Source organism: Monodelphis domestica, chromosome 3, assembly GCF_027887165.1.
Source record: "Monodelphis domestica isolate mMonDom1 chromosome 3, mMonDom1.pri, whole genome shotgun sequence".
Lineage (NCBI taxonomy): Eukaryota > Metazoa > Chordata > Mammalia > Didelphimorphia > Didelphidae > Monodelphis > Monodelphis domestica.
Genome location: NC_077229.1, coordinates 94736748 through 94839272, shown reverse-complemented (window position 1 = coordinate 94839272; position 102525 = coordinate 94736748). Strand labels below are relative to the sequence as shown.

At 47.0% G+C, this 102525-nt stretch overlaps 6 protein-coding genes across 14 annotated transcripts in view; 1 reads left to right on the top strand and 5 right to left on the bottom strand.

Moving 5' to 3' along the window:
* The first annotated feature begins 8654 nt into the window (after positions 1-8654).
* On the top strand, positions 8655-11402 carry MISP3 (MISP family member 3). 2 transcript variants are annotated; one of them, XM_016432153.2, is made up of 4 exons: positions 8655-9329; positions 9507-9644; positions 9985-10055; positions 11026-11402. In XM_016432153.2, exons 1-4 carry the CDS (start codon positions 8708-8710, stop codon positions 11107-11109), a joined length of 915 nt encoding a protein of 304 aa, XP_016287639.1. In that variant the 5' UTR covers positions 8655-8707; the 3' UTR covers positions 11110-11402. The 2 variants fall into 2 exon arrangements, with proteins under 2 accessions (XP_016287639.1, XP_007489129.1); XM_007489067.3 differs by having other exon boundaries at positions 8659-9644.
* A 4907-nt stretch (positions 11403-16309) lies between these two features.
* Positions 16310-20207, bottom strand: C3H19orf67 (chromosome 3 C19orf67 homolog). 3 transcript variants are annotated; one of them, XM_001377351.4, is made up of 6 exons: positions 19673-20206; positions 19416-19557; positions 19161-19261; positions 18276-18461; positions 17541-17684; positions 16310-17217 (listed from the first exon to the last, which is right to left on the bottom strand). In XM_001377351.4, the coding sequence occupies exons 1-6, from the start codon at positions 20008-20010 to the stop codon at positions 17034-17036; spliced, it is 1095 nt and encodes a 364-aa protein (XP_001377388.2). In that variant the 5' UTR covers positions 20011-20206; the 3' UTR covers positions 16310-17033. The 3 variants fall into 3 exon arrangements, with proteins under 3 accessions (XP_001377388.2, XP_007489126.1, XP_007489128.1); XM_007489064.2 differs by having other exon boundaries at positions 19416-19560; positions 19673-20204; XM_007489066.2 differs by lacking the exon at positions 18276-18461 and having other exon boundaries at positions 19416-19560; positions 19673-20207.
* A 791-nt stretch (positions 20208-20998) lies between these two features.
* SAMD1 (sterile alpha motif domain containing 1) lies at positions 20999-25194 on the bottom strand. Its single transcript, XM_007507886.3, has 5 exons — positions 23799-25194; positions 22973-23255; positions 22693-22789; positions 22046-22157; positions 20999-21827 (listed from the first exon to the last, which is right to left on the bottom strand). Exons 1-5 carry the CDS (start codon positions 24660-24662, stop codon positions 21669-21671), a joined length of 1515 nt encoding a protein of 504 aa, XP_007507948.2. The 5' UTR covers positions 24663-25194; the 3' UTR covers positions 20999-21668.
* A 1365-nt stretch (positions 25195-26559) lies between these two features.
* Positions 26560-46245, bottom strand: PRKACA (protein kinase cAMP-activated catalytic subunit alpha). 2 transcript variants are annotated; one of them, XM_056822602.1, is made up of 10 exons: positions 45914-46245; positions 33380-33441; positions 32764-32895; positions 32179-32277; positions 31708-31790; positions 31366-31492; positions 31093-31188; positions 30814-30936; positions 28866-29030; positions 26560-28391 (listed from the first exon to the last, which is right to left on the bottom strand). In XM_056822602.1, exons 1-10 carry the CDS (start codon positions 45957-45959, stop codon positions 28266-28268), a joined length of 1059 nt encoding a protein of 352 aa, XP_056678580.1. In that variant the 5' UTR covers positions 45960-46245; the 3' UTR covers positions 26560-28265. The 2 variants fall into 2 exon arrangements, with proteins under 2 accessions (XP_056678580.1, XP_007489125.1); XM_007489063.3 differs by lacking the exon at positions 45914-46245 and adding an exon at positions 40707-40915.
* Positions 46246-47582: 1337 nt separating this feature from the next.
* Positions 47583-54810, bottom strand: ASF1B (anti-silencing function 1B histone chaperone). Its single transcript, XM_001366397.5, has 4 exons — positions 54283-54810; positions 49826-49941; positions 49552-49728; positions 47583-48868 (listed from the first exon to the last, which is right to left on the bottom strand). Exons 1-4 carry the CDS (start codon positions 54389-54391, stop codon positions 48662-48664), a joined length of 609 nt encoding a protein of 202 aa, XP_001366434.1. The 5' UTR covers positions 54392-54810; the 3' UTR covers positions 47583-48661.
* A 20628-nt stretch (positions 54811-75438) lies between these two features.
* ADGRL1 (adhesion G protein-coupled receptor L1) overlaps positions 75439-102525 on the bottom strand; it is a 71160-nt gene continuing 44073 nt past the window's right edge. The window contains exons 4-24 of one of the 5 annotated variants that reach the window (XM_056822597.1): positions 101092-101201; positions 97722-97736; positions 91643-92443; positions 90543-90857; positions 89975-90078; positions 89525-89710; positions 89043-89081; positions 88683-88866; positions 88226-88348; positions 85692-85906; positions 84807-84977; positions 84139-84348; positions 83685-83905; positions 83276-83342; positions 82172-82263; positions 81645-81813; positions 81333-81461; positions 80692-80788; positions 80438-80566; positions 79991-80008; positions 75439-79513 (exon numbers count right to left, since the gene is read on the bottom strand). In XM_056822597.1, coding sequence (XP_056678575.1) covers positions 78774-79513; positions 79991-80008; positions 80438-80566; positions 80692-80788; positions 81333-81461; positions 81645-81813; positions 82172-82263; positions 83276-83342; positions 83685-83905; positions 84139-84348; positions 84807-84977; positions 85692-85906; positions 88226-88348; positions 88683-88866; positions 89043-89081; positions 89525-89710; positions 89975-90078; positions 90543-90857; positions 91643-92443; positions 97722-97736; positions 101092-101201 — 4135 coding nt within the window. In that variant the 3' untranslated portion in view covers positions 75439-78773. Of the gene's footprint in view, positions 79514-79990; positions 80009-80437; positions 80567-80691; positions 80789-81332; positions 81462-81644; positions 81814-82171; positions 82264-83275; positions 83343-83684; positions 83906-84138; positions 84349-84806; positions 84978-85691; positions 85907-88225; positions 88349-88682; positions 88867-89042; positions 89082-89524; positions 89711-89974; positions 90079-90542; positions 90858-91642; positions 92444-93150; positions 93653-94029; positions 94115-97721; positions 97737-101091; positions 101202-102525 lie in introns of those variants that run through there. The other 4 variants (XM_056822601.1, XM_056822598.1, XM_056822600.1 and 1 more) reach the window with 4 other exon arrangements.

Sequence of the window (102525 nt, the reverse complement as noted above, 5' to 3'; positions counted from 1 at the left end):
ATGTGGGAATTTGTTGGACTTAACTGTGTATTTGTTAAAAGGATTTTCTTTCTTTTTTCCCCCAGAGAGGTGGGTGGGAGAGAAAAAAAATCTCTTTTCATTGAAAGATTAAAATTTAATTAAAAAATAAGAAAAAGCAAACCATTGACCACTTAAGCACATGTCCTGACTCTGTGGGCATTTGGGGGGAGCCTCAGACAAGTCTTAGGACAGAGGATTTAAAGCTGGAAGGGACCTTGGATATCACTGTACCTAACCCTTTCATTGGGCATATATTGAGGGCACTGAAGTGCATCGAGACTCAAGGTCCCAAAGCCAGGAGGAGTCCTAGGTCTTCACTCTCCAAATCTACTTGGCCACTAGGTGGTATGATGGATAGAGACAGGCCTCAAGTCAAGAAGATCTGAGTTCAAATTTAGCCTCTGACACATATTAGCTATATGACTCTGGGCAAGTCACTTAAACTCTCTGTGCCTTGGTTTCCTCATCTATAAAATGGGGCTAATCATACCTACTTCCCAGGGTTGATATGAGGATCAAATGAGATAATACTTAAAAGTATTAGCACCTAGCTGTGTGACCCTGTGCAAATCACTTAAATCCCATTGCCTAGCCCTCACTGCTCTTCTGCCTTAGAACCAATACACAGTATTGATTCATCAGGAAGGCAAGAGTTTAAAAAAATTGGCACATAGTAGGTACTGTATAAATATTAACTGCTATTATTGTATTATATATATTTCACAGTAGGAGAAGTAGTGGTGGTGGTGATAATATTCTAACTACTGCCATAGGTCCCTGGGAAATATTCAGAGGAGGATGTGCCTTTCTCTAAGATCATCGCCAAACACTTATTTCCAGGAGCCTGTTTCCTTTTCCTTAAGCTCTGGAGCAGGGTAGAAAGGAGTTTTTGGGTGGGGTTGGATTAGACGGGAATCCTGAGCACCCACCACTGGGAGACTCCTGGTTCCACACTGGAGGAGCAAAGGGGGACAATGAAAGGGGGATGGAGTCTATTCCTCTACCTGTTCCTCCCAAACTCTTGAGGGCTGTGAATCACTGTAGAGTAGGGGAAAGGACTGAGAATCAAAAGACCAGGGTTTGACTCTGGGCTCTATTTCCTGATCTCTTTAGGACCAGGGCATGTTTCACTGAGTCTCTTAATCTGTTTCCTCATTTATAAAATGGGGATAATGGCTTTTGTGCTACCTACTTCTGAAGGTGGTAATGAGGAAAATGATTTGTAAAACTTAAAGTCTGAAAGGCAATATTGGGTTATGGATTGGAAGTTGCCTCAGAGTCAGGATCAACTGCTATCTGTGTCACATATTCAAACATATCACTGATCACAAACTGATCACTGACTCTTTCAGTGCCCCAGATCATTCTCTAAGACTAAGTTGTCAGAGGACTGACCCATCTGATCTGCATTGGTTCAAATCCTGCCTCAGACACTCTGGCTGTATGACTCTGGGCAAGTCATTTAACCTCTATTTGCTTCAGATTCCTCATCTATAAAATGGGGGTTATAATAGCGCCTACTTCCCAGAGTTATTGTGAGGATAGAAATGAGATGAAAAAAAGTGCTTAGGACCATGCCTGGTCCTTACTAAGTACTATATAAATTGTTGTTTGAAGGAGTTTCCTAGTGGAGAACTTTGATTAAATCAGAATCTGGTACAAAAATTAACTCCACCCATAAGATGAAATAATTATGATAAGTAACTAAATTCTTATTTAATACTTGTATGACCTTGGGCAAATCACTTTTCCCTTTCCCTATCATCTATAAAAGGTAGAGGTTGAACTAGATGACCTCACCAACTCCAGCAACCTACCCCCATTTAATTCATCCATTCTACTTTGTAATTTTTGTCTTCCTCCTCCTCCTCCTTCTCAATAATCCTTATCTTCTGTCTTAGTAGCAGTTCTAAGACAGAAGAGTGGCAAAGGCTAGGACTCTGGGGTTAAGTGACTTGCTCAGGATCACACTGCTAGGAAGTGATTTCAACCCAGGTCCTCCTGACTTCAGGTCTAGCACTCTGTCCACTGTGCTACCTATCTGCTCCATCCTTTTTTAAAAGAGGACCAATAACATCATGGAATGATGTCTTGACTTGTGTGAACTGTATTTAAGTGAGACAGAGTTGCACAAAGTCATGAGCCCTGCTGTTTCTTCCAGAGTCTTCAAAGTTCAGTGGCAAGACTAAAGTTAGGATGATTGGTCATGTAATGTAGGGCCTGAAAGGGAACACACAGGGAAGATGGAGGGAGAGAGGGAAAGAGCTGAGAGAACAGAAAGGGAGAAGAGATTAAACTTCCCCTCTCTTCCTTTTGGGGGAAGGTAACCTAGTCTTGTGTCCTCAGAGAATGGTGCTAGGAGATGGAGGATAAGAACTAGAGGGAAAGGCTTTGGTAAAATGACACATTGCCCCCTTTTTGTGCCAGCTGTTCTTGAGAGGTAGGATGGACTCTTCTGCCTCTGGACCCTTCAGGTACACCAACTGCCACTCCCCACCCCAAACCTTGGATTACTCCACAGCCCAGGAGAGATGGTTGTTCCTTGGGTCTGGTTGTTTGGATCCCTAGGATTTGGGGCTAACTCTCCTTTTTGGGTAGAGGTGTGATTCTCCCCAAATCTTCAGTCCCCTTTCCTGGTATCAGAAATTAGTCAGACCTGATTCTAAGAAGTAGACAATTTATTTGAGTTCACACGAGGTAAGGGTGTTAGGTAAGGGAAGTGGGTGAGCAGGAAGCCCTATTGACTTGTCCCCTCTGGCAGACTGACCTCCCAAGGTCTTAGGGTTCAAGGCTCTCAGCCTTGATCCCTCTTCTGGCCAGCTGCTGGTTTGGTCCCTACTCCTGAGCTAACTAGCTTGAGAATTGGAGTTCAGGAACAAGTTAAGGAGAGAGATGAAGAATGAGATCTTTGAAAGGGGGATCTCAGTGGATGGCTTCTTCAAGTTCCTATCCACAATATTCACTGATGGCTCTGTGCTGTTGTTGAGAGCAGAATGAGAGGTGTCCAGGGATTCACAGGGAAACAATTGATCTCCAGAGAGACCCAAGCTTCTTCCTAGCCTGAGAGAACGGCTTCTTCTGTCTGACTCCTAGCTGAAAGTGAGGTGTGATCAGTTGAAGTTCCCTCTGCCTCAGATTCCCTCCTGGAACCTTCAGGTTTTTTTTTCTTCTTGCACTTCCCCCGCTCTCTCTGTGCATCTGATTTCTGTCAGAAATTGCTCCTTGCACAAATTGGATTTCTCCACTCTTACAGTGATGGCCTGGGTTTCAGTGACCTGGGCATCTAGGACGTTTGATTGGACCCTAAGCATTCTACAGAGCCTCCTTCCGCCACCTTCACAATCAATGGAACAAGTTGTTCTCATCTACCATCCAGTAGGGGAAGTCTTATGTGCTTTGGGTAGACACTTTCCTTTTTTAAAAGATTTTTATTTATTTATTTATTCGTTCATTTATTTGTTTGTTTATTGAGTTGGAAAATTTTATTTAATTAATCAATTTAGAATATTTTCCTCTGGTTCCATTAGTCATGTTCTTTCCCTTCCCTCCCCCTGCCCCGACCCCCAGCCAAGGATTCCACTGGATTTTACATGGATCATTGATCAAGACCTATTTCCATATTGATAATATTTGCATTAGATGATTGCTTAGAGTCTACATCCCCAATCATATCCCCATCCTAGGTAGACACCTTCCTAATTCACTAACAGGTTTATGGCACATTGGTTGCCCTCAACCTGATTTAGCCCATCTGTGGAGATAGTTTGGGGGTGTGGCTGTCCAACATGCTACAACTTCTTGGAGCCACAAAGGGTAAACCTCACTGTACAGGTGCCAGTCCTCCTTGGATACCCATATACCCTTTCGTTCTAGCTATGGCATGCTGGGTACTGAGAATGTGAGTCTAAAAGTCTCTGGCTAAGGAGAAGAGATACACAAAGAAATTAAGTGATTAATAATAGCAGGCCCTATGGGATCCCTATAATGTACCTACATTACACCCTAGTATAATGGTAACAGGTCTTGATATCATCAGAGGATCCAAGTTTAGAACCCACTGTTTTTTTACTACCTATATAATCTGGGGGCAGATCATTTCTTTTGTCTGAGTTTTATTTTGCAGTCATTCATAGTAATGGAATGGTTGGACTAGTTTATATCTGAGATGCCTTGGACCTCCAAATCTATGACTCAGTTTTTATTTTTATTTTATTCTATTTTTTATTTATTTTTTAAATCTAACCTTCTGTCTTGGAGTCGATACTGTGTATTGGCTCCAAGGCAGAAGAGTGGTAAGGGCTAGGCAATGGGGGTCAAGTGACTTGCCCAGGGTCATACAGCTGGGAAGTGTCTGAGGCCAGATTTGAACCTAGGACTTCCTGTCTCTAGGCCTGGCTCTCAGTCCACTGAACTACCCAGCTACCCCCTGTGACTCAGTTTTTAAATGGGCAGCAGACAATCCAGGTTATATTTTCTCAGAGGTAAGAGATATCTCTGGGCAGAGGGGAGAGGAATCAGGGAGGACTACTTGGAGGCAGTGGGGTTTGAGCATCCCTGACACTTAAAGTGCAAGGCACATAGTAGATGCTTTTAAAATGCTTGCTGGGGTGGGGTGGGGGGCAGGTAAATAGCACAGTGGATAGAGTGCCAGGCCTAGAGTCAGGAAGACCTGGGATCAGATCTGATCTCTGACATTTCCTATCTAACAAATCACTTAATTCCCATTGCCTAGCCCTTGCCACTGTTCTGTCTAAGAATTTTTACTAAGATAGAAGGTAAGGGTTTTTAGAAAATAAATAACCAAATGCTTATTGACTGGCTGACAGACACTAGAAGGACCTGAAGTTGTTAAATAGAAGAGAGGCAAGGAAAAGGGAATCCCTTTGAGAAAACATAGCAATTTAATGTGTCCTTCTGTTAGTAAAATTTTAATAACTAGCTCTGGGGGGGGGGGAGTATTCATGTCACACCTTTTATTTTAATCTGCATGATTAACGTTTTCTCCATTACTTTCTTAAGTCTAGACAATGAACAACAAGCACACATCAAACCCCAGTTTGTAGGATTTGCTCATTTCACTCACACTGAAAATTTAATAATCTCTCCAGAGCCTGCCAGGCTCCAGTGTACCACTACATCAAACTCTTGCAGTGAACCTGGATTTAGGAACACTGACTCTTTAAGGCAGCTTTCTCAGGGAATTGTGTCTGGAGTATTTGGCTGATTTCTGGGTTTCACATCTTAGGAAGGAAAAAAGATAAATTGAAAGGTCTCCAAAAGGTTAGGGTGACCATCTTCTTTAAAATATAATATTTTGTTTTCCCCTGTAACAATAATTGTAACATTTGTTTTCTAGAAGTTTAAGTTCCAAGTTCTCTCCCTCCCTCCCTTACTTCTCCCCCTCCCTAAGAGAGCAAGCTAGGTCATATTTGTGATATTATGCAAAACATATTTCTACAGTGGTCATGTTGTGGAATAAAAGCATATAAAAACAGGAAGGAAAGTGAAAAAGTTTGCTTTTATCTGCATTCAGACTCCATCAGTTCATTCACTGAGGTAGAAAGCATTTTTTATCATAAATCCTTAGGGATTGAGAGTGACCATCTTGTAAGGGGATCAGCGGATGAACTAGAGATGTTTAGCCTGGAAAAGAGAAGATTTAGGGGGCATGAGAGTTAACTTGAAGTCTTTGAAGGGTTGTCATGAGAAAGAGGAATAGGATTTAGAGATGAAAGATCATTTATTACGATGTTTCTATTTTACAGACAAGGAAAATGAGCCACAGAGAGAATAAGGGACCTCCTGAATATCCCACAGGTGATCATACCCATTTCTAGTACTTTCACAAAGTACTTTCCTTGAAAAAACAACAAACCACATTTTGATTAATTATTTTATTCATTCTACAGAGGGGAGAATGATAATCAGGGTTGAAAAGTGAGTCATCCTGAGTTAGGAAAGCTGGGTTTGGAGCCCGTCCTCTGGCTCCAATTTGGGTCCCAATAGCTTTTGCAAAACTAAGGACAGGCAAGGAAGTATGAAGGATGCAAGGCAGAGGGATGCTGGGAGAAATGAATGAGTCAGGAAAGAGGAAGAGAAGAGAGTTTCTGGGGAGAAGAGACAATAAAAATTTTAATGGATGAAAGGACTGATGAAAAGACAATTCCTGGGAATCCTGAAGAAAGTAGGGGCTGCAGTTACCCATTGTTGCCACTTGAGGGAGTGATAAATTAGTGGAGGGGTATTGAGAATCTGTAGAAGGAAAGTAGGGGGCACAGATCCCTCCAGGAGCCTCAGGAGACCCCCCAAGCATAGGGTCCTAGGACTCTTATGATGCCCTCCTAGTCCCCAGGCTCATTATTTGGAAATATGTGGCTTCTGCCTATTAATAAAATAAAAAAGAGAGATGAAGATTGGGCTCAAGGACCTCTGGGTTCTGAAGAATAAGGGCCACAGGGGACAGCAAATTTTGGTGTGGGGACAATAGGGAACAGACATCTAAGTTGATACCCAGCTGTAAGATAAGACAAAATAAAGAATCACACGTGAGGCAGGCAGATAGGCAAATAGAAGTAGACAGAAATACACAGAAATGAAGAGAACAGAGACAAAAACAGAAGAGAAACCAAGGTAGAGTGGTAGATAGAGGCAAGCAAAGAAAGAGACACAGGCCAAGAGAGACAAAGACAGAAATATAGAATGAAATAGTAAAAAAGGGACAGATTCAGATAGAACTATTACAAGATATAAGAAATATAGAATTTAAAAAGACGGAGAGAGAGCCAGAGACCCTGAAAAGCAGTAATAGGCAAAGACAGAGTAAAAGAGAGAGATGTGGGGAGATCTAATAGAAACAGAAGCAGAGACAAAGACAGATATGTAGTGGTGTTGTAGGGTGCTGCAAGACAGACAGACGGACAGACACACACACACACAGACAGACAGACAGATAGACAGACAGTCAGACAAACAGACTCAGAGAACTGAAGCTGGAAATAGACACAGAGTATAGATGTGGAGGTAGCATCACCAGAATAAAGGAGCAGAGAGAGAGGAAGGCAGAGAAGGAAAAAGAGACTAAAATGCAAATAGAGAATGTGGTGAGCAGAGAGAGAGGTGATATGGGGGGGGGGGAGGAATAAAAGATGCAAATAGAGAACCTGACAGAGAAAAAACAGAACTGATGTCACTCCAGTAGATGAATGATCTTCCTTAGAAAGCTCCTGACCCTGTGTAAACAGCCTGGAGCAGGTGCCTCTTTCTACATCTGGATCTCAACTAGCCTCAAATCACCCCAGTTTAGGCTATAATGTAGAACTTCCCACAGCCTACCTGCCCCAGGATTCTTTGAATTTTTAGTGCTTCCACTATGGCTCAGTTAGAATATCAAAGTTGAAAATTTGGGGTGGAGTGGGGAATTTCACCCAAAGTGAAAAGGTTAGGGTGAGGTGAAGTTGGTGACGCAGCAGGGGCAGAAGAAGGCAAAGGAGATGGTCAAGCCAGTTCCCAGAGGCCCCGTTGGTCTCCAGCAGGAGGGCAAAGAGGACTATAGAGGAACCAGCAGGAGGTGGCTTAGATATGGTCTTCCTAGCTATCATTGCTGCCCAGGAATTCTCCCCAAGGGAGGACCAGATTAGCCTGAGGCTACTTGTTCCTCTGTAGGTGGGGGGGTGAAGAGTGTCAGCAGAATGCTTGGCTGTGGGGTGGAGGTGGGGGAAGGTACCTGGGTATAGAGCCCCTAGACTAATGTTCAGTTTATAAGGACAGGGGTTTATCTGCCTCTGGGTTTGGGTTGGCCTCCTTGGGGTGACATACTCCTGAAGAGGTGGAGGGTTTGGAGCAAGGAGATATCTCAAAGGAGAGGCAAGTGGGATAAAGACAAATCTTACCACAGGGATAAGTTAGGGACTCTAGGATAGGCTCAGGTGACAGTAGGGAGGACAACTGACCCCACACCACAGACAGAGAGACAAATGCTCTGGAGGAGCAGTTTTGGCAACGTCAAGAATGTGGGGACAGGGGGCAGCTAGGTGGCTCATTGAATAGAGTCAGACCTGGAGACAGGAGGTTCTGGGTTCAAATGTGACCTCAAACATTTCCTAGCAGTGTGATCCTGAGCAAGTCACTTAACCCCCATTGCCTAGCCCTTTATCGCTCTTCTGCCTCGGAACCATTACACAATATTGATTCTAAAACGGAAGGCTAGGGTTAAAAAAAAAAAGAATATGGGGATGGAGCTGAGAAGCAGCACTTTAGACCTTTCTGAATAGTGTGGAGGTGGTGGACCTGGGGTCAAGTGCTAACCCAGCAAGCATCAACCAAGATGAAGAATCTTTTCATCCCAGAATGCTCCTCATCCAGCCCAAAGCCGGGAGAGTCAAGAAACCTAGTTCGGGTGGGGCACTGCCCGAAGCAATGTGTGGATTGGGGGACCCGGGGCAGAAGAGGATGTCCCTGTCCAAATCAAAGACTTAAGCACTGTGCCCAGGGACCTCCCCAGGAGAGCCACGAGGGATTCCGTCAGGGCAGCTGTGGCTGCGCCCCGGGCATTGCGGGGCGGGGCTGAGGTCCAGGCAGGTGCAGGAGGCGGGGCCAGACCTGCCCCCGGGGCGGGGGGGATTGTTCCCGGAGGCCAGGGGCGGGTCGGAGAGGAGAGGCGGGCGGGGCTGGCGGTCAGCAGTCCCCTATGCCTGTGAGCCCGCTGCCAGCCGCCGCCAACAGCGCAAAGCTGGGTATGGAGCCCCCCGGAGCGGCCGCCTCGGCTGCCACAGAGACCCCAATTGAGCGGGAGATCCGTCAGAGCCAGGAGCGCGAGGCGAGCCTGAGACAGAGCCGGGGTTTGAGTCCCAACTTCGCCGGTGGAGAGTTGGTGGAATTGCGTCTTCGGCCCATCCTTAGTTTGCTGCCGGGGCCGGGGCCTGGACTGCCCCGGGACGTGGAGCGTGCCCGGGCCGGCGTCCAGATGCAACGCGACATCGCGCGGGAGGCCCGCCGGGAGGAGGCGTTGGTGCGCCTGGGCTCGGGGCTCGGCGGCGGCCGGGAGCGCAGCCAGGGGCCACAGCCGCTGAGCGAACGCAAGCTTCTTTTTGAGGCTGGGGGCGCGCCTTCCTCGGCTGAGCCTGCGCCTTCCTCAGCTGAGCCCGCGCCTTCCTTAGCTGAGCCTATGAGCCGGGGCCCCTCGTTCACCGAGGCCAGTGGCGCCGCCCACGTGGTAGTTCTGGAGCATCGCAGCCGGCTTCGGGGACCAGCCCTTGCTCAGGCTCCTGCTCCTGTTCCATCCGTGGCTCCGGCCCGAAACCCAGCTCCAGGTGCCGTCGGGTTGCCAGCTCCGACCCCAGTTCTGATCCCGGCCCCACGTGCCCCAGCCCTGGCTTCACCCTCTCCCTCGTTTGCCCCTGGTGTGACTCCTGCATCGCCATCGGCCCTACCTGCTCGGCCCTCAGTCCTGGTCCCAACTCTGACCCCACCCCCTGATCTGCCTTCAGCCACCACCCGTCGAGGCCAACTGTCGCTGTTAGAGCAGGAGGTCCGAGAGGTTCGCCAGAGGGAACGGGAACTGCAGCGCCAGAGGCGCAGCATCTATGGGACCTCAGAATTCAAGGAGCCAACCCCGAGTCTCATGGGTAAGCTGCCTCTTCCCCAGAATGTCGGGCTACTCTGGGAGGGTCTCTGATTGAGGACCACCTGATTTCGGACCCCCAATCCCTTCCGTCCCATTCCCCTTTACAGGACAGAGGGAATCTCCAGGTTCTGGGAATCCGTTCCCTAGGGAGAGTGGGGGATGGAGACCAGAGCGGGCCTCCAGCTTCTTGTAGATTTAGTAGGGCGTGGACTGTCTTGGCCCCAGGCGCCAGGCTTGGAAAGGGGGAGCACTTTGTCGGGGCCGTATAACAGGAAAATCACGGAGGTGGGACTGAGGTGGTGCTGGCTCCTCTTTACTTGATTTGCCCCGTTTCCTTGCAGAGAGCTCACCCTCTGGAAAGCTTTCAGTGGTGTGGCCCCCTCGAAGAGACTCTGAGAACGGCATAGAGCAGGTGAGAAATGCCTTCAACATTCAGGAATTTCCCCGTGTTACAAGCACCAGACACACACCTAAGCAGCTTCTTCTCGTCCACAGTAACTCTAGGCTAACCTAATCTAAGGAGAAGGCTCCACTCCAGGAAGGAGACTCAGTTCACAAGACCCTAGCCCCAGCTTTTTGCTCCCCTGGGCTCTGTATCCCATTTGGACAGCCTCAATATAGTGTAAATGACAAGTCTGGAGACCCTAGCTCCAGTATTTACTTTGCTACTCATTCCTATTGTGGCCTTGGGAAAGTCGTTTCTCTTTTCTGACATTTCTCTGGGCTTCAGTTTACCCTTCTGTAAAAAAAAGTGTGTGTGTGTGTTTAACAAGATCTTAGATACAGACCTGGAAGGGACTTTAGAGGCCATCTAGTACAACCCTCTCATTTTACAGAGAAGAAACTGAAGCTAGGGGGTGGGGGGGTGGGGGGACAGGAGGAGGGTTAAATGATTTTTCCAAGGTCACACAGCTAATTTGTAATCAAAGATGGACTTAGAAACCAATTTCTTCCAACATAGAGCAAATGCCATTTCCAATTGTACCCCACATAACATAAAAAAGAAATTTAGAGCTAGAAGAGACCTTAGAGGTTTCCCTCCTTCCCCCATATTTCCCCTACCCCAACCATTGATTTTAGAGATGATCGCCTGAGGTCTAGATATCAAGAGAGGCTCTGGAAAGGGGACTGGTTTTGGAGTTGGAGTACTGGATTCTAATTGTGCTCTAAGACTCACTATCTGTATATGGGCAAGTCACTTCACCCCTGGGGACTTTAGTTCCATCCTCTTTAGAACTGTACTACTAGATGACCTCTAAAGTCTTTTCTAGCTAGCTCTGGAATGGAGGCTAAGATCTTTGGCTTAGCTCTCCTTCTTTGTCCAGGTCTGTTTCTCCTCATCTTTTACTCACTGGCCCTCTACTGTTCCCCTTCCTTCCCAGGATTATCATGATAGTGCCTTGTCCCAGAATCGAGGGAAGAAGAACTTAATCCATTCTGGAGAGCCCCTCAGCCAGGAAGAGTAACTGGTTACCTGTCCCTTGCTCCTTATTAACCTGGACTGGGGATCTTTAATTGGTTACACTCTACTCCCCCCACTATTCCCACCTGGGGGCTCCTGATTGGCCACCTGTGCCCACTGCAGCTGTGGCTCCTGACCCATCCAGAAAAGAGAAAGGATACCTACTTCCTCTGTCCTCTCTGGGAAACTAACTTAGCCCATCATACCCAGGCTTCGACTGTTACATGGCTCTGGAAGAGAGAACCCTCCTCAACCTTCTCAGCTCACTGTGCCATCAATAAACATCCCTTCTTCCCAGGGCTGTTTGTCTGTGGTTCTTTCTTCCCCAAGGACTCCATGGTACTCTGCTGAGGGGGAGGGAGGGAAGAAAAGCAAGAAACCATTGAGAAACCAAAACATTTCTAGGGGGCCCAATGCTGGCCAAACCAGAGGAGGGTTGGTGGGGGTAGGGTGCGTGGATAGTGCTGGGGCCTGGGAAAATATTAGGAGGAGTCCTTTGGAATTTGGCTCTTTGTTACTTAGCAAGCAGCTGGCAGCCCCTTATCAGCTGCCCCTGCCTGGTCTGTTCCCTGGGTCCACAGACTTGGGAGGGGGAGGAAGGGACCGATAAGTTCATATCCTCCTTTCCTGGGCTGAGGGGGCTCAGAGTTCCCTCATCCTATCTCTCCCTGATCTAGTCTAAGATGCTTAGGCATTGTGTAACCCCATCCCAGTGTTGGAACTTCTCGGTCTTGTCTCTTGCTGCCTCCTTGAGGCCTAAAATAGAAAGTACAACCTCAATTAGACACCACCACCCCCTTTGAAAAACTGAGGACTGAAAGGGAAAGGGTTGGAGGAGAGACTGCACCCTTCAGACAGATAGATATTACTACTAACATAGGATCTTCAGATTTAGAGCTGATGGGGGTTGTGACTTGCCCAGGGTCACACGGCTCTGCCAATGTGCCACTTAGCTGCCCTAGAACCCTTTTTACAGAAGTAAACTAAGGCCCAAAGGAGTTAGTTTCCTCAGGGATACAAATTTAGGACTCACCAGACTCTACTGTACACACTGCCTCTGAATTTTTGTTTCTGTCTTCTCCCCCATCCAATCTATTGCTGACAAAGAAATTTTCCTCATGTCCAGGAAGAACCATGTCAGGCCCTTGACTAAAAATACTGCAGTTGGTTATTTTACATAGATAAAATTCAAACTTCTTATTGTGACATTTAAGGCCCTCCCTCTGCAATTTGACCTTTCTGGTCCTCTTCCCCATTCTATCCAGACTATCAGACTATACTCCCTCATTTCAATGTGGTATCTCCTGCCTTCCCACATTACCTCTAAGGGGGCCATATACATCCCTTTAATGGGCATCCCTTATCTCTCCCAGGATCTTCCTCGAAGATCCCTACTCAGATGCCACCTTCTGGAAAATTTCACTTTTGCCTCCAGCTGATTATATATCTCTTCCCTCCTCAAATTCCTTAGAATAGGTTCCCTAGATATCTCCTCTGTCCTTATTACATTCTATTTCTTATAACAATTATTTGTGCATATGTCACACTAGCCCCTCACCCACTTATTAGATTGTAAACTCTATGAGGATAGGGAAGTTATCTTCCTGCCTTGTACCTACCAGATGCCTAATGAATCCTGGCTCAGTGAAGATCCCAAAAACAAACTTTTCCACCTCTGAATTGTTCTTTGCTCAGACTGTTTTCTCTGTTTGCCCTCGTCCCCTAGCTAGACCTGTTGAATTCCACCCAAACTTCAAGACTCAGCTCAAATGCTAAATCCATTCATTCATTCAACCAACAACAAGCTTTAAACACTTTCTATGCTCCAGGTACTAGCCTGAGTACTGGGGATACAAAGACAAAAGCTAAAACTTAAAAACAAAAAGAAAAAAATTCTGCCTTAATATGTAAGGAAGGGAATATAACAGCTGGGGGAAAGTTCAGAGGATTCTCCATTTTCCCCATTTTACAGATGAGAAAACAGAGGTCAAGAAAGGTTAATTGCATGATCTAGAATCACAGGGCTAGGAAGTATGTGAAGCAAGATTTAAATGGAAATCTTTCTGGCTAAAAGCCCATTGTGCTACCCATGGTACCCCCTAGCTACACAAGGAAATAAATTTAAATAAATTTGATAAGGGAATAACTGAGAGGGAGGTCCAGAAAGAATTCTCTTAGGAACACTCCTGTGTTCAGCCTTGAAACTAGGGAGGCCTTATAAAGGACTTGGATGAGGAGAAAGCATTCCAGGCATGGTAGAAAGACAGCTTGTAAACCTAGTGATACTTTAATGTTTACAAAGCTTTGCAAATAGTGATACTTTAAGTAACACTATAATGATACAAATAGTGATATTTCTGTGATACTTTATAGCTTACAAAGGGATTTAGAAATAGTGATACTTTAAATGATACTTTAAGTGATACAAATAGTGATACTTGTTACTCTAAGGTTTACAAAGCACTTTAGAAATAGTGATATTTTAAATGATATTTTAAGTGAAACAAATAGTGATAGTTGATACTTTAAGGTTTACAGAGAGCTTTACATATGGTTTCATTTTATCCTTATATCAACCCTGGAAAAGACTATCATTACTCCCATTTTACAACTGAAACAGAAGGTAAAATACTTGCCCAGTGCCACATAGCTAGCAAGTATTTGAGGTCAAATTTGAACGCAGGCTGTTATACCCCTTAGCTGGCTCCAAAGCACAAGATGGAAGGCCAAGGTCACAGAAAAATAGCTAGTGAGTTGATCTGCCTGGAACAGAAAGCATTCTGGGGGAACTAAAAGTAGACTGAAATAAAATAAAAAGAAAGGCCAGCTGAAACTCAACTCTTCTCCCCATCTCTCCAGATGGGAGTGCTTTCTTTCCTCTTAGGGTACTGGCCAATAATGATAATAATAACAGCCAACATTTATAGAATAGTTTAAGATCTGCAAAATGTGTTGGTTGTCTCTTGATCTTGATAACAACCTTGTGAAGTAGGTATTAGAGGTATTATTACCCACATTTGACAGTGAGGAAAGTCATGAAATGGCTTAACTTGACTCCTCTATTCAAATAATCTATGTATATCTTTCAGGGTCCCTATTACCAAGGGTTCTTTTCTTTTTAAACCCTTACCTTCTGTCTTAGTATCAATTCTGAGACTGACTGAAAAGTGCAAGGGCAAGGCAATTGGAATTAAGTTACTTGCCCAGGATCACAGAGTTAGGAAGTGTCTGAGGTTAGATTTGAACCCAAGTCCTCCTGACTCCAGATTTGGCACTCTTATCTACACTATGCTACCTAGCTGCCCCATTATCAGGGGTTCTTAACAAGGGTTTTGTGAACTTGGAAAAAAAAAAGATTTTGATTACTGTATTTAAATTAATTTCCTTCATAATCCTATGTATTTTAGTTTATGTATTTAAAAATGTTATTCTAAGAAGGAACCCATAGGCTTCACTAGATTGCTGAAGGGTCTAATGATAAAAACAAGGTTAAAACTCTCTTGTATTAGACTGTTCTTCAAGGAGGTAGAAATCCTATCATTCTTTTGGCTATCTCCTTCCCCTTAAAATGTCCCCCTTTTCAATCTCATATGCTCTCTTCCTTTCAGCCTGAACTGGACATCCATCAGTCAGCAGCATACATTCATTGAACATCTGCTGTTTTTGGCCTATTGTAAGACACTGTGGGGGTTCCACAGAAACTCTCAAGGGACTTGGTCTAGCTATGGAGACAAGACAAAAGTTAAATGGTAACAAAAATCAGGCAACAGCGCAAGAGATGTTACAAAATGCAATATACTAAATAGGAAAATGTACAATTTGTGCCACATTTTAGGAAGGACTAAAAAACTGAAGGTCAAGAGGATTTCTTTGGCCATGATAGTAACTAGACAGACTAGATCACAGGAGACTCTTACTTCTGCTGATGCTTAGCCTGGAAAAGTGAAGGCTTAGGGAAGATAAAAGTGTCTTCAAGTATTTGAAGGTCTATGCTTGGGAAAGAGTGACTAGGCTTGTCTAAATCAGAGGGCAGAACCAGGAACAATGGGGAGAAGTTAGAGAGGCAGATTTAGGCTGGGTGACCCTGGACAGGTCACTGAACTTCGTGTGCTACAGGCAATTCTTTAGATTTCTGCAGGCTGTTTAGTATTTAAAAAATAGCATTGATTGGGAAGTCTGAGGATCTGGATTCAAATCTGCCTGTGTGACCTTGGTCAAGTCCTTTGACTTCCTTGATTTTCAGTTTCCAACTAAATGTCTTCCCAACTCACTTCCAGTTTAAAATCTTTGTGATAATATCTATAAAGTGCTTCGCACAGTGCCTGATACTGGCATTTGACAAATGCTGGTTGGGTTTCCTTCCCTTTGCATTGGTGGAGAAGTTACCACAATGGATGTTCCTCATTATGATGAAATCACCTACCTTTTGCATATATAGATATATATGTTGTCCTAATGATCAGAATTGTTTGAAAGGTGAATGGGTTGCCTTGAAGATAATGTGTTCTTTACCACTGGAGGTCTCTTAGCAGAGTACCGATGGCCATGTGTAAAGAGAAAAATAAATTCCTGGATTCGGGTTGGAATCGTTAGGGTTAGATCCCTTGAAGCTCGGTGACCCTCGACTTTTTAAACTTAGGGACTTCCTTTAGGTCAGAAGGTGGAGTGGAAAGGAGGAGGGGAGAGGGAAAGGAGGACGACGATTCGGATCACTACCAAGGAGGGGCAGAATAGAGCAGGCACTGAGCTGCAATTCCCACAGAGGCCACAGGGCGGCGTCCAGGGGCAGCTGAACTCCGATTCTTGAGGCCAACCGAGGTTTCCGGGAACAGCAACTCTGGTCCCATCCCACGCGGAGTTAACCGGAAGATATAACCTCAACCCTTAGAGGGGAAGGTCGAGTGCCACGGGGACTGTACGCCCCTCCGCAGGAGGGGAGGGATCAATTGCCATCACTGTCCAGGCTGGAATCTAAGGCAAAGGCTCCGACTGCTAGTCCCCAGACTACTCCTGGGGGTGGGAAACAGACCAGAACACGTGATAAGCCTGGGTCCCGCGGGGTACAATGGGACTCGTAGTCTTTTGTAGGCCAGCCCTGGAAGGGATCTTGGAGGTCATTAAAATGCAACATTTAGGAGGACAGGTTAAGAGCACTTAATTCCTATTTTTATACAGGAAGAAACCGAAGCCAAGAGAGGTTAAGATTCGGAGTTAACTAGTCCAACCCTTTTATTTCCAAGTGGGGTAAAGAGGCCCGGTAGAGAAGAATGGAACTTTCCCAGGGTGACGCAGCAACTCAGAAGCAGAGTCAAAATTCGAACCCACGTCCTATCCCTCCCGAGCCAGGAATCGATTACATCTGGAAGTGGTCTTTCTTCGAAAGAGATCGTTTCACGTCTAAAAATGTGTCCCCCTTTCCTGCATCCCTTGCAGAAGCCCGGTGATCCCTCGGTTGACCAGATTAGATTACCAAATACAGAAAAGGAGCGCGAGCCGATCAATCAACTTTGCGGCCAAGAGCTCCAGTTTCCGGATGTGTATGGGCGCGGGCGTTTCCGTTTGGCTTCGAGTGCCCAACTGAGCATGCGCTACCTCCTCCCTCCCGCTCCGGGAATGTGTACCACTCCTTTTCAATCCCTTGATAGTTTGCCCGCCCCCATCTCCACCCCTTCCCCTTCGCCTGGGTGGTGGAGCTTTCTCGACGGGAGGGACGCCGCTCCCAGGCCAGCGCTGCTCAGACAGAGGCACCTCTGAACTCGTTCTCTCTTTATTAAACCCGAACAGAGCCATCTATCCATTCTCGGGGGAGTCGCCACATCCCTGCCCTCCCTGACTTTGCTACATGCGGGGTAGACGGCTAGAGGATCCCCGCCCCTCTCCCGCCCCCACCCCTTTCCCCCATAGCCAGAACCGAGGGCAGCCAAGGACTCAGGGCCCGGGAGCCCCGGGCCACCCAGGGGGACCCGTGGCCGCACTTGGGGCTCGTCCTGCGCTCCCGGCTTGGCCCGTGAGAATCTGTACCAGCAGATCGGTGGCCAGGGTGTGTGACGGCTCCTCAAAGCCTATGGTCAGCAGCTGCTGGTATTCCCCCGGGGGCTGAGGGCACAGGATCCTGGCGGGAGGGGGAGGGGCACATTTCCAGGCCGTTTGTGGCAGCCCAGGAGAAATCGTGGGAATAGCGGGGATGGAGCTCTGATCCTCCCCCTGCACCACCTGCCTCCCTTGATTGTGTCTGGGGCCCAAGAGTTGCGGAAGGACATGCTGAGAGGAAAAAAGAAATCTTGCTCCACCAATTTTTTGAAGGTAGTAGAAACTATAGGCTTTAGGAAAAGTTACTCCTCCCTGTCCCCCCCTTTTTTTTTCCTAAAGGGAAAACTCTGGGATTAAGTATTTGAAGGTAGGGCCCAGAACTCCAAGCCAGCCCCACTCCCTTACCAAGAATAGATATCCGAGGAGCCATCTTGACCTGGGCCCAGGGGCACCCATCGCCCAATGGACCAGAGCTTTTGAATCTGGGCACAAGAGTTGGCAGGACTCTTGCCCGTGTCCTCCCAAGTATCTCGATAACACAGGAAGTAGCTGAGGGAAAGGGAAGGAAGGGATAGGATGGTGGGTGCTGAAGGTATTTGCAACCCTGTCTCTGAATATTTCTTTGGGGTTGGAGGAAAGAAGCAGTGGGGAGTTTATCTGATTGAAGTATTTGTGATTAGGGACTTTAGTAAATAACAGCTTCTATAGCAGTTTTAGGATTTACTAAGGGATTTACAGTGAACCAGTGCAAGTATTAGCCTATTTAATAGATGGGAGAAGCTGAGCTTGGAAGGCTAAATTGACATCTACAGTCATACAACTTTAAGTCCCAAGTAGTATAAATAGTATTTTCCCCATTTTAAAGACTGTTGAAACTGAGGCCCAGGAACTTAGTGACCCCTCTGTGTGTCAGTGCTGGAAATTGAAGTCCGGTCTCCATGACTCCAAATCTAGGGCTCAGATCACCTTTTGGTGGAGAGGATACCTGCTTTGCTTAGGGCTTTTTCCTGGGACAGGCTTGTCTAGGGAGATTAGGATTTTGGAACTGAAAATACTTTGAAACTTTGATTTAGAGATTGTTTTCTGATGGTAGAACTTTTTAAATGGTGGTGATGGGTATACTGAGTCAGGGAGACTCACTATTCTACATGAGGCCCATGTCCCCTGTTGCTGGTCTCTGGACTAGCTTCTAGATTCCATCGCATCTTCTTATACAGGTATCTGGGCAGTCGGCCAGCTGTGTAAGGGGCTGGGGAGCAGTATCGGAAAACTGACACTTGATGGGAGGGGCCCAGTGAGAATTTTCCACAGAAAAAACAGGAGACACTGATTGGGAAGTGAGAAAGAAGAGCTAGGATTACAGGCCTTTACTAGTCTAAAACCCATCATCCACCCCTAGAATCCAGGAGAGATTAAGTAACTTGCCTAAGACCATGGATCCAAGTTGGAAGAGCAATGAGAAGTCATCTAGTACAACCTAATTTTACAGATGAGGAAACTGAGGCCCACAAATTAAGTGATTTGTGTAGTGTCTGCAAAGGGATGAGAACCTAGGTCTTCTTGACTCCCAGTCTATTACTTTATCCACCATACACAGGAATTGGGTAATGAGCAGTGAGACTAGAATTAGAACCCAGACTCTCTCAATCCAGTGGTTTTCTTTTTTCCCCTCCCAGTGGAGCAGAACTCACAAAAAAGTGCTTTCCCTAGAAACAAACCTAGAAAGAAGGCAGTACAAATATCTCCATTTTACACACAAAGAAACTATGTGTGTGGTGACTTGCCCAGTTAGGAAGTGTGAGGCATTTTGCAGTGGGCAAATATTTCCCAGGCACCTGGAGTATTCAAGAAGAAGATAGATGGCCCAGAGGCTGGAGGATCTGAGGAGACTGGTTGGAGGTGACCTCTTAGGGACCTTCTTAGTTCAGAGATTTATGAGGTAAGAGAGTCAAGGGGTGAAAGTACCTAGGACCATATCCTAGACCCAGGCTTCCTGGTTTCTGCCCCCTGCCCCAGCCCAGTTACCTGAGGGGATCAGTCTCTTCCAGTACCACAAACCCGAAGGAGGCATACATAAGCACCAGCTGCTCCAGCCTAAGGGCCAGCTGTTGGGAGATTTCTAGCAGCTGGAGGGAGAGGACAGTACATATCAACCCAGATGTGGCTCCTCCTCCTTGCAGAGGAAGGCAGTTCCCCACCCCATGCCCAAACTCTAGACCCTCACTTTTGTCTAGGAGCTAGTGGAAGGGCCCAGGTCCAGCTCCCCTTCTGCTGACTCACCCTTTTCCGAACCAGCTCTTGTAGGGCCCCATGAATCGGAGGCATGCCCCTGGCAGCAGACTCCAGGTACAGGAAGTAAGGCTGGCACATCTGCAGGAAAGTTGGCATCGCCTTGGCCAACTGCTCCTTCTGGACCCGGTCTCTGCTGGGGAGGGGCACAGCCCCACTCGGTCATGGGAGGGGAGCTCCAGCTTAGGCTTCCACCCAAGCACCCATCCCCCCCTTTCTTGGTCCCCAGGCTAGCCTGGCCCCATCACCTGTAGAGCAGGTAGCTCTGGAAATCTTCCGCTTTCTTGAGCAGGTAGCGGAGCTGTTCCGTGATGGGGCTGAACATACTCTCCAGGGGCAGGAGCGCAGGGCCGGGGGCAGGGCCAGGGGGCGGGCCAGGCAGTGTGGCTGAAGCCATAGGCTGCCCTGGGGCAGGCCCGCCAGGCTCCGCATCGACCGGAGCCCCAGTTCGGCCAGGGGCCACAGGCCAAGGGGTTTCGACTCCACTGTGTGGGGCAGGAGCTGGTCCGGGGACCGAGTCTCCCGCTGGGAGGGGGTCTCGGACCCCCGCAGGCAGCAGCCCCCCGAACCACGGCTCGCTGGCCATGGGGGAGATAGGTGGGGGGGCCACCCTGGGCCCTCCTCCCCCGGTGGGGAGCTCCCCCCAGCTTTTCGGGGCAGCAGCTTCCCGGGCTCTCTGCTCGCTGATTCCCACCACCACAGAAGGGAGGCGGGGGCCGGGGGCCGGGGGCCGGGCCTCATTTGAATGTCAACACGCGCCCGGTCAGGGTTGAGCTTCTCTCCCAGCGGCCACGCGCCTCCGGCTAGCGCGCTCCAGGCTCCAAGTTCGGGTTCACAATAGATACCCATCCCGGCCGCCCTCTCCCAGCTTAGAACCCGAGCCTCCGACGTCCTACTCTGTCAAAAAGGCAGCCTCCAGCCTCCCAATTTCCCTAGGCAGTGGCCGTATGTACTCAGATGTTAGCGTAGGACACAGGCCCAGGGAAGGGAGGCAATTTAGAAACAGAAAATGTCCGAGCTGGGAGGTCCTATAGCCAAATCGATGTAGGTGGATTTTAACTGGGGGGAGGCGAGGCCCAGAGGGGTAATGACATCACAGACAAGTTTGAGGCTGATAGATGGGCTTCGGTGATCATTTGATTCAACCACGACTGACAGCCTGCACTGGAAACAGCCTTCCCCAGTCACTGTTAGGGAAAAGGACTAGGTGGTCTCCGAGGCCTCTTTCTGCTCTATATCTTAGCAACAGTATGGCAGGAAGGAGTACTAGATTGGGAGGACAGAACCGATGAGGCAGAATTTCTAGAGCACTTTTTAAAAGTTGGCAAAGTGCTTTACACACGTTCATTCATTTGATCCTGTTTGGGACTTCACTTCTACCCCTTTCTAAGCCTCAGTTTCTCTTTTATTGAATAGGAGGTTGGCCCAGATGTTTTAAGGTGTCTTCTGAAAAGATGACCTCCCACTTTTCTCCTACCTACAGAACCCAGCAGAGTGGGAATCCCCTTGCTCAGTCCACCTCCCCAAATCAGCTAGGTACATGAATACGGGACGCGCACACACACAAAACAGGATTGAAAGACTTTTCTTTTAATTTTATTTAAAAAACCTCAGGTGCAATATTAAAAAGCAACTTAGACAGCCAGAGCAACAACCAGAGAGAGAAAGAGAGAGAGAGAGAGAGAGAGAGAGAAGGAAGGAAACAGGACAACCCACCATTTCAACCCTGGGGATCATCTCCAAACTGACCAAGGTTGGAAGGAATGGCATTAGGGTAAAGGAGAATAGGTGGGGTAAAAGGGAATGGCCAGTCCAGTCCTGTCCCTACTTCCTCAGGGTGAAACATTTACAAAGGTGAAGTCTGGCTGAATTGGGGGAAGGGCTAGGGGAAAAGGAGGGCATTCCTTCCCCCATAGCAGTCTAGTTGGGGGGGGGGGGAGAAGAGGGTTCCCTTCTGGTGTGATGCAAGAAGACCCTGCATCTACCCCTGCCATCACCCCCAGCTTGGAATGCAGGATGTGGATAGAAGAAAGATACCTACAGTTAAGGACGAGGGAGTTGGGAAGGGGTGACGATGAGGCGCCTGCCTCCCTGGAATCTCTTTGGGGAGTGTGTTGGGAAGAGGGTGTTCTCCCCCTTAGGGAGTTCCTGGATGCTAGGGACTCTTTAGGGCAGATGGGGCACAAGGGAACTGGGGAGAAGGAAAGGGGTAGGAGAAGCTCAGGGGTCACAGGGAGTCAGAGCTCAGCCGAGAAACCCATCAGGGTCATCATCTTCAAAGTGGCCCTGCTGAAGGACCTTGATGTGATGCTCATAGATTTTGAGGGCTGGCCCCAGTCGGATAGAGAGGCCAGTGAGCACATCAGTGCGTTGCATCAGTAGAAGGGACTTCCCATCAATTTCCTGGGCAGGGGAAAGAAGCAGGGTTTACTTGGGTCCAGCCTGGGACTCCCTCCCAAGCTCCTTCATGTGGCATCCTTCCGGTTCTTACTGGGGTCCCATTTTGGTCAGTTTTACTGTGTGTAAGGGGACACACAAGATGGATGGCCATGGGACCCTAGGGAGGGAGCAAAGGCCCCCTCAGGGGTGGGGTGCTGGCTCCAGAAAGATGGAGGTCTCACCTGTTCCTGGAAAGCAGAAGCCTGTTCAGGGAAGCCAGCCTCAGTAAAATATTCTACCACATCCATCACTGTCCACTCAACTGGGTCAGATGGTTTTTCCTTCCTGCCAGAGCTATGGATGCCCAAACAGACCATAACATTACCAATGTCATCCCACCTACCATTTGCCAAACACTTACCAAATTAAAATCATCATCTCATTGGATCCTTATACCAACTTCCTGAGGGAGGCAGAGGTGGGGTGATATAAAAATGATCACCCCTATTTTAGAGGAGGAAACTGAAGCTCAGAGGGGAAAGGCTGGATGATCTTAAGATTTGGGCTTGTTCATCAGTTAAACACTGTTGTTATCAACTCTGGGAATGAACAGGTGATAAGCCACTGCCCTTTAGGAGTCTCATCACTGCTTACAACCTGGAGGGGTGGTTAATGGATACCCATTTTATAGATGAGGAAACTTCAGTCTGAAGTTCTGTAAGACATGCCCAAGTTCGATGGCTTCTAAATGCTGAGAAACTAGCATGACTAAGTCTAAAATTCTACCTACGGAGCTCTGATGTTGTCTCCCTTGACTCCCTGGGGCCAGCCCTGGACTCAATTCAACACTGGGCCCAGTCACAAGAGACAAAAAAAATCAATGACTTACGAGCAACCAAAAGGAGTTCCATCTGCACTGGGCAAGGCTGGCTTTCCGGGGGGCAAAGGCACCGGCGAAGGAGAATCCGGCCCTGCGGCAACTGAGGCTAGGGGCAAAAAGGACATACTTGTCACTCTTCCCATATACCTCTGTATCAATGATCGCCCCTCTGAATTCCTTTCTTTCTCAGGTGACCTCACCCACTTTTAGAAAACGAGTTAGTTCTCAGTCCCAACTGCTGGCTCTAGCACAAAGAAGGGGACCCCAGTTCCTGGAACTTCTTTCTTACCTGAGCCCCCTTCCATCTTCACCACTCCCATTGGGAAGGCCTCTCGGGTTCCATCTGCTAGGGCTGAACGGTGACCCTCATCTTGGCGCCCAGGTGCTATGGAGGAATTCCATTCCCTAGTCCGTTCTTTCCCACTTTCCCGCTGGCCAGTCTCTCCATTGTACTGGTTCTGCCCACCGTGGGCACCCTCTCCCTCTGGCACCTCAGAGCCCTCTGACAGAGCAGACACTTCTTCTTCATCCTCTTCTTCTTCCTCCTCCCTCTGAGACTCTTCCCCAGACTTCTATAGGGGAATGGGCAGAGTTGGAATGTTTTTCCCAATCTTTTCCCATCCACTTCCATTCCCTGGATCTAGTCCTCATTCTCTCTGTGAGACTTGAAAGATGAGGGCTGACTGACTTCAGGGTCCAGAGTTGACTTCTGTCCTTGGAATCTCTACCACCTCCCAGAGAATTAACTCCTGGGAACCCTGACATGACACCCTTTTCCAGGTCCCAAACCAGACTGTCTCCAGGGCTTCTGGCCTATTCCTGAGGGACAGGAGGCTCACTTCTCACCTTTCTTTTCAAGACTCAGTGACTATGTCCTGGCCTGGTGGGTTCTTGGCCTCAATCCTCTCCTTCCTGCCTTGGGCTGAGGAGGAGTTTAGAGACTCCAAGCTCTTACTGGCCACAGACCCCCAGTTCTTATAAACACCCTAGCTCTCCCTAAAAGGGCTCATTCACCTTTTGCTTCCTTCCTGATCCCTCCCCTCCCTAGCGCAGTCTCCTCTTTAGTACAGCTCCCCGTCCCTAGGCAGGACTTTCATCCCCAGCCCTAGTCTTACCTTGGTTCGGGCTGCTCGGGAGCTGGTAGCAGGAGGCGCCCTTCCCGAACGATCGTTGCGGGGCAGGGCGAGACTGGCAATGCGGGTGCGCTCGAGGCGGCCTCGGGCCGCTGCCGCCTCCTCCTCCAGCAGCAGTCCCTGCACGCGCCCGCGGGTCAGCCTGCCTCCGCCGCCGCCACTGCCCCCGAGGTAGCGCACCACTTCCCGCAGGCTTACGGGCCGGGCTGGTCCGCTCCGAGACGCGCCCCCCTCCGGCGGCAGCGGCAGCGGCAGCGGCGACGGCGGCGCCGGCTCCCGGGCGGCGGCCCCTGCAGGCGGGGGGGCACGGCGCGGGCCGGGCGAGGGCGCCCCGGCCGGAGGCGGCGGAGGGGGCAGGGGTGCGGCCCGCTGCGCGCGGGGGGGCGGTGACGGGGCCGGAGCGCCCGGAGAAGGGGGCGCGGTGGTCGCCGCTGCCCGGGGCGCTCGGGGCGGGGAGGCGACGGGCGCAGGCGGAGCGGGCGGGGGCGGCGGCGGCGCGGCGGCAGCCCCCCGGGGGCCGCGCGGAGGAACGGGCGGGGTGGCGCCCCGGCGCGGCGGCTGCACGCGCGCCGCGTTGCGGTACGAGATGCTCCCCTTGTAGCTGACCCGGAGCACGGCGCGCTGCTGGATCAGCTTCTCCAGCTCGGCGCGCGTGCGCTCCGGCTCCGGCCCGTGCCGCCGCCTCACCATCCGGCAGATGCGCTCCAGGTCCGGCCGCGCCTTGCGCGAGCGCAGCGAGTCGATGGTGTCCAGGATCCACTCCTGGTAGCGGGGGGACGAGGCGGACGACGAGGCGGCAGCGGCCGCCGCCGTCTCCGGCGGGGGCAGGGCCGGGGGCCCCGCCATGCCTCCCGCCCGGCCCGGCTGCACCGTGCGCGCCGCCTCCCTCCCAGCGCGGCGCCCCCCCTTCCCCCTTCTCTCTCCTCCCCTCTCAAGCCCCGGCTCCCCTCCCTCTCTCCCTCAGCCGCCCGCCTCCTTCTCCTTCTCCTCCTCCTCCTCCTCCTCCTGCTGCTGCCGCCGCTGCCGCTGCCGCCGCCGCCGCCGCCGCCGCCGCCGCCGCTGCCGCTGCCGCCGCTGCTCTTCCCCCTCCCCCCGGGGGGCGCAGCGCCTCAGTGGAGCGGCGGAGGCGCTGCTGTTTCTTTGCAAAAAGAAAAAAAAAAGAAAGAAAAGAAAGAAAAGAAAAAAATTGCACAGACGGAGACACACGCACACTCACACAAAAACCCCGCTCCTCCTGGGCGCGCGCGGGTCCCGAGGATGGGAGGAGGGGGAAGCGCGAGCCGAGCCCCTCCCCGCCGCCACCGCCACAGCCGCCGCCGCACGCGCCGCCCGCCCCGCGGCCGGGACACTCCGGCCCCCCTTCTCAGCTATCCACCCACCCACCCCTACGCGCTCGCTTTTAAGGTGGAGCCGGGGCCCCGCTTAGCGCGCGCGACTCTACACCCCCCCCCCCTCCGGCGCCTCTTGCTTGCTCAGTCTCTCCCTAGCCTCAACCCCCCCCACCCCCAGCCCTTTACAACTCCCGCGCGCTTTTTAAGGAGGCGCCGCGGAGTTGGCGCCGGGGCGGAGGCGGGGATGGGGGGGAGAAGAGAAGGAGAAAAAGAGAGAGAGAGGAGAGAGGGAGAGGGAGCGCGCAGGGGGAGGGGGGAGGGGAGTGGGCGGGCTGGGCGGTGGCACTCTCCCTCCAGCCATTGGGCACGGAACCCAGACGTCCCCGCCACCCAGCCCCCTCCCCCTTTCTCACCCCCCCCCCCCCCCGCCATCCCCGCCCAGCGCTCCAGGCTCAGGACCGCACTTACCACCAACTCAGGGACTGGCGGAGCCAGGCGTCCCGCTTTCTCCGCCGCACTGCTTGGGCTGCGCTGCTGAGAAATCAGGGGCTGCAACGTCCGAACCTCCCCCGCCCGCCCCCCTCTGTCTCCGGCGCCAGCCGGTACCCCCAACTCTGGCCGCTGAGGGAGGGAGGATTCGGCCCCCTTTCCCCGCCCAGTCTGCCTTGGCCTCGCTCCCTAGCCGGCGCTGGAGCCGCCTCTCCGACAGCCGCACCGTGGATCGCGGAGCGATGGAGGCGGCGGCGTGGCGTAGCGCTTAGAGCTCAGGACGTGCACTCGGAGGGACCCCCTGGGCTCGCGTCCCTGCTCTGCCACGTACTAGCTGGGTGTGTGTCCTTTGGCTTGTCACCTTTGGGGACTGTTTCTCTCCACTGTCCCCCTCCCCGCCCCCTATAAAAGAAGGTTGGATGAGGCAGCGTCTAGTCAAGGAAGAAGCACTAGATCAGGAGTTGAATCTGAGTGCGATTTCCAGCTCTGCCCCTCTCTCGCTGGGAGACCTCGGGAAAGTCATTTCTGCTCCTGAGACTGGGTTCGCTGACCCAGCCAAAGGAGAGAGTCGGATTACAGGAGCTCTTTAAGCCCCTTCCATCTCGAGCTCCTATGATCTAGCCCTAACAGGATATTCGGCGAAGCCTGAAAGCTTGCCTTCCTCCACTGGGGGGAGAAACCACACCGGGAGCAGGTTTTAAAGGTCATTTTTCACCCCCTTCAGGCCCTTTAGTTCTCTGCTCAGAGAAGGATATTCATGGCAAAAACCACCTTGCAGCACAGTACCCTGAGGAAAGAACTAGAGCCCAGCAGGGCCATTCCCCGCCCCCTTCTCGACTTGGAATTCCAAGGCAGCTTTCCCTTAACTCCTTTTCTGGGGTCCAAGAGGGTATATAAGTAGGGAAGGGGTTAGGAATGACAGATTTTTTTTTTAAACAAAACTTTATTGGTAATAGTTTTCAAATGTTTACAACAAAGCACACCGTTAAAGAGGAAGTCATTTCCGTGAAACAAATTTCTTCGAATCACACAGGTTTAAATTCCCAAGTACCCCACCCCACCCCTACCCCTGGCCTATGAACTCCTTCAGGGATGGGGGTAAATTGAGAGGAGCAAAAAAAGAGAAACGGGGTGAGAGAAGTGGGCTGCTCTCCACTCCAGCTACTTCCTGGGGGGGGGGGGGGTAGGAAATGATGATAATTCAGATGCCTCAACAAGGGGTCAGGAGGAGGAGTGCTGGGTAGCTATCAGTCAAGCCTGATGAAGGGTGCCTCTAGGGATAGGGGATGATGGTGAGGCTATCAGGTGAATAAAAATTGGCATTCCCATGGCAAAAGGAAGCTCTCTACCTTGAAGAGGTAAAAACACTTCCCTTTTCCTTTCTCCCAGTCCCCTCCTTTCCCCACCCAGGATGGGCTGCACCCTCCACCTTGCTTTTGGGGAGTGACACTCCCAGATGGAATGGGAAGTTAGTGGCTGTGTATTAAAAATCTGCAGACAAGAATGGCTAAAATGCAGGAGGTGTGCCCCAGGGATATCTGGGAGGCCTCTTTGGCAGGGATCACAAACCAGGCTGCCTTGGTGGGATGAGAATTTTTTTTCCTAGTGCCCTAACACCCCAGGTGGGCAAAAAAATGGGGAGTAGGGAAGATGTCTGGGTTAGGGGAGCTAATCGTGAGGAAGGGAACCGACTGGGAGTAGGGGAGAGGGAATGCTGAAAGAGGCCAGGGCTCTTTCAAACTTGGCAGGATACCCCTAAAAGGGGATCTCACAATTGTTCCCACAACTCCCTGGTTGAGATCAGCAGCAAGAAATCCCCATCCCCAGGCCACAGACCCAGCTCAAAACCATCAGCTAAGATCCCAGAGGTTAAAAGCTCCATAGCCTTTGACCTAGGCAGATCCAGACACACATTAAAATGTATTGGGGACAGCTAAGGAAGGTGGGAAGGAGTTAGAAAGTATAACTTAAATAACATTTTTAATTTTCTTTTAAAATATAAAGGAGCCACGAAAAGTTTACTAAAACATCTTCCCAGGCAGGGTCTCTCCTTGTGAGGAATTGGTTTGTCTGTCCTTTTCCACCCAGATATGGTTCTGAGGTTCTAGGGAGAGGCCAGGAAAAGGACCAAGAATGGGGCAACTGTGGTCATCTTGGGAATTGAAGGTTTTCCAACTTAGGATCCCAACTTCCTAGCACTAGTGAGACTGATAAGGAACTACAAAAGCAGGGGCCTGGCTCCAGATACAAGTATCCCCCTCTGGGTGGGGAGATAGGGTAGAAATAAGCTGGATCTCTGGTGGTGTTAAGAGAGGGAAGGTTCAGGTCTGTTTGGACTAGAAAACTGATTTAAAACTTGCATGGAGTTAGGCAGAGCAGAGGGAACCCAGCCATGGAGTCTAACTGCTGGATCAAGACAGCAAGGGGAAAACTGTGGGGGTTAAGGATGGGAGGGGGGGCATCTGATATTTGAATCCCCCTCTCCCACCTGCCCCCCCAATAAAACATCTCCACTTTCTGATCCCCCTAGGGAAAAATTAATATGCAAGGGAACTCTGGGGCCCTCAGGCTGTTCAATCCAACCCCCAACCCCCCCTAACCCCCCCCCTCCCAGGACCCAGGGACACCATTAGAACTCAGCAAACTCCTTGGGGCACTTCTCGCTGATGGAGATCCGGAGCTCCTCCTCCTCATAATCATCAAAATTACTTGTGTCACCTGGGCCTTTGCACTTTGGTATAAAGGGAGCTTCCACCTATTGAGAAGCAAGAGAATCTTAGAGTTGAAGGTGCCCAACCTAGCCCTCTGCCTCTATTTCCTGCATGAAGGAACAGAAGTCCTAACAGGGAAGGCCTTGGTCAATGTTCAAGAGCAGTAGGGGCAGAGCCCTCCCACTCCCCACCCCCAAGTTGGGCCTTAACTCCATCTCCACGTCTGAACCAGGCCTGTAGGGTAGGGGTAAGAGCATCATCTCATACCCTTTGGGTGCAACAAGATGCCAGTAGCTTTCTAGGCCTCCCAGGACAGATCATGGAATGTCAGAAATAGGAAGAAACCAATCCATCATCTAGTCTAGAGAAGGAAAGTGGCTTTCCTTCTAAGGCCACAAAGGTTGGGTAGCAGAGCTAGGCCATGAAGCTCAGGATCCCCTGAGCAATCCCTTCCCTTGTTCTCTCTCAGTCCCACCATGCCCAAGCCTCTTCTCAGGCCCATGGCCCAGGGATCACACCTTCCTCTGGTAGATGGCGATCCAGTCGGTGGTGGCAAACCATTTGTGGTTCTTGATGTCATTGACACCATTCTTGAGGTTCCCATAGCGCTTGGTGAGGTCCACTTGGAGTAGATTCCGAAGCAGGTCCTTTAAGTCTGAGCTGAAGTGAGACGGGAATCGCACCTAGAAGGACAAGGAGGAAGGGGGTGCCAACAACACCAAGACAGTGGGCTCTCTCTCTCTAGGGAGGGAATGGACCAAGATCCTATTAGTGTTCCTAGTATGATCATTTCCATTTATGTGCATATCCAAAACCAATCCATCAAGTCTCAGCATTACCTCTCCATAAAAACCTTCCCTTCCCTTCATATACTAAATAAAACAAGTCTATTAAATTCCTAATATATGCAAGGCATTGTGTTAGCCCCTGGGGATATAAAGACAAAAATGGATCAGTCTTTGCCCTTAAAGAATTTTTATCCACTGGAATGTGAGCTTCTGGAGGTCAGCACCTGGGTTTTTGTCTCTTCAGGGCTCAACACACAACAGGGCACATAGTAGAGTATTAATAATAAATACTTGATGCTGGGGTAGCTAGGTGGCTTAGTGGATAGAGAGCCAGGCCTGGAGATGGGGGGGTAGGTCCTGGGTTCCAATCTGTCCTCCACATACTTAGTAACTGTGATTCTAGGCAAATCACTGAACCCCAACTCTAGCTCTTATGGCTCTTCTGCCTTGGAACTGATACTTAGTATCAATGCAAAGTACAGGTAAGGGTTAAAATAAATACATATTGAAAATGATGATACTATCTAGGGGATATACTATTTAAACAATGACTACAAAGTATATATGTAGAAATAAAAATTAACTTCAAAACGGAAAGAATGTTGTTAACTAGGGAGGAATCAGAAAAGGCCCCCTGTGTAGCAATGCTTAAACCTAAGATCCTAAGAAAGGGAGGTTAGGAGGCAGATCATTCTGGAATAGGGTATGAACTGTGCAAAGGCTGAGTTAGGAAATAGTGTGTGAAGGGTAGAAAGTGGTAACAAAATAAGTCAGTCTTGCTAGAGAGTGTGTCGGGGGGCTAAAATGAAATAAGAACGGCGAGGCTGGATATTTTGAGGGGCTTCAATGCTAAACTGAGTTAGCTGTTACTTGTCTTTGATCCAAGAGGCAAATAGGGAGCCATTCTGAATTTCTTAGTGAGGGGAGCCATAATCAGATCTGTTAGGAAAATCAATCTGGCATGTGTGGAAAAGCAACACCAGAGGCTGGAGAGCGATTAAGAAGCCAGAGCCTGAACTGGTGCTAAGGCTCTCTGATGTGAGTGGGAAAGGTGGCCCAGGGAGGCCTGGTAACTGCTTCATTCCCGGGGCTATGGGAAAGACATCAGTCAATGATGACTCTAAGACCAAACCAGAGGAACTGGAAGGAAGATGGTTCCATCAACAAAAATGAGAACTTTTTTTAATGCTTATTTTTCAGCTCCAGAGAGATACAAAAATGGGGAAATCTGGAAAGGTGGAGCAAGTGAGAAGACAAAGCACTGTTTAGCCCATGTTAAGCTTGAGGTACAAATAGTAAATGGTTAGAATTCACAATTCACCTATGCCTGGATCCTCTACTTCCCAATCCCATGCTGTATACTTCCTTTCCTGTACACTCAATTGGGGCATATTTCCTAATGACTCCCCAACTATGTCACAAGTTCCCAGAAGGCAGAGCTGTGTCTTATTCACCTTTGTTTTCTTCATAGGACCTAGTGCAGCATCTTATACATTGTAGAAGCCAATAAATACCTGTTGAGTGCCTTTAGCCCTTTTATAATATCTAATCAACACAAATCATCACCTCACTAAGTGATTTAGTAGGACAAGAAAGCTAGGTAGGCCACAGAAATGTCTTTCCTGAGACCCCAAAAGAGCCTGAAAGTAATGCTTCAAGCTGTCAGTCTAGGCCTCACCTTCCCAGAGACAATCTTTTCATATATCTGGATGGGCTGGTCAGCAAAGAAGGGGGGGTAGCCTGCTGCCATCTCATAGATCAGGACGCCTAGGGCCCACCAATCCACAGCCTTGTTATAGCCCTGGAGAAAGAAAGTAAAGATCAGGATGGAGAAAAGACCAGGGAAATGTGGGCAGAAGGGTTCATGAGAAAAGGGCTTTGGGTTAGAGTGAGGACTGAGGGTTGAGCTCTGCCTTAGTCTTATGAAAGGACAGCCAGCCGTTTCAGAGGAGCTCACCTTGCTAAGGATGATCTCAGGAGCCAGGTACTCGGGAGTCCCACATAAGGTCCAGGTTCGGCCTTTCACTCGCTTGGCAAAACCAAAATCTGTTACCTATGGCCACGAGAACTATATGAGGTCACACACACCATGGCTAAGAAAGCCCAGGGAAGGGCAAGCAGGAGAGAGCAAGAGAATGTGTGTATGGTGTATGTATGTGTTTGAGCAGGATGTGGCTGGAATTACACTCTGCAGTGATGTGCCATCTCTCATCTCTGCCCTGGGGAGTACCTGGATATAGCCCTGCTGGTCAATGAGCAGGTTCTCGGGCTTCAGGTCCCGGTAGATCAGGTCCAGTGAGTGAAGGTACTCAAAAGTCAGGACAATCTGAGCTGCATAGAAGCGGGCATGAGGCTCACTGGTGGAAGAAAAGGGAAACCAAAGAAGGATGAGGTGCTCGAGGCTACAGGGAGAGGAGCCTGCCTGTCTCTCCAGACTCCCTCCAACCAATACATTTTTAGAAATCAGGCTCTATGGTGCTTCTTCATTTGCAACATCATGGATCAGGGAATTTGCCCCCTTGCTCCAGGATGCCACATGCTGGCCCAGAGGATACCTTTGGAAGCTACTCACCTGAACCTCCCGATCCGCCGTAGGTGTGAGAACATTTCCCCACCTGCGACATACTCCATCACCATGTACAGATTTGAGTTGTCCTGTGATGAAAAGATATTCTTTTCCACCTTCATCCATACCCTCCTTAGAAGCCCTTTCCTTCCTCTTGAAAGTCTGGAGAGCTCAGCTCCTAGGCTCTCCTGCCTCTTCTTCAATATGCTATTTTATCTGCCCCACCCACTGCCAGAGTGGCACAAATGACACAAACTGTTCACATGTACCCCCAAAGTATAGGCTGCTGAGAAAGCCTTTGGTGAATGCGGCCAGATGCCAACCAACCCAATTTATAGTGATTACTAGAATACAAATGGAGCACCTGGTTACTCTTCTGGGGAGGGGGCTGAGCTCTGCATCCTCTCCACTGTTATACCTTCCCCCTCCCACCCTGCCCTCTTGGGCCCCTCCTGGCTAAGAGGCTGTTAGGAATACCTTGAAGGCGCATTCTAGTTTGACAAGGAATGGGAAGCTGATGGACTGCAGGATTCGCTTCTCATTCATGGTATGTTCTATTTGTTTCAGCTTCACCACCTTTGAAGGGAGAATGGGGGAATGAGATGAAGTAAGTTAGAGAGAAGATGGGTCAGTCTCTAGGCAGGAAGGAGAACTCCTTCATTTTTAGAAAGGAGGAAATGGAGGCCCAAGGATGATATAGGATTTGCCCAATGTAAACCAAGAGAGCTTGGGCTGGTCTCTTCTGATTCCAGAAATCTTTTTTCATTATACCAAGTTGCCCAAATTTCACACCTCTGTTTTCTGGCTCATTTATGTACATCCTCTATTCCCTCCCTTCATATCCAGAACCTATCTTCTAGCTTTTTTCTTAGCTCATCACTTGGGAGATATCAGGAATGTGAACTAAGAGCAGCTCTTTCCCTACATCCCTAGGATAAGGGGAAGAGAAAGAGAGAAAGATTGGGGGGAGAAATAATATGTGTGCATGTATGTGTAGAATAAGGAATGAATTCATGAAGTACGTGGCACTAGAGTGCTGGGGAATCAGAGGGCAATGCTTACCTTCTGTTTATCAAGGATTTTCATGGCAAAGAAATTCCCTGTTTCCTTGCTCTTCACAAGCACCACTCGACCAAAGGAACCAGTGCCTAGAGTCTTGAGTCTTTCATATAAATCCAGCTGAATTACAGATGGCTGAATAAAGAGATAAGAAAATCTGTCTTTCCTTTGGTCTCCAAGGGGTATCCACTACTGCCCCTTTTCCTCCTCCCCAATCCAGTTTGGAGTGGACAAGTATCATGATGGAAGCTGGAATCTCTTTTTGTACCACAAGAGGGGGCCTTACCAAGACAGAAGGAAGGGAAGGTATATTTCTGAGGTATGATAGGGGGTGAGTATAACTCTGGCATGGGTTTAGGAGCTCCTGGCAGCTGTTGAGGGAACAGCTGAGGCTGAGCTAAACCCTATGGCTCAGAGCTGGCAGAGGGACGGAAGAGGATAGGGGGAAAATGAAGACAGAGATTTTCCTGGGATGACAGTGTCATAGCCAATGGAGAAAGCTGTATGGAGGCTTTGGGATTGGATGGATACAGGACCCTTTGGAGAGTTTTGGGAATGCAGGGCCTACCACCTCCAGTGACTACCTCCCCCCCTAGCCCAGGCCCACAACTTGAGGTACCTGACTTGGATTTTCCCATTTCTTGAGGAATTCTTCTTTGGCTTTGGCTAGAAACTCTTTCACTGAAAGGTAGGAGAGCATGAATTAGAGGCTTCATTAAACAGAGAAGGGAGCAGAGGGGATTCATAGAAACTCTGGGAAGACCCCATAAGACACTAGCAAGTTTTAAAAAAGATGAGGGGCAGGTAGGTGGCCCAGAGGATGGAGAGCCAAGCTGGGAGATGGGAGATCTAGGTTCAAATCTGGCCTCAGGCACTTCCTAGCTATATGACCCAGGGCAAGTCACTTAATACCAATAGTCTAGCTTTTACTGCTCTTCTGCCTTGGAACTGATATGACTTCTAAGACAAAAGGTAAAGGTTAAAAATACAAAGAAAAAGAAGACACTGGCAAGGAAATGCAGCAAGTCAACAAATATTTAATAAATACCTGAGACAGAAAAGGCACTGTGCCAGCTACTAAGGATAAAGACAGATGTGGGAAACATTGTCTGCCCTCAAAGAACTTACTTCATATGCATAATCTTTTACACTGCAAATGCTACAACTTTGGAAGGATAGTGAGTTCTGCGGAAGTGGAGAAAAGGTAACACTGGACTCAGACCCCCTGTGCCAATACTGTGTGTGGGATGGGGGTGGGGTAAGGGAGAAGGAGAGACGAAGAGACTGATATGTGTGGTGGTAAGGAAAAGTTAGAGGTAATTCAAAGGTTTTAAACATGAAAGACTGAATAAAAGGAGATACCACACATTACTATTATTAATAAGTATTAATATATATTGTTACTGATAATGATATGATTCATTATATAGCTGTTCAAAACCTATCCCTTAACTCTTCTTCCTCCTTCACTTCTCATATATGGTCAATTATTGGACCCTCTGGACTCTGCTCCCATATCCTCTTTCATTCATTGCTTCTTCTCTTCTCACATACCCTCACCCAGGCCTTCATTATTGCCAACCTGGGCAGTAATACCCTCCCCTTCCAGGCATTTGTTGAATTCAAATTCATCCCTTAAAGACCAGTTCAAATATCCCATCATCTAGAACAATTCTGGTTCCTGTCAAGTGAGAAAGACCTTCCCTGTTGAACCTCCTGTATTATGGAGTAGTTATCTGTGTTGGTCCCCTTTGGACTATAAGGTTTATACGAGCTGGGCCTGTCTTACTTAAACTTTTTAAATTGCTCTCAGTACTTAGAATACTGTTTGCATACAGCAGGCACTTAATATGTTATTGTTAGTGCAGAGCTGAGTCTCATCCACTTGAGTAGGGCTGTGGGTAACTCCAGTCCAACTGAACTCAATCTAAGGTACATACTAATTCTTTCCCCAACGGTCCACTCCTCTAACACCCTTCCTCTCTCCCCCCACCCCTCAAAAGGGAGCCTATTGCCTTCTAGAACACAGCCAATAAGAGAAAAGCTAATTTCTGCTGGGCCTCTCCCTCTCATAGCTAAAGAGTTTACTCTGGCACCATCATAAAGTGTCTAGACATAGGGGTCTTTCTCTAGAATAGGATCAGAATCTGAGTTACAGGCCCAGATTACTCCCTGCCCCTCTACCCCCAAGCTCTGACCTACATTCCATGGACGACAATGTGGGCTGAGGTATTTATAGCCCTGGGATTTGGCTGCTTGTTCTGGTCCCTTCTCTAAAGAGGACTGGGTCCTAGGGTGAAGGAGGTCTCCACATGGAAGGTCCTCACATTATTCATTGGCCTTGTCCACCCAGCCTGCTCCTGCAGGCACCTTTTGGTACACTTGCAGCATTTTTCCCCTTGACCTCTCCCAGGGGGACTCAGTCCCACCTCCTTTAGAAGTCCCTCAATGCCGTCATCACCTATTTCTAATAATAGCAGCTGACATTGTTGGAGTGCTTTAGTTTTTCTGCGGCATCCCTGTGGGGTGGCAGTATGAGTACTATTACCTCCTTTTTTATATCTGGAGACCTGAGGCTCAGAGACTGTCAGTCCCCTTAGGAGACCCTACATTTCCACCAAACTGGCTTACCATTACCTAATCCTGATACTATCTGGTGGCCTTCCCTCTTCGCATCTCAAAAACTTTCTCTAGTCTTCCAGACTACTTCCTCTGGGATCCCCCTAAATATATCACAGTGCTTTCTCTCCCCTCACAGGACTTAGGAGTATCCTATCCTAACATACCACATCCATCTCAACTGACTGTAAGCCACGTGAGGGCTGGGCCTGCTTCTTTTATCTTTGTTCAAATCTGGTCTCAGACATTTACTGCCTGTATGACACTGGCCCAGTTACTTCACAATGTTTGTCTCAGTTTCCTCATCTGTCAAATGAGCTGGAGAAGGAAATGGCAAACCAGTCTAGTATCTTTGCCAAGAAAACCCCAAATGGGGTCACAAAGAGTCAGATAGGGCTGAAAGGACTCATCAACCATGTCCACCACCACCACCACCACCACCTTATACAGTGTCTAGCAGGGTTTGCTGGTTTGTTTTGTTTTTAATCTAGACCAATAATTTCATTAAGACAGGGAAAGTGGTAAAGATCCACACTTCTCTGTACCTTTGTGGTTTTAGAGAACAGTCTGGTGCCCTATGGGCCTTGCCCACTGTCACATAGCTATGTCAGGGGGAGGATTCCAATACTGTTCTTCCTGTTTCTAGATGCTAACCATGTCCTACATGATGGACCTCTCCTGGACTCCTTGAACATGTTGGGGCTTAGGACCTGGTATGTGAATTGAATGAAGGGATCAGTCTAGGGTCACTGGACTAGGACTTTAAATCATATCTCCTCCTGCTCTTCCTACTGGATCATCCTGTTTCTCTGGCACCTTAAGGTTTGCAAAGTGCTGGCTTTACAACATGTCAGTGAGGAAGAACACTGTTTTATCACACCCATTTTAAAGATGCAGAATTAAGGCTCAACAAAATGAAGTAGTTTGTCCAAGGATACTTGAACCCTGACCTGAGACTCTCCATCTACTGTCCAAGCCTCGTTCCACAGGCCCAGGAATCTCTTATTCACATAGCAGGCAAGCCCTAGTCCTTTTATCTTTAGCCAAATAGGGAAGGCCCACTTTGGCGTGAGTCAGAAGGTAGCAAGAAACAGGTATTAGATAAATGTGGAAGATGCCTACAATCAGTAAGGAAGTTGGGAAGAGAATAAATCTTGGCTTAGGCTTCAGGAGCTCAGGGCTTTAGTTTGGACTCTGTACTTCCTTGCTTTGGGAACTTTGGCTTCGGCCTTTTACATTCTGAGCCTTAGTTTCCCTGTCCATAAAATGAGGGGGTTGAAATTCTAAGATCCCTTCTGACTCAGAAGATCTTTGAAAGTAACAGAAGGGATAGTTAGGTGGTTCAGTGGATAGATAGCCAGGCCTGGAGACAGGAGGTCCTCAGTTCAAATCTGGCCTCAGACGCTTCCTGGCTGTGTGACCCCGGGCAAGTAACTTAACCCAAATTATTTTACCCTTACTCTAACTCTTCTGCCTTGGAACTGATATTTAAGACAGAAGGTAAGGGTTTAAATAGAGAATGAAAGAAAGTAACAGAGGAGCCGAGGAGACATGGCTAAAGGGATTATGTTACCCCACAGACAAGAACTGTTCTGAGAAAGGAAATAAAGTGAGCCTTAGGCCCTTAAGCCTCCACTTTTCTGAAAAGAGAAAGTGACTGCTTCTAGAGCAAGAACCTGAATCTTCTCCCTCCTGCCACTTCTTACCACAGTCCCCTTAGAAGTAGAGATGGAACCCAGAATCTCCAAGACCAGCCATCTGCCCTCCCTATCAGGTTGGAGGCCTACTCCAAAATGGTACAAAGACAAAGCCCTCAGAGGTCCAATGTCAGGAGTAAGCAGCCAGTCAGACTTCAGCTGACATTGTAGAAGAAAGAATAGGATAGCTGAACAAATTTACTAATCTTCCTACACCAAATGGAAGCTTCCCCAGAAGAGATTCTATTGCCATTGGGGCTTTCAGGCTTTAGGACATATCACTCGGCCTAGTGAAACCAAGATTTCAGAAGATTTTGTCTTTTCCAGCTGCTTCTCACCCTCCTCTCCTCCTAGTTCACTCACCCCACTTTCCCTATCTGGGGAGGACAGGACAATGTGAAGGTCCTTCAGTGGAAGCCCTACTCCCAACACTTCCTCCCAGCTCCCCTCCAGGGAGAATCACTGGGATCATAACATCTGTAAGTTGGGATGGGTATTGTTTCTGCTGCCCCTTTTCTGGTATCCTGGTAAGGTAAGTCTCAGCATGTAGTACCAGTTCCTGGAGAAACACAGGGCCTCCTATGGGGAAAATGTGAAACAGAGCACCTCCCCATTGGGGAAAATATGAATTCTCAATTGCTCCAAGTTGGCACCAGGGGGCTGAGACAAAGCAGGCCAAAGCAATGCCATTGTTTAGGGCTTTAAATAGATCATTGAGGTAGTACTGGGTCTGTCCAGATCCCACCCATCATCCCAGAACTAGGCCAGGGTGGGGCAAATGGGGGTAGGGAGTCGGGGGTGGGGAGAGAAAGGAATGGGAGCCCAACCAAGTGGTCCTACACCAACCTCTACTTCCTGCCTCTTTGAAGGTTGATTCCCCGATGTGTGTGTGGGGGATCCAGGATGAATGCCAAGCAGCAATGAAGATTAGGAGCCAATGCAGGTCAGGAGCTGGGGTGGCTGGTTACAGCTTCGGCCCCCAGAGAGTGTGGCGAAGGTAGTTGACAAAGCGCACAGCCAGGTGGGCCCAAAGAAACAGCTGCAGCCACAGCTGGAAGGTCATTTCTGAGGTGCTCTCAGGCTCCATCCCCTCTGCCCTTCTCCGGAGGGATCTCTCTGGGATCCCTTGTTGGGAAGGCTTGGAAAGAGGCAGATGAGGAAGACCAGGAGCAACAATGTCAACCTCAGCCTTCTGGCAAGATGGAGCCAGAGAAGTGGAAGGAGGAGCCAGTTGCCAGGGGAGCACTTAAAGGTACCTGCTCTCACAATCTCTCAACTGTTCTGGAGATCATAGCATATAGAGCTAGAAGAGACCCTAGAAATCTAGTCCACCTCCCTAATTTTCCAGAAAAGGGAGGTCCAGAGTAAGGAAATCATTTGTTCAAGGTCAGCCCTATAAGGGTAGAGAGTAGTTGTCTCTAAGTGTTTTTTTCTTTCTTCCTCAGGCCAGTCAGCTAAGCTGGGCTATGTTTTTGCTCCAAAGGAGTCAGAGCTTGCTTGGCCTTGTTCTTCTTGACTGGTAGCACTAGGGTCAGGGTGTGCTCCTGGGAACTTGTCCAGTGAATAGGCATTCCCTGCTTGTCTTACTGCAGGGTTAGGACTTGAAGAGGTTAACAGCAAGGAAGCAGCCACTGGGAGTCCCCAAGAGGGCAGAATCATTCCTAGGGCTTTCTTAAGTGATATAAGGAAGATGGAGGGGAAAAGGAAAGATGAGAACTAGTACCTTGAGGTATGGTATCCATGCAACATATTTCTTTAAGTTACTCCCATATGATTCCTTCATTAATGGAGAATTTGCTTCCCTAACCCAGATCAAGCTTCAAATTAAAAGTACTCTCCTCATCCAAGCCACCTGTAGGTTGGTGTAAAAGAGAGGAACTGGCTAGAATTAATCTTTACCTTGTGCTAGCGCCTAAAACAGAGGGCTTCTAAGCTAACTAATTGCTCCTTTCACTGCCCTAATGTGCTTCTCTCTCTGACAACAGAGCTTCAATTAGAAAAGGAACCACAGACTCTTAATAGATGGAAAGTACCCTAACAAGCATCTAATTTAGCCTTTATTTGAAGACCAAAGTGATGAAGAGTGTATCCTCTCCAAGGCAGCCCATACCACTTCTGAACAACTCTTTAAGTGTTAGGAATTTTTTTCTTATATAGAGCTGAAATCTGCTTCTTGAACCTCATACCCACTGTTCCAAGTTCTATTCTCTGGAGTCCAGCTTTTGCCAACCACCTTCCTATTAGGAAGTGAAGATCATAACAATAACAATAACAACAACAACAACAACAAAAAGACAAAAGGCAGCTAGTAGTTCCTGAGATTTGCAAGTACTCTGCAGCCTTTATGGAAAAGACATGACTGAGAAGCCACTGGTATCAACTTCTCTTCTTCCAGATAACAGGAGAACCAACATTAGGCATGCATCTTGCTGGAGAAGCTAGATTCCTATAGGGTAACCAATTTCTTCATCTTTAAGCAACCCCTAACTTGAAGCATTTTTGGTCACTCCTCACTACATTTTCAATCTGATATTAATTCTGGGGAAAATGCATTTTTAAAAAAGCTCCAAGCTAAAACCAAACAACAAACCCTCAATACTGTTCTTCTCAAATTTAAAAAAGGTCAAAACAACAAAGTCAAAACAGAAGATGGCACAAACTGATCCCAGAAACTTTTCTTAGAAGAGGAAGCTCTAGTCACAAAATTCTAAGGCAAGAGTAGCTATCTCATCAATTTACTCAACAGACTGGGAACTCCTTCCCAGGCCTCTGATACTATAAAATTAAAATCCACTCCAGAAGCAGAGCAACAAATATCACTCTAGTAATGTCAAGAGGTGCTTTTGTATTCAAATTTCAAAACCCAGAGGCCAACCATGTCAGTGTCCACAAGGCTCACTTTAAACAGTTCCACTACTTCCAAAATCAAAATCAGGATGATAGATTTAGTCAGAAAGGATCTACTTTGTTACTTTACAGATGAGAAAACAGAATCAAAGAGGACATGACTTGCCCAAGGTCTGATGGCCATTAAATGGCAGAATCAGGATTCAAACCCTGGTGTCCTCACCTCAAGCCTCAGGGCTTCTTCCATTATATTGAATTGCCTGTCCATACACAGCCCAGCAGGAGCAGCTCACCCAAACTCCACCCCTCTCCAGTAGAGAGCATATGTTTATGTGGGGGTGGGGGTGGTAGGCTAGGTAGCCCCTCAAGGGAAGGGCTGACAAAACTCATATAAGATTATAAGACTAGAGATGCAGAGAGGGGCCCAAGAGGTATCTGGTCCAATTCACTAGTTTTACAGATAGGATAATTGCGGACGGGAGATCGAAGTTTCCTGCCTGAGGTCTCACAGGTTCTAAGTGGTGGGCAGGATTCAAACCCAGGCTCAGGCTCTTTGCAGAGAACATTTGCTGGGGAGAAGATGGAAATGTGGGAAGGGTGTGTGTCCTCTCCTTCTGAGGGTTCCCTTTACAAGGTCAAGGCATCCCCAAGCTCTGCTTTATGCCACAGCTATCTCTTGCCCACCCACTCACTCCTCTCCCCACACTCTGCTTGCCAGGGGCAGGGAGCATGGCATGGCTTGCCCACGGGTTACTATGGCAACAAGGGTCCTGAGGGGCTCACCCTCAGCAGCCATCACGCTGTCTCTCTCTCACAGGACAGCCCCTTCTATGGTGGCTTCGAAGGGCCAAAGCTCGTCCAGAGGTCTCCTCAGGGGGCTTTTCCCCACCCCGGCCCAACAGGGGGCTCAAGGGGGAGGAAGAGCAGCACAACCTGGGAGCCTGAAAAGGGGCCGATTACCCCCTCTGGCTCTCCGTAGGAAGCGGAAGGGAAGCGCAGGGCAGGTTGGCCCTCCAGGGCTTCTGTAGGGCTGCACCCAGCCCCCCACCTCGAGGAGATAGCCGGAAGGCACGTCCTCAGGGCTTCCCCAGCTCAGCCACAGGGGTTTCTGAGCTCTAAGCGGCCCCCCTCCAAGTAGGAGAACCCCACTGCCTGCCCGCCCGCCCCTCATTTGGCAGATTGCCAACAGGCTAAGTGATTACATCTTGGTTCTTTATCAAAGCAGCCGCCAAACTGGACCGGAAGCCGGGCTGCCCACCCCAGATCTCAACTCAGCACTACAGCAAGTCCGGAAGTGTCGTTAGTCCTTGGTCTCCCAGGGGTTGGGGTCATTGGTCCCATGCCCAGGCCATTCTGCTCTGTTCTCCCTTCCCACACTTTGGGCAAACACCCAAAGAACTGTTCCTTTGGGATTTCAACTCCCTTTGTGCCTTTTCCAGGGAAAGGGGCACATCTTTGAACAGCTCCTCTAGAAGGCAACTGGGAGCGCCTAAAAGCCCTGAGTCACTCCAGCCCCAAGTTCCAAAAAGTTTGGGACTTAATTTTCTTTCCTTGGGTCTTCCCTCTGTATCTTGCTCTTCTTTCCCCAGGATATCCACAGGCTTGTTTTAATCCAAAATCTTCAAGAATCTTTTCTAGCGTCATCCCAAATAGAAATAAACCTCCCACCACCTAAAAGCAGTTGCCGATTCCCACCTCCCACAAGTGACCCTTTCTCCCTAGATTGGGAGCCTACTCTTCAGAGTTTTATCTGAGGCCCTGCCAGAGGACAACATCCCACCAATGAACTTCTTCTAACACTACAGTCTGTTCTTGAATCTGGTTCTTCCTCTATCCAGGACCTGTTCCTCTGCCTGTAATTTTTCTAATGGCTGTGTGGGGCCAGAATTTGGAGAACCAGAAATTACTGCAATGCTTTCATCAAAAGAATTTCTAAAATGATTTGTCATTTTAGAAATGAGATGATAGGATTTAGACTTGAGATCAATAGCTATATTCTACTGCATTTTCATTTATTTTGTTAACTATTTCCCAATTATATTTTAATCTGGTTTATGCAGTGCTCATTTTTGACACCTCAAAAATCTAATCCCCTTATTCAGGCAACAAACATTTTTAAAGCATTTATTATATGCCAAATACTGTGCTAAGCACTGAGGATAGAAGGAAATACAAGCCATTTAGGTGAGGCAAGAGGTAGTGTTGGACTTGGAATTAGGAAGACAGGTGTTCAAAAGCTGTCTCAGACACTGAATGTGTGACCTTAGGCAAATCTTAACTTCTTTCAGTCTCAGCTTCTCCTTCTATAAAATGGGTATAACACTAACACCTACCTCCCAAGGCTATCTTATGGATCAAATGAAATATCTGTAGAAAGATTGTGTTATAGAAATACTAGCTATTATTATTTAGAGGTGAATTTTAGACCATAATTATGCTGCATGAGGACAGGGTTTTTCTTTTCTTTCTTTAAAAAAAAATCCTTACCTTCTTAGTATCAATTCTAAGACAGAAGATCAGCAAGGACTAGGCAATTAGGGTTAAGTGACTTGCTCAGGGTCACACAGCTCGGAAAGGTCTGAGGCCAAATTTGAACCTAGGTCCATCCAACTCCAGCTCTATCCACTGTGCTACCTAGCTGCAAACACTCCCCCCTCCTTTTAAAGAGGACAGAGACTTTCATTTTTTATCTGCATTTTCAGATGTGCTTAGGACTCTATAAAAAATGTGAGATTTCATATAGGAAACTTCTGACTGAGGTCTTCTCTCTATTAATGCAAATTTGCACTGAAACTGATAAGTCTTAAGTTTTCCTGGGGCACTGGGAAATTTATTAGACATTAGTAATTTATCCAGGGTCATGTAATTAGTATGTGAAAGGTCAGGATCCTTGAAGTGTGCTATGCTTTCTCTTTCTCCAAGTTGTCAGCATGCAGGGGCCTTGAACCCCTGAATGATCATAGAATTCAGAGCTGGCAGGAAACCGTACTAATCTAGTACAACCCCCTCATTTTATTAAGGAGTATACTGTGACCTAGAGAAGGAACCAGACTTACCTAAGGTCACACAGATAATAAAGAAGCAGAGCCAGAATTTAAACCTAGGTCCTCTGATTCTAAAATCACTGTTCATTCTACTACATCACCCTAACACCAGAATCACCTAACTCCTTTTCCAAAGTACCTTGGGTATTTCTCCTAAAAGGAGTACAAGGGAGGCCAGTGTAGATCCAGGATAATTTGCAGGCCCTCCACTGAAGTGAAAGGTTATTTACCCTATGGGCAAACAACTTAGTTGAACTCTTTAAGTATCCCCTTTAAGTTTCCCTGGCTACAGCCACAGGCACAGTTTGAACAGGAAGGTGCAAGAGGATTCTGTCTAGTCAGATATGAAAGGGAAAGAAAGAAAGGAACTTTCCTAGAGCCCCAGGAAGGGCTTCTTAATTCTTAGTAATTCCCCCAGGCCCTAGAGGATCACCAATAAGTAATCTTTTATCCACCTCCGTCCCTCTCCTTAAAGGTTTCTCATAATCTTCTGCTCCAGGGGAGCTGCATTTAAGGATAATTTCTTCCAAGTAGGCAATCAGTATAAGAGTCGGGTCCCTCTTCTCCATATCTCCTCAGCCTTCACTTTCTGAGGTATTGAGTGCTCTAAGAGCTCTCCCTTCAGCTATTCTAGTATAGTCTCTATTCTAGAATATCCTGCTCATCTCCTATTAAGCCCTTGGCTGTGGTCACTTCTGCATCCTCTCCCCATTGCCTTGCTTACTAAAATTGGGAGATCACCAGTTCTCTTTCTAGCACAATAGACCAGAAACTTATCAAGGGCAACTGATCTCTCTCTAATGGGAAATTGCCTGAAGAGAAAACAGGCAGAGAGAATCCAGGGGCATCTGGCAGACTGAGGGAGCCAGTTGTGAAATACAGGTTTATTGAGGGCTTCTGAAGGTGCTCAGATTGAGGGTGGGGATAGAGTACAGAGAACATCCAAGAGATATGGTGGGGAAAAGACCTATCTCTACCTGATGTGCAGCTCTCTCCTTTAAGAGGCAAGGGTAGGAGGGCATGATTAGTTCCTGAAAGGACAAAGTCTGCCCTTGGAGTAGATGGGCAAGACCCAGAGCCCACAAAATATGTCTGCTTGCTTAGGGTATGGGAAATGAAAGAAATGTGGATGAGAAGCCACCGAGAGGGTTTGATTAATTTGAACACAGGGAATCTCAACCCCATCCCCATCCAATTCTCTAACAACTAGAGTGTGTGTGTAGGGATATTCTGGGGAAATACATAACTAGATATGAATGTTTAGGAAGAGAGAGAGGAGGAAAAGAGACAAAGATAAAGGGGAACCATATGAAAATATTGGGGTGGCATGGAGGGTAATTGTATTGAAAACTTCAAACTACTTAGCTATCTATTGGAGATAAATAGTCAAAGGACATGGACAGTTTTCAAAAAAAAAGAAATGCAAACTATAAATGCCTAAAAAAACATACTCCAAATCACTAATAAAAAAATGCAAATTAAAACCCTTCAGCTTTATCTCACATTCAGCTAGTTGGCAAGGATGACAAAAAAAAAATGAAAGTCATTGCTGGAAGTTCTGTGGAATGTTGGATATACTAATGCACTGTTGGTGGAACTATTACTTGGACCAACTGATCCAACCATTCCAAAAAACTATTTGGAACTATTTAAGAAAAGTGACTAAACTGTACATAATCTTTGACCAATTCATCCCACACTAAGGAACCCAAGGTGGTCAAGAACAGAAAGATCCACTATATATCAAACAATTCATAGAGGCACTGTTTGTGTTTGCAGAGACAAATCAAATCAATTTTCCATTGACTGGGGAAAGGCAGAGCCAACTGTGAAATATAAATATAATGGAATATCATGCAGTTATATACAAATACATATACATGTATGCATACATGATCTATAATTGAAGCAAAATGAAAGATATTTACACAAAGAAACAATATATACAACTACAAGAATGTGAGAAAAAAAAACACTAAGAGGAAGCTAACTCTATCAAATAGACTTCCCTCCTATTGTCAGAAACAGAGAACTAAAGGATCAGAAAGTAGCTCGTTAGCCAAAGAAATCACTATATCTATTGTTTTTGCCCGTTTTTCTTTGTTACAAATAAAGAGTTCAATGAGGACCCAAGAGCAAAAATGACTGATGAAAATCAAAAGATGTAAAAAAAAATTCCAAAACAAAACACTTGGGAGGAAGGTTAACAGACAGGAACCTTCTGAGATGCTTTTTAAAAAGGGTGTGGTGGTCAATGGACCCCGGGCTTCCAGGAACTCCTGTCATTGATCGACAGTCAGAAACTAAGAAAAGGGGCAGGATGGAGATCAGGCCAAACTTCTGGGGGCCTTGCAAGAAGGAGGAAGGGTGGGCCAAGAGTCTGGGCCCCAGTTCTGGGGCTGACAGCTGGCCATGGCTTTGGCAGCAGTGGGGAGGAGGGGGATGGTGAGGCCAGAGGGAGGTGGGCAGAGGCAGGGACCACACACAGTAATTTCGATAGTGACGGGGAATGAAACAACAGCAATAACAACAAAACGGAGTCGTAATTTAAAAAAGGAGGGGGGGAGGAGGCGGGGAGGGAGGATGACCGGAAGGAGGGGAGCGGTGGAGGTCATATGTTTCAGGGCTGCTAGAAGGGACTTGATAAATGTAGTCTGACCCCATCTTTTTACAGATGAGAAAACAGATCCAGAAAAGTTCAAGGGGAGGTGGGAGGTGGGGAGTGGCAGGAGTCCACTCAGAGACGGGCCTTGGGGGTGCGAGGAGTCGCAATGAGAAGCTCTGCTGCCTCGCAGATGGGGGGAGGTCCTGGGGAGGGGGGGTGATAGAACGGACGCTGCCAGAGGGCAGGGGCCGTTTCGTTTCGTCTTAGTGCCTATTGCGGGAGCTGGACACCTGGGGTTGCTGGGGTGGGATCGGATCGGGGATCGCGGCCTGGCCACTCACCGCTCTCCTGCTCGCTGCCCTTCTTGGCGGTGGCTGCGTTCCCCATCTCTGCGACGCTGGCGCTGGCTCCGGCTCCGGCCGGGTCCCCCCCACCCCCCGCCCCGGGCTGCGGCGCTGGCGCTTGCACTGGTGCTGGTGCTGGCGACCGGGTCCCCCACCCCCCACCCCCAGCCCCGGGCGGCGGCGGAGGTCGCGGTCGCGGCTCCCGTAGCCCCGCTCCCCCCCACCCCCCAGCCGGCTTCCAGTTCCCGGGTCCCGCGTTTCCCTAGAGCTTGGCTGGGGAACCAGAAACGGAGTCCGTGGCTGACGCCCCACGGTCCCTGCACCCCACTACCCATTGGCCCCCGACGCCTTGACTGACGGTCCCTCGCACGCCATTCATTGGTTGAAGACAATCTTCTCGCCCTCCCATTTGCTTCCGGCCTAATGACGCCAGACACGGCTTTCCCACCGCCTATTGGCCCTCAAACCATCAGCTGGGCGGGTCACATCCCATCATTGGAGACGACCTTAATGACGTAGTAGGGTCCACCCTTCGAACCTTTGGATTGGTAGTACCGGGGTTGCTGGCATTTTATTTATAGAAGACTGGGACGGGCTCTCCCGGGAATGTTCGATGTCAATCCTGCGAGAAAGGGGCGGGGTAAAGCGAAATCTTGCAGGCCCCAAAGAATGGATAGAGGCCGCCCTTGAGAGGCCTGGTCGGGCCGAAAGAAACTGAGGATCTGAAAAACAACCCCCTCAACACACACTTCCTTTATCCCTAGATCTCTAATGCCTATATCCTGGGCAGCCAGCAGAAGCCCCTCCCCCCCCCCCCCCCCCCCCCACGAGAACCCTTTAAATGTTCTGAGGCAATTTGCCTGGGACTAGGACTTTTGGAGGTAAGATAGTTGTCAAACCTAGACATTTATGTTAACACATCTTTCAAGGACCATCATCCTTTAGATAAGATATGGAGAAAGTGTTAGGACAGTGAATTAACAATTGCAAGACTGCATGTATCATAGAAACACAATAGTCAAATGGAAAGAGCAAGGAAACTGGGAGTTGAGATCTGAGTTCTTGACTTTGTATTTCCTATCTCAGGAGGTTTGAGGGAAGTAAAACAGTTTTCAAATAGCAAAGTGCTATAACAATAGGGGAAGGGCAATCTCACGTTTACTAGCAGGTTTTAAAACTTGCATGAGCTGAGCCCAGCTCATCTCTGGTTGTAAAATAAACTCAGCCTCATTCCTACTTACTTCTGCCTTCCAGCCAGAGAAGAAAGCACAAGTACATTGCCAGTAACTACCTTGTTTCTAGATCAGATAACTACGGAGAGTAAACCCACTATATAACTAAAATCCCTGCTGTTCAAAACCCAAGAAGTCCGCCAGTGTAAATCGACAGACAACACCCCCATCTTAAAGATGTTCTTCCTGGAAGCAGATTTTAAATAATTCTTGAATAAGGAGCTGTTATTTTTATGTTTAAAAAAAAAAACACCACTAGTTTTAGCAGAGAAAACCAGTTGGAGTTAAGAGAGGAACGAGACTTTTAGTTGAATGGGAAATATAACCTTTATTATTTTCCTCCACATTCTCTCACCTCCAAAGGGTTTCAAAAGGGTTGGTTGATGTTTTGAGGCTAAAGTGAGGGGGAAAAAATCACAGTCCAGTCTAAGTGCTTTTTATTTCTCCAATAACCATAACTTTTAATATAAAACTTTTAATATACAAATTGCATATGCAACAGTAGCCACAGAGACAAAGGACAGATCAGAGGAAAAGAATTGACAGCTTAGGGGATGCTTCCATGTGCATAGTGCCCTCTTTTCCTTTGTCTCCAAAACACAAGAACCACCCTACCCTCCCATAGCCTGAGAGATAACATGGCCCCAGAAAAGGTTAAGTGCAGCCTTATGAAATTAACTCCTAGAGTTAAAGAGGGAGTGGGGAAGATTTATAGTGAGCATGTTTCAGTTATTCTTGCCCAGAAAAAATCAGTTGTTTAGCTCCTGATCATATCCTCTGATCTGGCCAAGATCTGAGAGCAATGAGTCATGCTTGGGTTGGGATGCCACCAATAAAAGGAAGAGGATGGCCTCATCTTTAAACAGTCCCTCAAAACCCCTTCTTGGCACCTAAGGGAATGGGTCTTTCCAGGAGTTGGCAAAATGGAAGCAGGAATCAAAAATCTAGCTGGAGAAAGAGTGACAATCAACATAGCAATAGCCACTCATCAAAACTGCTGGAGCCCAAATCCTACCAAGATTATTAATTGGTAACTCCAGAAAGCTAAGGCAAATCACTGATTGAAGATGGTTGGGGAGGTGAAAAAACTAAGGAAATAACACAACACAAAGGGGGAAGGGATCTCCAGTTATAGGTCAGGAAGCCCATAAGCAGCCGAAAACAAAACAAGAAAAACCCACCCACAGATTGAAGATCTCTGCAGAGCCATAGTACCCCAAAAGGCCAAAGGGCCAGGAGAGAAGGCAGAATTCATGAGTAAAGAGCAAAAGTACCATCTGCTCTGTAGACTTGTAAGAAAACAGATAGAGTCTCTCTGTGTTCAACTAAGGGGCATACCAACAACAGGTTTTTCTTTCCACAAGGACCAGTTTAACTGGCTTATCGGTATAGCTTGGAACCCCAACCTAAGTCCTCCAGGCTTTCCCCAGAAATTTTCCAGAAGGTAGGGCAAAAGCATTCATTTGGCAGAGATCCAGGTCCATCATGCAGCCTCGGCCTCATTTTCTCCTATTTAGATGCAGTCCATGGAATTTTCAGGAATGATGCTGGGGGCACAGTCTGGAAGATCTAGCCCTTTGGTTGGGGGACAACTCAAAGGGAGCCCCAGGCTTAAGACAGGATCTTGGTTTTCAATGTCCTCCAATTTATCTGTGGTACTGTCCCAGTTGATATGGAATCGAGTCACCCGGGGATTAGAAGCCAAGATGTTTCGCTGGAGCTAGGACAGAAAAAGTGAGTCTCATCAAAATTTGTATGGCAGAGACCTGCCTCTTTGTTGCTTTTTTCTCTATGCCTCATTTCTCCCTTCCCTCAAAGGGTAAATCCTGGGACAATGAACTTGAAAAAAACAGTGATAGAATCAGACTGGAATTTTCCTTCTCCTAACCTTCACCTCATGTCAGCCTGACTCTAGCACATCATCTTTTCAATGCTGAGATTCTAGAAACGGTGATACCTGTTACTGGTAATTCTAGCACAGCAAGTAAGACCATATTGGGACTTCCCTTCCCTTACTCTGGACAGAAGGCTAGGCATATATTTAGGGAATGAACAACTGATATGCTTTGGCAAGAAACTCATACCTTTAAGTCATTTGAATGAGAGGTTTGGATAATATATTTAAAATACTGTCCAGGATAGACATTAGATGATTCTTTAATTTTCCTGTCTTTTTTTTATACTCTTACCTTCTCTCTTGGAATTAATACTGTACATTGGTTCCAAGGCAGAAGAATGGCAAAGACAATGGCAATGGCAATGGGGGTTAAGTGACTTGCCCAGGATCACACATCTAGGAAGTCTCTGAGACCACATTTGAACCTCAGACCTCCCATGTCCTGTTTTTTAAAAGGGCTAACCAGAACAGGAGCCAGGCCCCTCTGAGTTAGAAAATCAACTTACCTGAGAGAAGTCTGGTTTCAGGGGTGGGTTCTCCCGAAGCTCAGGGTTGGTATATTCATTGTTGACATAGTAGCCAACTCGGATGAACTCCTGCCCATGGTAGGTGCAGGTTATGAGGACCACAGTTACACCCACTGCATCAGTTTCTGGGATTAGGGAGGCGTTAGGGGCATCTGCCTAGGGGAACAAAACAGATTCTATGCTTCAGCATGTGTTTTAGGGGCAAAAAGGGGAAATTTCCTCAGTTTAGTGCTACTAATTGCTAACCTCTTACCTGAAAGACAAACATGTGTCTCCCTGCTGGGACTGGTCCTACTAGCACTGAGTCTAGTATCTGGTCAAACTCCTCACTCTCTGCTGAACCCACATAAATTATTTTCCATTCTAGGTCTGAAAAGGAAAAGAGGAATGTCAAAATGGCTCATGAAGGTGGAAAGGCAGGGAGATATCTTCTGATATAAATCAATTAAGCAATATCCAGTGCCTACCATGTGCCAAGCCTTCAATATAAAGACATGTGAGGGTCCCTACCTTAACAGTGAACAAATATACAAAAAATACACACAAAATAATATTGAATGGGGAAGACACTAGATGCTGAAGGAATACCAGGAAAAAATCTTATGCAGAAGGTGACTTGGGATTCTCAGAGGCACAGGTGGAAAAGGGGGAACATTCTAGGTATGAGGGACAAATTTGTGTAAAGGCAAACAAATGTAGTGTCATATATGAGAGACAGTATGTAGGCAAGCATGGCTGGATGGTAGGATTTGAGTGCATATATATGTGTTAAGAATTAGAGCTAGCAAATTTAGACAGATTTAAGGTTTGTAGAGCACTTCACACGCATCTCATTTGATTCTCACAACAACTCTGAGGTGGATACTATTCTTTTCCCATTTTACAGTGGAAAGAAGCTGAGGCACATTCAATGATTTACCCATGACTATAGCTAGTAAGTATCTTCCTAATACCAAATCCAAACTTTAACTACTGTATTGCCTAGCTGTTTCTAAGATGGTAATTATATGAACACTAAGAAGATAGGAAGGGACAAGGTTGAAATGCCTAGCAGAGTTCACATTTGATCCTAGGAGTAACAGGGAACTACTAGAGCTTACTGAGTTGAGAGTGAAAAGGTAAGAAAATCACTGTAGTAATTGTATCCTGAGTAGCCTGTAGTAGGGAGAGACATGAGGCAGAGATAACAACTAGGAAGCTGTTTTCAATGGTTCAGGGAAGAAGTGAAGATTTGAAATAGGATAGTGGCTATTCAAGTGGAGAGAGGAAATAGACATAAAAGATGCCGTGTTGGGAATAACAAGATTTGGCATACATACTATTCAAACATTAAACTTTGCTTTTTACCAAAAACACTACTTCCCAAGTATAGAGCCATATAGCCCGAATATTAGCAATTGGCCCTGGAATCTAACTGATAATATACCTCCCATAGTACAGGGGAAAGTGATCTGGATTTGGGATCAGAAGATCCAGGACTGAAGTCTAATTGTTCTACTTGTTGTATGGCCTTTGACAAGTCATAACCTCTCTGGGTTTCCTGTTCATCATCTGTAAAATGAAAGGAGTGGACAAAGGTGGACTAGTTGTTGGTTTCTGGTATTTCCTTCCAGCTCTAAATCTGTGATCTGGTGTTAAATTCCAGCTTTCCAAGTAACCTTGAAAATATGTTTCTTTTCCTCTATGATATATTCTGCCTTTCAAGGGAGCTTATGAGGATGAATGGGATGAAGGAGGATGAATTAAGGCCCATGTCATGGCTGAGGTATGCAAAGAACAGGAGTCTGGGGTCATTTAGGACCCTCTCTGCTGCATCACAAGGCAGCCAGTAACATCCCCTTTCACATAGAGGGATCAGTGCTACAGAGTAAATCCTTTGACAACTGGGGAAGGATCACTGGCTCAGGCCTAGCAAAAGATTCTGCCAGAAAAGGGAGAGATGAGGCTGCTCCAAGAGTTAGCTAGTCCCCAAACCATTCAAATCTAGGCAACAAGAACCATCAATTATACTTATGGAGAATCAAGCAGAACCTGAGGCCAACATGGCAGAAGCAGGGTTCACATGCTTGACACAAAAGGCCAGGTCTCTAATATACTAATGGTGCCTCCTTCCTTTCACTTAAACAAGTAAATTCAAGAGAACTGAACAACTATTTGATAAGTCAATTATCTCCTGTGAAACAAAATCAGCTTTCTTGAGTTCCAAGTATATCCAGGGCAAAGTTATAGCAATGCAGAGTGATTAGGCAACTAAACCTAAAAACATTTTAGATCCTTTCAAGTTACAACCCTACGCTCAAAATGCCTGGGAAAATTTCCTAAGTCATGATTTCACAGAATGTGATTACTTTGGAAGAAAGCTTCTGATATTAGGCAAATGTATGCTAGATAATTTCTTGCTAAAATTCTTCTAGAACACCAAGGCCTTCATTCTTATAGCAGCTATTTGCTTTTTTACCTCTCTGATTTAATCTCAGGTTAGAGCAGGGTTCTTAATTTTTGTGACTTTACAGACAAAATACTCATCAAAATTAAAAACAAAAACCCAGTTCATGGATCCCAAATTAAGAACCTGTGCTCTAGAAGTAGTCTCTATTTGTGAATCTAGTTAGATCCAATGAGACAAAGCTAAATTTTTAGGAGTATTAGGAGCAAATATCTATTTCAGAAAGCCCAGGTTCTACAACTTGCTGGCTTACAATTATTACCTTTTTCAGAAGAATCATGTTCCAAAAACAGTGACCTGTTCAATTTCTAAAATAAGTTACTTTAGCTATTTTTAGTTACTTTATAGAATGTTAACAGGGTTGAGTGAAAAGTGAAAAATACTTTATGCAGGGAAGAAGGATCAGCTAACAGAGGTAATTTGTTATATGACTTCTTGGATTTTATAACTGGCAAGCTTCTTTATTTAGCAACTTTGAAAAATAGCATGCCCTCCTCTCTAGCCTCAAGAATTCTATGCAAAAGGCAGCAAAAAGGAATTTTTCAAAAGGAAAATGCAAAGGAAGAATGCAAATCTCCCAGGTGACCAAGTCACTAATAGACTCAGGTATGGAATTATTATAGAGTTCTAATTCTCAACCTAGAAATCAGGATTCCTTTAACAAAAGCTTTATGTCATACCTCTAAAAGAGAAGGATGGTAATATTGTTCCTACTTCAGGAGTATGACAAGAATGAAGAGCACTGGGTTAGGAGCAAAGAAATAATATTCTAGCAGTTATTCTTCCATTTAACCATGCGATCTAAGAATTGAGAGAGTTCTTCCAACTACTGGTTCCAAACAGTATATTTTAAGGTGTTATACATAAAGGCTAAGGCCTAGATGAATGGTATGTGGCCCTCAAAGTAAATTAATCCAAGTGGCAGATTACATTATTAGTGGTTATAATACCTGGATTTTAAGTTCTGTTTCTACATCCTTTATTGTTGCACTTCTATTAACTCCAAAGGCAAAGGGATAGTCTGATAAATGGAAGCCATTCCTAGATCATTGAAATACAAACCTTAGCCATTTTGTTTGTTCCATGTGTGGAGTACCTTTTCTCAAAAGAGAAACTTTTACTCTTTATATCTCAACGAATGATGTTGACTTTTATGTTCTTTTGTTGAATGAGAACATTTTTAAAAACACATGGATGGGAGATAAAGGGTTAGAGTGGACCAAGTACTTGTTTTAAATGACATCTTTCTTCCTCTCTTCACACATGTCCCTGTTCTACAAGTACATTTTTGGAGAGATGTATGTAATGTTCTATGCAAACTTTCAAAGCACTGCATAAATGTGCATGTGTAAATATTATTACTACTTTAGCAGAGTAGAAGGAATGGGCCTTTAGGAACAGTCAGGTAACAATGTACAGTGCAGGATTCCTCACTAATTTAGGCAACTCTGGAAGTAAAGGGCTGGGCAGATTAAAGAATTTTTCTATGCACTGGGGCATTTAGGAACTACTATCTAACAGGAAAAGTCAGGTACACTTGAGAGGCATCATGGAAGAGGATATGGCATAGTATTATATTCTAATAGAAGGGGAAAGGTACCAGAAATTAATGAAGGAGTAACAGAAATAACCTATTAGGAGTTAGGAGATGAGAAGGATATAATGAAGCAGTAATATGCAGGAAAATAGGTATCCAGCTTACTCCACAGGGCTGCTATGAGAAAAATCCTTTGTGGTACTACTCAGAGATAGATGGGGCATCAGTGGCCCCAAAAGTTCACATTTCAATTGCTTGTCCATTGTTCGTTTTCGAGCAAAGCTTGCAAAGAGCTTGACATTAGTTATCTCCTTGGATCTTCACAACCACCCAAGGAGGTGGGTGCTATCATCTCAGGTGTCCAGAGGAGAAATCTACGGCTCAAAATGCCTTGCGTATGGTTATGCGGTCTAAGAATCTGCCAACACACACTGAACTAAGCGCCGACCACTCAGACCGGGTGATGGGAACCCAATATCAGAATGAGACGGCTCCAGTCCTCAGGACGTTTATATTCTACTAGACTAAGAGAACATAGAGCACTTTATTAAGGTGAGGAGTAGTATTACAGGGCAGATTTAGGATCCCACAGGGGCGGGGAGGAAGCCCTATTCGAGGGAGTCAGCACGATTAAGTCCCCTCCGCCAAGAACGCGCGGGGGATGAAGGGAAGCTAGGAGATCCCGCGGAGGAGGGAGGCGTGGGGGAGGGGAAAGGCCGGGGCTCACCGTCGGCCAAGGCCTCGCTGCACTCGAAGCTGATCTCGAACTGGAAGGGGCTGTGGAAAGGGCTCGGGTTCTCCAGCACCGACACGTTCAGAACAGAAACTTTGGCCATGGCCTCGCGGGAGCAGGAAAGAAGGACACCCTCGAAGCAGCAGCTACCGCCGCCGCTGCCGCTCTCTCTCGCGTACCCTCCGCGCGGTTTCCACACCAGACTGAGGCGGCATCCCCCTCCCCTCCCCCACTCCACCCGCCCCGCGCCCCCTTCAAATAGCCGGCTCCGCCCCCCGACCAATTGGCTCCAACGCTTGCCCCGGCGCGAGCTTCTAGGGCGCCAATGCCCGCTCGCCCGTCGACGCGCGTTAAGTCCCTCCTCAGCCAATCGGCTGTGCTCCCTCGTCGGCACGCGCGCGCCTGAGTCTGCGTGCTGGGTGGTGGGGTGGGTAGGACGGAAGAAGTGTAGGGATTTGAGGCAGTCATCGTCCCTCTTTAGGCGCCCTAGCGCGACCACTCTTCCTCCTTACTACCAGCCAATCCCTGGCGCCTCCGCCTGAGCAATAGACTGGCCGATGGGAGAGTGAGCGCGGGGATCCTTGGGGCCAATTGGCGTTGGGGGGGGGAGGGCCTTTGGGGCGCGCGCTAGACCACGCCCCCTATCCTTTTCCGCTTGCGCTCCTTTTTTCCCTTCGGGGAGCGCTGGAAGCTGGGGTGGGCGGGAAGTAGAGCCGCTAACCGCCGAGCGGGGGCGCGAGGCGCTAGCGGAACACTGGTACGGGCTCTGCGAGCCCCCGTAGTGATTGACTTGGGATGGGAGGGCGGAGGTTTGAAGGGATGGGTGGTGGGAGCGCTGTGCCCAGAGGCGATTGGTTAAGCCAGTCCTGGCACGGGAGTAAGCGGAAAGAGAACCTATAGTGTACGGAAGCGGCGGTACCACCCCGATGCCGCCTCTGGTGGTGGTTGGCGCTTCTCTTCCCCCTTTCCCCCCCCCCCCCCCCCCCGTTGCCCCCTTCCTCATAGCTGAGGTGGAGAAGTCGGATGACCCTGACCTTCCCCGTGAGCTCCACCCTATCCCAGACCGCAGTCGGAGGCGGCCCACGGAAGCCTCCGAAGGCCTTGGTACTAGAGCTGCAAGAACCTTATAGAGGTCATTTAGTCCTACCCCTTGGTTCACGAGAGGAGGAAGCTGAGGCCCGAAGAGGCCCAGTGACTAGGCCAAGGTCACACTGGTAGTTAGAGACGGAAACGGGAACCCAGCCCAGGCCTTCGAACTCCCATGCCGATGGTACAAAGGGAGGAAGCTGAGGCCCAATGACTGGCCCAAGGTCACACTGGTAGTTAAGAGATGGAAACGGGAACCCAGCCCAGACCCTCCTAGGCAGGCGGTAATGCCCACTGTGCCCTTCCTCATTCGACTATAGACTGAGAGCTGGAAGAGGCTTTAGAAGGACTTCAGCCCAACACCCTCATTTTATAGGTGAAGACACGCCCAGAAAATTTAACCAGCTCTGTCAAATTCACACAGGAAGTAAATGGCAAAAGCAGGAATTGGAACGAAGCAGGGAGAGCAGGGCTCTTTGCTCTGCATCCCATAGGAGATTTACCAAATTTAACAAGCATTTTGAATACCAGGCCAAATTTTGCTAACTTAACATAGACAAAAGATGTCTTGTAAGGATCTCTACCTCAGCGTGCCAAAACCTGCTCTTATAATTTTCCCTTCAAATCTCCCAACTTCACAAACTCTTTCATGTAAAGGGTACCACTATTTTCCTAGTCACTTGGGTAAGAAACCTAAGAGTATTCTTCTTCCCTCTTACTTTCCATGGGCCATCAGTTGCCAAATCTACAAATCACTCCTCAAATCTCGATTCTGGAGTTTGCCTCTATAATCTCTCCCATCAGTTTCCTTCAAAGGCCACTATCCTAGTTTAAAAACTCATCACCTCTTTTCTGGACTACTACTATAGCTTCCTAATTCTCAAGTCACTCCTCCAATTCATCCACCACACAGATTCAAAAGTGATTTTCTCCCCTCAGCATGACACAGGTTGCCCCTTAAATTTGAAATGTTCTCTCTCACATCCACCTTTGAAATTCCTTAGCCTCCATTAAGGTGCTACTTCTTAGAGGAAGCCTAGTTTTATCAGCAGCCCTCCCTAGTTAACACCCCCCCCTTTACTTTGTATATATTTTGTATTAATCTGCATATGAATTGTTTCTGCTCAAAAGAATGAAAACTTATTGAAAGCCTTGAATCTTTGTATCCTTAGTCAGCTAGTATTTAAGTGCCTGCTATGTGCCAGATGCAGTGCTAGGCTCTTCATTATGCTAAGAATACCAGTGGAGACTAGTAGAGGACCCTGGTGTATATAGTAGGCTAAGGATACAAAGATTCAGAGCCTAGACCTTGGAGCCTTAGCGTGGGTTTCTGCCACATAGCAGGCACTTAGTAGATGCCTATTGAATGAATGAAATAGTATAGACTTTGAGACACTTAAGAACTCAATTAAAAAAACCCCTTACCTTCCATCTTATAATCAATATATGTATTGGTTCTAAAGCAGAAGAGCAGTAAGGGCTCTACAATGGGGGTTAAGTGACTTGCCCAGGATCACACAGCTAGGAAGTGTCTGAGGCCACATTTTAACTCAGGACATCCTTTCTCTATGCCTGACCCACCTAGCTGTCCCCAACAACTTAGTTCTAATCCTATCTCTGATACATAAACTGCCTATCACTTAATACTTTATGTGCTTACTTTCCTCATCTATAAAATGGGGTAATAATAGAGTATTTACCTCACTTCCTCACAGAGCAGTTGTGCCTGTGTTTAACAAATTTTTGAATGAAGGAATAAGTCAAGTGTTAATATATGTAAAGTGTTCTCATTTTAAATCATTATACAAATGTCAGCTAACAAGGCCTAATATGTGAAAGGTACATGAAAGGAAGGCAAAGATGAAAAATATTTGAAGTACTTTAAATATACTAGATGCTTGAAATATTAAGTTAAAAAAAATTGGGTCTCTGCCCTTAAATCACTTATGGTTCATAAAGAAGTAAGGATGGGATAGAATAGAAATTGTAATCTAGAATGAAATGGGGCAAAGAAAAATTCAGAGTTCTATAGAACATTTGAAGGGGAGGAGATAATTCAACGGGAAAGATTAGCTGTAACAAACTTCTCATTTTATAGATTATGGATATTGGAGGCCTGAAAGGGGAAATATCTTGACTAAAGTCACATAAATAAGTAATAGAATTGGGATAATAATTGCTTACAATTCTAAAGAAATTTAAGCTTTGTAAATCTCTAGGCTTTATAATTAGATAACCATTGTCTACTACAAAGTTCTGTTAAACAACCTCAACTAGATCCTCGCTGCTGCTAGGCAATCTTTATATGCCTCCTTTATCAATTCATTATTCCATTCTTTACGGTGTCTCTTCAAAAGTTTTTCATTTCTCCTCACACATTCCATGGCTCTCCCTCCCCTTCCTCTCTCAGCTGAGATCCTTGCCTCATATTTTACAAAAAAAAATTGAGACCATTTACCTTGAATATCTTCTCTCCCTTTGCTCATTTCCTATCACTCAAATATCTTTTGTTACTATCTTCTCTCCTTCCCTGTCAGATCCTTAGAATGGCCTTAATCTTTACCAAGGCCAGCCCCTCCACCTGAACAAGTGATCCTCTTCCATCCCTACTACAATAGATTTCCCTCCCTATGGTTCCCACTCAATCACTTTATCTTCTTTTTTTTTTTAATCTTAAAACATTTTTAATCATGCAAAACATTTTCATATTAGCTACTTTTTTTAAAGCAAGAAAAAGTTGAGAAAATTATACTTCAATTTGTGCTCAGAGTTCATATTCTCTCTCTGGAGGTAGATAGCATTTTTTCATCATGAGCTTTGAAATTGCCTTGGATCATTGTATTGATCTGAGGAGTCAAGTCTTTTTCAGATAATCATCATTACAATATTGCTGTTACTGTGCACAATGTTCTCCTGGTTTTTCTCACTTCACTTTACATCAGGACCTTCCATCTCTAGTCTGGGCTCTCTATACACTGAGCCACTTCACTGCCCCTCTAATAGATATCTTAAAGTCAACATGTCCAAAACTAAACTTATTTTCTTTCCCTCTAAATTTTCTCCCACCACATTCTCTATTATTGTCAAAGGCACCACCAGTCTCCCAGCCCAACAACCTAGGAGTTATTCTGGATTCTTCACTATCATCCTATCCCTGCACATTCAATCTGTTGATGAGACTTGTTTATTTTGCCTTCCTAATCTCTCTTAATATACCTTGTTTTCTCCCCTAACAATGCCCCCATTTAGGTGTAGACCTTTATCACTTCATGCCTGGAATGTGGCATTAGTCTAATAGAGGATCTGCCTTCCTCAAATCTCTTCCTACTCCAATCTATTCTCCATTTGGTCACCCAAATCATTTTCTTAATGTGCTATTCCAACCATGTCATCCCACTATTCAGTATACTCCAGTGTCTCCCTATTTATTACCTTCAGGATCAAATACAAAGTTCTCTGGCATTCAAAGCTTTTTCATAATGAATCTCCTCCTTCAGTTCTTGGGTTCTTACATCTTTCTCTCTGTTACACTCTGTGTTCTAGTGGCACAGGCCTCCTGGCTTTTCCCAAAACCACATTCCATTTCTCTTCTCCAGGCATTTTTCTGAGGCTGTCCTTCCTCATCTCTACCTATTGACTTCCCTGGCTTCTTCCTAAAATCTTGTACAGAAAGTCTTTGCCAGTCCTTCTTTTTTTTTTTTTGTTCTTTTGTCACATCTGTTTATTGCACTCCTTCTAATTCCATCTGTAACTACTCTCAGGATGATCTATCTGGCTCCTCTGTCTCATGCCAAGTTCTCTATAGGCTCAGTTACAATTTAATCAATTTTCACTATTTTGTTAGATGACATTGTCCATAACCTTCCATATCTTGCCGGGTAATGTTTTTTTTTTTTCATTTTAATATATTTTATTTGATCATTTCCAAGCATTATTCGTTAAAGACATAGATCATTTTCTTTTCCTCCCCCCCACCCCCCATAGCCGACGCGTAAGTCCACTGGGCATTAGATGTTTTCTTGATTTGAACCCATTGCTTTGTTGATAGTATTTGCATTAGAGTGTTCATTTAAAGTCTATCCTCTGTCATGTCCCCTCAACCTCTGTATTCAGGCAGTTGCTTTTTCTCGGTGTTTCCACTCCCATAGTTTATCCTTTGCTTATGAATGGTGTTTTTTTTTCTCCTGGATCCCTGAAAGTTGTTCAGGGACATTACACCGCCCCTAATGGAGAAGTCCATTACGTTCGATTATACCACAGTGTATTAGTCTCTGTGTACAATGTTCTCCTGGTTCTGCTCCTCTCGCTCTGCATCACTTCCTGGAGGTTGTTCCAGTCTCCATGGAACTTCTCCACTTTATTATTCCTTTGAGCACAATAGTATTCCATCACCAACATATACCACAGTTTGTTCAGCCATTCCCCAATTGATGGGCATCCCCTCGTTTTCCAGTTTTGGGCCACCACAAAGAGCGCAGCTATGAATATTTTTGTACATGTCTTTGTGTCCATTATCTCTTTGGGGTACAGACCCAGCAGTTTTGCCAGTCCTTCTTAATTCTTGTGCTTCCCTCTTTAAATTATTTCCCATTTATAAATTACTTCCTATATTCCTATATATAGATTGTTATACATATTTGTTTGCATGTTGTCTACCCCATTAGACTGCAAGCCCCTAGAGGGCAGAGACTATCTTTTGCCTCTTTTTGAATCCCCGGTGCTTAGCAAAGTGCAGTCTGGCACATAGTAAGTGCTTAATGTTTATTGACTGACTCTCCTTGCAACCCTTGTGAAGTGGGCAATACAAATATCTTTATTTTTCAGATGAAGAAACAAGTTCAGAAGAGGGGAAATGACTTGCCCATAGTGACATAGCTAGGAAGTGTCAGAACCATGAATAGAACCATTTGAAGACTAGAGCTTTTTCCATTATACCTTGCTGCTTTTTTTTTTATCTAGTTTACTAACTGAATATATGAACTTGGGCCTATTTCTTAACTGCTCTGGTCTTCATTTTCCCTCTCCATAAAATGAGAAGGTTGGATTAGAGTGAATAGAAGTCCTTAATTCTTTTTGTGTTGTGGACCTCTTTGGAAGTCTGATTATAATACTTGTAATGTCTTAACCCTTGACCCCCAACAAGTTAGGCTAGTTTTTTCTCAAAAGGTATTGAGACCACCCTCATAATGTGGATGGTTCAATAAAATAATAATAAATAAAACAAGTTTAATAATAATAAACAAAATAAAAGTTTTAGTTGTTGATATCACTTCCTTGTCACCTGGGTACAGAACATCAAGGGGTGGAGAAGAACTCCAGGTGTCATCTATAATGTTGGGCTGGTGAATCATAATGGATGACTCCGGCAAGAGAGCTTTGCTCAGCTGAATAACTTGAGGTGTTCCCAGGGTTTTGGTGAATACCTTCCTCTTATGTCTAACCAAATATTTTTTTAACTGTTGAGTAACCTACAAATACCTCATTTTGATGCAATCGACAATATGAGACTGGCCTGAGTCAGATCTGTCCCAGAACTCTGATGTGACCTATGGACCATCTTTCAAAATAATGTTCATAAATATAGCGTATGATATTACAAAGTAAACTAATTATATTGAAATAAACTTTTAAAATATTGAAAAAAAACAAACCCCAGGTTAAGAACTCTTACATAAGAAAGTTTCCTTTTTTTAATTTTTAAGATTTTTTTTAGTCAGCAAAAATATGCCTTTTCTCCCTTCCACCTCCTCCAATTGAGACTAAGATAACAATAACAAAAACCTTATTATGAAGATGTGTGATTAAGCAAAATAAATCTTCACATTGCCCATTACCCTTTAATTCCCCCTTTCTGCCTTTCCCTTTTAGTTCTCTATTGAGGGAAATACATTTCTGTAACTAGTTCTTTGTGTACATGTATGGTGTATTGTTTTATATGTATTCTCTTCTTAGGCCAGTTCATATGAGAGGAAGTTTCAGTTATTAGCCATTGCCCTTCACTCCCTCCTCTTTGTTTGAATAATTATCTATGTTTTCCACTCTAATTATGTAAGATAATTTCTCCCTAATACTCTTTTCTGTTTCTTCCCTAATATTCTTTTCTATTTCTTCCCATCCCTCTTTTTCACTATTACCATATTTGGGGGGGGGATGGAATCTGTTTTTATTTGCTCATGCTTCCAGCCTACTTCCTGCCTTTGGATGTGACATTAAGGTTGGACTCTTCATCCTTCTGGAAAGAAGGTCTGGCCCAGTCCTATTGCTGCTTTGAGGTAGTGAGTGCTGTGTTATTCCATCAGGGAAACTCAGGCTGGGGATTTTTAAGGTTTCAGTGCTCCCAAAGTAGTGTGGTTTAAGGCAAAATCTGATTGCTGCCCCCAGCTCTGATCAATGCAAATTCTTGACCTGCTTTTGGGTCTGAGGAACAATAGACTGCTCTATAGGCTCAACTACTATAGGCCATTTAGGAAATTATACTGGTTCAGTCACAAAATTTTAGGCTCCCATTTGGACTGAAATCCTACTTTCATTCCTCTGTAGGTTTCAGACAGGCATAGAAGCTGTATCTTGGGATCTAACCACAGAGCTACTGCTTGCTTCTGAACTTATTTCTGTTTCAGTACACAGCCTGGACTTTCCACTGCACCGCACCTATGAATACTACCATTAGGCACAGGTCTCCTCAGTCCATTCTGGAACTGGATAGTGGGTGACAAAGCTGAAAGTTAACACCTATACATATCATGCTGCCCAGTATGGGTCTGAGACCTCTTCTTGCCCTATGTAGTCTCTCCTTGGGTGTTGGCTTGGTGGTATGCTCTTGGCCAGACCTGGTCCCCAATGACCACAGACCTCTCTGTTTATCAATACCAATCTGCACTGGAAAATGGCTCACTTTGACTTTTTCTTAGATTTCCCCATCATTTTCTAGACCTGCTTAGATAGTACATTTTCTAGATCTGTTTGGGAAAGTTTTGGAGAGAGTTTGCTGTACTGCTTTCTACTATTCTGCCATCTTGGGGTGGGGGTGGGGTGCTAGAGGATTTCTTGAGGCCCTTTCCAGCTTTTCATAGCCAGCAATTCATTGTGGGTCCTCAGACATCACTGTGGTGAAGTCAGACTGAGGTCTAAAACCATTAGTTTCCCTGAAGACATAAGGCCTCAGTAACAGGTTCCATTTGAATGAGGTCAGGAATCTTATAATGGAGATGGGAATAGGGGTAGGGAGTCAGTTTTTAAGACCCTAACAGGAAATTGTAGCAATTAAATGAAGATTTGTTCCTCATGGTCTCAGTTCAGTCAGAAAGCATAGAAATTAGGAGGAAGAAGCTAACCAGATCTCTCATGTCATGTTTTTGATAAGCTGTAGGGAAAGCAGAGGAAGAAGAAAAAAATTCTTTATATACAGCTGAGAATTGTCCTGACTCTCTTAGGTATTGTGGATATCAATTTATTTCCTGAGGTAATAGTTACTCTTGGAATCAAAGAGACCTCACCTTTGGACCAGAGATTTTACATTTCATCATTTTTTAAAACTCCTGATCATGAATCCCTTTAGTTAAATTAACATGTCCTTTGACCTTTCTTGGTCTCTGTACCTGCTCCCTTCCCCAGGCTCAGAGAACTGCCATAACTTTGTCCTAATTACTTTTTACTCTTTAGTGGTTCATGGAGTTGAGTCAGAAGAGGCCTTAAAGATCATCTAATCCAACTCCATCATTTTACAGATAATTAAACTGAGGCCTAAGGAGGGAAAATGACTTGCCTAAGACTACACAGCTAAAGTTAGATCCAAGATTCAAACCCAGGTCTTCTGATTCTAAATGCAGTACTTTTTTGAGTATATTTCCTTTTCCTTATATCCTTATATAGAGGTGGAAGATGGAGTCTGACTACCCAGAAGAGACATTTTCATATGAGAAGAGTATCAAAAAGTGTTGGATAGTTATAAATGGAGCCTCTACACTATTTAGATACAACTCTGGACTATCCAGACAGTGTTCCCTCTTTCCAGCTTTGGTGACTGTTTCCAGTATACTCCCACATAACCTAACTCCTTAATAATGCAGATTATAAGAGTGTTTCCTATGGCATATTTATAAAGGAAAAGAGAATATAGATTCAGAAATTATATAGCAGGGTAAGATAACTAGAAATTTATATAATCTATGTAAACCCAGACTAGGTAGTACTTACATTTCCTAAACTTTTCTGTTTTAAGAGTTCCTTAGGTCTAATTTGGCCCACTTGGGCCAAAATAATAATGGCAAAACTTTTCCTCTTCTCCCCACCCTACTCTATCCCTATTTGGTTCTCCACCCTTATTATCACTTGATGTATAGCTTCCCTTCCTCCTTGAGAAAATAAAAATGTAAAACAGATACAGTTCTCTCTTACTTTGCCTCTTATGAATTCATGGTCTCATTAGTGGGGATGGAGAATAGTTTGTTCACCAGTGCAAACTGTAATCCATTCATTCCTTCACATCCTATGTGATGGTTGGCCATGTTGACCTATAAATCTCCCAGTGAATATGCTGGAAATGTTCCCATCATCTCAAAAATCAGAATAATTCACTTTTGACTACAGGTCTATTAGAGTTCATAAAAGGCAATCTTTTTCTTTAGAATACTTCAACTCATTTCGGTAGATATTTTATATGAGGCACCCTGCTAGGTTCTGGGCTTACCAAGATCATGCAAGCATGATATAAAGTTGGAAATGCTCTTAGAAATTATCTTATTTTTTAGATTAGGAAACAGGATTAAAGAGACAAAAACAACATGGTCCTTGCCCTTAAGGCAACTAACTAATTGAGGGATGAGGCCTATATACATAAGATATATTAGAATATGATAAACAGTACTGGCTCCATCAAACAGTTGCATATGTGACTCAGGGAGGGAGGGAGAGAGCACTTTTAGTGGTAATGTGGGGAGAAAGGCATCATAGAGAAGGTGGCAAAATTTGTCCATTTTGATGGAGTGGGTGAGTGATGGTGATGGAGGGTTATTTCAATAAGGCTATACAAATAGGCTTTGAGAGTTTTTATTTTATCCAATAAACAATGGATAGCTATCATATTGAAGATTTTTGGAAAGGGACAATTTTTTGAGTGGTATGACCAGCTCTGTTCATTGTAAAGATTGCTTTGGCAATGGCATGAATGGAGAAGAAAGAATCTGGAGGCAGGAAGACTGGCTAAATACCCCTACAGTTAAGATTAAGAAGTAATGAAAACCTGAATCATAGCCCTTTTCAGCAGGAGGAGAAAGGAGATGATGAATCAGAGATTAAGGAGGTAAAAATGCTAGGACTTGGCAACTTATTGATCTCAGCAATGAGGAAGAAGGAATACTAGAAGATCTCTAAAGTTCCTCATAACTCTAGATGTTTAGGCCAGAGAGATTTTCCCAAGGGTAGAATATCTTAGAAATTGTATCCAGTGGAAAGATACATGGAGGTACCCTGCCTGATACTCAAGACTTTCTCCTATTGGGATTCAATACTTGAAACCTTTTCTTTTGGCTGAACAACATTATTCCATCTCAGGATAGCCCTAGTAAAGTCTCTCTTTACCTAAGCAGTATGAAGGGGTCAGCAGCCAGCCAAAAGAGAGATGCTCACATGTCTGTGAAATAGGTAGGGGTGGTGACTTATCAACTCTCACAACTGACAGTGCTGTATTGGGCAGCTTGTCACAAACGATAGGGGAGGAAGCACTTCAGTAACTATCAGTCTCTGTAACATTGGGAATGGGCAAATGTGCCTCTAAAAGATACTGTTCTGGGCCTTAGGCATTGTGGATTTGAGTCAGCTTCCTGGAGATTCCGTTTATTTTTTGGAGCTGATCCAAGGGAAGATATTACCTTTGGCATTAGGATTTTCACTTTTTTCACTGTTAAACTTTCCATGATATCTGAACAACCTCCCCCCTTCCTTCTGCCCCCAACTCAAATGAATATCTTTATCTTCCTTAGTCCCTGATGACCCTGCTTGTTTTTTTGGATTCAAAGATCTATCACGCCTAATTTCTTTTTTATTTTTAATCCTTACCTTCTGTCTTGGAATCAATACTGTGAATTGGTTCCACAGCAGAAGAGTGGTAAGGGCTAGGCAATGGGGGTCAGGGTAGCAAGGAAGTGGCTGAGGTCAGACTTGAACCTAGGACCTCCCATCTCAAGGCCTGACTCTCAATCCACTGAGCCACCCAGCTGCCCCCTAATTTCTAACTTAAAAATAATCCTTTCTGTATCATTCTCAAAGAAGTAGTCATCCATCCTTCACTTAAAGACTTCAGATGAAGGAATAAGAGTATAGTCCCAGTGTGAATCTTAAAAACTACTCAGACTGTACTTTAGAAGATTTGATTTAGCTATTTCCTTATTGTAACAATGGAGATACTTGGTCTAACAAGAATCAGAAATGTCTTGGGAACTTTACATTACTCCACCCATACTTAGACATACTTTAGGGGAAGATAAAGTTGTAAACTCCTGATTGAACAATGAAGGTACTTAACTCATACCTTATAGAAAAGCTAGAATCTTAAGCTAAGTCTATTTTTAGATCTAATACAAAAAGGTGTTAAGTACCTATAAAGGTTAAATTAATCACAAAAAGGTCAAGTAACTCACAAAAGGCAAGCTTAACAAAGAAATGTGAAGTACTCAGAAGATATAATTTAACCAGAGAAGGTGAGAACTAAAGAATGGGTGGTCCTGGATAAAGCATCTACTGTGATTGGTAGATGTAAAAATTTAGGGGAAGTCAAGGAGATAAGGGACAAAAAGACTTGTACAAAAATGTTCATAGCTGCGCTCTTTGTGGTGGCCGAGGATTGGAGAACGAGGGGATGCCCATCAGTTGGGGAATAGCTGAACAAATTGTGGTGTATGTTGGTGATGGAATATTATTGTGCAAAAAGGAATAATAAAGTGGAGGAGTTCCATGGAGACTGGAACGACCTCCAGGAAGTGATGCAGAGGGAGAGGAGCAGAACCAGGAGAACATTGTACACAGAGACAAACACACTGTGGTATAATCGAATGTAATGGACTTCTCCATTAGTGGCAGTGTAATGTCCCTGCACAATCTGCAGGGATCAAGGAGAAAAAAACACTATCCATAAGCAGAGGACAAACTGAGGGAGTAGAAACACGGAGGAAAAGCAACTGCCTGACTACAATGGCTGAGGGGACATAACAGAGGAAAGACTCTGAGCGAACACTCTGATGCAAATCCTAACAACATGGCAATGGGTTCAAGTCAAGAACACATATGATACCAGTGGAATCACGCGTCGGCCACGGGGGGTGGGAGGGAGGAAAAGAAAATGATCTTTGTCTTTAATGAAAAATGCATGGAAATGATCAAATAAAATGCTATAAAATTAAAAAAAATTTAGGGGAGGTGACATAAGAGAAAATTCTCTTTAAAAGGAGGCTAAAAGTCAGTTCAGGAGAATTCTGAACTCAGTTCAGGAGACTGAGTTCAGTGGAGGACTGGAACCCAGCTTGGAGATGGTCTTGTGGTGAGTGATAAGACTGACTCCCTTTCTCTTATGCTCAGAGTGGTCACTTTGGCCAAGGCCTTTAACTACTGCCTGGCTCAGTCTGAGCCAGAGCAGTTTAAATTAATTCTCTCTCTCTCTCTCTCTCTCTCTCTCTCTCTCTCTCTCTCTCTCTCTCTCTCTCTCTCTCTCTCTCTCTCTCTTCTTTCCTTAATCCCTTCTCTCTATATTAACTAAAATCTCCATAATTCCCAGCTGACTTGGGTATTTTATTATTTGGGAATCATCCCTGGTGACCAATTATTTAGAATTAAATCACAAAGCTAAAATTATCCTTACACCAGGTAAGGGACACTTAAACTTCTAAATTGTTCCATCTATCTAGAGCTTCATAGACTTAATTGGACCCATGATCCTCTCCATATTGGAACCTCCATAGTGACTTTTGTCACCCTTCCCTCAAGCCCTAGAAGAGAATCTCTGAATTTAAGGTATCGATTGGGAATTGGTATTGGCCATCTGGCTACTCTGGCACATTTCCAGGCTCATTCTTAACCAATTAGGAATCTACAGGATTTTGTGGTGAGTTTCTCTTGTGCAATTTGTATTATATCTATAATGGGAAATCAGAGTAAGAACCCAAAAACTTAAATACTGAAATGGATTGGTGATTTCAGCCATTTGGATATTCCATTTATTGATGCATAAAACAGCTGATCCATGCCTATCCTGTTTATGTTATTCTTGTCCATGTCCTTCTAGAAATTTATACATATACTGGAACCCTTCCTTGATTTCTCTTAACATCACAAGGATCTCAAGGGATTAGTCTCTATACATATGATTCTTAGATCTATTGATACAGGCTGAACCTCTCCCCTGACTTCAAGCCTCACAAGTCCACCTTCCTATTGGACATCTAGAGCTGGTTGTCATGTAGATATATTAAACTTATGTCCAAAAATGAACTCATATTTCTCCCTTGCCCCAAACTCCCCTCTTCAGAACTTTTCTATCACTATTAAAAAAATAATCCTTATCTTCTGTCTTAGAATCGATATGGGTATCAGTTCCAAGGCAGAAGAGTGGTAAAGGCTAGGCAACTGGAGTTAAGTGACTCTCCTTGCAAGGGTCACCATCTAGGAAGTATGTATCTTCCTATTACCATTGAGGGTACTACTATTTTCTATCAGTGAAGCTCACTTTTTAGGTTTCATCCTTGACTCCTCATTCTCATTCATCCTCTTCCCTGTATATAGTCTTTTGACAAGTCCTGTCAATTCTACCTTCACATCTTTCATATAAGCTCCAGTATAGGTCTGACCATGTTACCCTGCTGCCAGGTAAATTCCAATGGCTCCTTTTACCTCCTGGATCACCTATAAAATCCGATTTGGCTTGTGAAAACCTTCACAAGCCACATCCTTCCTATTTTTCCAAACTCCTTACACGTTAACCCCTTCCACATAGTCTACAAACCAGCCACATTAGTCTCTGATCTTCCTGCACATTCTATCTCTCCATGCCTTTTCTTTGGCTGTTCTTCATTCCTGAAATATTCTCCCTCCTTATTTATCTCCACTGTTTGGCTTCAAGTCTCTGTTCAAATACTACCATCTTCAAGGCTTTTTCTGGTTCCCTTTCTGAGATTACATTCAATTTGTTTTGTAAAAAACTCTTACCTTCTTCTTAGAATTGACACTAAGTATTTATTCCAAGGCAGAAGAGCTGTAAGGGCTAGGCAGTTGGGGTTTAGTGACTTGCCCAGGATCACACAGCTAGGAAGTGTCTGGGGTCAGATTTGAGCTAAGGTCCTCCTGACCCTAGGCCTGGTGCTCTATCTACTGTGTTCCCTAGCTGTCCTGTATATATCTTGTAACATAGACACCTTTTTATGCTGTCTCTTCCATTAAAATGTGATGTTCCTTAAGGGTGGGAATTGTCTTTTACCTTTCTCTGTGTCCCTGGCACTTAGCACGGTGCCAGGCACATAGTAATGTTAATAAACATTTGTTAACTTATTGATTCATGTTCTTCACCTTGTCCTGTCTATATGATCACCTATTTTTCACCTATTACACATTTCACTGACATCCTTTATGCCTATTCTTTGAAGCTTATAATGTTAAATGTTGCAGACTCCTCATACCTACCATTTGCTTCTTCATATTGCCCTCTGGTTGTAAATGCAATCATTTGTAATTGTTTTGCAGCTGTTGTATTCTATTTCTTGAAATCATGCTGTCAGCAGAATATATTAAAAAGAGGAGCTTTCATTCCTGTGAGAAGTGTGAGGTTATACCATTACCTGAAGCTGATCTTGCCTATTCTTTTCCTCTTATTCAATTCTGGCTCCAACTTGTTCCATTTATTCTGTCTCCTGGATAAACACACTGATGGGCATGCTTTATAGGTTATCTATCTAATGGAGCAATAGTTGTTCTTCATCCATTTAGTCCATACTGTGTGAATAGTCAGACCAAACTATTTTGGTTTGTTACAGATCTAGGAGCCTCTGTAGTGTTCCAGGTCCTGATGGAAGCTAGCTTGATGTAGCATGTAAAGAGGAGCATTTGGAGGACCTTACTTTCAATTCATAAACCTTCTTGTACTTTGATTCTTCACAGTATTCCAACTCCATTACAATGACAAACATCTTTGGTAAGCATTCATATCCCTGAATTATGTCTCCTGATGTTTATCATCAGTGCTGTTGAACAAGGTTGTCTCTACTATTTAAACCTAAGAATTTTGAAGAATTTTTATATTTGGATGAGAGGCTTTGCATACAGGAAGAGAAACTTTTAAGGAAGCATTTTGTTCTGATGAATCAGATGCTTTTTTTCATAATCAGTGAATAAGAAGCAGTTTGGATTCTTACATTTTCTATATTTTCCTGATATTTATGTTATGGTAAAGATGTGAGCTGTGATGGAATATGGCTTATGAAAGCCTGATACACAGTTCCTTCCCTTAGGGGACCCTCAAAGTGTATATAAATGAAAAGGCAAGAATGTAAGTTAGTAGTTGTCAATGTACTTTTGATTGCCTTTGTTGGTATTAATAAGGTCAGATTTCCACACCATTCCCCCTCCTCCCCCCCTTGGAATCTCTCCCTCCTTGTAAATCAGTCTTTCAACACCCTCATGTGTGCCACTTCCAGCATGGATCTCCTATGTATTTAATCCAATCCAACTATTTTAAAAAATTCTCCTTGATGCCATTTCTAACCCTTCTATAAGTACATTTTGGGCCTGTAATGCTAAGAATCCAAGTGTGGTGGTGGTCATATTGTCCTGAGAGAAAAAAGAATTCATTATCCTTTTGCTTTCATCTTTAAATACCTTTGGCTCAATCAGTTGATAGAAAATATTTATTAAATGCCTGTTAGGTACTTAATGTACCAGGCACTTTGCTAAGCACTGAGGATACAAAAAGAGGCAAATGACAGTCCCTACCCTCAAAAAGCTTATAATCTAATGGGGGATATAACATGTAAACCAATATATACAAAGCAGGTTATAAAAAAGGATAAATAAGACATAATTGACAGATGGAAGGCACTAGAATTAATAGGGGTTGAGAAAAGCTTTCTGCAAATGACAGGATTTTAATTGGTACTTGAAAGAAGCCAAGGAAGACAAAAGGCAGAATTGAGGAGGGAGAGCATTCTAGGCATGGGAGATAGCCAGAGGAAATATCTGGAGCTGAGAAATGGAGTGGAATTGTCAGGAGGCCAGTGCCACTAGATCAAAGAGTACATGATGAGGAGTAATGTGTAAGAAGACTAGAAAGGCAGAAGGGCATTATGTTATGAAGGACTTATCATGCTAAGTGCTGGGGGCATCTGGGTAGTTCAGTGGATTGAGAGCTACATCTAGAGATGGGAGGCCCTGGGTTCAAATCTGACCCCAGACACTTCCTAGCTCTGTGACCCTGGGCAAGTCACTTAACCCCCATTGCCTAGCCCTTACTGCTCTTTTGCCTTAGAATCAATATTGATTCTAAGACAGAAGGTAAGGGTTAAAAAAAAAAAAAAGAGAAAGCCAAGCATAGCATTTTGTATTTGATCCTGGAGGCAATAGGGAGCCACTGGAGTTTGTGGAGTATGGGAGTGACATGATTGGACCCATGTTTCAGGAAAATCACTTTCATGATTGAATGACAAGTTGGATGTGGGGGATGAAAGATAGTGAGGAATCCAGGATGACTCATAGGTAGTAAACCTGAACGACTGGGAGGATAGTGTTGCCCTCTAAAGTAATAGGGAAGGTAGAAGGTGGGAGGAAATGATGAATTCTGTTTTGGATATTATATGTTTAAGGGATCTAGACATCAAGTTTGAGAGGTCTGAAAGTCAGTTGGAGATGTGAGATTGGAGATCAGCAGAAAGATTGGTGAAGGGAAGATAGATCTAAAAATTGTTGGTATAGTGATGGTAATTAAATCTCTGGGAGCTGATGAGATCAAGTGAAGTGGTATAGAGGTAGAAGAGATGAGGGCCTAGGATAGAACTCTGAGGTACAACTATAAATTAGAGATGGTGATCTGAATGATGATCCAGCAAAAGAGATAAAGAGTGGTCAGAAGGGTAGTAGGAGAAACAGAAGAGCATGATGTCTTAAAAACCTAGAGAGAAGAGAGTTACAAGTAGCAGAATGTGATCAGCAGTGTCAAGGGCTTCAGGGAGGGAGGCCAAGGAGAATGAGGACTGAGAAAAGACCCTTGCATCTGAGGTCATTATTCATTTTGGAATTGGAAGCCAAAATGTAAGAGATTAAGAAGAAGGTTTTAGAGGAGAGAAGGTGGAGGAATCTTTTGTAGGTAGCCTTTTTGAGGAGTTTAGCTGCAAAGGGCAGAAGAAGTATAGGGTAATAGTTAATAAGGATGAAAGGAACAAGAGAGAGTTTTTTGAGAATGGAGGCAACATGAACATATTTGTAGGCAGTAGAGAACAAGCCAGTAAACAGGGAGAGACTGAAAATAAAAGATAGAAAGGGTGACAAAAGGGGAAATCTGGTGGAGGAAATGAGATGGAATGGGATCTCTTGAATAAGGATTAGCTTTGGTAAGGAATAAGACCATTTCATTATGAAGTGAAGGAGAGAATAGTACAAGACTTCTGAGTTATAGAAGATGAGGAAGAGGAGAGAAGATGGAGCTCATATTATGGCACATGGTCTCATTTTTTTTTCTGTAACATGAGACAAGAATCTCAATTGAGAGGTTGAGGAGAAAGGGGGCCATGGGAGTTTTGAGGAGTCATGAAAAGGCTTGGAAGAGCCATCATAGAGAGTAGAATATAGTAAATCGATAAAGGAGATATATTGCCTTGCAGCAGTGAGGACCTAATTGAGGTTGTATAACAAATTTATAGTGGACCCAGTCAAAATGGTTATATGATTTTTCTCCACTTTGTTCTTCAGCATGTGTATAGGAGTGAAGGTGGTGAATGGTGGGAGTAATCCAGGGCTGAGACTTGGCAAGATGTAATTGGTGATATAAGAGGGCTAGGGATTCAAGAGAGGAGGACAGTGTAGAGTTGAATCAGCCCACCAAGGGGTCAAGATGGGGAAAAGAAGAGTAGCTAGTGCAGTGAGGTGGCCTGGGAGAGAATTGAGGGGTCAAGGGATTAAAGTCACAGTGAAGAGAAAGCAGTTTTTTTTTTTAAAGGGAAAGGGGAAGTGAAGAGTCAATCCAATAAGCAGATTTTGGGATTCTTGTATTTAGGAGGTGGTACATGGGTGATGGCAAGACCAAGGGTATGACCATCTTTATGGGTGACTCAGGTGGTTTGGAGGAGTAGGTCATGGGAAATGAGTAGGCTGAAGAAGTGAGTAGTTACAGTGTTTGAGGGAGAATCAGTGTGTAATTTTGCCCCTTATTATAAGGGCGGGAGTTGTGGAGGAAAGAAAGACTATGAGCCAGTATCAAACTCATTGAGGAAGGTAGAGAAGTGACTTGGGAATGTGTAGATAACAGCTAACAGGATCACTTGCTGAAGTTGGGTCTCGACAAACTTTCCTTAAACTGGTTGTGCTCACCCCTGTTTCTCTCTCATTTATGAGGTGATACAGCTTGTAATCACCCATCATTATTATTTATAAAATTTGACAAATGAGTTTGTATTCTAAACTAGTGTTAACATGGGCTTCTCTCTCTCTCTCTGAGGCCCTGAAGCAGTTGCTAAGGTTCTTTTTACACTCTTGCTCTTTTTTGTTATGAAAATTAATTTTTATCGACTAAACTTCTATATAAAATTATTGGAATTGCTTTCTACTGTCCATTGCCCATTTTCTGCTATCAGTAACTTATTTAAGTAGGACAAGATTGAGTTGTTTCAACTGCATGCTATCTCTTTTTTCCCTTATACTTTCTTCTAGCTTTGTACTCTGGTGTCTTAAGACACACCGCCATCTGGACAGTCATTGAAAGGCAGCATGCTAGAATTCAAGTCCTGGTTATCCGATTCTGGACAATTCATTCAGCCTCTCAGTGTTCCTGCAACTTTCTCCGCCTAGAAGCTGCAGAGAAGTTGCCATTTTCCAAGAGTAGGGAGAGTTAGGGTTTCTTCATTCTGTAGTTCTTTATTCCAGTGAAATCACTATGCCCAGCCTTATACTAACTCCTCTTTGCTCTAACAAGTTAAGGCCTGACTGTACACAGTAAAATGACTCCTACATTAATAATGAGTCTTTTGTTGTCCATTAAAATAGAGCAATTGCATTTTCTCTGTTTATTCAGTACTTACTCCATCTAGCATTGACTGACTCCTTTCTTAAAGTATTCATGACGTAATGGCATGAAGTTTCTGGGTAGTAAACACGTCAGACCTCTCTTATTCCTTCTATCTGATCTGTATTTTCTGTGTTTCACGGAGCTCATCTATTCCTACCTTTGTATTGAAGTCACAGAATATAAAACTATATGTTGATATAATTTGGATTGTTTTATCATGTAAATTTTATATGAGAAATTACATTATAGAATTTTTCTACTTCAGTTTCCACACAAGCTTAGTTGTTGAGCTGTATTTGCTTTCTTGGTAGTCTTTTTCATTTATCCCAAGTATAACATCATTTATTAATAGGAATAGGAATGTACAATCTGTTAATAAAGGATAGGTCAATCACACATGGCTCTGCTTAAAAAGACTTGGCTCCATATGGAAAGATTCATGGTGGCCTTTTTGCAAATATCATGAACCCTGCAGTTTTAGGTAACCCAACATCTCATGAAATGATGTTTTTTGGTGTCTTTAGGGATATGATAAAACCAACTCATTTCTTGGCCTCTCTATGGGATTGGTTACCTGTGAGCCATCTTTCTGTTTAGCTGCAAAACTTTGGCATTTTTTCTAGTTTCATTTCTATCAAGAATGTCAAGATTGATATGATTCTGTTCCTTCTATAATGTCTGGTCATTGCTTATTGGCCAAGTATCTCACATTTATTGCATTAACATCCAAGATGAAAAGACCACGGTGAATTTCATAGAATCTAAAAACTCTACTCTTCAATACCACCAGACTTTTTTTTCTTTCACTATGTTGCCACCACTATAGAAACAGAAGTTGGGGCAGAGCTGAGGGACATTTTATAGTGTTCTTTGTTTCTTGGGTTGTCATGACCAAAGAATTCATCAACAAGTGGCCGACCTACTGGTGGTCAGTTTGTTCATATGTGGCTAGGCCAATTCTTGGAAAGTAGAGTCAGTCTGTTGTCAGAACCACACCTGGAACCTTTGTAGCATGTTAGAACCTGCCAGAGCTTTCAGGAACCCAGGATCCCCTCTATGACATGAGGAAGGATCAGAGTAGGACTCTGGGATAGATAAAAATAACTGTCAATAAGATTAAAATTTGTCTAATCATCTCAAAAAATAGAATACAATATTCCTTAGAAAGTACACAAAGACAAGTTCTGTCAGATTACCATTTTTGATATGTGCATCATAGAGGAGGGAAGCTTACAGTGGTAAAGAGAGGATGAAGGAGAAAGGGGTTGGACTGGGATATTGTCAAGAGAAGTTAAAAAAAAAAGCACTTTCTAGACTCTCTCTGTGTGTGTGTGTGTGTGTGTGTGTGTGTCCGTAAGAGAGAGCTGAGTTTTATATACACATTGATAATCATGGTTTCAAATCTCAACAGCCCTGGTTTTCGTAATAAGAAACAATAAGCATTTGAATCCTGGCTCTGACACTTAGACTGAAAGTTTGGCTACATTTCATTTAAATACCACTGAGCCTCAGTTTCTTCATCCATAAAATTGGAATAATAATATCCTATGCCATCTAGCTCTTAAGGTTTTGGAAAGAAAAATGTTTCACAAACCTTAAAGTTCTACAATATTAACATCCTGGAAACAAAGAAGATCCTTGGGTGGAAAATGCCATTTCCCCTTTGGATTGCTTTATCCCAAGACATGGGGATACCAAAGAATTTATCACTGTCTACAGCTGGGACTGCTATTTGAGTCCTACTTAACTTTTGGTTCCCCCCCCCATCTATTTCCCCATTTTGTACCCTGAAATAAAGCACTCCGCTCTAAACATTCCAAGAAATCTTATTTTCTTTATTGTTTGATTTTTTTTTGACTCGACAATGGTTTCTTTTTTTTTGGAAGTTTTTATTTTTTTTGAAACGTACTCGTTGTCTTTATGAGTCTTTTGTTTTGTTCTCGTTAAATGCACTCGACCCAAAATTGGTTTGGCATATCGAAAAGGAGGAGACCAAGGTGGGGCAGGTGGGTGGTGGGAGGACAGGAGGAGGGAAGCCCAAACGGACAGAGAGAAAGCAAGGGTGAAAAGAAGGGTAAGAGGAAGACAAAACAGATGGGAGAGACACAGAGGAGAAAGACAGACAGAGGGAAAGAGAGGCAGAGACAGAAAAAAAGGGAAAGAAGGCAAGGGAACCAAGAGAAATCAAAATCCAGAAACTGCCTCCCACAAAATTGTAAGAGGGAAGGAACTCATGAGCCCAGGGAAAGGAGAGTAGGGGGAGGAAACCAAGAACCTTCTCTATACAGTGGGTCCTGTCCCAGCTGGGGTGGGGGTGTCAAGGCACCAGGGCTGGTTGGGGTGGGGGAACAGTTAGGTTCTCTAGGGTGGCTTGGAGCTGGGCTGCGATGGTGTCTGTATCCCCACCAGGGGGCCCTGCCATGCAGCCGTGAGGCCTAGGAACCCTTGCTGTTGCTCTCCCTGTCCCTGCTAGATGGGAACCTACTGACTTGATTCACCCTACCCCCATGATTGTCCATGTCTGGGGAGATAAGGGGGGCAGGGGTGGGGGGAAAGCAGGACTCCTTACATTCCTTTAGGTTCCACAGAAACCCAGGAGTTCCCAATCCCCAGCTGGTGTCATCTGTCTACCCCAAGTTCGAGGCAGGAAGGATAGGGGGCCCCATGGGTCTTCCACCTACCAGCTCCCTCATCAGTTGCATCCCTTCTCTATCCCTCCTTCTCCCCCTCCAAACTCGGATTTTCATAGTCCTCCCCCACCCAGGTGGCCCTTTGCCACAACCAGAAAACTGAGCCAGAGGTCACTGGGGATAGCTCCTGCCCCAAGTCTCTCCCAAGCACAGAAAGAGGGGAATGTTGTGTGGGGGAAATGGTGATGCAGGGCTTTCCGATGGTCCTTGTCTTCCCCAACCTGACCTCACTGCCATCCAGCCCAGGGGTTCCTGGGGAAGTGAATTTAGCACTTCCACCACAGGGCCACACTCAGCCTTACCTAGGAGAGCCAGAGATGGAGTCCAACCATGTCACTGTCCTAGCTGCCCTCCCCACCCCTGCTCCCAATGTGGGACAAAGCCACCATTCTTTGGTTTGACCCCTTCTCCCCCACATGACGGGGACAAGCCAGCCCCAGCTCCCCAGGAGGAGGGAGGGGGTTTCTAGCAGCAAAAAGAATTCCCCAAGACCCCCTATCTCTCCTCCTACCACACATATTCCCCAGTGACTCCCTGGAGCTCCTGTCCCCCAAACCGAGAAGTTAATGGCAGCAGCAGGCTGAGACCCAAGATGTTAGAAAACTCAGGGCACTTTGTGAGAAAAGTGGTAGGGAGGGGGTGCGTGTGAGGTGGAGAGAGCAGGAATGGCGGGGAGGGCCACCCTTTGGGGAAATGGCCATGAGGGACTCCAGGGATCAGTGCATTGTAGCAACCCTGCACAGCTGGGCTGTTGTTCCATTTCCACCCCAGAAGGCATGGAGAGGACCCGTTAGGTGAGGATGGTGAAAAAAGGTTAGAGAGGAACGTAGAATATAGCAGGGAGAGGCACTCATAAGCAGATTCTCTCCAAAAAAACCAGCTTCTAAGAAGTAAAGGAGGTTTGGAAAAACAGCCTGACTGAAGTGTCCTCCTATGCCTTCCCAACTGGGGACCTCTCACAGGGTCTTCCAGGGAGAGCAAATGCCCCCACTCTGAACCCTGACCCCCAAACCAATGGACACAAACTCCCATCATGCCCGTTCCTACTTCCAGCACCTGGGGGCTTTTGCCTCCCCCCCCAAACTTCTATTAGCCCCTCTATAAAGAAAAATGACACCTTTATCCCTTTGCTGGTCCTGAGGCCCAGAAGCAATTTGCAGTTAACAACTTAAAAGAGATGGTGTAGCCACCTCAGGAAAGCATCTTTGGGTCTGAGGGGTCTCCCCTGGGCAGGGAGGGAAGGGTAGGGGAAGGGAAATGGGTCCCTATTCCTGGAGCAGGCAGTGGGACACGTGCCCCAGGAGAGACGGTACTAGGGACTAAATTCAGAGGGAAATGACAGGAACGTGGTGCCAGGAAGGAAAGAGGTGTGTCTCTTTTGCTTCTTGATTTTTTTTTCTGTCTTTTGATTGTAAAAAGCTGCCATGGAGGCCCCCACTCCAACCTGGCCAGGATGCACGCACAAGCAGAGAGAAGTCTTGGCTGCTGGGTGGGTAGGTGGGTGGGTGGACAGGTAGGTGGGTAGGTGCTCTGGTTGGTAGAGAGCCAGAGCTGGCCTGGGCTGTGGGCTCCCAGTGGCTTCAAGTGATGAGATTTTTTTTTGAAATTTTTTTTCTTTTCCATTTCGTTGAAATATTTACAGCAATGGGGGAGAAGGGGAAGGGTAAAGAGGCCCTCCCCCCCAGGGAGAGTTCCAGACCCAGAATCTACTCCCCAGAGATCTGAGCCCACAGAGCTGGGAACTGCGCCCCCTGAGGGGTCACCCCCATGGGCTAGGGGCCCCATGGGGGGTTGTGCTTAGTCAGGAGTCACCCTGGGGGGGTCAGTGGGTACAGTCTTGGGAGGGGGGAGCTCAGAGCAGGCTTACTTCCAGGGAGGGAATGAGGGGTAGTTGGCTCAGAAGAAAGTTCAACTTTTAAACCTCTAGCCACACCCCCTCAATCTCCCTCCTGGGGCTTTCTCTTGGGCTAGAACCCCCAGTTTCAGGGGAGCAGGAGGATACACAGAAGGCTGTCCATCTGTCCTTTGCCCTGAAATTCTTCCTTGGGATGGGGCCTGCAAGGTTTCTGGCTGCAGAGAGGAGCCACTGAAAGGTTTGGCAAAGTGGGGTTTTGGCAACCGCTTTACCCCTGGGCAGGGAACCTAGGAGGGACTGTGCTCCTCCAATTTCTTGCCCATCTACCCCCAGGGGCCCTCAACTTATCCCCACAACACTCCCCCAAAACAGCTGGTGCATGTGGCTGTCGGGAACTCCTGTGTACCCTGTACATCAGGGACCCTGCCCCTTCAGAGTCCCCTAAAAGGGGAATGGTAGGGCCCATAGGTGAGGGGTACATCTGGAGAGGACAGCCTGTCTCACCCTCCATTTAGTCCACCCTCGATCCCCCAAAGTCCTCCCCTACCCAGGGTCCCCCTCCCCTGGCACTGGGCCACCCAGCCCTCTGGGTCCAAGGGGCCCCTCAGAGGCTGGTGACCAGCTGCATCTGGCCATCACCATCAGGCCCCGGCCCCTCCAGGCCTGGGGCAGCCAGGTAGCCTTCATGGCTGGGCCGTCGCACCTGGTAGTAGCCCTGCAGGGGGTTCCGGGCCACCAGGGCCGGGCGGGAGGTGTAGTAGATTTCAGGAGGACCAGGTGGAGCTGGAGGAGGTGGAGGAAGGGCCTCACTGGGCCCCTCTGGGCTACTGTCCGGGTAGGAGGGCGAGTCCCGCAGGTTGGCCCCACTGGCATAGAGCGAGTCCCGGCCAGGAGGAGAGGAGAGGGGTCGGCTGACTGCCCCATCCTCAGCCGCACAGCTCTCTGATTCGTCCAGGTCGCTCTGATACAGCACCGACTGGGCCCGGGGCAGCAGTAGGGGCTCCTCCAGGGCCTTGTAGAGCAGTTCAATCTCAGCCCGGTCAGCCCCCCCGGGCGCCCCTGCCTCTTCATCCCCACCACTACCTGGGACTGGTGGCACTGGGGGCTCAGGTGGTGGGGGGCCTTTGGCTGCCCCACTGCTCCCCCTAAGATTGTTGTGCACCAGCTCCGAGATGATCATCTTCTCAAAGGCAGCAGCATCAGCCAAGTTCCGTCCTCGGGGTTGTTCTGGACCCCCGTCCCCCGGGGGGAAGTCACCGCTTCGTAAGGAGTAGCTGTTGTTGAAGTTGCCATTTAGTGGAAGGGTGTCCATGCCGCATGCATCCCGGCCTCCTAGGGGGTGTTCTAGAAAGAGAGACAGGCAACGGTCAGGGGGAAGGGGGCCAATAGAGACGGGAATGTGGCTAGAAGGAAGCCCTGGGGGGCTGCAGGCGTGGGTGGACCGAGGAGGAGAGGATCACGTGAGGGAGAAGGGGTGTATTTTTCTCTAGATCGTTCTGAGGACACTTCCCATCACCCTGGGGAGTGAAGCCCTTCCCGCGTCCTGCCTCCTCACCTGCACTTGGGGACACCATCCCCTGCTCCGGCTATCTCCACCAGAGAACTAGCTTCCCCAGGGCCATTCTCCGGGGGATCCTGAGGAGTCATAGCTAGGGGGCTTGGACACTTGGGGATATGAGGGGCCAAGGTTGACCCTGCCTAGGGAGGAGGGCAATCCTGTATGTTCTGACCCACACTTGAGGCCATCCCCGTCTGGCAGCAGCTACTGCCTTAGACTCTCTCCCACCTCCTGAAATATTACTGGAAAAGGGTAGGACGTACTGGGCTCCCGGTAGCTCCCTGTAGGTTCGCATGAGGAGAGAAAAAAAGAGAAGTGTAAAATGAGATTGGTCCAGATACCGTCTTCCAGTTTCAAACACCTCTTCCCAAATCCAGGGATTAGGAAGCCTTCCCTCAAACAAAGGCCTAGGGACCCCATGCCCATTCCTCAAAAAAATAGGTCCCATTTCTTTGTTAAAACAACTCATTTTGGAGGCTTATGGTTCAACCAATACTTTCTCACAACAACTCTGTGGCAAGTATTATTATACCCATTTTATAGATAAGGATACTGAGGCTCAGAGACACGAAGGAGCTTGTCCACGGTCACGCAGTAAATAATGAGCTGCATTTTGAACCCCGGTGTCCTGACCTCAAGTCCTATACTCTTTCTGCTACAACCAACCATGCTGCCTTTCTCGGCTCTGTCCCCATAGGTAGTCCTTTTACCTGGGGAGTTGAAGACAGGGGGCGAGGAAGGGTTGAAGCCCACAGACTCAGCAATGAGGGTATTGTAAGGGCTGGTCCCACCTCGAGGCTGCAGTACCGGGTTGGTTAGCAAGTGGTTCCCCATGGTGCCTATCAGAGGAGAGCTAGGTGTCAGAGATCACCAAGTATTCAGGAGTCTGACAGAATCTCAGGACCAGGAAAGGAAGTTGAATTCAGACTAGGGTCAGGAATGGCAGGGGTTATCAGCCTCTCACCTCGGTTCAGGGTTGGGGTACTGTTGATGTCTCCAGCCATGAAGGATGACTCTGTCTGCTTCCTCACAGTATCATTCCACATCCTTCGAATTCGGCTCTAGAGACACAACACAGGGCATGAGAGGGGAGAAGTGCCCACAATGCCTAGGCTGGCTGGCCCCTTTGTGACAAGGGTTTTTGTCACTGTTGTTCAGTAATATTTTATTTTTGTCTCCAATTACATGTAAAAAACAATTTTTAACAGTGATTTTCTAACATTTTGAGTTCCAAATCTCTCCCTCCCTCCCTCTCTTTTCCTCTCCCTGAGACAGTAAGCAGTTTGATATAGGTTCTACACGTGGTATCGTGCAAAACAGATTTCCATATTTGTGATGTTGTGGAATAAGACACATATCACACATACAAAGGATGAGGGAAAAGAATGTGAAAGAGGATTGCTTAGATCTGCACTCAGGTTCCATCGGTTCTTTCTCTAGTGTGGGATAGCATTTTTTGTCCTGAATCTTTTGGAATTGCATGACAAGACTAACACCCTGACCTTCCACTCTTAGATGGAGATCTGTATCATCTCCAAGCCTGCCACTGAGCCACTTTCCTGCCCCCAACAAAACTCTCCAACCTCAGGAGCAACCCTTAGGCACCTGGGTCCCAGTATAGTATCGGTTGTTGCTTCGCATCGCAGAGGTCTTGAGGGAGCCGTGAGCCCCTCCAGGCGGCGGTCGGATGCAACAGTAGGAGTGGCGCAGACACTTGCTGTATTCCTTATGCACCTGCCGGGTGGAAGGGGGAGAGTGAGGTCCATTGGAGTACGGGGAGAAGGGACTAACTCACTCACCCTGACCCCAATGCTGGGTTACAGGAGAGAAGTCGTTCAAGAATGAAAAGGCCCTTAGGTGGCTGGAATCCAGAGGCTATGAATCTGAATACGCAGGTTGAGGGAATGTTCCTCTTACCTTCTTCTGCAGGGCGCAGTGAAAAACAAAGATGAAGACCCCCTGGAAGGCATTGAAGGTGGTGAAGAGATAGGCCATGACCACCGACTCCTTGTTGATGAAGAGGAGACCAAAGGCCCAGGTGAGACCCAGTAAGAAGAGGAGTGCAATGGCCCCCAGGGCCCAAGACCTGTGGAGGGGGGAGTGGGGAGAGGAAGGAGAGAAAAAGCATCGGAGTCATCTCCTTTGTAGGAGCTTCTTGGAGGAAGCCAAGATTCCAGAGCAGAGTAGCAGCTTAAGTTAGGCTGGAGGGCCTAGATGAGAGGAGGTGCCTGCAGGGAGTGGGAAACCATCCCTCATCCCTTCCAAACCCAGCACAGTCACCCTAGGCTTCTGCCTCCTTCAAGTTATAGTTTCAGATGGCAACAGGCCAACAGGATCCTCAGCCAGGCTGAGCCCAGGGTCTGGAACCAGCAGTCAGTCCCTGGGGCTGCAGCTGGAGCTGGGGGCTCTTAGGGGAGCCAAGTAGTCCTCAAGTAGCCACCTACTTGATGTTGTCCAGACGGCTAGAGTCAGGCTTAAGCACAGAGGAGCTACGAATCATCTTGTGAAGTGTCACCATGAGGAACACCAGGTTCACCTGAGAAAAGAGGAAAGGGACAAAGACAAAGACAAACCTAATGTGAGTTAGGCACCATTTAGCTTGCCATTACTTTTCTCACCATGGTGTAACCAAGACTTTGGCTGGGCCTGGTCTGAAGTCACTGATTGCTAAAGAGCACCAGAAATGTCATTATGGGGACCCAGAGCATAGCCTGGTACTGTTTTAGTTTTCCATTCCCACTGGAAGGATCAACCAAAGCAGCTTTATTTGTGTGGAGGGAAATCTGGAAACTTCTTTGGAGGGAAGAGGAGGAGGCTTTGCATATGAAAGAGATTGGATGCCATCACTCTATCAGAACATGGTGCTATGGAAAGAATACTAGATTTGAGAGCCAGACAATCTGAGTTTGAATTCTGGTTCAACTATTTACTGATCCTGGGCAAGTCATTTAATTTCTCCAAGACTCAGTTTCCCCATCTGTAAACTGAGGGGGGGGTAATCTAGAGGCTCCCTAAATTCTTGTCCAGCTCTAAATCCTAGCTCTGTAGAAGTAGGGAAGCTTGGTGGCTCAGTGGATTGAGAGCCAGGTCTAGAGACTGAAGGTACTGGGTTCAAATCTGGTCTCAGATACTTTCTAGCTGTGTGACCCTGGGCAAGTCATTTACCCCCCTCCTCCCTCCTAGCCCTTACTGCTCTTCTGCCTTGGAACCAATACATAGTATTGATTCTAAGATGGAAGGTAAGGGATTAAAAAAAAAGAAAGTACTCATTTTATGGGGAAGAATGGAAGCCATCTTTCTCTTAGGGAGATCAGAGATAATTAGGCAAAAGAAGATTTAATTCCACCATTATATGGAGAAGAGAAGGCTGGTTCCATTTCTTGGGTCTTAAAAAGGGCAGGACAGAATAGAGCAAGGTAAGAAATTCAAGTGAGATTTTTCCTCCTTTTCAGATTTTGGGGTTAGTCCCTTAGGGATGATCAGAAGAGTTAGGGGTGAAGATTACTATGACTGAACTGATGATTTGGGGGCTCTCTTTTCTGACTTACCACAATGACAAATGACACAGGCCCAATGAAACTCCAGATGAAATAATTGTCCACTCGGAGCCAGCAGCTGTCAGAGAAAGAGAAGATAAGGTAGAGGTTATGATGGGAAGGAGAATATGTATTTATATAGCACCTACTATGTTCTAAGCCCTGGGATTAGCACTTTACACGCATCTCATTTGAGAGAAGGACCTACGGGGATCCAATAGCAGCCCCTCCACCACCAATAGGACTCCCCATTTTGTCCCTGGGAGGCTGATTCTGCCCGGGGTAGGGCCTGGGGCTTCAGGTTTCTGTGGAGTCAAAGGGCTGCTTCCTTGGCCCCAAATGGTCCCCTCTCAAGGGTAGGTGCTGTGGTGGGGTTAGGAGAGCAGACACCAAAGAGACAAAGGGAAAAGCAAACACTCACGCCTTCTCAGTGCCGTAGCTGCGATAGTCGATGGCTGCAGCGATGCCCACCACCAGGGCTGGGAAGCAGTAGCCTCCCAGGTAGTAGTATTTGGTGCGTGAGTACTCGCTCTCAAACACTTCCACCAACAGCAGGTAGAGATGCACGCCCTCCAGGCACAGCCAAGAGAAGGCTGCCAGGAAGAAGTAATGCAGCAGCCCCGCAAAGATGGGGCAGGCGATCTAGGGGCACAGGCACTGGGCATGAGGGGGAGTGGCCCTGCTCGGGCCAGCCCTCCTGCCATGCTCCCACCCTAGCTGTGCCCTTGAGCTGTGTGGCCCGACCCCCCGAGATGGAGAGGCCCGATGATGGCATGTGCTGGAGGTGGTGAGCCCAGCATGGCCTCTCTTCCAGGAAGGAAAGGGGTCTGCTCTGTCATCCCTTTGGGCATTGGGCTCCCCGCACCCTGACTTACCTCATATTGGGTCTTGTCAATACCAACAAGGAAGAGCAGCTCGGCCAGGAAGAGATTGATACAAAGATTCTTGTGGATGGTGTTTCGGTCCGTCTGTAGCCCCCGAAGGAAGCAGAAGGTAGAGATACAGATAGCCAGACAGACAAGTGATATCACGATGCCCACCCAAGTGATGACAGACAGCAGCAACTCGTTGATCCGACCTTGGTACTGGGGAGAAATCAGGAAGAGTAACATGAGGATCTGTAGCCCTTTCCTTGACTCAACCAGGTCACCATTTATAGGCAGTTGCTAAGGACTATACGAGCCTCGCTGGACCACCCATCCAGACTGTCTGCCCCTTCGCCAGCTGGCTGCTTCCCACCCTCTTGTGGATGGTATGCCCACTCCCCCATGCTCTGGAATGCCCATGGAGAAGTAATGAAACTAGTGCTTCCCCAAACTGTCCGGGGAGAAGGAGGCAATTGAGACACAGCCAGGAAAAGTCACCCTTTCCCCTTGTAATTTCCACTTGCTCCAGCCCCGTGCCCTGAGCAGGGGAGGTACTGATGGCTCCCTTTGCCCAGGAAGTTGGGATTCCCTTGGCATGCCTCATGTTGTAATGCCATGCAAAGCCGGGCTAACAAGCAGGCCCTGGCCCAGTGGAGCTGATGGAGCCACTGGCTTACGATCTCACGGTGAGCCATGAGCACGGCAAAGTTAGTGAGGTGGCTGCAGGCACAGGTGGTATGGGTCTTGTTGGAATCCACCAGACGACAGCCCTGGGTCGACCAGTAGCCCAGCATGGAACGCTCTGAGTAGTTCCAGAAGGAGCAGTTGGCATTGAAGTGGTTCTTGGCCTGTTGTGTGGTGGTAGTTGGGGGGTGTCAGAGTATTACAGTGAGAGGCATCCGATCTGGGGAGTCCTCTCCAACCCCTCACCCCCACCAGGCTGGACCATGGCCTTGGACACAGACACAGCCATTGGATAAGTGCCATGGGGTGGGGGTGAAACCTAAGGGTCAGGGGCTTTTAAAAATAAGAGTAAAGACAAAGACTTAGCACTCCATGCAAAGTAGGAGGCTGTATAGTGGAAAGAACACTGAGAAAGTCTAGAGTCTTGGGTTCAAGTCTCAAGTCCAGCTCTAAAAAGCTATGTGACCTTGAGCAAGTCACAATCTTATTGAGCTTCAATTTCCTCATATGCAAAAATGAGGGAATTGCAATAAGGAACCACTAAGATTCCTTTCAAGTTTTGAAATTCAACGATCTAGTTTAAAATGACCCTACCTGGTGTAGGGAGAACTAAGAACTGGGATCAGAAAACTGTATGCTGGAGAGAGGAGCTAGGACAATTTCCTTGGAGTGGTCTCAGTGCTGGGGAATATGATAAGCTCATAATTGGGGATAGGATCCAATAAGCTCCATCCTGCCCATCCTCCCCTCCCCAAGACAGAGGGACAAAATGGGACTCCTGGGAGGAAGATGCTCTCTACAGGCAAGGATCTTCCGAGTCATCCCAAGGAAATGAGGAGCCTCATGAGAGAAGGACCAGGCTGATTTCCAGGGCTTACCTCTAGGTGAGCCACAGTGAAGATGACTGGGTCCATGAGAAAGACACGGCTAGATTCTTTGTTGATGGAGGCTGCAATGACTTGGGAGTTCACCACTAGCGCAGCTCCCCCAGGGCCTCCGGAGCCTGCCTCACCTGCCAGCTTCACTGTGGCATTCTCCGTGGACAGAAAGAGGCCCAGGTTGTTATAAAGGATGAAGACAACTTTCACCACCCCTGCAATGGAGATTTCAGCAAAAGCAGTCAGCACCAGTTCAAATATCTTCTCCACTGTTTACCTGTGTGATCTTGGGCATATCTTTTCACCTTAGTCCTGTGTGTCCTCAGCTGTAAATTGAGGAGGTTCAACTAGATCAGGGTTGGTTTGTTTTTTAACTTTTATTCTGCCATGGCTCTCTCTGGCAGTGAAGCCCTCTGATGAAATCTATGGACCCCATATCAGAATAATGTATTTAAATGCTTAAAGTAAAATACTTCAGATTAAAAGAGAAATGGAAATATGGTTTTCAAAAAAATTTTTTAAGTTCACAGACCCCCAGGTTAGATGATTTTTTAAAAAATCCTTTCCAACTCTAAGTCATTGAATCACAACATAAGAATTAGAAAGGACCTTGGGGAAACCTCTAGTCCAACCCCTAAAGGAATAACCTGTCCAGTTTATGAAGTACTTATGAAGCCTCTGCTTGAAAGCCTAGAATGAAAGGAAACCCATCACCTCTCAATATAGTTTCTTCTACTTTGGGCCAGCTCTGATTTTCAGTACAAGTATCTTTTCCACATCTCAGAGGTTAAAAGTATGGCACCCTAGGAATTTGGAAAATACATTGGAGGGCAGCTGGGTAGCTCAGTGGATTGAGAGCCAGGCCTAGAGACGGGAGGTCCTAGGTTCAAATCTGACCTCAGACACTTCCCAGCTGTGTGATCCTGGGCAAGTCACTTGACCCCCATTGCCTAGTCCTTACCACTCTTCTGCCTTGGAGTCAATACACAGTACTCCAATACTGTGTATTGGCTCCAAGATGGAAGGTAAGGGTTTAAAAAATACATTGGAAAAAATAATTTTTCAGAGAAAAAAGTAAAATTCTTCAGAGAAATAGTCTGAAATTTTTCTTTTTCTTTTGTGGGGTATTTATAATACCTTACAAAATTTGGGTTAAGTATTTGGTCATGGGCTATATGTAGATCAATATTAAGTAAAAATACTGTATAAAAAGGGAATTTTAGGGGGCAGCTGGGTAGCTCAGTGGATTGAGAGCCAGGCCTAGAGATGGGAGGTCCTAGGTTCAAATCTGGCCTCAGCCACTTCCTAGCTGTGTGACCCTGGGCAAGTCACTTGACCCCCATTGCCTAGCCCTTACCATCTTCTGCCTTGGAGCCAGTACACAGTATTGACTCCAAGACAGAAGGTAAGGGTTTAAAAAAAAAGGGAATTTAAAAAATATGAAATAAAAATGAAAATTTAGAAAATGAAATAGGTTGATATTATGTAATACTATACACATACTTTATGCATTTCTGAGTTTCTAAATTTTTCTGGGTTGCTGTGGCTTCCACACAACTCCCTCCAAATTCCCATTTAATTTATGTCAGTCTATGGCATATCAAAATGGTAATGGGGAAAGTAAAAATGTAGAAGGGATACTTGTATGCCTCTCTCTCTCCCTCCCTCCCTCTCTTTCTCTCCCTCCCTTTATCTCTCTCTCTCTCTCTCTCTCTCTCTCTCTCTCTCTCTCTCTCTCTCTCTCTCTCTCTCTCTCTCTCTCTCTCTCTCTCTCTCTCTCCTTCCTTCCCTCTCACCCTTTTCTCTCTCTGTTTGTCTGTATAGCTTTCTTCCTCCCTCCCTTCCTTCATCTCCTTAGTATTAAAATTCTCAGACAGAAAAGCAACAAGGGCTAGGCAATCAGGATTAATTGACTTGCCCAGAGTCATAGTTAAGAAATGTCTGAGGCTAGATTTGAACCGAGGTCTTTCCCACTCCAGGCCTGGTACTCTAACCACTGTGATACCTAGCTGCCTCCTCAGTGTACTTTTTCTTGATGTAAAGCCTAAATGTGCTTTTTGACAACTTTTTCCATCCATTGCTCCTGTCTCTGCCCTCTGAAGCCATATAATGAGTCCTGATTCTTCTTCTGCTTAACAGAGATCTGGAAACAGATTGATCTTTATTCTCCTGGTTAAATGTCTCCAATTCTCATATGGCATAGATTCGAGGCCCTTTGCTATTCTGGTTACCTCTCCAGTTTCTCCATCTCATCCCTCAAAGCAGTAGCCAGGACCACAGTATTCTAAATGTGGTCTGACCACCAGGACAGAGTAGGGTGGCACAATCTCTTCATTATTCCGGAAGCTAATGAATGCCTTCTGGAGCCTCACCCTGGAGAGGACCCTATTCACGTTGTCCCCTTTGGGGTCTGAGATACCCCTCAGCTCCCACAATGACACTGAGTACTAGGGAGGGGGGCATTACTAGAGCTCAGCAATACATTCCCAAATGGGCTCACTTCCTTCCCCCAGTACTTCCCCCATGGTACTGACCATTACGGCTGTTCTGCTTGATGGTGTTGGCAGACAGTTGGATAGAGTTTTCACTGGGGTACTCCTGGGGGAACACCAGTTCTTGTACCTGCCCCTCGGTGTTCAGCACGGTAACCTCAAGCACTGTGGAGGGACACGAGAAGGACTTGAGTACATTTGGCTCAAGCCTCTGCCATCCAAGAGCCTGAAGAAGGAACTCTATGGGAGGAGGCTAGTGGGAAGGAGCTAGGCAGGGGGCTTCCTTCCCTTATAGCGTGAAGTCTTCTTATCCTTGGACAAGTCTCTGGTATTCTAGGCTGGTTCCCAGGTTTGTCCCTAGAGCCAAGGCTTATCTGCCCCTGGAGGATGCTGTATTCTAGCACATTTTGGAGAATATCTGCATATCTTGGCTGTATCTTCTTATCCTGGGGCAAGGAAACATCCTTGTTTCCAGTGTGGCCTCAGGGTGATTACTCACCTACATTCTGCTTTGCAGTGAGGAATCTAGCAGGTTCTTTGACATTGTCAGCTAATAGGAAGGCCCCCTCCTCCAGGATGTCCAGCAACATGGTGGCTGTGTGCACCTGTTCTGTGGCATTCATGTCCTTCCATGACTCCAGGGCCTCTGGACGGAGCAGGTTGTCCACTGTCTCCACTACTGCCTGTGTGGGGGGGTAAGTTTTGGGGAGTGGGGTGAGACGGAGAGCACCTGCTGGAGCCCAACTATCTCAGGCCCACTTTCTCTCCAAAGTCTCAGGGGCCCCTTTCCAACCCTTGATTCGTTCTTAGCCTCAACACACCCTGGTGCCCCCTCTTTGGGCCGCTGTCTATATCTCACCTTGATATAGTCCTTGCAAGTCCTCTCTCGTTTGTGCATCTAGGTCAGGAGAGAGAAGATGTCAGTCTCAAAACCCTGAAAGCCACGCCTGGCCTCCCAGCCCCATCCTGTCTCTATTAGGAATCTAGGGGTTCTCTTCTCACCCATGTCACCAACTTATCCTGATTACCAGCCAAACATCTAAAACAAGTGGCTCTGAAGGTGAGCCAGGCATCTAATTTCAGTCCTTCCTGATCTCAAAGGAAGGTTCAGGTGTCATAGCTGCTAAACCTCAGCCTTCATAGTTCTTGTTTCCTTTTTCAACTAGAGGAGTTGTGAAGGTGTGCCTCAGAAGGGGGATGCAGAATTAGGCAGAATAGACAGCTCAGAGGCTCCAGGGTGGGTGACACCCAGGCACCACTAGAATATCTTTTTCCCCAGACACAGGGAAGGGGTTCCTCTAGTGCCCTAAATTCTCTCAGGATGCCCATGAGCAGGCCCACCTTGTTGTAGTTCTTGCCAGCTGACTCACGCTCGATGGGCCGAAGAGCCTGAAGCTGGGCATCCAGGATGTCCAGCAGCTGCTCCATTAGCTTCACTGAAGATGAGACATCCCCAGCGTAGATAGATCCCCGGGTATGTCGGGCCAGCTCACTGGCAATGTTGGCTGCATTCTCACCACTCTTGATCTAGAGGCAGGAATCCCATACCATGACTATTTCCTTTTATATTTCCTCATTTGCTCCCAACTTTTATTGAACTTCTCCCTGCCCAGATCCTGTCCTTGCAGCCCCCACCATGTTTAGCTTTTCTCTTCTCATTACCCTAGTTCCTCATTCCTCTACCCTGTCCCTCTATTTCTCCCCAGTAACCTAGGAACTCCCTCTCAAATTTGTTTCCCATCTGACCCTTCCTTGACCCAAAGTATGATAAAATAGGGCAACTGCTAGTACCTTCTGGGCTACCTGGTTGACCCAGGGGGAAGTACAGTTGCTGAGATCCGGTCCTCGGGGATTCCAGAGCCCGAGGGCTGGTAGACACTGGAAAGAAGCAATCCCTACAAAGACAGACAAAGGCAGGAAGAGCACAAATGGGAGAGAAGAATGAATGGAAGAGGAAAAATAAATGAAAGACGGACAAGTGAGGAGGTAGTGAAAGGAAAGAAAATGGGAGAGGACCCAAAGATGAAGTCGTAAAATAGACCAAGATAAGGTTTAGGAACAAATGGAGGGGAAGAGACCAGAGAAGGGAAAATGGAAGGACAGAAATAAGAAAGAGGGCCAGAGGGATAAAGTTGTGGGAAGCAGATGGACAGACAGGACTGTCATTGTACGTTAACATTTACCATCTACCCTTTCCACTTCCCTTAATCCCTATTGTTCCTTGTCTCCCCCTAACCCACAAGACCCATAGTCTGTTCTTTTTTAAGCCTGGAGAGACCACTTTCCAATCTTCCATGGCCAGAACTAGTAACCACCTTAGATTGAAAAGGAGTCACTCTACTGTCCAGGACTCACTCACCTCGTGTGCCCTTGGGGCAGGGTCTTTCTACTAACATGCCTTGCTGGGTAGCTGGCCATTGGACTCTCCGAACCTCCCGAGGCTCACAGAATAGCTCAGGTGACACGTGCAGATTAGGGGCTGGGGGTCTTCGAGTGCTTGGGGCTGGGGCCGTGGCAGGTGGCACATCAGGCCCCAGCTGATTGATGGCACCCACAGGGTGAGTAGTGAGGGGTGCCCGGCGGAGTGGTGTGGTAGCAGCAGGTGAGGCTGTGCTTGTCAACGGGGTGGGACGGGCTGTGGTTGTCGTGCTGAGGGGTGGTGAGGTGGCTGGGCCTATATTGTAGGAGTGATAGACAATGTTAGAGTCGGCCCTTTCTGAGATCTCTACCCCTCCTCAGACACATTATACCAAATATTCCAAATGGTGGTATTCTAAATTACTCCAATCTTGACCATCTTGTTATTGTATCTCCTGATAAGGCCAGGAAATATTGTGACACCCCCCCCCAGGATCCCTACTTCCCTCCAGGTCTAGTGTGGTCAGTCTTAAAAAACAAACAAACAACTCTTACCTTTTGTCTTAGAATCAATACTGTCGATTCTAAGGCAGGAGAGAGGCAAAGGTTAGGCAATTGGGGGTTAAGTGACTTGCCCAGGATCACACAGCTAGGAAGTGTCTGAGACCAGATTTACCTGTCTCTGGATGCTCTCAAGCTCATCCAGATCCTCCCTGACTGTAATGCCCAGGACCACAATACTCCAGATGTGGTGTGACCAATCGGTATGGGGTAGGATGGCAGAGTCGCCTCATTATTCCCTGAAGCTAACAAATGATTTCTGGAACCCCACCCTGGAGAGGACCCCAGGGTCACTGTCAGGCCATACAGAAGAAGCAGCTTTTCTGGAGTCAGGCTCTTTTATTTAATGACCTCAGGCAAGTCACCCAACACTGGTTCCTCCTCTATGAAATGAGGGAGTTGAACTAGATGCTCTCTAAGGTCTTCCTTTCTAGAAATCTCTTCTATACTTAAGATGGGAGTGGTATTGGGAAGGAAGTCAAAGATAAACATTCCCGAGTCTAAGACTAAAGGAGACTCAATGGGTATCCTTGCTCTTACCAGCACTGGGGTCTGGTGGTCCAAACTCAAGGCTGTATCGCACCACAAAGTAATTGTTCCAAACATAGAGTTGGTTGTCACGGGGATTGTAATCAACTGAAGAGACAAACTGGTAAGGGTTGGGAAATGCCAAGCTGACGGGCTCTTCCCGGTTGGCATTGGTGTTGAAGGCATAGTCGACTCGGTTGCCAGCAGCCTCGCTGTCGTCGTCCACATAGACGGAGCGCAGCACATAGAGGACGCCACAGACCATGAAGGCATTGGAGGCTGATCTCTTGTCATAGCCCGTCTCCCAAGTGCCCTCGAAGCGCAGGGTGTAGGGATTGAGCTGGCTTACCACCAGCCGCCCGTTGTTGCTTTCTGTGGCATAAATGACCCACAGCCCATTCTCGTCCACCGCGAGGTCGATATCTGTCTTGCCCCCCCAACGATAGGGCGAGGTGTCATGGTAGTTAGCAGTGTTGATCACCGTCTCCCCGCTCTTGATTCGTGTCCGTAGGTCATACTTGACAATGTTTCGAGTTCGTTCCTTATTGTAGAAGACAGCACCATCGTAGACCACAAAGCCTGTGCCGTCCACACGGTTGGGTAGGCGGTAGGTGGTGGTGTGACGGGCAGCCACATAATCCTCCCATGATGCATATTCGGTCAGTGTGTCTGTTCGGTAGGGGATCCAAGGCATCACATAGATGCGATCCCCAGCTTGTAGCGGGTCCTTGCACCATGCCCCTGACTGGTGCTCTGACTCATGTGTAGATGTGGCCTCCAGCACCTTCTGAAGAGTCCCAGGACACACGAAGACTGGGCCAGGGGCAGGCAGGATAGGGGAGGTAAGGGTATAGAGAGAAGGCGAAGGGAGAGAGAGAGAAAGAGAAAGGAGAAAGGAGGAATCGATCACAGGAGGCCAGGTTAAAGAGCCGGTCTCCCCTCCTGCAGCTGCAGTCACGGTTGCTTGGTGGGACTGGTGATGGGAAAGGAGTATCTGGGGTGGGGATGGGGCACCTCCCTTGCTGTTCCCTGCCCTGGAGAGGTTACCTCTGGAAGCTGAGAGTGGTAAGAGTCAAGACCTGGTTAGTATGTGGGAATGTCACCCTTCCTTTTCAGAGGCACCAGATAAGAGGCTGCACTGGCCAAGGGTAAAGGGTTTGCTTTGACACCTCCCCTAAGTGTTCCTAGAATCCTTAAATTGGGGGCCCCCGATGTCCCTTTGATTCTTTTCCTCCTCCCCTCTCCGTGCCTCTATTTTTCTCCTTCAGGAAGTCAATCACTATTCCTGTCTCCATGGGCGTGTTTCAGAAGACCCCACGCACTCTCCTCCACACACTGGGAGACAGACTGTACCCCACTTTCTCTCTGCCTGGAAAACCTGAAGGGGTTCTGGGCTTCCACACCAGTGGTGTTGCTGAGAGACTCCCCCATGCCCCTGGCACTGTCTAGGGTTCTCCCCAGCCAGAGGTGGTGTTGAGGTGTCCCCCACACCACGGGTGGTGCTGAGGGTTCCTTCTCACCAGTAGTACTGTCAAGGCCTCACCCCGTCCTGGGGGAGGGGAAGGGGTATCAGCTCTTCCAGTGATGGTTATAATGATGCTGATGATGGTGATGATGCTGATGAAGCCCAGTCTTCCCCCACACAATAAAGATCAAGGAAGAGGTTTCCCAGGGCAAGTTCCAACCTAGGATGGGGTGGGAGCGTCGCTCTCCTCACCCTCTTACTGGTAGTAGGGTTTCTCTAGGGGGTCACTACACGATCATTTCAGCAACAGACACTGGTACTCGTGCACATGGGGGGAGGACTGGTGTGGAGACGGAAGGGGAGGCAAGGAGAGGAGGGGGAAGGGCAAAGGACAACTATGCGGCGAGAGGAGAGACAAGGAAGGGAAGAGGGCGGCGGCGCCAATCCTGGGTCCAAGGCGAGCTCGAGCGAGCCTAGGAAGAAAAGGTTAATAATGCTGGCGGAAGGAAAGAGAGAGAAACAGAGAGAGAGAGAGAGAGAGAGAGAGAGAGAGAGAGAGAGAGAGAGAGAGAGAGAGAGAGAGAGAGAGAGAGAGAGAGAGAAAGAAGGGGGAGAGATTGAGATAGATAGATAGAGGAGAGAGAGAGAGAGAGAGAGAGAGAGAGAGAGAGAGAGAGAGAGAGAGAGAGAGAGAGAGAAAGAAAGAAAGAAGGGGGAGAGATTGAGATAGATAGATAGATAGATAGAGGAGAGAGAGACTGAATAGGGGCGAGCAGAGAATTCACTCCAGAATCCAGGCCCGCCCAGGATTACTCGGGTGCAATCCCAGGTCTGGCCAGGAGGGGACGAGGGAGGGATTGAGAATCTAGGACGAAGATAGGGTTCCCCCCTCCACCACCAGCCTCCCTCTCCCTTCCCCCGCCCCCCGATTTACCTGCGGCCGTCCCGGGCTCGGGAAGAGGGATCAAGGCAGCGTTGGTGTCAGAAAGGTGGGGGCCCCGCCCCGCCCCCCCCATTCCCTGAAAAGGAGGAAAACCTCGACTGCATCTCTGTGTCCAGCTCTGCCCTGCCCCTCCCTTCTCACCACCCCGAGGACCTGACAGAAGGACTAGAACTAATTTAGTCTCTCCCCATCACGCAGTGGTGGTCTTGACTCCTCTAAATGATGGTGGCTGGCTCCCCCGACCCCTCATGGGTAGTTTCTCATCATCCCCACAATTTCTAGTCCGGTTCCCATTAAAAAGCTCAGTTACAATCATGATCATTTGAAGGTTGTGGTGCTTAGAGTTGGAAAGGGCCTTAAGAGATCCTCTAAGTCCAGGAGTTTTTAATTCAGGGCCACAGATTCCTAGGGTGGGAGTGGACAGATTTCAAAGAAGTTTGTGAATTGGGGGGGGGGGCAGGATTAACATCTCAATTTTCACTAATGCCTAACTGAAGGAAATCTTCCATTACGATACTAGAAGGAAAAATGAACATTTGGCCAGGCTGCCAAAGGGAGACACAAAAAAGCTTGAGAGCCCCTTGGGGCAGATATCTTTATAGAGGAGGAAAATGAGAGCCACTGAAGTTAAGAAACTTGCCCAAGATCACACTTGGAGTAGTAAGTAGTAGAGTAGGTAAAAATTTCAAATTCAGGTGTTCTGACCCACCCCAATTTTAGTTCTCTTTTCACTACCCCCATAATGCTTCTCCCCAGAAATAGCTAGTTTCTTTCATGCAGGATAGCCCCTGTTCTGTCCCTCACAGAAGAACAGCTTTTCTTTTGCCCCTGAACCACAATCAATTTCTAGTATTCCCACTGTACAACTGAAGCTGATTTGGGTTATCCCCTTCAATTGAGGGACAACAGGCACTGGGCATAACATGGTTTTGGGCTTCTGGAAGTCTCATCCCTCCACTGAGTCTCTGCCCCACCTGAAACCAAGGCCATGAGGGACAGGAAGAGGCCCAGGGAGATGGGGTCCTGGGGGTCTGAAGTGAATTCTCTGCTTTCACTCAGCTCCTTTCTGAAGCAGCTGGCCTAGAGGTCACAGGGGGAGGAAGGGAGTGTCTCAGAGCTCCTCTTGGACAGTGACCTGAAGGGACGGCAGCAGTGTAACATACCAGGCATGGAAGTTTGGTTGATGTTTACTGCCTATACTTTGATCATTAACTGATCTGATCAAGTATTTAATACATCAACCAAACTTCCATGCCTGGTATGTTACAAGCAGGAAGCCTTTGCCTCTCAGGTGTCCTAGTTAACTTGGGGAGTTAATGAGTGAGACACACAGAATTTGCCTGGGGTCCATGTCGGGGGAGGCAACTCCCTCCCCAGCTTCTTGGAGATCCTCAGAGGCCCCAAAGCATAAAGCAGGCAGAAGCTTCTCCCATGTAACAAGGTGAGGGAAAACTGAGGCACAAAGGAAGGCACCTAGGAAACTTACCATCCAATAGGCCTTACTTCCCTGCTGAGTGAGAATTCCTTGGAACCCAGGTAGAGCTCTGAGTGAGGGGTGGGTGATACCCCTCAATATTATCTGTAGGGGATTTTGGCTCAGTTTAGGAGACTGGCTCTGGGCAGGGAAGTAGATACACCAAAGGGTGCACCCAGGGGCCTCCATCCATCCATCTTTCCTTTAGTATCTATATCCTTCTCTGTCTCTACCACCCACGGCTTTTGCCAGCCAATTCTGGCATCCATTCTTTAGGTTCTTTGCCCATTCTATCCTGGGATTAGCTCACTTGACTCCTGGTTGAGAGTGATGGCTCCTTCCCCTACCCCCCTTGTGCCTCAGTTTTCCCTTCTTTCCATGCTGGGCTTTCTCTGCCAGGTGTGTGTGGGTTGGTGTGTATGTAGTATGGTGGTGGAGGTGGAGGTGGTGGTGGAGGAGGTGGAGGTGGTGGTGGAGGTGGGGACAACACAGGGTCTTGAAGCCTGACTGACCTGGCAGAGGGGGAAGGAAGAATAAATTGTTAGCGATAATATTGGGGAAGGACAGTGGTAAGAGGGGAGGGAAGAGCAGGGTTTGTGCTTACGGGTTTGGCCCTTAAATACAACCAGCAAGTGGCTGCCCCAATGGGTGTATCCACCCAGCAATATGTCACCTTTCCCCAAAACCAGGAGAGAGAATAATCCAGAGTCGGTGTGTCCAAGCTGGGCGGGCCTGAAAGGAGAGCGTCGGGAGAGGCAGGGGGAAGGGGCAGGAGTAAGAGAGACTCAAGGAAAGAGAAAGGGGTGAGAGAGGAAGGATTGGGTGAAGGGGCAGAGACCCAGGAGGGTTGACTGACTGCCCAGGTCTCCTAGAGATGGGGAAGAGGAGGGGGAAGGCCGGGGAGGGAGAACAGCTCAGCAATATCCCCCTTCCTCATAACAGGGATACTCCATGTACTGTAATTTCAGAGCCAAAAGGGACCCTAATGGTGATGTCCCTCAGTTTCCTGCCTCTCGTCGGTGGCACCTTAATGCATTTCACATTGGCCATTTGTAAAACTGAGGAAGAGAATCACTGTCTCCCCCCTTCCCCCACCTCTTTCAAAGAAATGTGGCTTGCCCACCCCGGGCACTCCGCCAAGTGCGGGGTGGCACAGATAGGCTTGAAATTACGGTACTCCTGGAAGCGCCCCCTCCCCGAAAGCCCCACTCTCCTCTGGCCCTCTAACCACAACAGCCCAGAAGAAACCCTGACTGCAGCTTGGCAAGTACGGAAAGAACAGAGAAAGCTCCTCCCCGCTCCCAAACCCCGCACACACACCTCCGAGAGCCTCCCCCTTCCCCACATCCCCCTCCGGCAGGCCACTGTCCCGGGTGTCTCTCGGTTCCTGACTCGGAAGGGCAGAGCAAGGCAAGGGCTGGGGGCGGTGGGGAAGACTGGTACTCCATTCTCCAAAACACCTCTTTGCCTTGGAAAGTCCAAAGTGAGAAGAGAGCTTCAGTAGCTGTCAGAAGCTCCCCCAAAGGAAAATGAGCCACGCCCCTCGCGTCCTTCCCGCCCCGCCCCCCCCCGCCCCCATCCAAACCGGAAGAGAAGGCAGAGGAAAGAAGGAGATCAACGACCCCCAGTGGGGGGGGAGAGAGGGAAGGAAGTGGAGGGTGGGGGTGGAGGGCAGTTTGGGGAGAGAGAGTGAGGTGCATGCCCCCTGCTCCCCAAACAAACTAGCCCTGGTTGCTTACATATTTCCCCTGAAGGAGGCAAAAAGAGGTATGAGAGGCTGTCAGGTCCCTGACAGGGGTCAAGGACTAGAGAGAGAAAGAGAGAGAGGGAGAGAGAAAGAGAACAAGAGAGAAAACGAGAGGGAGAGAGAGAGAGAGAGAGAGAAAGACACACAGAGAGACAGAGAGAGAGACAGACAGAGCAGAGTCCGGACCTCAGAGAGAAGCCCCTCCGTGGGGTTGTCGGGAGGGCAGAAGAGCCCTTGGCTGGCACAGGGGGGGCTGCCCCCAACCTGGCAGGGGCACCAGGGTCGGAGAGCATCGCCTCGATTTGGAGGGGGAGAGGGGAGGAAGGAGAAGGGGCGGGGCGGGGCGGGGCGAAGGAGGTAGTCGGGAGGCGGGGCGGGGAGGAGGGGCGGGGTCACATTAAGTATAGGCACGGGGAGAACAAAATGTGAGTTAGGGGTTAGCATTGGTAACAGTGCGTTTACCTTTCTGCTCCACTTCTACTTTAAGCATCGGAAGAGAGAGAGAAAAACAATTGAAAAAGGGTGCAAGAAAAAAAGAGAAAAAAAAAGATTAAATTGCTTTTTGTTTCTTTTCTGGCAATGCATCCCCTTCTCCTTTTCCTTTCTCACACCTGCTTCCCCAACCCCTAAGCACCGCTCGGCCGCCCCCTCCTCCCCCCAAATCCCTTCCGGTGGGGCGGGGGGTGGGGGGGACGGGCTGGGGGAGTGTCTAGAGAGACAGACACAGAGAGACTTGGCGAGAGGGAGACAGAGGGCCCGGTGACAGGGACAGGCACAGAAAAGGAGGGAGACGGGGAGAAGGAGGAACACCGAGGCAATTCAGAGCAAGGGGAGCGGAGACAAAGAGACAGAAGGAAGCAAGGAAGAGAGACACGGAGAGACGGACAGAGGGGAGACTGGGAGCTGGGAGCTCCAGCTGCCAGGCTGCTGCTTCACACTGAACCCAGATGAAGTGTCTGGGCTGCCTTCCTGAAAGAGAAGCTGGACAAGCAAGTCTGGGTGGGCAGTGAGGAAGAGTCGTGCAGCCAAGGCTGGGCTGCCTATGGGCACCCTCTCCTTTCTCTGGGGGACCTCTGCTCCAGGGGATCAGCCCCTAGCTTCCTAGGGCCCTCACTCAGTGCCCTAGAGGACACCCGCTCTCATCCAAGCAGAATAGACACAGGAAGAGAAAGTCAAACACAGAGACACACAGCAAAACTTGCACAATCATCAGAATAATCATAATCCACATTTATAGAATGTCAAAGTCGGCCAGGGGCTCACACACATACAAGAGACGGTCAGAGATGGAGAGGAGGATGGATACAGGAGGAGATCAAGAGAGAGTCAGTGACACAGAGAGGGAGGGAGAGACAGAGACCATGATGGAGAGACAGTGGGGTCTGGGGGAAGAGGAGGGAGGAGCCAGGGGTGGTAACAGACACTCTCCCTGCCAGGGTGGCTGAAACTCAGATTTCCCTAGCCAAGCTTGCCTAACCAAGGAGCTGGGTGCTCCACACGCACACACCTGCCCGTGGCCCAGCAGGCACCTGGGGGAGGAAGGGGGTGAGGGGTTAGACTGCACTCAGCTGCAAAGCAAAGTGGCGGTTAGTTGGGCGTGTTCCATGGGGTCCCTCCCCCTTCCCCCAGCCTCCACCCGCAGCCCACCCCAGACCTCCTTGAGAGGCCTCCACAGCAGCACTGGGGTCCCCCATCTCTGCCACCCAGGGGAAGGCAGCTGGATGGACACAATTCCCATCATGCTCTACTTTCCCCTTCTTCACCTCTCTGGCCTCCTCACTAGCTGCTATTTTCTCCCCTCTGGACAATGCTTCAAACTTCTCCTAGGATGGTTTCCTTGTTCTGTCCCCCTAAGGAAGTTACACTAGTGGGCTCTGAGGAGGCCTCCCTGGTCACCTGCTCCAGTCTCCTGTTGGCTCAGGGCCTTTCCCCAGGTCTAACTTCAACTGTCCTTCCTACCATTCTGACTCCAGCCCATTTCTTGGTGCCCTGAGCAAAGGAAGAGCTACATCCTCCTGACCCTGCTTTAAGTGGATGCTGCTCATGTTTAACACCTTTGGATTTCATTTGCACCTACTGGGAACTCTTTTGTAAGCCTTCTTGTAGCTCAGTGGGTGAACTCCAATTTTCTCATGAGACCTTAGAATATCCAAAGATGAAAAGTATGTTTTTCTGATCTGAGCAGGGTCTCCTTGTGAGTGGGGATTATATCCCACCCATCTTCTCTGGGTTCCCCATGCCTGGGACAGGACTCAGTCCAAAAGAGACTCTCAGTCCATCTCTTATTCCATTTCTTATTGAATCTTATCTCTCTTCAAGCTCTTCCCTCATTCCTCTCAATATGGGAAGCTCAGGACCAGACCTAGAGTTACAATATGGCAACCACACAGAATTTGGTGTGGGCTAATATGATTCCGTGACCCTTTAACTTTGCCTCTATCACACAGGGTCCCCTCTGACCCTGAGATCTTTGTCAGCCTACTTTCTTGCCTGGGTAATGGATGTGACAATATTTATCTGTCTTTTCAGTGATTTATACACAGGTTTGTCTATACTTCCTACTATCCCAACATCAATGGGTGAATTGGAGGTGGGGGCAGGAATGGGGAAAGATTGCCCCCCAGTGCTGTGTGTGGGGAGGGCTTCAACGAGGAGAGAGGAACTTCCCTCTTAGGTGATAGCTGGATGGAGGCCTTGGGTGCTGAAAGGAAAGGATGAGGAGTCAAAGGAGAAAGTTAAGGAAGTACATTAGTGATTTCCCCCAGCATGGACGGCCACCTGTGAGAAGAAATTAAAGTGGGTGGGGATGGGGTGGGGAGGGAATTACCAGGGTCTCCTGCTCCCCCTGCCCTTTCCCTACCCCCAAAACATATATATTGGGGGCCCTCACTTCTCCCTTTCCACCTCCCCCCAAGTCCTTGCTTCCAAATTGGCTATAAGAAGCTGGGGGTAGGGATAAGGGTGAAGAGGAAAGGAAAGAAGGAGAGCAGGAAAGAAGGGAAATGGTGGTGGTGGGTTAGGGGAAGGAACCGAGGAGGAGAAGAAACCCTTTCCCCAACTCCCTAGCTGCTCCCCTTGGCAAAGTGTATTACAGCTGAGCTCCTGGTTCCTTAAATCCCCTCCTTGTGGCCTCCAAGGATTCTCCAGTAGACACTCTCAATTGAAAATGGTGTAACTTCCTATGTAAACAGGAAGTAGTGTCAATGGAGATGGATAAGCAAACTGAAAGGAGAAGTGAATCTCCGGAAGATGTCTTGCCTTCACTCACTCCCTGGGGTTTGGTATCAGCCATCTCCTCTGGCCCAAAAGCCTAGTGACTTCAGAATTCAGCTCCTAGAATGTGAGAGGACCAAAGGAATTCTGGGCACAAAGATCAAAATCTTGGGGCCACAAGTGTGACTGTGTGAGAGAGATGAGTGTAAAGGTACCATGAAGAGCAGATGAAGGTGTGATGGACAATAAGAGAATACAAGAAAGAAATCAGAAGGTAGAAGGGAGAGACTTTGGGACAGATATGGGGTGTGAGTATTTTAGGGAGAGAGGAGAGAGTAAATGTAAGTGTCTGAGTGAGGGAGAGAATGCCTGAGAGAGGAAGGAGTGTGAAGGTGTGAGGAAGAGGTCATGGGCAACAGAGGGAGTGTGACAATATTGGAGGGAGAGAGAGAGTGTGAGGGTTCCAAGGTGCAAAGTAGGAAGAGACAAAGCCTGTCCTATAGAGCCCTGTGCCTCCTTCCTTGCTCCCACCCAGGCTCCATGGGGCTGCAGGTGTTTCCTCCTCACTCGGCGGGGAGAGGATGGGGCCCGTGTCCGTGCGAGGAACAAGGTGACTCACTGTAGGGGACACAGTCGTACTGCACCTCCAGGTACTTGTAGGTTCCAGGACAGGGATCTGGGAAAGCATCAGAACCGGCCACCACCACACACTGCGTTCTGTTGTTACACCTGTGGAGAGACATAAGGCTGTGATGGGGGGTAGGGAGAGGCACAGGGGAGAGAAGGGGAGGTCCCCTAGACTTTTGGTGTTAGGTGGCCCCTCTCTCTTTCCCTTTTCCAAGGAAGGAATTGGAAGATTATCCCAGGGAGAGACCCAAGTGGCGGGTGAAGTCTGGGGGTAGGGGTATGCATTGAAGCAGGGTGAGCCCCCTGACTCTTGAACCTCAAGTCAGACACACTTCCTGCCTCAATTATTAATATATCATTGAATTGTAAATCTCATCTCACCTATTAGTGTGTGTAATTTTGGTATATAAAATAACCAAGGTGGCCAAGGACCCCTTAGAAGGGAAAAGAAGGGAAAGGAAGGTGCATTTATAGAGCACCTATTATGTGCCAGTCACTGTGCAAAGAGATTTTTAAAAGCCCCCCTACCCTCTGCCTCAGAACGGATGCTAAGGATAGATTCTAAGGCAGAAGAGTGGTGAGGGCTATGTACTTGGAGGTGGCCATGTTCATTAGATTATTTCTTATATTTTCAAGGTTTTCATGGTGTCAGCTTCCCTTTTACTAATAATAAGGAAAAAGATTCCCAGCCCATTATGCAAGAGAATAGCCTTGCACAGGTAGCCACTGGGGCTTCACGTGGATCTTTACAAAGTGGAAACAGCAGAGTTGCTCCCCAACGTAGGGGAGAGCTAGACTGGAAGGGAGGAGGGAGGAGAAGTGGGAGGTGGCTCCCTGGTTCCTTTTATCACCTTTCCAAGAGATGACTGGAATTCAGTACCCAGGCAGAGGCTTGGAAGCAAGCTCACTGAATGACGGGATCTGTAGCATCCCACAGAACCAGGCCAGGAGAGCAGTGAGGAGCCATGGACCATCTTTCCTGGCTAATACCTGCACTCAGTATTAGGATTTGGGAAGAAGTTTGTTAAGCTTTCTGGTTTATTTAATGATATAAATAACTGTTGTCTTTAAAAGTAAAAGTCAGAACGTCTTTAAAAACAAAGAAAAAGCTTGTAAATGACCTATAATTTGGAGCATGGTATACTAAAAAAAAATCATTGAACTAGGAATAAATATAGACCTAAATTTGAATCCTGGGTCTGACACTTACTGCTGAACTGTGTGACAATCAATTAACTTCTCTGAGCTACTTTCTCTTCTATAAAGTGGGAAAAAATGATACTTGTAGTGTCCATCTCCAAAAGTTGTGAGAAAAGTGATTTGTAAACTTTAAAGGCTATAGAAATGTGAGAAGTTATTAATACTTGGGGTGGTATAGTGGATAGAGCCCTGGGCTTAGAGTCAGACCCAAGTTTGAATCCAGCAT

What these genes read in the sequence shown, in the direction of transcription:
- ASF1B (XM_001366397.5), bottom strand. Translation starts at nt 54,391, where the DNA reads ATGGCCAAAGTTTCTGTTCTGAACGTGTCGGTGCTGGAGAACCCGAGC. An exon ending in CAGCGAGGCCTTGGCCGACG is followed by an intron (nt 49,942 to 54,282) that starts GTGAGCCCCGGC and finishes TTTCCTTTTCAG; the next exon opens with ACCTAGAATGGAAAATAATT. An exon ending in TGAAACCAGACTTCTCTCAG is followed by an intron (nt 48,869 to 49,551) that starts GTAAGTTGATTT and finishes TTTCTGTCCTAG; the next exon opens with CTCCAGCGAAACATCTTGGC.
- MISP3 (XM_007489067.3), top strand. Translation starts at nt 8,708, where the DNA reads ATGCCTGTGAGCCCGCTGCCAGCCGCCGCCAACAGCGCAAAGCTGGGT. An exon ending in GCCAACCCCGAGTCTCATGG is followed by an intron (nt 9,645 to 9,984) that starts GTAAGCTGCCTC and finishes GTTTCCTTGCAG; the next exon opens with AGAGCTCACCCTCTGGAAAG. An exon ending in CTGAGAACGGCATAGAGCAG is followed by an intron (nt 10,056 to 11,025) that starts GTGAGAAATGCC and finishes CTTCCTTCCCAG; the next exon opens with GATTATCATGATAGTGCCTT.
- SAMD1 (XM_007507886.3), bottom strand. Translation starts at nt 24,662, where the DNA reads ATGGCGGGGCCCCCGGCCCTGCCCCCGCCGGAGACGGCGGCGGCCGCT. An exon ending in GGAACTCCTTTTGGTTGCTC is followed by an intron (nt 22,158 to 22,692) that starts GTAAGTCATTGA and finishes GGGCATCCATAG; the next exon opens with CTCTGGCAGGAAGGAAAAAC. An exon ending in CTTCTGCTTTCCAGGAACAG is followed by an intron (nt 21,828 to 22,045) that starts GTGAGACCTCCA and finishes TCCCCTGCCCAG; the next exon opens with GAAATTGATGGGAAGTCCCT.
- PRKACA (XM_056822602.1), bottom strand. Translation starts at nt 45,959, where the DNA reads ATGGGGAACGCAGCCACCGCCAAGAAGGGCAGCGAGCAGGAGAGCG. An exon ending in AACTAGAATGCGCCTTCAAG is followed by an intron (nt 31,791 to 32,178) that starts GTATTCCTAACA and finishes TTTTCATCACAG; the next exon opens with GACAACTCAAATCTGTACAT. An exon ending in TCGCCATCTACCAGAGGAAG is followed by an intron (nt 28,392 to 28,865) that starts GTGTGATCCCTG and finishes GCTTCTCAATAG; the next exon opens with GTGGAAGCTCCCTTTATACC.
- C3H19orf67 (XM_007489064.2), bottom strand. Translation starts at nt 20,010, where the DNA reads ATGGCCAGCGAGCCGTGGTTCGGGGGGCTGCTGCCTGCGGGGGTCCGA. An exon ending in CATGGGCCTCATGTAGAATA is followed by an intron (nt 17,685 to 18,275) that starts GTGAGTCTCCCT and finishes CCTTTCCCTCAG; the next exon opens with CTACTTCCTGTGTTATCGAG. An exon ending in TCCTCGGATATCTATTCTTG is followed by an intron (nt 17,218 to 17,540) that starts GTAAGGGAGTGG and finishes CCCTCCCGCCAG; the next exon opens with GATCCTGTGCCCTCAGCCCC.